Source organism: Brachypodium distachyon, chromosome 1 (genome assembly GCF_000005505.3).
Source record: "Brachypodium distachyon strain Bd21 chromosome 1, Brachypodium_distachyon_v3.0, whole genome shotgun sequence".
Lineage (NCBI taxonomy): Eukaryota > Viridiplantae > Streptophyta > Magnoliopsida > Poales > Poaceae > Brachypodium > Brachypodium distachyon.
Window position 1 is genome coordinate 18,788,495 of NC_016131.3, and position 118,804 is coordinate 18,907,298.

General features: G+C 48.0%; 9 protein-coding genes and 1 pseudogene across 10 annotated transcripts in view; 4 read left to right on the forward strand and 6 right to left on the reverse strand.

Moving 5' to 3' along the window:
- The window catches only part of LOC100843823 (transcription termination factor MTERF9, chloroplastic), a 4,269-nt gene extending 3,524 nt beyond the window's left edge, over nt 1-745 (reverse strand). The window contains exon 1 of the mRNA XM_010238061.3: nt 417-745. Within this exon, the coding sequence (XP_010236363.1) occupies nt 417-668 (252 nt within the window). The 5' untranslated portion in view covers nt 669-745. The remainder of the gene's footprint in view (nt 1-416) is intronic.
- Nucleotides 746-27,349: 26,604 nt separating this feature from the next.
- LOC104581342 (stress-associated endoplasmic reticulum protein 2) lies at nt 27,350-30,262 on the forward strand. The gene is made up of 3 exons (XM_010238070.3): nt 27,350-27,558; nt 29,051-29,204; nt 30,008-30,262. Exons 1-3 carry the CDS (start codon nt 27,556-27,558, stop codon nt 30,052-30,054), a joined length of 204 nt encoding a protein of 67 aa, XP_010236372.1. The 5' UTR covers nt 27,350-27,555; the 3' UTR covers nt 30,055-30,262.
- A 435-nt stretch (nt 30,263-30,697) lies between these two features.
- On the forward strand, nt 30,698-32,885 carry LOC104582046 (annotated as a pseudogene).
- Nucleotides 32,886-33,811: 926 nt separating this feature from the next.
- On the forward strand, nt 33,812-35,826 carry LOC100844128 (putative polyol transporter 1). The gene is made up of 2 exons (XM_010231329.3): nt 33,812-34,163; nt 34,243-35,826. Exons 1-2 carry the CDS (start codon nt 34,052-34,054, stop codon nt 35,691-35,693), a joined length of 1,563 nt encoding a protein of 520 aa, XP_010229631.1. The 5' UTR covers nt 33,812-34,051; the 3' UTR covers nt 35,694-35,826.
- A 1,602-nt stretch (nt 35,827-37,428) lies between these two features.
- On the forward strand, nt 37,429-39,805 carry LOC100838875 (polyol transporter 5). Its single transcript, XM_003562770.4, has 2 exons — nt 37,429-37,816; nt 37,923-39,805. The coding sequence occupies exons 1-2, from the start codon at nt 37,693-37,695 to the stop codon at nt 39,341-39,343; spliced, it is 1,545 nt and encodes a 514-aa protein (XP_003562818.1). The 5' UTR covers nt 37,429-37,692; the 3' UTR covers nt 39,344-39,805.
- A 2,244-nt stretch (nt 39,806-42,049) lies between these two features.
- LOC100838566 (polyol transporter 5) lies at nt 42,050-44,408 on the reverse strand. The gene is made up of 2 exons (XM_003562769.4): nt 44,172-44,408; nt 42,050-44,070 (listed from the first exon to the last, which is right to left on the reverse strand). Exons 1-2 carry the CDS (start codon nt 44,281-44,283, stop codon nt 42,641-42,643), a joined length of 1,542 nt encoding a protein of 513 aa, XP_003562817.1. The 5' UTR covers nt 44,284-44,408; the 3' UTR covers nt 42,050-42,640.
- Nucleotides 44,409-73,856: 29,448 nt separating this feature from the next.
- On the reverse strand, nt 73,857-75,239 carry LOC100839491 (homeobox-leucine zipper protein HOX14). Its single transcript, XM_003562772.4, has 3 exons — nt 74,930-75,239; nt 74,471-74,820; nt 73,857-74,359 (listed from the first exon to the last, which is right to left on the reverse strand). The coding sequence occupies exons 1-3, from the start codon at nt 74,988-74,990 to the stop codon at nt 74,069-74,071; spliced, it is 702 nt and encodes a 233-aa protein (XP_003562820.1). The 5' UTR covers nt 74,991-75,239; the 3' UTR covers nt 73,857-74,068.
- Nucleotides 75,240-89,299: 14,060 nt separating this feature from the next.
- LOC100839795 (protein indeterminate-domain 1) lies at nt 89,300-92,609 on the reverse strand. The gene is made up of 4 exons (XM_003562773.4): nt 92,289-92,609; nt 91,743-92,145; nt 91,288-91,634; nt 89,300-91,069 (listed from the first exon to the last, which is right to left on the reverse strand). Exons 1-4 carry the CDS (start codon nt 92,431-92,433, stop codon nt 89,568-89,570), a joined length of 2,397 nt encoding a protein of 798 aa, XP_003562821.2. The 5' UTR covers nt 92,434-92,609; the 3' UTR covers nt 89,300-89,567.
- A 5,253-nt stretch (nt 92,610-97,862) lies between these two features.
- LOC100840095 lies at nt 97,863-109,527 on the reverse strand. Of its 2 annotated transcripts, XM_003562774.3 has the most exons (16): nt 109,359-109,527; nt 107,921-108,135; nt 107,550-107,686; nt 107,352-107,462; nt 107,162-107,263; nt 105,878-105,986; nt 105,607-105,807; nt 105,215-105,383; nt 105,032-105,113; nt 104,850-104,943; nt 102,890-102,986; nt 102,014-102,107; nt 101,302-101,374; nt 100,315-100,488; nt 98,583-98,705; nt 97,863-98,234 (listed from the first exon to the last, which is right to left on the reverse strand). In XM_003562774.3, exons 1-16 carry the CDS (start codon nt 109,387-109,389, stop codon nt 98,073-98,075), a joined length of 1,974 nt encoding a protein of 657 aa, XP_003562822.1. In that variant the 5' UTR covers nt 109,390-109,527; the 3' UTR covers nt 97,863-98,072. The 2 variants fall into 2 exon arrangements, with proteins under 2 accessions (XP_003562822.1, XP_014753146.1); XM_014897660.2 differs by lacking the exons at nt 107,921-108,135; nt 109,359-109,527 and having other exon boundaries at nt 107,352-107,412; nt 107,550-107,683.
- Nucleotides 109,528-109,984: 457 nt separating this feature from the next.
- Nucleotides 109,985-114,950, reverse strand: LOC100840397 (ruvB-like 2). Its single transcript, XM_003562775.4, has 2 exons — nt 114,037-114,950; nt 109,985-110,918 (listed from the first exon to the last, which is right to left on the reverse strand). Exons 1-2 carry the CDS (start codon nt 114,819-114,821, stop codon nt 110,273-110,275), a joined length of 1,431 nt encoding a protein of 476 aa, XP_003562823.1. The 5' UTR covers nt 114,822-114,950; the 3' UTR covers nt 109,985-110,272.
- Between the last annotated feature and the right edge of the window lie 3,854 nt (nt 114,951-118,804).

Below are 118,804 nucleotides of genomic sequence, written 5' to 3' on the forward strand. Positions count from 1 at the left end.
CATTATGCAGCACGTATCTCTGATGAAGTGAATGGAAGAGAAGCATCCGTTCCAAACATGCAAATCATAACCAGAACTACATACTAGAAGAGACACAAAGGCAGTATACGCCAAATCTCAAAGATGCATAAATCCAGATACACGGCACATTCATACTAACAATTGTTCGATTAAAGTGTGACTATCCAATGGATTTCCTCATAGTGCGTTAAGCTTTGATAATCTGATCGTAGAAGAGGTTGTCTACTTGTGTAGCCTAACACGGTCGGAGGAAAACATACTAGCTTTTTTTACTTCCACTAACTATGAGTAATGTTTATACCAGGTGAGGAGTTCGCATTTCTCCAATGACACGAGCCAAGGAGTAAAGCAAACCCTGCTCTGACGATGACAGGTTGGCAACGGGGGGAGCTCACCTCGCTCTCGTCGCCCTCGTCGTCCTCCTCTTCCTCGTCATCCTCGTCGTCGAGGTCGTAGTACGGGTAGCGGGACCGCCGGGAGCGGCGGTTAGGCTTGAGGAGGCGCACGTTGGTCTGGAGCGAGAAGGCGACCCCGGCGGCCGCGCAGCGGGCGGCTGCGGGCGGGAAGAGGAAGCACGGGCGAACGGAGCGGCCGAGCGCGGCGAGCGGCGGCTGCGGCCGATGCAGCGGCAGCTGCTGCAGCGCCATGAGCGAGCGTACGGCGGCCTTGGATGATTTTTGGATTTTTATCTGCGGCGGTGGGGGATGGATTGATTCGGTTGGGGTTTGGATGAGGACGACGAAAGAATCTTCTGCGGCCTACGTGGAGCGGCGGAATCAGGCGAAGGGAGGAGGTGGGGTTTAAGGCCACTGGGCCGGGCCGTTGGGCCGACCATTCGTATTTTTCGTTGTCAAAACTCAAATATTTTAGGGCCGTAGTTGTGGGTAACGGGTAACCACGTTGGGCCAGAGTTTTCGTATTTTTCGCGCGAGCGGACTGGCCTACGACAAATCGATTTCAATCTCCTGTCGTGTCTACGGGTGGTGCGAGAACGGTGGGGTACCATCTTGCTAGAAGTGTCAGGGTTTAGGCAGCCCGGATTCTTCATGGAGCCAACGTTTTGCTGATCGCTGAAAGTGTAGGGTATAGGCAGCCTAATGTTATAAGTGTTTCCTTAAAAAAAAGTTATAAGTGTAACTGACATGCACAAAAGGAAGCGTTCAAAAATAAAAAGACATGCACAAAAGGAAGAGTGTGGTGAACACAGTTCTCCTTTTTTGAGTTTCGTTTTATCCGGAAGACACCTCCTCGGTCACCATGCCAACTGGACAGTGGACACGCTTCCGAGTCGATATTTGGGTGCTTACAAATAGATGCTCTCGACGTGAGTGTAATTCAAGTCATTCGTTTTTGCTGTTGTTCTCTATCACTTGGCATGTTATATGCTGCGTGTATGGTCTCAAAACAAAACAACTCAAATTGCTCCAATAGTGTTGCACAGCACGTTACGAAAAGTTAAACTCAATTCTGAGCTTACCTTCCACCTCCAAGTCATCCAATAGAGGCGATCTACCAAGAACCACCACGAATCACCTTCCACCCCGATCCAAGACCGATTCCCTGAAGATCCAGAGCCAGCCGGACTCCCCCCTCCAAGATCTGAACCAATCTTCTCCCCCGGTTGCCCCCTTAGATCCTGATCTCCTGAGCCACGACTCCCTCCTCAAACTCAAATCCCTTGTCCTAAATTCCCCCGATCCTCTCCAATCTCTCAAGTTCTGCAGAGAGAGATTCGAGGAGATCGTTGAGCGGTTGTTCCCCCGCCGGCCGAATCTCTACCCCCCACCCTCGCCGATCCAACCCCCCCCCCCCCCACCACCACCACCATCGCCGCCGCCGCCGCTCCCACACCAGAAATACCGACCCAATCCCCACAATGCTGTTTGGGAATCTCCCCCTCTCCCCTCCCCCCCGCTGGTTGCCCTCCAGCCTTCCGGTGATGACGCCCCCGCTGATTTGGCCGCCCCCTGGGAACAGTTAAGGAGCGAGCCATCTCCGGACGTGCCTCCGCCTCCTGGTGTCAATTCCGGGTGTGATGCCCTTATGTTTAAAGCCTGGATTGATCGCCCATTTCCTCAGGCGTTATTGGAAGGACCTTTCGACGGCGAAGAATCAGCACCAGCATGCTCATAAGACGGCTGCAGAGGCCGCCCAGAGGTGCCACTTTCAGATCCCCCTCCCCAACCCCAAGCATCACCTCATACTCTCCCCGCTCGGCCGTTCGCCTCATGGCTCCGGGTGATGCCGCTGTCCCCGATGACAGGAGGCGTGCCCCCCAACCGGCCGTCCATGCTGCGGCGGTGAACGACGAGGCCTTGGGCGCCCTCCAGAAGCAAAAGGGGAAGTTGCCCATGCTCGAGCGGGGGACTGACGAAGAAAAGAAGGCCATCGTCCTCAACTTGACTAAGGCCCGGAGCGCCTGTCGCTCACGCCTCCTGGCCGTGGGCATCTTCCTCTCGGTGATCGCTGTCACGTCCAAGCAGCTTGTCGACAATCTGAAGCGTGTCTGGCAGGTCAGAGGTGTCGTCGACTCCCACTCCCTGGGAGACAGGCGCTTCATCCTCAAATTCTCGGAGGAGGGTGACTTCACCCACGTCACCCGCGGCGGCCTGTGGAGATATCGAGAACGACGCGGTCCTAATCGAGGTGCTGAAGGAAGGAGTGGACCCGGAGTCGGTGACCTTCAGATCCGTGCCTATCTAGGCCCAATTCAAGAATATTCCCTTCTACCTCCTGTCAAAGGAGCTGACAAGGGTCCTCGGCCGTAAGCTCGGATCCCTAATCACCATCGACAACCACTCAAGAGGTGACATCTGCAGTAAATTTGTCAGAGCTAGAGTGCTCCTACCCATCAACAAAGCCCTCCAAAGGTGGATCCCCCTCGTCGACGAAGTCACGGACGAGGAATTTGTGGTGTCTATGTTCTACGAGCGCCTCCCCAACTTCTTCTTCCACTGCGACCTCATCGGGCACATCATCAACAACTGCACCATGCCCGATAGCAAGAAGGGGAACAACTACAGCCTGGACCTGAGAGTGGACGCCCTCCGACACGACGACCCGCGACGCTGGTTCCTCCCCGAGTCCACCGGACAAGAACGCCGCCAGCATACTTCCACCCTGCCTTGGCGCGCCCACAACGGATCGGCTTCTTCCTCTTCGGCCCAGACTCCACCACGCATGCTCGCCATCGCTAACTTTGTCGCCAATGGGGTTGCTAATATCTCTGTGCGGGAACCGGCCCATGATCCAAAGGCAGCGGAAAAGGCTGCCCACCCCCACACCAGAAAACCCTTCAGACAAACCCCTACAGCCACCTCCCAAAACACCAAGCGAGCACGTCACCAACATCCAACCTGCCTCCACCGCAAGCAAAAAGGCCAGCAGCTGGAAGAGGTTGGGCCGGAACAAGAGAGGACCCAAGCCGCGGTGCTGTCCCAGGGCCTTAGACTGGGGGCTACGCGGCCCCGCTCGGAGGACGGCGGGGATGAATTCAATGAGCCCACGGCAAAGAAACCTGTTGTTCTGTGGCCAGCCCTCGAAGCCTGCCCGGGAGCCGACGGCTTGAATAGGCTGAAAGCGATGGAGAGACAGGACACTGTCGAAAGCAACACACAGATGCAGAACCAGTTCAGCAAAGCTGGGAGGGTTGAGCCTGAGTCTCTTGCAACCCTCTTAGAACATGAAAACAATGTGAACTCTCTGATAGGGAATACAGTGGTGAGCAAGGTGGACGCGACAGACATTGTCGCGGCTGAGGAAGAGGACGGCAACAACACCAAACAAGAGGAGGCGACCAGCCATGGGGCCGCTGGCAAACTGACGGGCGCGACTGTGGACGCCCGTCAGGAACCATGAATCTGTTGTGCTGGAACTGTCGGGGCCTGGGGCAACCCCGAACAGTTCGTGAACTCGAGCGCCTGGTGACAGTCCACAAGCCAAAGCTGTTGTTCGTCTCTGAAACCTGCAACCGTCAGAAGTACGTGGAGAGCCTCAGGTGGAGACTCGGCCTCAAGCATGTGATCACCGTGACTGAAGATGGTAAAGGCGGGGGTCTTGCTTTATTCTGGGATGAAAATGTAGAGTTGATTTGCTTAAATTTCATAGTCGTTTTATCGATGTAATAATCCATGAACCTTTAGGAATAAAGTGACGCTGCACCTTCGTGTACGGAGAGCATCGCACTCACCTCCGCCCACAGATGTGGGAGCTACTCAAAAGAATCCATCCGCTCCACTCTGAACCTTGGATGGTGGTGGGTGATTTTAACAAAGTGATGTGGCAGGACGAACATATGTCCAGGAAAAGAAGAGGTGGAAAACAAATGCAAGATTTCAGAGAGGTGTTGTCTCACTGTGACCTCCATGATCTGGGTTTCAATGGGGCCAATTGGACGTATGATAACAAACAAGTGGGAGAAAATGATATCAGAATCAGGCTGGATAGGGCGGTGGCGACGCCTGGCTGGTCACAGCTTTTCCCTGGCTGCAAGGTCCGGCACATTACCTCCCCCAGGTCTGATCACTACCCCATCCTGGTGTCTCTACTTGTTCCTGTTAGGGAGTCTAGTAAACCGGTTATAAAGAGATACGAAGCTTACTGGGAAAGGGAAAGCAATCTTGCTGATGAAGTGAGTAAAGCTTGGAATATGCATCTCTGCTCTGGGGACCTTGGTAGTATTGCGCCTGTACTCTTGGCAGCATCATGAACCACCTGCAGAAATGGAGCAGTGACACCATTGGGGATCTCGGCAGAAGCATAAAGAAAAAATGTCAAGATATGGCTCGGATGGCTGGTTGTACTGGCGCTGCTAGTCGTCATAAGTATAGGCAAATCTCTGCTGAGCTAGACGAATTGCAAGAAAAGGATGATGTGAGATGGCACCAGCGTAGCAGAATTGATTGGATTCGCTCTGGCCGATCGAAACACGAAGTTCTTCCACAGGACCTAGGGGGAATCTCCGAGTCTCTGGAAGAGCCTCCAGATCCCGCCTCCGCAAAGCCTCGGACCTCATTCGCCGCGAGCAGAACTGTTGGAATGAAAACCTTGTTTGCCAGATCTTCTACCCTCATGATGCGGATGCTATCCTGCAGATCAGACTCCCCAGTGAGCCGCAAGAGGATGTTGTCGCTTGGCAACATGAAAAGAACAGGATGTTCTCGGTTTGCTCAGCCTACAACCTCGCTATGGGACACACCTCGACTGCCAACTCTGGGAGTTCGAGTTCGTGCCCCAACGGCGACAACAAGATGTGGAATGTCATCTGGAAGGCGAATGTTCCCCCGAAAATCAGGGTCTTCACTTGGAAGCTGGCAACAAACTCTTTAGCTGTCTAGGATGAGCGCTGTAAGAGAATTAAGAAAACCCTTCCTAGCTGTGGCGTGTGTGGAAATGGCGTCGAGTCTGCCTTCCACGCAGTCATGGTATGCCCTAAAGCCCGTGGCCTTCGTCAGCGCATGCGGCAGGACTGGAAGCTTCCCAGTGAAGATAGGTTGCGCTACTCGGGTGTGAACTGGGTCCTTGTGCTGCTCGACTCTGTGGACAGCCTGATTAGGCAACGGCTGATGTTCATTTGGTGGAGAGCTTGGCACATGAGAAATGATGTTGTTTTCAGCTCTAGCAAGGAGACTATCGAAGCGTCCGCCCTCTTCATCCGGAACTACTCCATGGCGATGGAAAATCTAAAATCTAATGAAACCACTATGTTGAACTGTCTCAGAGAGACCACGGCCATGAAGGCCACCTTACTGCCTAAAACCCACATTGGAGATCAGTGCTGCACCCTGGACCCGTGTTCGTCATCGCATCCTCAGCCAGGTTTGGCATCCTAGTCCCCTCCAGCACCAAAATGGACCAAACTGAATACTGATGCCTACTTCCTCCCACACACTGGCGAGGTGTGGTAGGGTGCGGCTCTACGTTCAAGTGATGGGAGAGTGACGGCTTAGGCCTGGGGACATGATGGGTTCGTTGCATGGAAAACAAAAATTTCCTATGAGATGTGCGGAAGAAACCCAAGATCATATATAGTAGATGTAAGTAACGAGAGGGATAATGAGCATCATACCCTCGTAGACCACAAAGCGTTACGATCACGAGATCGTTGTTGGCGTAGTGGTACTTTCGATGAGATCGATCTCAATGCCGAATGTACGTCAGCTCCTTGGTATCCACACGTACGGCTTGATGTCATCTCCTTCTTGATCCAGCAAGATGATGGGAGAGGTTGACGAGATCCCGGCAGCACGACGGTGTTGTGTAGGATATGGTGGAGAACTCCGCGGGCAGGGCTTCGCTGCGCACGGGAGAGAAGGAGAGGGGCTCAGGAGAGAGAGATCCAGCTGAGGGCTTGGTGTGTTCTCTCCCCCTGCCCCTCCCCTCTATTTATATAGGGGTGGTGGTCAGGGTTTGCCCCTCCGGATTATTCGGATTGAGACTTAAAGTCATCCGGATCAGTGTCAAAACTAGCATCGACGTAACCCTTTACGACAAGCTGTTCGTCACCTCCATAAACGAGAAACATTTCCTTAGTCCTCTTTAGGTACTTAAGGATATTCTTAACCGCTGTCCAGTGCTCCATTCCTGGATCACTTTGGTACCTGCTAGTCAAACTAACGGCATGAGACACGTCCGGTCTAGTACACAGCATAGCATGCATAATAGAGCCTATGGCTGAAGCATAGGGGATACTATTCATCTTTTCTCTATCTTCTGTCGTTGCTGGACACTGAGTCTTACTCAATATCTTACCTTGCAACATGGACAAGAACCCTTTCTTTGCTTGATCCATTCTGAGCTTTTTCAGAACTTTGTCAAGGTATGTACTTTGTGTAAGCCCTATCAGGCGTCTTGATCTATCTCTATAAATCTTGATGCCTAATATATAAGCTGCCTCACCAAGGCCTATCATTGAAAAACTTTTATTAAAATAGCCTTTAACACTTTTAAGAAGTTCTATATCATTTCCGATCAACAATATGTCATCCACATACAGTATCAGAAATGCTACAGAGCTCCCACTCACTTTCTTGTAAATACAAGCTTCTCCATGAGTTTGGACAAATCCAAACCCTTTGATCACCTCATCAAAACGGAGATTCCAACTCCGAGATGCTTGCTTCAGCCCAAAAATGGAACGCTGAAGTTTGCATACCTTATTAGCATCCTTAGGATCGACAAAACCTTTGGGTTGCACCATGTACAACTCTTCCTCAATGTGACCATTAAGAAACGCGGTTTTGACATCCATCTGCCAGATTTCGTAATCTAAAAATGCAGCAATTGCTAACATAATCCGAACAGACTTTAGCATCGCTACGGGTGAGAAAGTCTCATCGTAGTCAACTCCTTGAATTTGCCGAAAACGTTTTGTGACAAGTCAAGCTTTATAGACGGTAATATTACCATCAGCGTCAGTTTTCTTCTTGAAAATTCATTTGTTCTCAACGGCCTTTCGGTCATTGGGTAAGTCTACCAAAGTCCATACTTGGTTTTCGTACATGGATCCCATTTCGGATTTCATGGCGGCTAACCATTTTTCGGAGTCTGGGCTCATCATCGCTTCCTCATAATTCGTAGGTTCATCGTTGTCTAACAACATGACATTCATGACATGATCATTATGCCACTTAGGAGTGGTACGTGTTCTTGTCGACCTGCGAAGTTCTGTAATAGTCTCATTCCAAGCTTCATGATCATTATCATTTGCTTCCTCTCTAGCTGGTGGAGGTTGCACAGGAACAGTTTCTGGCGCTGCGCTACTCTCAAATTCGAGAGAAGGTTCAAGAACCTCATCGAGTTCCACTTTCCTCACACTCATTTCTTTCGAGAGAAACTCCTTCTCTAAAAAGGACCCGTTCTTAGCGACAAACACTTTGCCTTCGGATCTGTGATAGAAGGTGTACCCAATTGTTTCTTTAGGGTATCCTATGAAGACGCATTTTTTCGACTTGGGTTCGAGCTTATCAGGTTGTAGCCTTTTTACATAAGCTTCGCATCCCCAAACTTTAAGAAATGACAGCTTAGGTTTCTTGCCAAACCATAATTCATACGGTGTCTGTCGTCGCACGGTGCTCCGACACCGGGGGCGTGCAGCCACGTCCCCCTTTTAGGTTCGGTAGGGGCGTCTGGGGCGGAGACCCGGTTATCGCCGGCACAGCCGATGAGGCCCTATGGGGCCGGTGAGACCAAGTGCCAAGAGGGCGCGCTAGTACCAGAACAAATGCACACCCGTTTTTTACCCAGGTTCGGGCCACCCGGAGGTGTAAAACCCTACGTCCTGCCTGTCTGAACTGATATTGATTGCGGATCAAGCATTTACAAGTTCTCGCCGGGCCAGTTCCCGGGCTTCCTCTCAATGTCTAAGTACTCCTTGCTATTCTCTGCTTGTTGTCTACCGGAACCAACTGATCAACTCACTATCCTCCCAACTGTCTGTCCCGTCAACCCTCTAACCCCCTTGACCGTTGGCATGGGTCCTCCTTTTATACACAAGGTGATGCCACATGTGCCATGGTGCATGGGCTACAAGTGTCCAACGGGAAGGCACGCAACACTCCCCGGTGAGCTGGTGGCATGCATGGGTGCCACCTCCGCTGCTAGGGGCCTAAGACCCTAGGGTAGGATTGGACAACCACTGTTCCTTGGATCGACGGGTAACTACCCGTCGATCGGCTCGTTTACTTAGCCCCGCGCCTTACTCCTTGCCTTGGTGGGACCGCGCGTTCCGCGCCCACCACGCACCCACGCAGCGCTGTCCAGTGGGCCCCTAGCGCACCCGGGAACCTCCTCCCGGGAAGCAGCTCCCCGGGAGGTGCCTAAGCGGGAATGTTCCCCGAAGCCCCGCTAGCCCCTTTCGTGTTGGTAGCTTGCCGGGAAGCTCGTCGGCGCTCCCCGGGGTGAGACCTTCCCGGGAACCCGGGGGAGGGGCCCACGCGTCGCGCAACGGTGGTACCCCGGTTGCCACTGGTGCGACAGTAGCCCCCGGGCGTGGGCCGGCATCACCTGCTCCCGGAAGGGTCTCCCACTAGTCAGTTGCCGGGCTATGCCCTTAACCGACGCGTGGGCCCCTGATCAGTTGCGGGCCTGTGCCCCTTCGCTGCCCCGTGTACGGCACCGCTAAAAGCGGAGTAGTGGGGCGCGAGATTTCCGCCCTAACACCCCTCAAATAGGATAGTTAAGGCCACTCCGCGCATTACTCCCAATGATTAGGAGTTATCCCCGCGCACCCGTAGGGTACGGAACCGGCCTTTACCAAACGACCGGGCGCCATAAAGCTTCCACTGTTGCCAATAGGGGAGCAACACTTTGCCCTTTCGCCTCCATCCTCTTCTGCATCTCGCATCCCTGCGCTCCTGCCAGCTTCCGCCCTCGCTCCCCATGGCGCCCCCACCACCAGGAAGGGGAAGGAGGTCCAGTCTTTGAAAAAGCCCGCAACCAGCAAGACCGAGGCGGCACTCAAAGTGGCCGCCGCCAAGGACCAGAAGAGGCGGGAGATGCGCGCCACAGTCGCCTTCTTCTGGCCCGGATACAACGGTGAGGCGCTGGGGAAGCTCCGGCACGCCGTCGCTTCCAACTTCAATAAGCACGAGGAGACACGGATCTTCCCGGCGGGCACCGAACACCAGGATAACGACTTCCAGGTGTTTGTGCGCTTCCTCCTCTGCGGCATGGTGCCGCCCTTCTCTCTGTTCCTCCACGCGCTGATGGAGTCCTATCAGTTGCGGGTGGCGCAGCTCCACCCCACCTCGCTCTTCCTCCTCGCCACCTTCCAGTTCCTCTGCGAGGCGTTCGTGGGGGTGATGCCGTCGGTGGGGCTCTTCCACCATTACTTTTACCCGCGCATCAACAACGCGAAGGCGATGCCGTCGGGGGTGGTTTCCCGCGCCCACGACCAGATGAAGTCGGAGTTCATCGTCCGGTCGGGGAAGCAGATCGAAAAAGAGTGGCGGGGCGACTGGTGCTGGGTTCGAGTAGAGGACCCCCAGGAGTTCATCCAGCCGCCGACGGGGCTGCCGGTGCCCCAGATCAGCTGGCAGGATAGGTACCACCGCGACGCCGACCTCCTCCCCATCGTGGAGAAGATCAAGGCGTTGCGGCTAGCGGGGCTCACAGATGTAGACGTGGCGCGCACCTTCGTCCATCGGCGCATAGCCCCGCTGCAGCTGCGTTCCCGGCCCGCGTGGATGTACACGAGCTCCGGGGATAGGACACGCCTCCAGGCGGACGGCATGGACCTGGAGTCCCTCAGGACGTGGGTGAAGGGGATCTCCGGCGAGGTCTTCCAGTCGACGGAGTTCCCGCCGGGGGTCTCCGCTCTCCATGCCGGCGTCAGGGCGCTCAGCGACATCGTCGGCGCCTTCCCGCCATGCAACGAGTGGGGGATGATGGACGACACCCCCACCCGTGTCCCACACGCTCCCCCGCTAGCACCCCGCGGGAAGCAGGTGCTCGAGGAGAGTGAGGGCGGGCCCGAGCCCAGCTGGCCTTCCCTCCGGTCGCTGGACGACGAGGCGGGCCAGGTGGCTGCGTCCCCGGAAGTTGTCGCCGTGGAGGACGACAACGAGGAAAGCAGCGATAGCGCGCCCCTGATCATGAGAAGGTCGAGGGCGTTCGTGGCGGCCGCAGCCACCTCCTCGACAGCGACGTCCGCCCTGGCAGCGGCCCCCAACCTGGCGGCGGCCGCCGCTCTCGGTGTGCCCGTTGGTACCACGACGGCATCCGCGGCAACAGGGGCCGTGAGTACCTCGGCGGCGGCCCCCGCCTTGGCGGTGGCCGCCAGCTTCGCGGCGAGAACCGGTTCCGGGGTGCCCGCCGGGAACCTGGCCCCGCCAGCACCTGCGGGGGTCACCGGCGCCCCGGCAACGGCCTTCGCTCCAGTAGCGGGGGCCTCCGCGAGCTTGGCGCCGCCCGCTCAGGGGGTCTTCCGGGGCTTCGCGCTTCGGCGCAACCCTCCGAATTCCTCCTCGCCGGCGGGCGCCAGCAAGAGGGCGAGGAGCGATTCCCCGACCGGCTCGCCAAGCAAGAGGACGCGCGCTGACGCTGGCGGCGCCACCGATCCCGCTGCCCCGGGGGCCAGCGCCGACGCGGGCGCGTCCCTTGGCGACCCGGCCCCGGCGGAGATAGAGCCGGCACCGGGTATGTCTTCGTCGATTCTCTGCAACCGCAACTCCTGTTTGCCCAATTCATGAAGATACCTTCTCTTTCTGCAGCGAGCGGCAGCTCGCCCGCGGCAAGATCATTGGACGCTCCCGCTGGCACAGGCGAGGTAGGGGAGGCTACACCGGCAAGCCCGACGGCCGCACAAGGTAACTGCCCCGGTCGCCCTTGTTCGCCTTCGATAGCACTAACCACCGCCGACCCTCATGCTTTTCCACAGTTGCAGGCACAAGTGCGCCCGCGCCCGGAACAGGCGCGGCCGTGGTCGACCCTGACTCGGTCGTCGAGACCGCAGGGACGGAGGTGGGGTCGGAAACGGCTCCGACATCCAGCCCTGCTGCGACGGACACAGCGGCCGCAGGGGAGACTGCCGCCGCTGCGGCGGCACCCGGCGACGCGCCCAAAGCCGCAGACGTGGCCAACTCGGGCTCACCCATCGTCCAACAGGGGACGGCCCTCGCCGAAAGTAGGGAGCCCTCTCCAACCTCGGCGTCCCGGAGCTTAGCCACGGGGGAAGTTGTCGGGGAAAGACGGCAAGACCCCCGGGAGCAAGTTGGCGACCCCGCGCCCAGCTCCACTTCGGCAGCTGGGGCATCATCATCCTCGGGGGCTCTCCCCGGCACCGACCTTGGCACCCTCGCTGGGGTCGCTTGGAATCCTCTTACCTGGGATCCGAGCATCTTTTAGTGGGGACACCGGTTCCTGAACGCCGTCCGGGACCAGCAGTTCGTCTTCGTCACCTCCTATAACGAGGTGAGGGAGCGCCACACCGCCGCCAAGAATCAACTCGGCGAGGTGCGGGAGGCTGTCGAGAGAGAGAGAGGCGCGAACTCTCCCGGCTGCGCGAGGAGACGCGCCTCGCCGAAGAGGAGGCGCGGCTGGCCCGGCAAGCCCTGGAAGCTGCTCGGGAGCCGGTAGTCCCGGAGACCGAGCTCTGTCGGCAACTGGAGGTCCAGCGCACGGAGCTCCAAGGAAGGCTCGACGCAATGGCGGCAACTCTAGAAGCGTCCGACTGATCGCCAACTACCGCGGCGAAATCGAAGGCCTCCGCGTCCTGCTGAAGGTGCAGGTCAAGGCTGCCGAGGACGCGGCGAGAGCGGCGACTCAGCACGAGGCCGAGCTCAACTCCGTCAAAGGCAAAGCGGCCAGGCTTGAGGACGAGTTGGCCGCCGTCCGGGAAGAGCTCACCAAGGCCGGCGAGACCAACGCGACCCAAGCCTTAGAGCTTGCGAACCTGGAGGGCCGCGTCAGCAAAGCCAAGAAGGCCGCGCAGGATGCCCGACTCCATCATGGCACGCTGATCGGGCAGCGGCAGCTCGAGGCGGAGAAGCTAGCGAAGATCGCCGAGTCGCTGCACGACCTGCTGCCCAAGTTCGAGCTGCAGGCGGCGGAGGTGGACGGCACGGACGTCACGACGCTGATCCCCTTCTTCTCCGACTTGTTGGGGAAGCTTGGGGCGCTCGATGTCTGGATCGCCAAGTATGCGCCAACGAAGTCGCCAACTGCGCCCGGCAGGTTGCCGGGACAATCCTCCCGCGGATTCATCTCCGTGACCCGGAATCTCCCTTCGAGTCCCTGTTGGACGCTTGGTCCGACAGCGAGGACGAGCCCACGCACACCCAAGCAGTGCGCGAGTTCGTCGACGAGGTCATCGAGCGGATGCAAATGAAGCCGGAGCCTGAACCCCCCGTCGACCCCCCGGCCGAAGACAGCGACAGCTAGTTGCCGCAGCCCCCAGCTATACTCGTTGCTTCCACTGTACCTCCTTCTTGTTTGGTTTTCCTGCAAGTATGGCACTTAGCCCCGTTTGGACAATGACCTTTTGATTAGTCTATGTAACCATTCGACACTTAGTCAATCAAGCTTGTTAGTTTGCTCAATTTTTGTCCTTTATTCCCGAGGCCGCCTCGCGGGGTGGTTCCCTTAGCCTTTGCGTGTCTCGCCTTGTGTTGCGGGGGGACTCGCGCACGCCTCACCCTTGACCAGACCAGGGACCCGGGACGAACCCGTAGTGCCGACCTGGGGCCAAGCGGTAGCGGGGAGCCACTCCGCTTGCGGGGTAACCACTCCAAGCCGCGTCCTCCCGGGACGGACCTAGGAGCCACACGGGGAGCGCACTCCCCCCGCAAGCGTCCCTTCTAACACCCCGGCTACGCGCGGGATCCGGGGCCGCACCCAGCGGGGCAGCGCTCAGTTTCGTTCAGCTCTTAGCTTTCAGATACTTAGCTTTTCCGTTCGGTCCAATGATTCGCGATGCTCTGCGGGAGAGTGCAGACGGGGCACTGCCTCGGTAGGAAACCATCTGGGCTACCTGTTCAAGGGAAATGATCTCGCAGGGATGCGACAGGAACGTGGGGGCAGGATCGTCGCCGGCGGCAACCGCCGCCGACGATGCTACCACACGCTCACGCGGCAACCCTCGCCCTCAGGGGCGGACCCTGGCCTTCAGGGGCGAACCCTGGCTTAGGAGGACTCCGCTCCGGGAGCAGCCGCAAGGCGGCTATAACGTCCTCGACGTCGGCTTCGCCACACCCCGAACGGCGGGCACGGGTGGCGAGGAAGTTATAGCCTTCCAGCGACAGCCCCCGCAACTAGGGAGACCTGGGTTTTCTCTAGGGAACTCGTCCCAAGGGATGCGACGACCCTTGTTACCCGGGAGCTAAACTGCTCGAGGGCCGCGGCAAGGACGCGGTGATGGGCTGGAACGTGCAACGAGCGCCGGCACCGGCGTCATCCCAGCGTCCTCGCAACGACCCGCGCCCGAAAAAGGCTCTCTCAAAGGGAATGCGGCCGGGTCTCTATGATAGTGCACCCGTCGGCACAAGGCACGGATGGCATGTACTACCATAGAGTCTCCGCGGCAACCCCCTGCTCCTTGCGGAGGTGTCCTACGGAGGGGGGCGACAAGGGCACTGTGGCAATGCACCCCGTCGGCGCCGGGCGCTGATGGGATGCACCACCACAGTGCCTCTGCGGCGACCCTCGCCCAGGAACCGCCCCTTTGAGGAGGCGCAGCAGGGGCACAACGGCAGTGCACCCGTCGGCACGGGACGCCGATGGCATGCACTCCCATCGTGCCTCTGTGGCGCCCCTCGGGATAGGCTCGATGGGGTGATGCAGCATGGGCGTGATGGCGGCGCACCCACCGGCGCTAGGCGCCGGCGGGAAGCACCACCTCCGCGCCTCCGTCGCACCACCTGCTTTCACGGCCCCGAACCCGGCTTCGCTCTAAGCAATTCCATGGTTGGGGCGCGCCTTTTATAGACGCGGGAGGGAGGCTTGCCGCCGCGTGCGACGGATCCGCGCGGCACCGCGGCGCCTTTTCCTCGAACGCGGCGTAGTTTCTGCCACCATGCTTACCGGGTAACCGTGACACACGTGGCGGCCAGCCGTCAACTCAGAAGCCTCGGAGTGCGGTGAACCCCTTGTGTTGCGGTCCTTCCTCGCCACAAGGCGCCGGTGTATGGTGCGACCCGTGGGCAGCTCACGGGCACCACAGTGTACAAGATTCCTCCCTTTCCTGCAGGTTAGACTCTTACCAGATCAGAGGTGCTGCAAAAAAATTCGAAACTTACGAAAACAAGTAACACAGGCAAAACAATTGACACAGGTAAAACAAATGAATCTCTCTCCAAAGCTCAGGGGTGAAACACTTATCTTTATTCACAATTAACTAGCGGTTTACACACGGGGGCTGCCCGGTTACACTAGTTCGAGAGGTATGCATCGGAGGCAACACCTGAGGGTCGGGCTTCACCGCTTCACGAGTAGAACTTGCGCAAGTGTTCAATATTCTAGCTATTGTGCACCGGCAAGCCGTCTTCGGTTTCCAGGCGGACAGCCCCCGACCTGGTCACCTGCACTACCCGGAAGGGCCCCTCCCATTTCAGAGTCAACTTGTTCTCGGCCTTCGTTCCCTGTATCCGGCGCAGAACAAGGTCTCCGTTCTCGAGTCCCCGGGGACGGACTCGTCTGTCGTGATAATGACGGAGTCCCTGCTGGTAGCGCGCGGCTCGCACAGCAGCCCGGCATCGAAGTTCTTCGATGAAGTTTAGATCGTCGACCCTGTGCTCGTGTTGGCTGGTGTCGCCGTATGCGCATACTTGGGGAGATCCGCACTTGAACTCGAGGGGCAGCACCGCTTCTGCCCCGTAGACAAGGGCGAAAGGAGTTTCGCCTGTTGCCCCACTAGGTGTGGTCCAGATGGACCACAGCACGGGCTAGAGTTCTTCGATCCAGTGCTTCCCGTGGCCCTTGAGCTTGTCAAAGGTTCTCGTCTTGAGCCCCCGCAGAACCTCTGCGTTGGCTCGCTCCGCCTGTCTGTTGCTCCTCGGGTGAGCGACGGACGCGAAGCGCAGCTTAGTGCCCATGTCTCCGCAGTAGGCGTGAAACACTGCGCTCGTGAATTGCGTGCCGTTGTCGGTGATGATGCTGTTAGGAACACCAAACCGGCACACAATGCCCTTAAGGAACTTGATGGCCGCCTAGGCGGTCACCTTGCGCACTGGTTCCACCTCCACCCATTTGGAGAACTTGTCGATGGCCACAAACAAGTATTCGTAACCGCCAACCGCCCTTGGTAGCTTGCCCACGATGTCCAGTCCCCAGACCGCAAACGGCCATGAGGACGAGATGACATGCAGGGCCTGGGCTGGTTGGTTGCTCTTCTTTGAGTGGAACTGGCACGCTTCGCACGTCCTCACCAGCCACTCTGCGTCGGCCAGGGCCGTGGGCCAGTAGAAGCCATGCCAGAAAACTTTGCCGGCCAGAGCCCGGGAGGCCACATGGTGTGAACATGTGCCTCGATGTATGTCCTCCAACAGTGCACACCCTTCTTCCTACGGCACGCAGATGAGTTTGACACCATTCGCATGCCTGCGGTACATGCTGCCGTCTATCACAGTGTACATCTTGGCTTGTCGCGCTACATGCTCCGCGGCGACGTCATCTTCCGGGAGAGTCTCCCCTTTCAAATAGCGGGCGATCTCTTCCGCCCAGGGAGGAATTTCCCTGCCTACGCAGGCCGCCATATCAGCGGCATGGACCCCTGCTGCTGCAGGGGTTCCTTCGGTTGCCGGAGGGGCGTCCCCGGTAGCCGGCTGGGGGGCAACTGAAGGAGCCAGTTGCTTCTGGCAGAACACCCCCGCCGGAGGCTTCCGGCGCTCTGCTGCCATCATGGCCAGCTCGTCAGCAGCGAAGTTGTCCCTCCGCTTGACGTGTTCGAAGCGCAAACCCTTGAACTTCCGTTCCAGCTTGCGGACCTCATCCACGTACGGCGCCATTTGAGGGCAATCGAAGTCTTTGTTCACCTGGTTCATCACAAGCTGGGAATCACCGCGAACAACCAGGCGCTTAATGTCGAGGGCGACCGCAGCCCGGCAAGCAGGCCTTCGTACTCCGCCGTGTTGTTGGTGGAGTTAGCGAAGTCGAGTTGGACGGCGAACCGCAGCTGGTCCCCTGTGGGTGACTCGATCAGGACCCCGGCCCTCGCTCCCTGTAGACTGAACGCACCGTCGAAGTAGAGGACCCAGTGGCCCTCGTCCAGCTTACCGGGAAGGCCGGTCTCCGACTCACTTTCTTCTATGCCCGTGGACGTCCACTCCGCGACGAAATCCGCCAGGACCGTGCTCTTGATGCTTTTGGAGTTGGCGAAGTGGAGGTCAAACTCTGACAGCTCCATCCGCCATTCGGCCACCCTCCCGGTGGCTTCACGGTTGGTGAGGGTTCGCTCGAGGCAGAACCCGGACACCACCGTGACGCGGTGCGCCTGGAAGTAGTGGCGCAGCTTGCGAGACGCAAGGAGAATCCCCAGAAGGAGCTTCTGTACTTGCGGGTACCTTGTCTGCGCGTCGCGCAGCACCGTACAAACGAAGTATACCGGGCGTTGGACCAACCGCTTCCGCGGCGCCGGGGTTGCCGGCTCCGGGTCGGTCCCCGGGTTCGAGGCGGTTGCCGGGGGCCTCTCAGCTCCCTGCCCCGCAGCCCCAGTCCCCGGGACGTCTTCCTCCCTCTCGGCAACCAGCACCGAGCTGACCACCTGGTCGGTCGCCGCTAAGTAGAGTAGCAACGGCTCGCCCAACTTGGGGGCGACGAGGATGGGCGGTGACCTCAGGTATCGCTTGAGTTCCTGGAGTGTTGCCTCGGCCTTGGTAGTCCAGTCAACTGGACCCTTCTTCTTCATTACCCGGAAGAAAGGCAGGGCACGTTCGCCCAGCCTGGAGATGAAGCGCCCCAGTGCGGCAATGCAGCCGTTGAGGCGCTGGACATCTTTCACCTTGCGGGGGGCCTCCATCTTCTCGATGGCTTCTATTTTGGTCGGGTTGGCCTGTATCCCCGGTGTGAAACCAAGAAACCCAGAAGCTGCCCGGAGTTGACACCGAAGGTGCACATCAGGGTTCAGCTTGAGTTTGATCCTGCGGAGGTTATCAAATGTCTCTCGCAGGTCATCAATCAGCGAGTCCCTACGCTTCGATTTGATGACGATGTCATCCATGTAGGCCTCCGCATTGCGGCCTAGCTGGGGCCCCAAACATTCTCGCAGGGCGCGCTGGAATGTGGAGCCCACGTTCGTCAACCCGAAAGGCATGCACGTATAACAATAGCAGCCAACCGGGGTGATAAACGCTGTCTTTTCCTCATCTTCGACCGCCATCTTGATTTGATGATAGCCGGAGAAAGCATCCAGAAAACTCAACAGGTCACAACCAGCGGTAGAATCAACTATCTGGTCGATACGGGGTACAGGGAAGGGATCCTTGGGGCATGCACAATTAAGATCAGTAAAATCTACGCACATGCGAAGCTTATTCCCTGCTTTGGGCACTACTACAGGGTTAGCCAGCCAAGTGGGGTACAAAACTTCCCTGATCGCCCCGGCAGCCCTGAGCTTGCCCACCTCCTGCTTGATGAAATCTTTCTGCTCTTGTGCCTGCCGCCGGATCTTCTGCTTGACGGGGTGCGCGTCCGGGCGCACCGCGAGCCGATGCTCAATCACCTCCCTGGGGACTGCGGGAAGGTCCGACGGTTCCCAGGCGAACACGTCGGCGTTTTCCCGGAGGAAGGTGACGAGGGCGCTTTCCTATTCGGCGGTCAGGTTCGCACCGACGGTAACGGTGCGCTCCTTGTCGCCGACTTGGAGGGGCAGCTTCTTCACTTTGGCGGCCTCCTCCCGGAGCCCCCGCCCCTTACCGGGACGCGAGCTCGAGCCTGCGCCTCCTCCGGCTATCCCTTGCAGGGTGGCGCGGGCCTTCTTCGTTGCCGGGGCGTCACCTGGCAAGGCGTCATCCTTGACAACACCTTCGTCGCCGGCATCAGCTGCAGCAGTGGCCCGGACGACCTCGCCAACGCACCAAGCTGCGTCTTTGAGATCACACCCGATGGAGAGGACTCCGTAGACGGACGGCATCTTCATCACGCCGTAGGCGCAATGCATAGCCGCCATAAACTTGATCAGCGCCGGCCGACCAAGTATCCCGTTGTAGGGCAACGGAGTATGCGCCGCGTCGAACACTATGTGCTCGGTCCTGAACGCTTCCCGGGACCCGAAGGTGACCGGCAGCGTGATGCGTCCTAGCGGGCGCACGATCCCGGGGTTCACCCCCCGGAACGGTTCGGTGGGCTTCAGCTGCTCCATCGGCAGCTGGAGCTTTTCCACCAGCCTGGCGGACAGGAGGTTAAGCCCCACTCCGTTGTCCACCAGCACCTTGGTCACCGTCATATTGCTAATGATCGGCGAGACGACGAAGGGTATTACCCCGGAACCCAACTGTCGCACCGGGTGATCGTCGGCGCTGAAGGTGATCGGTACGTGCGACCACCTCAGCGGCTGTTGCGGCTCCGCATCCGGCAACAGCGCGCACACGTCGCAGGTGAGGCGCTTCACCGCGGCGTGGGATGGGAGAGCGTAAGCTCCCCCATGGATACAGGCGACGCCACGAGGCTCCTGGAAACCCGGCTCGTCGCCGCCGGAATAGTCGGACTCGCGCTGCTCCTCGGCGCGCGCCCTGTCACGCCCCCGAGGAGGGCGTTCCCGCACAGCGAGGGGCTGGCTGCGCCCTCCTTGGGGTTCACCCCTACCGGCACCACCGCCTCGGACCTGCTCTGAGGTCGTTCGGGCAATCTCGGAAGAGATGCCCGATGTCGCCACAATTGAAGCAGGCGGCGCGGCGCTCCTCGTGGCGTTGCTCCCGCCCCTGCTTGATCCTTGCAGGACGCGGCAACTCTGCGCATCATGGGTGGAGTTGTTGTGGATAGGGCAGCGGGGCGCGTCGCCCTGCTTCCTGCCAGACTCTCCCCCCGGCGAGGCCTTCTTCGTGGGCCTCGCAGCAGGAGCCCCCGAGTCCGCAGCGAGGACTTGCTTCCCGCTGCGCTTACGGGAACCCTTCTTCTGCGAGCCCTCGCCAGGGCTCGTGGCAGCCTGGGCTGCCAGCTCAGGCGCTAGGCGCCCCTCCTCGGCCATGGCGCACTTGTGTGCCAAGGCGTACAAGTCCTGCGTCGTCCGGATCCGATGCGTGCTCAGCTTCTCACGCATCTTGGGATCGCAGACGTTGATGGCGAAGGTGTTGATGATGGCGGCCGCTTCCGCCTCTGGGATAGAATAGGAGAGATTGGAGAAGCGGTTGACGAAGGCCCGCAACGTCTCTCCCGGTTTTTGCACGATGGTGTGCAGCTCCGCCATGGTTCCCGGGCGCTTATAGCCGCCCTGGAACGCGCTCATGAACTGCTCGCGCAGGTCTGCCCATGTGGCGACGGATCTGGCGGGCAGGTTGAGCAACCAGGTTCGCGCTGATCCCTTCAGGACCATCGGGAACCAGTTCGCCCTGACCTTGTCGTCGGCGCTGATGGCATGCATGCCCAGCGTATAGGTCAGGAGAAAATCTTTGGGGTTAGCGGTCCCGTCATACGCACCAACGCAGGCGCTTGGAACTTACGGGGCCACACCACCCGCCGCAGCTCGCGCGTGAACGCAGTGCAACCGTCTTCTGGGCCCAGGGGAACGTCTTCTTGCTCCAGCGGGCGCTGACGCTCCACCTCACGCCTGTGCCGGAGCTCGAAGCGCTGGCGCAAGTCCTCCTGCTGGCGGGCATTCAAGATGCCACGCGCATCGCCCCCCGGGACGGTGGGCGAGGAATTCGAGGACCCCTCCGGGCCCCCGTCTACCAGGCCCCGCTGAGGAGGGGGAGGGTTCTCCCCCTGTCACGAGGCAGGTGGCGCGCCTTCACGCTCTGAGTTCGGCCCATGGCCGGAGCCTACCGGGGCGCCCTCACCTTGCAGCTGCTGGGCGGCCAGGGCGAGAAGCGCTTCTAACTCCTTGCCCCACGTCTCATGCGCCGGCGTGCCTTGCTGCGGCTCGTACCGCACCATGACGCGCGCAGCGACGATGGCTTCAGCCGAGGTTCGTACGGGGGGCAACCGGTTTCCTGAACGGCTGCCTCCCGCCCTGGCCCCGGATGCCTCCGGGTGCATAGGGTGAGAGCCCCCAGGGGTCGCCCATGATGCGGCGTGCTCTGGGTGCCGCTGCCGCGGGGCATCCTCGGGCCGCGACTCAACCCGCTGGCTGGCCCAGGCAACACCATGCGTGCTCGCCCGACTGCCCCCGGCACTGGGGGCATCCGGTCCCTTCGGCCGATTGTCGGTCGACGGTCGAGGAGGCGGGGGAGGCAGCTGCGTTTGCTGCACCCTCGAGGGCTCGGGATTCTCTTGAACTCCCCCGACTCGGGTCGCACGTCATGCGATCTCGTGTGCGCCGCTGGGGCCTCACGCGGGTCTATGCGGGAATCACCAGCCCGCTTGGGGGGCATGGTGACGAGACTCGTCGACGAAGAAGGGTGAAGCCGATGCCGACGGGAACCTCCGCTGCCGGCGATCTACCAGATGTCGTCCACTCCCGCGCCCCCTACCTGGCGCGCCAAATGTCGTCGCACGGTGCTCCGACACCGGGGGCGTGCAGCCACGTCCCCCTTTTAGGTTCGGTAGGGGCGTCTGGGGCGGAGACCCGGTTATCACCGGCACGGCCGATGAGGCCCTATGGGGCCGGTGAGACCAAGTGCCAAGAGGGCGCGCTAGTACCAGAACAAATGCACACCCGTTTTTTACCCAGGTTCGGGCCACCCGGAGGTGTAAAACCCTACGTCCTGCCTGTCTGAACTGATATTGATTGCGGATCAAGCATTTACAAGTTCTCACCGGGCCAGTTCCCGGGCTTCCTCTCAATGTCTAAGTACTCCTCGCTATTCTCTGCTTGTTGTCTACCGGAACCAACTGATCAACTCACTATCCTCCCAACTGTCTGTCCCGTCAACCCTCTAACCCCCTTGACCGTTGGCATGGGTCCTCCTTTTATACACAAGGGGATGCCACATGTGCCACGGTGCATGGGCTACAAGTGTCCAACGGGGAGGCACGCAACACTCCCCGGTGAGCTGGTGGCATGCATGGGTGCCACCTCTGCTGCTAGGGGCCTAAGACCCTAGGATAGGATTGGACAACCACTGTTCCTTGGATCGACGGGTAACTACCCGTCGGTCGGCTCGTTTACTTAGCCGCGCGCCTTACTCCTTGCCTTGGTGGGACCGCGTGTTCCGCGCTCGCCACGCGCCCGCGCGGCGCTGTCCAGTGGACCCCACGACCCGAGGCGGGGGCACGCGACCGGGAACCCCCAGTCCCCACAAGTCGACCCGGGGAGCACCCGGGCCCAGCGCACCCGGGAACCTCCTCCCGGGAAGCAGCTTCACGAGAGGTGCCTAAGCGGGAATGTTCCCCGAAGCCCCGCTAGCCCCTTTCGGGTTGGTAGCTTGCCGGGAAGCTCGTCGGCGCTCCCCGGGGTGAGACCTTACCAGGAACCCGGGGGAGGGGCCCACGCGTCGCGCAACGGTGGTACCCCGGTTGCCACTGGTGCGACAGTGTCGTTTCAACGGATTTAGATGGTGCCCTATTTAAAGTAAATGCGGCTGTCTCTAATGCATAACCCCAAAACGACAGTGGCAAATCAGTAAGACACATCATAGACCGTACCATATCTAATAAAGTACGATTACGACGTTCGGACACACCATTACGTTGTGGTGTTCCAGGCGGCGTAAGTTGTGAAACAATTCCACATTGTCTTAAATGTGTGCCAAACTCGTAACTCAAATATTCACCTCCACGATCCGATCGTAGAAATTTAATTTTCTTGTTACGATGGTTCTCCACTTCATTCTGAAATTCCTTGAACTTTTCAAATGTTTCAGACTTGTGTTTCATTAAGTAAATATACCCATATCTAGTCAAGTCATCTGTGAAGGTTAGGAAGTAACGATATCCACCGCGCGTTGTAACGCTCATTGGTCCCCACACATCAGTATGTATGATTTCCAAGAAGTCACTTGCCCGTTCCATTATGCCTGAAAACGAGGTTCTAGTCATCTTACCCATGAGGCATGGTTCACATGTATCAATAATGATTCAAAATCAAGTGATTCAAGTAGTCCATCAGAATGGAGTTTCTTCATGCGTTTTATACCAATATGACCTAGACGGCAGTGCCACAAATATGTGGAACTATCATTATCCACTTTGCACCTTTTGGCATTAACATTATGAATATGTGTATCACTACTATCGAGACTTAATAGAATAAACCATTCACAAGTGGTGCATGACCATAAAAGATATTACTCATATAAATCGAACAACCATTATTCTCTGATTTAAATGAATAACCGTCTTGCATTAAACAAGATCCTGATATAATGTTCATGCTCAACGCAGGCACCAAATAACAATTACTAAGGTTTAAAACTAATCCCGAAGGTAAATGTAGAGGGAGCGTGCCGACGGCGATCACATCAACTTTTGATCCATTCCCGACGCGCATAGTCACCTCATCTCTTGCTAGTCTTTGTTTATTCTGCAGCTCCTGTTTCGAGTTACAAATGTGAGCAACTGAACCAGTATCAAATACCCAGGTGCTACTACGAGTACTAGTAAGGTACACATCAATAACATGTATATCAAATATACCTTTGACGTTGCCAGCCTTCTTATCTGCCAAGTACTTGGGGCAGTTACGCTTTCAGTGGCCAGTCCCCTGGCAGTAGAAGCACTCAGTATCCCGCTTAGGTCCAGATTTGGGCTTCTTCACGAGAGTGGCAACAGTTTTGCCACCCTTCTTGAAATTTCCCTTCTTTCCCTTTGCCTTCTTAAAACTGGTGGTCTTATTGACCATCAACACTTGATGCTCCTTCTTAATTTCCACCTCCGCGGTTTTTAACATCGCGAGGAGCTGAGGAAGTGTCCTATCCATCCCTTGCATATTGTAGTTCACCACAAAGCTTTTATAGCTAGGTGGTAGTGACTGAAGAACCCGGTCAATGCCTAATTCATTAGGAATCCCAATTCCCAGTTGTCTCAGGCGGTCGGCGTACCCAGACATTCTGAGCACGTGCTCACTAATGGAGCTGTTCTCCTCCATCTTGCAGTTAAAGAACTTTTCGGAGGCTTCAAACCTCTCTGCACGGGCTTGGGTCTGAAACAAAGTATTCAGTTCTCCAATCATAGCATATGCCGTTTGGTGCTCAAAACGCTTTTGGAGCTTAGGTTCCATACCAAGCAAGAGGCCGCACCTACTACATTGTGGTCCTCAGATTGAGTCAGCCAGACGTTCCTAACGTCAGCAGACTCAGTTGCTGCATCAAAAACATAAACCTTTTTGGCAGCTTCGAGGATAATCCTCACATTACGGAACCAGTCCGTAAAGTTGCTTCCATTGGACTTTAGTTTATCTTTCTCTAGGAGAGTATTCATATTGAACGTAGTACGATCCATTGATCTACAGTATATTTGCAAAGACAATTAGACTATGTTCATGATAATTAGTTCAAGCTAATCAAATTACTAATGAACTCCCACTAAAATCAACATCCCTCTGGTTGTTTAGTGACACATGATCCAAATCCACTACACCAAGTCCGATCATCACGTGAGATGGAGTAGCTTCAATGGTGAACATCAACATGTTGATCATATCATTCATATGACTCATGTTTAACCTTTCGGTTCCTTGTGTTCCGAGGCCATGTCTGTACATGCTAGGCTCGTCAAGTTAACCAAAGTATTTCTGCATGTAAAATTGGCTTACACCCGTTGTATGCGAACGTAGAGTTTATAACACGCGATCATCAAGTGGTGCTTCAAAACGACAAACTTTTGCAACGGTGCATACTAAGGGAGAACACATTATTATCTTGATATTAATAATGAGGGTTCATCTTATAATGCTACCGTCGTCAACTAAGCACAATAAGATGCATAAAAGGGATAAACATCACATGCATAAATAATGTGACATGATATGGCCTCTTCTTCATGTGCCTTTGATCTCCATCTCCAAAGCACGGGCATGATCTCCATCATCACTAGCCTGTCGCCTAGGTCCTCGGGCGTCAAGTATAGTTGCCTCCACCAACTATTGCTACTACAACTATTGCTGCTACTAGTGATAAAGTAAAGCAATTACATGGTGATTAAAACGTTGACACGAAGGTCATACAATAATTAATGAGACAACCATACGGCTCCTGCCGGTTGCCAAACTCATCGACATGCAAGTCGTGAAATATTACAAAACATGATCATCTCATACATCAAATATATCATATCATATCTTGGCCATACCACATCACATGCCCCTGCAAAAACAAGTTAGACGCTTGTACTTTGTTGTTGCATGTTTTACGTGGCTTTAGGGGCTGCACTAAAAGAACCGTTCTTACTTACGCAAGAGCCACAACGGTGACATACAAATTGCTTATTAACCATATAGGCCTCCCATTGCAAATCAGATTTCAACTATAGTGGGAGAGACAGACACCCGCCAGCCGCATATGCAATACAAGTTGCATGTCATTGCAGAACCGGTCTCTTGTGTGATGACAAGTAAGGTTAGTACGGGCCGCTTCATCCCACTATCCCGCGAAATCCAAAGTGCACAAAAGAGGTAGCAACATGAACATCAACGCCCACAACCAAATTGTGTTCTACTCGTACAAAACATCTACGCATAGATCTAGCTCTGATACCACTGATGGGTTCGTTGCATGGAAAACAAAAAATTTCCTACGAGATGTGCGGAAGAAACCCAAGATCATATCTAGTAGATGTAAGTAACGAGAGGGATAATGAGCATCATGCCCTCATAGACCACAAAGCGTTACGATCACGAGATCGTTGTTGGCGTAGTGGTACTTTCGATGAGATCGATCTCAATGCCGAACGTACGTCAGCTCCTTGGTATCCACACGTACGGCTTGATGTCATCTCCTTCTTGATCCAGCAAGATGATGGGAGAGGTTGACGAGATCCCGGCAGCACGACGGTGTTGTGTAGGATATGGTGGAGAACTCCACGGGCAGGGCTTCGCTGCGCACGGGAGAGAAGGAGAGGGGCTCAGGAGAGAGAGATCCAGCTGAGGGCTTGGTGTGTTCTCTCCCCCTGCCCCTCCCCTCTATTTATATAGGGGTGGTGGTCAGGGTTTGCCCCTCCTCCAAGAAGATGCTAGGGCTGGCTAGGGGAGTCCCAGAAGGATTCCTCCTTCTGCCCGGCCTCCCCCACGTACTTCCACCTTACGGTGGAGAGTACCCACATTTCCTCTCTTTCCCCTAATGGGCCTTAGATTGCTCTAATTAATTACTATAGGCCCAATTAAATTCTCAAGAATATTCTGGAAAATTCCAGAACCTTTTGAGAACTTCCGAAACTTTCTAAAACATTCCCGGTCCATACCGGAAAATATCACCATACCTAGTTCAATCTCGTTACCGGCAAGTTCTCTTTACTCGTACCGCAATATAACATCCCCGTGACTAAACACATTAGTCACATGCTTGCAAGCTCATTAGGATGTTATATTACCGAGAGGGCTCCGTCACTTGGAGTGACAAATCCCAGTCTTGATACATACAACCCAACAAGCACCTTCCGAGATACCTGAAGAACACCTTTATGATCACCTAGTTACGAGATGACGGTTGATGTCCACAAAGTATTCTTCCGGTACTAGGGAGTGACATGATCTCATGGTCTAAGGAAATGATACTTGAGACAATAAAAGCATTAGCAATTTAAACTTAAGTGATTCGATCAAAAGCTATGCTTAGGTTTGGCTCTGTCCATCACATCATTCTCCTAATGGTATGACCTCATTAATAAATGACAACGCATGTCTATGGTTAGGAAACCTTAACCATCTTTTAATCAACGAGCTAATCTAGTAGAGGCGTATTAGGAACACGGTATTTGTTTATTTAGCCACACGTGTATTTAGTTTCCTGTCAATACAATTATAACATGGATAATAAACATTTATCAAAAACAAAAAAATATGATAATAACAAATTTATTATTGCCTGTAGGGCATATTTCCAACAGGACAGCCCTCGATGTGCTCCTCGGCCGAGAAAGCGGAAGCCCTTGCTTGCCTCAATGGACTCACTGCCTGTGGTTTGCAGCAGAATCTGAACGTCGTGCTGGAGAGCGACTGCCAATCGCTGATCAAAAGCCTACAGGACGGGCCGGACGACTGCTCCTCCAACTGCTTCCTGTTGCGTTCCATTATGGGTATAAGTTTAGCTGGATTGGTAGATCGGGCAATCTGTTAGCGCATTGTCTTGCGAGCTTCGCGAGAGAGGGCAGGTCCTCTGGTGGTTGTGTGGGTTCTGTACCCAGGCCTGTGCTTGGACGCAATCCCTGAAGCTTGTATCTCTGGCTTAGTGCCTTCTGAATGAAATCTGCCCCTTGCAAAAAAGAAAGAAAAGTTAAACTCAAATTTCTCCAGTAGTGATATATTCCCTCCTACGAGTACCATCCATTTCCTTTTTGAGAAATCTCATCCATTTCTTTTTTCAGGAATCCCATCCATTCGAAACCCTCTAAATTAGTCATCAATTCATCCCATAAATTTCTACTGATTGCTCTCTTCGTTTAGAAAGCCTATCCCCGCATTCTCAAGATCGAATATCCAAATACTCCAACGACGGGGACAAAAATGACCTTTCGCCACCGGATAGGATCGCTGGGACGGCATCGCCGCATCGGCATTCATTTCGACGTTAGCTGTTCATCACTAACTTTCAGAAACCCAACGACACGTCACCCGGGATCACGCTAGTAGTGTAGGCGCAGGTAGCCCACGGGAAAACTCAGGAGCGGTTTGGCCTGAAGCCCTGAACGCAAATAAAGCCCGACCGGTCTCGGACCACCACCACCCCCACCACAGCTTCCAACCTCGTCGCATCGCACGCACGAGCCCGTCTCCATCTCCCAGATTCCTCCGCAGCTGCGCGCCTCTCCGTCTTCCGCCGCGTCCCGGTTGTCGGCGACGATCCGATCAGCGTCGCCATGGTGAGCACTCCCACCCCCCCACCCCCCCCCCCCCCACCCCCGCGCCCGTCGTCTCCCATCCTCCACGGTTGCTTAATTGTTCGGTCCTGTTAAGAGGAAATCTGCGCCGTTCGACGTTACTCGGCTCGGGAGTCTCGGTCTCTCGGAGCGAAATTCTGGCAGATCCGCGAGCGGTCTGACTCATGACCCTTTTCGGAAGCGCAAATCCTCGTGTTTTGCTTGCTCATCGGTTGGATCGAGGGTCGATCTTTGGCTTTTCGTGTGCACTGGAGTCAGGACCTGACTGATGTGGATATATTGTATTGTATGGTAGATTCTGTTAGTGCTTTTTTTTACGGAAGAACATTCGCTCTAGAAGAATCTTGCTTTTAAAAAAGACGCACACTTTGCAGGGTTCACTTTCTAGCAAGTTTTGTATGTCTGTTTTTTTTCATGTTGGCAGTCACATGGAACAGAGAATCCTAGCATCGTCTTTATGGAAATGTTTCATAAAGATGCAAGTGTTTTTTTCTTTCAGAAAGGAGATGCAAGTTTTCCTTGCAGATTTATGCTATATGTAGTTAGTATTATACGATATGATGTTCCTGGCATCCTGTAGTTTATATTGTTGGTTTTTGTGAAATGCTTGATGCGTTCTTCCCCATGCAAGGCTTAGAAGATGCGTGACAACATCCCTTTTATTGCCACCATGCAAAATTTCAGTTTAGACTCTAGAATACTGAGCCAGTGGTCGAATTTTCTGATTATGAATGATACTATGCCAATTCTGGATCAGTTTTGCATTATCTTTACTCGTGTAAACAGGGCAATCGGTGGCGATGGTCGGTTCACCTCATTCTTCCCATCTTATGTGAACCATTAGATCTCTGGCAGATAAGATCTAACGATCAGGGATTAGTCGTGATCAGGATTCGCCAAATTTAGGGTGAGATGTTATTTTTCTATGTTATTCTGGCCCATGAGCTATATCACCAGCTTTAATTATATACTAAAATAATAGATCAAGCGAAGGCAGGGAAGTCGTAACCCACGAAGTAAACCTTGATTTAACACTTCTACTAGATCTTATACCAGTTAAATTCTCAAATCTACTTTGCTGGTTCATCCCGTCACCTCTTCAAAAGGGAAATGGAATTTTATCCCCATAGCTAATTGTGTAAATCATTAGCCCAGATGAGAAATAAATCTGCGAAACAAACCGAACTTCAGGAAATAGGGCGTCAATTAGCTGGTCATGGCATCATAGGGCATTAGGGCTTACCTTGATTAATCTTTTGTATGTAGCTGAAAGTTTCAGTGTATGGAATTATTGGCGTCGACTCATCTGGAGTATAGTAATAACTGTGTTGTGCGTAGTTAACATACCATCCTTATTGTCATTGCAGTTCAGTCCCATCTCCCTTGAAACTATGCACATCATGAATGCTATTTCCCTGATTTATGTTGTTACCCTTTTTTATTGATGTTGCATTTCCGGACTTCTTTTCTGCAGACTACCTCGAGGCGTGTCGCTGATAGGAAAATAGCACGTTTTGACAAGAATATCACAAAAAGGGGTTCTGTTCCTGAGACAGTCAAGAAAGGAAATGATTATCCTGTTGGACCTATTGTGCTTGGATTTTTTGTCTTCGTTGTTGTTGGATCATGTAAGTTTCTGAATTTATGATGTTATTATTATTATATATTTGCTGATCTTCACGCATACTCCAGTCATTTACTATGTCAGTTTACCAGCCAAAACAGCTCAGAACAAAAAAAAATCCAAATGTGTAGATCGAATAAAACGCAATTTCCGAAGTTATTAATCTAGCAAAGCTCATTTGTCTCGAAGAGTTTGCGGAGTTCCTTTTATTGCAATACCAGACTGTGCTAGACTGCAAACTTCTTTGCAAAACTAGACTGTGCTAAACTGCTATCTTCTTGGTGAACAGAACTGTTAGTTGTGAGGTACTCGGCAGTTACAATCTACAGCATTACTTTGTTTCGAACATCATGTTCACTTTTTTGGTGTAGTACTTAAGTCACTTATTATTTGTCAGTCCTTATAAAAAAGGTTAAAAACTGGAATCCTGCTCTGGTTGATTCCAAAATGGTCGGATGGTTTACTTCAGATAGGTTCTTGACAGCTAGTACTACCATCCATGTCATTAGCTGCTCTAATCTGATGATGGAAAATAATTTATTTGTGTAAATATTGAACTTGTAATTCACATTGAAGGATTTAGAACATACATGTCACCTGGGTTGTTTGTTTTGTCTGGCTTTGAGCCTATTAAAAAGTAGTGATGTACACTTGTGTTCCAAATATGTAGAAGCAACCTCTTTCTTTGTAAAATTCTCACACTGTAAATAAAAACCATGCAGCTGTTTCAGTCTTTGCCATGGCACGTAATTTTGGTTAACTTTATGGACGTTTTATTAACTCATTTGTCTTCTATTCTTTGTGCAGCTCTCTTTCAGATCATCAGGACAGCCTCAAGTGGTGGTATCTTCTGAGGAGAATAGTCATCCGCCTATAGTGATCATGAACAGGGTTGTCATATGCAGTTTTTGTTGTCAGTTTAAAGATAGAAGTGAATGACATACCTGGTACCTGTGATGTTGTTATCCTTTTACCATTGTACTTGGAGTTTAAGTTATATGGAGGTCATACCAGCTATATACTGCTAAGTGCTAATCTTTGCTGCTATGGTCATTACTCTCTTATATGTTAGCTCTCTTCCATCTTAAGTAATGAAAAGCAGCGCTGCTTTTTCGTAAAAAATAAAATTACTCTCTTATATCCGGTTATAAATTGCGTTAGATGTGGATTTGTAGGATCATACTCCAATTCAGTGTGGGTCATAGGTCGATGTCCTCTGGCGAAGAAACACTCCTATTTTTGCTTGAGCTACAATCTGTTCTACAGGCCTCTGCCTCCCCAAACTAGCTTCTTTCTGGTCAAAGAGAAGATCAATACCCATCCTAGCAACCAACCCAGTTGTTTTTCAAGGGGGAGAATGGTTAGCACTTCGCAGTTCTTTCCGGAAAGAAAAGATGCAAATTTTGCGATGGCATCTTCCTACATTCTCGTTGTTTCGACGTACTCGGTTCTGCACCTGACGAATTGAGGTTATACTTGCTCCCTGGTAATCAGGGTTGCTGTTATTAGTCAACCACACCGAGAGAGTTTCTTGGGCGTGTGGAACTTGGTTTCAGGAGGAGTTCGTTGCATAGTTACTGGATTGCGACCGCGTCATCCAGAGATAGAGAAATGCTCATGCAGAGGAGAAAAGAAGGATCCAGCTCACCATCTCCGGCATATGTGAGCCACGCTGAAAGACGAATTCGTCCGGAGAGGTTCACCCTGCAGTCTGCAGGGATGGAGAAGGTCGTTGCTGACTGAGAGATTTTTTGTGTGTGCTTGAGCCAGGTAAAATTATCCCAGCTTAGTTGCTAATTGGATCTTCTTGAGAACCGAGATTTAAATGAGGTTATATATCCTCAAATTCATTTCCTTCTTTTTTTTTTCTTCTTCTCCTGGCAATTCTTGTTCAGATTTCTGAAGAGATGCCGAATTTGTCGTGAGAAACCGAAGTAGTAGAGGTATAGTGACAACACTGACACCCCTGTAGTGGGCAGATCTTTGGTGTCAATGCTCAACCGAGTTGTTCGATCAACAATTTTCACGCGCAATCGAGCTTCATACACCCGTTTCTTGTTCGTCAGACCTGATCTTACGTGAATTCACCGAAATGCAGATCAGTACCCTGCCGAAAGATCGCCGGGGACTGCGTAATAGCCACCGGACATGGCAAAGCCCGCCAGGCGCCCTGTAAGCAAGTATGCCTTCGCCACCGCCGTGCTCTCGACTGCCACGCCTCTCTTCTTGGGCTACGGTGAGGATCAATGAATATGCATGTGTACATAACTATATATAGCGCACTATGTGTTTATCCGCTGCCACACTGTTCAATTTGCAGACCTGGCCACGGTGAGCAGCACGGCCGTGCTCGCGGAGGCGGACGACCTGAAGCTCCTGGCGTGCACCGTGGTGCTCTCCTCCCTCCTGGGCGCGGTCACCGCCGTGGGTGCGCAGTGCCTCATCGGCGACCGGCGCACAGTGCTCCTCTCCGCCGCGGTGCTCTGCGGGGGCACACTCTCCCGGAGCCTCGCGGAGGCGTCCTTCAAGGGTGGCGTCGTGGTCTTCGTCAACGGCCTCGGCATGGGCCAGGCGCTCATGATCGTCCCGGCCTACGCCGCCGAGCTCTCCTCGCTGCGCGGCGGCATTGGACGCGGCGTGCTCACATCCCACCCGGACGGCTTCGTGTACCTCGGCTGCATCCTCGGCTCCCTCTGCCACTCCCCGGGACTCTTCAAGCTCCCGGCACGCCTCGCCTGGCGGCTCACGATCGCGTCCGGCGCGGCGATACCGGCATTGCTCAGCTCCGCGGTCCTTCTCATGCCGGAGTCGCCCCGGTGGCTCGTGGCCCAGGACGAACTGGCCCAGGCCCGGCGCGTGCTCTCCAGGACGTCCTACACACTGGAGGAGGCCGAGCTCCGGTTGCTCGAGATAAAAGCCGAGCTTGGCCTTGACGACTCCGAGGAGACGCAGACACCGACACGCAGCCGGTGGAAGGAGGAGTGCGCGACATGGCGGGAGCTGGTGGCCCGGCCGACGGAGCCGCTCCGGCGCGCGTTCGTCAGCGCTGGTGGCCAAGGTGTTCCAGCAGGCGTCCGGGATCGGGTCCATGTCCCAGTACGCGCAGCGCGCGTTCCGCGACATCGGCGTCTCGTCCTCGGCGGGCCGGCAGATGCCGAGGGCGCTGCTGGCGTTCGGGCTCGTGGTGGTGGTGTCATTCTCCATATCGTTAGTCCTAGTGGAGCTCGTCTGGCTGCTCCTGCTAGCTACGGCTGCGCTCGCGTGCGGAGGCACCTGCACGAGGCCGCGCCCGCGCGCGGCCAGTTCGCGTCGCGCAAGCCGCGCCGGCGTCGGCGTCGGCATGAGTACACGGAGGCAGGAGCAGCTGAAGCGGGCGAGGGGGCTGTCGGCGACGATGCTGCTGTCGCTGGTGGCGCTCGTGTGGATCGCGCTCGGGCCGGCGCAGTGGGCGGCGGAGGACCCGGCGGCGGTGTCGGGCTGCCCGCGGTGGCTGCGGGCGGTGAACGGGGCGGTCAGCGCGGCGATCCTGTCGAGCTTCGCGTGGGTGTACGAAGCGACCTCCGTCGTGATCCCCATACGCGGGAGCTTATCATTGCTCGTTTGCCCCGCGGTCGGCGTGCTGGCGTGGCTCTTCTTCTGCGCGTGTCTTCTTGGCGCGAGCCGGAGGAGGAGGAGGCGAGGCTGAGGCGTGAGCCACCTTTGTTCGTGATCTTTCTCAATAACACGGCATGGCGGCCTCTGACGCTCGTCTTCTGTTTTTGCATTTCCCGCGCGTGCGCCGAGGTATTAAGGCTGGAGAGCAGTCGATGTCTCGTGGAAGATCTGGGGGAAATGGAAGATGTTAGAAATTCGGGAGCAGGTTCTGCCCGGTCGTTATCGTGTACTGCTACATCATAAAGACGATTACCGTCTCTGCTGTTTACCAAGAAATGGAGAAGCCCACCCACTCTTTCTAAGGAAAATTAGCAGAAGGCATCTTCATTAGAAATGAAATATACGATAGCAGAAAGCATCTGGCATAACAAAATGTAGGATTGGACGGGACGCGAAAATTAAAAAGTACACCTCAAACCGTTCAAAAAGAAGAAAAGGTACAATTATTGATACAACATGTGAACATGTACAAGAATATCTGAGTTTTTATGCAGTAAAACAAGTCATGTTTAGTTTGATTATGATTCTACGAAACATGAAAAACATTGAGTTTATATTTCCATCTCTGTTATTTGTCAAAGTAAGCATGTACAGTTAGTCAACAAAAAAAAACTTATTTCCATGTCAACGGTCTCTCCATCACCACGACTGCCTCGGGAAAAAAAATTAAGTCAAGAGCCTCAAGAGTGACGTTTTTTAATTCTGAGTTGTCTATTTCCTTTTAAAAAAATGTGAAAACTATTATCTCCTGTTGAATAAAAAGCACATCGAAATAAGAATAGCAAAGTTGCAAACTATTGACAGGCAACTGCTGAAATAATCAAATATTGGTCGATCAAAAGCTGCTCAATAGGATAGCTAAAACGAATCTTAGAAAGATGCTTGATCCTTGGTTAAATGCTACTCCCTCCTTCAAATTCTTGACTCAAATTTGTCCAAATATGATGTATCTATTTTTTTTAAACGTCTGGATATAATATTTCGACAACAATTTAGAGAAAAATACTGGAGTACGATGGACTTGCTTGCTCGCATGTGCATAAAACATATTAGTACTATACTATAATTGTACTAGCAAAGAACAACGGCACATGGATCCACCATTTCAATAAGCTTTTCGATCAGATCCTTCCTTCAGGTTTAATTAGTAGCGTTCCTCTCTAGTAAGAGAAAGGAACAGAGCAAGAAGCGTTCGCCATGGCTGCTCCTGAGCTCCCGGAGGCAGTGGAACCCAAGAAGAAGAGCAACCTCAAGTATGCCTTCATCTGCGCCATCGTCGCATCCATGGCGTCCATCGTCCTCGGCTATGGTACACACGCATTTTGCAATCTGTCATTGCCTACCACGGATTGCTGTCTGAACTCGAACTGTTTTTTGTGGCTCTGCAGACATTGGTGTCATCAGCGGGGCATCGCTGTACATCAAGAAAGACCTCAAGATCACGGACGCGCAGCTGGAGATCCTGGTGGGCATCCTGAGCATCTACTCGCTGATCGGCTCCTTCGCCGCGGGCAGGACGTCCGACTGGATCGGCCGCCGCTTCACGGTGGTCTTCGTCTCGGCCTTCTTCTTCGCGGGCGCCCTGCTGATGGGCTTCGCGGGCAGCTACGCCATGCTCATGTTCGGCCGCTTCGTGGCCGGCATCGGCGTGGGCTACGCCATGGTGATCGCGCCCGTGTACACGGCCGAGATCTCCCCGGCGTCGGCGCGCGGCTTCCTCACCTCCTTCCCTGAGGTCTTCATCAACGTCGGCATCCTCCTCGGCTACGTCTCCAACTACGCCTTCGCGCGCCTCCCGCTCAGCCTCGGCTGGCGCTTCATGCTCGGCATCGGTGCGGCGCCGCCCGTGCTGCTCGCCGTCTTGGTGGTCAACATGCCGGAGTCGCCCCGGTGGCTCGTCATGAAGGGCCGCCTCGCGGACGCGAGGCTCGTGCTGGAGAAGATCGCGGACACGCGGGAGGAGGCCGAGGAGCGCCTGGCGGACATCAAGCTCGCCGCTGGCATCCCGAGCGACCTCGACGGGGACATAGTCGTCGTGCCGGCCATGACGCGAGGCGGCGACGAGGAGAAGAAGGTGTGGAGGGAGCTCATCGTGTCCCCAACCCCTGCCGTGCGGCGGATACTGCTCACGGCGCTCGGGATCCACTTGTTCCACCAGGGTTGCGGCAGCGACAACGTGGTGCTCTACAGCCCGCGCGTGTTCGAGAGCGCCGGCATCACGGGCGACGACCAGCTCCTGGCGGCCACATGCGCCATGGGCGTCACCAAGACGTTCTTCATCCTGGTGGCCACGTTCCTGATCGACCGCGTCGGCCGGCGGCCCCTGGTGCTATGCAGCACGGGCGGCATGGTCGTCGCGCTCGTGGGCCTGGCCACGGGCCTCACCGTCGCGGGCCGGAACCCGGGCGGCGAGATCCAGTGGGCCGTCGTGCTCTGCGTCGCCTCCGTCATGGCTTACGTGTCCTTCTTCTCCGTCGGGCTCGGGCCCGTGACGGGCGTGTACACCACGGAGATCTTCCCGCTGCGGCTGCGCGCGCTGGGCTTCGCCGTCGGGGCGGCGGGCAACCGCGTGATCAGCGGCGTGATCTCCATGACCTTCCTCTCGCTTTCCAATGCCATCACCATCGGAGGCTGCTTCTTCCTCTATGCCGGCGTCACCGCGCTTGGGTGGGTCTTCTTCTTCAACTGCGTCCCCGAGACACGCGGCCGGACGCTCGAGGAGATTGGGAGTCTGTTCGGCGCAACGGATACGGGCATGGAGGCAGAAGACGCTGCCCCCGAGAGAGAGACCGACAGCTGCAGAGCGAGGCTCTTGCCGGGCTCTTCGCCTGGGGTTTGAGTAGGTTGCGTGAGAATTTGGGGCCGTGTATCGTGAGATGCCAACTGCACGTAACGTCCTTTCACCGGAAAAACAGATGTTCGCTATCTTCGAAAACCAGCAGGGGAGTGTGCGCCTGCACCCAATTGTGCATTTCTAAACCAAAAAAAAAGTGTAGTTTATGCTTCATTTCTGAACGCAATTTCACATCTCTAAACCAAAAGTACGCAAAACAAATACGTGCAGTTTTATGCTAGAGGTAGCTTGTGCGTTGCGACAGTTTTCGACCAATTTACTCTAATCTTTGTAACATTATTCATCTGGACTGACACCAATTGACGATATTTACTGGCTGGTAATGGTTCGGACTCTGTCTCTGTGTGTGTGGCCAGCCATTTCCTTTCTTCTTGGCCTATTTGCACGAGAAGTTGGCAAGTTAAATGAGGATAACTAACCAGCCCAAGACTGGCCTATCAGTAACCCAGCGGATCGTAACATGTCACGTAGAGGGCCTTCTTTTCTGTATTTGAAGCTGGGCTGCATTATGGGCTGAGATTTAACTATTACTCTGAGATTTACCTACTGTGAGTTTCTAAAAGAGAGAGAGAAGATTTACGTACTGTGACATTGATCAGACGCCGAAATTGCTTCACATATGTGTTCGATGAGTTTGTACGATGCTTAATTTCTTCGTTATGTCCTCGTTACTCTGCCCTGAGCTCTTGCTGCCTCCGTCCCAAGTTTGCCACGAATGGGAATCGTCGTTTTGTATCGCACGGTTGTTTAAACGCTGGTACCTTCCATGCAGAAAATCCTAGCCGTCATCTTTTAGGAAGCATCCATTATTATTTTTATGTCTATGATGATTCTTCACGTGTCAGACAGCCAATCTGACATGAAGAGAGGAGACTAGGGATCAACATATAACATTTACCTCACAGAATTTCGTTACGAAGTGCATAGGAAACCTAAAAATGCAAAGGTTGAATCTATAGACATTAACCACAAAGGATCGTGATTGTATTTTAGATTTATCAATTTGTTTAGATTTATTCTAGTACTTCCTTGGTGAATCAATAAAGCCCATAGTTGCACTTATTGGGTGTTGAAATTTCCTCTCATCAGCCTACAAGCCATCCATTTTTTCACTCGTGTGGTATCTCTATTTTGTATATACATGCATGATGCCTATCTACTACGGAGTATGTGTTTGACCGCTGTTGCAGTAGTGGTTTTTTTCCGACTACTTTTCCTGTATCCAAAACAAATCCTGGGAATTTCAGTTTTTGCTTTGGTATAACCAAACTCAGTGACAAGAAATTCAGCATACGCAGAGCTAGACAGCAGACACGCTACCAGATTACCAGAAACGCAAGGTGTGTGCTCCTGGAATGGAAGTCACATCCAAGCAATCCGGCTCCTGGCAGCCACATCCAAGTGATTCCTGGTAATCAAGAAAACGACAAAAGTGCTTTACCACACATCCAATTTTCAGCGAAATGATAGAACATCGAGTGGACCGCAGACAGCCAGACACCAGGGTTACCGGAGCAAGAGACGGGTCCAATTAAGCATTTTCCGGCGACGAAGAAGATGGCTACACGGCTCCGCCGGTCCAACGTGACGATGGAGTTGATTCGCACTGGTGGTGGAGCGGAAACGAGCAAGCAGCAGAGCAGCCAGTGTTTGTCAGTCCACGGCACACTCAATCACTCATCAGTGAGACAGCGACCAAGGCGCCTTTGTACACATAGTTTTGTGCATACATCATATACGTAGTAGTATCATTTTTTGTACATTTTGTATATCTGTACGAGCGACTTTTCTTGACCCATAGCACGTGCGCCCGTATGATCAAGCCATATTGTCTGCATTGGGGTATATAAATACTAAGCTATGTAGTAGTAGTACTATGATACTATCCACCATGCAACACAACACTTCATTGATCACTAGGCGATCAGTAGCTCCGTCAGTTCGTACTTAGCAGAGAACAAAGTACATTTCGGAAGGAACAAAGATGGAAGGGTCGAGTATGGCTTCTGCTTCGCTGCCGGAGGCAGTCGAGCCGAAGAAGAGCAATTTCAAGTACGCCTTCACCTGCTCCATCCTCGCTTCCATGGCCACCATCGTCCTCGGCTATGGTACACACATGTTTGCCATATAAAATACACATCTTCTTCGGTTCTTCCTTTCCTATTCGTTGGAATTCGATTCACGTGTAAATATGCTGGTCCGACTGTCCTCCAGACGTCGGGGTGATGAGCGGAGCGTCGCTGTACATCAAGAAGGACCTTCAGATCACGGACGTGCAGGTGGAGATCCTGATCGGCATCCTGAGCCTGTACGCGCTCGTAGGATCCTTCGCCGCCTCGAGGACATCGGATTGGATCGGCCGCCGCGTGACCGTCGTGTTCGCGGCCACCATCTTCTTCACCGGCTCTTTGCTCATGGGCTTCGCCGTCAACTACGCCATGCTCATGGTCGGCCGCTTCGTGACGGGCATCGGCGTGGGCTACGCGATCATGGTGGCGCCCGTGTACACGGCCGAGGTGTCCCCGGCGTCGGCCCGTGGCTTCCTCACGTCCTTCACGGAGGTGTTCATCAACTTCGGCATCCTCCTCGGCTACGTCTCCAACTACGCCTTCGCGCGCCTCCCGCTCCGCCTCGGGTGGCGCGTCATGCTCGGCATCGGCGCGGCCCCGTCGGCCCTGCTCGCGCTCATGGTGTTCGGCATGCCGGAATCGCCCCGGTGGCTCGTCATGAAAGGCAGACTCGCGGACGCCAAGGTCGTCCTGGACAAGACCTCTGACACGCCAGAGGAGGCCGCGGAGCGCCTTGCCGACATCAAGGCCGCGGCCGGCATCCCCAAGGACATGGACGGGGACGTGGTCACCGTTCCCAAGAAGAGCGGCGAAGAGGAGAAGCGGGTGTGGAAGGAGCTCCTCCTGTCGCCGAGCCCGGCCATGCGGCGCATACTGCTCGCCGCGCTCGGCATCCATTTCTTCCAGCAGGCGACGGGCTCGGACTCGGTGGTGCTCTACAGCCCGCGGGTGTTCAAGAGCGCCGGCATCGCGGACGACGACCACCTCCTGGGCGTCACCTGCGCCGTGGGGGTCACCAAGACGCTCTTCATCCTCGTGGCCACTTTCCTCCTGGACCGCGTCGGCCGGCGCCCGCTGCTGCTGACCAGCACGGCCGGCATGCTCGTCGCACTCGTGGGCCTCGCCACGGGGCTCACCGTCGTGGGCCGGCACCCGGGCGACAAGATCCCGTGGGCCATCGCGCTGTGCGTCCTGTCCGTCCTGGCCTACGTGTCCTTCTTCTCCGTCGGCCTTGGCCCCATCACGTCCGTGTACACCGCGGAGGTCTTCCCGCTGCGGGTGCGCGCGCTGGGATTCGCCGTCGGCGCGGCGTGCAACCGCGTGACCAGCGCCGCCGTGTCCATGTCCTTCCTGTCGCTGTCCAAGGCCATCACCATCGGCGGCAGCTTCTTCCTCTACGCCGGCATCACCGCAATCGGGGTTGCGTTCTTCTTCGTCTTCATCCCGGAGACGCGCGGGCAGCCGCTAGAGGACATTGGGAAGCTCTTCGGCATGACGGACACGGCGGTCGTCGAGAAAGCAGAAGACACCGCCGCGAAAGACAAGGCCAATGTGGAGATGAGCTAGCTCGATTCGATTTCAAACTGTTGCTGATGCACCAGAGCTGAAGTACGTGTCAATATTCGCCTCACAGGGACGCTGCAGAAACAACATAGCGAGTTTTCAAAACCGTTTTAAGTCTACAAGAATACGGTAAGAGTTGTACAGAACAGAGTACGGATTTTGTGCGCTGGAGGTAGGTCATGATCGAGATCAGGACAATCCACGATCTTAATATATGTGGCAGGTTTCGAAAGGTGTTTTTATGCATTTATACAACGGGTCGTATAGGTATGAAATGGCGCCAGTAGAGCAATACTTGTCCGAATGTAGAGTCAGCACGATCTGAAAATCCGTCGTACTCGCAATGAAGCATGCGTAGGGTCCAAAGTCGGTGAGCAGGCGTTTCCCGAGAGCAACAGGGCATTTCCCAACTAAAGTGTTTTGTACGTCTATTTTTCCTTCCAAGCTGCTGATTTTTTTCTTCGACAAAGCAATTCTTCATGTCTCTTCTTTTCCTTTTCCGATTGTTAGCGGGAGACAGCAACAGCGTGGAGGTAACGCCGCCCATGGAGGTGATTAGGGGGTATAGTTAATGCAGTTCAATTCCCTGCCAGATATCTGAAAGGGCTCGGCGGAAGACATACCATGATGACTCCTGTATGGATAGTACAAATGATGGCTTGACCTTGCAGCATCGCCGCATTCTCTCCCATCTCGAAAGTGCGGGAAATCACTATATCTAACACATGGGACCAGATATTAGGCTTCTCACGTCGAAAAATCTCCTCCTCGAGTCGGCGGCAGCTATGAACATTGTGGTACGGAGGTGGGTTAGTGCTCGCCATCACCGCCTCCCGCACGGATCTAAACACCTACTAGCCGCATCACTGCTGCCGTCCGCCGTCGTTCTAGGGTTCTGGTCAGGCTAGGTCGGGATTTGGGTGAGGTGGGTGAGAGTAAAAGAGAACCGGCTGGCCACACATGAAATGTTGAGTACACTGGCCCACCTGTCATCTAACGCCTCGCCCCACCTGTCATCTAACGCCTCGCCCCACCTGTCATATCCTTTGCCTCCACCTGTCATCCTTTGCCTCAGCCCACCCGTCATCCTTTGTCTCGTCCCTAGCTGTCATCTTTTCCTTGGCCCACCTGTCACGTCCGCCCCGCTACTGTTGTTGCCTCGGCGCCCCACCTATCAGTAGCGATACACGCCCCCACCTATCATGCCACGCCTTGGCCCGCATGTAAGGACAGTAGACCCGTTAAGCACTGCCCGCTTGAGCTGCATCCTCGCAGCCCCACACGTCAGAACGCCCCACCAGCCCCACCTGTCAGGGTACACTGCGGCCCATCGGCCAGAATCAAACGGTCAATGAGCCATGAACATTCGCAGGTGATCCGTGATGACATTTACGAGGAATCGTCAAAGGAGGAAGTGTAGATTAGAGCAACATTTTGTGACTTGGACAGAACTTATCACAACTAAGCAATCGAGGGCAAAGATATAAAAATCCCAAGAAAGGAATCAAATCTGTAGAGAAAACGATTGATCCGTGGTGCTTATGTCTCCTAGTGTCGAATCTTTCTCCAGGATTCAAAAGCAACCAGTGAAGATTTGAACCGTAGTTTTTCTCGAACTACCAGGGTCCCGTGAACTGTCTTCTCTTCTAAGTATCACTCTTTTGAAGGTGCTATGAACGTTTGTTATAGTTTTTATCCGGCTTTCCGTTAATTAATTGGACCATTTGATTTCTCCTTAATTAATGTATTGAGTCTTCAGGTACCTGCAAAAAAAAATATAGTCCCCCAACCGGAATTACTTGTCGAAATATTACGTGTATCTGGACACTTTTTAAACATAAATACATCCATATTAGAGCAAATTTAAGACAATTAATATATTTTTTGAGAAACACAGTACAAATGCAGACGTTCACAATACGCGTGTACACTCACCCCTATGAACGCACACACGCACACACTACCCCTATGAGCACCTCCGAAAAACAAAGCATAGCGCCGGTTAAATTCTGGAATAACACAAGGAAATATATGACACCCATGTCAAATCTAGAACTTGAACCTGCATGGGCTGGTTCCACCACAAGGAACCAAACCACCTGAGTTAGGCTCAGTTCACATAAGACAATTAATATTGGTCGAAGGGAGTATCGAGTATTCCAACTCTGGTTAGAAAAAAAAAGGAGATAACGCCATCGCGGCATCCAAAGAAGAAAAGTTTGTAAACAAAACGAGCCGGGCTTGTTAGCATTGTAGGCCTGCAACCTGTTCGAACGAAATGGGCAGCTCTTATTCCGAGTGGGCTGGCTTTGGCATCTAGCCGTAGCGTACTTGATCGAGGCTGTAAAGATTTCTTTTGATCCGGAGCCTGTAAAGACTAAAGAGTAATCGGACCAGAACGTGGTGCTCTGCAGTCAGAGCAGTACAAACTTCACTTGCCCTGTCACCCATAAGGTCATCGAAAGCTACAAAACAGAACCCATCGCGCCGTTCTCGAAAAATTAAAGAATCCATCACATGGCGAGGTATGTAAATTATCACTACGCATGCATCGCAATAAACATATAAAAAATGTTAGGTATTTAGGTAGTCTCAACGTCATTTAAAAATACGTTCAGATAACCTACTCTAATCACTTGGTATAAGCCTGATTGGACTAACAAGCTGATGAAGACCCTCAAACTCTAATTAATTTGGTGTCATGTCATGTACCAGCTGGTTGCTTACGCTCCTTTCAAGATTCCGGTCCCGTGATCGAGTCGATCAACTTGAATATTTGCTGCGGCAACCAACCGCTACAATGCATATGTGAAACAAGTCTTCACAATAGATACTGATAGTTTTCTCTTACACATTTTCCGTGGCTTGCTTGACTCACTCGGCAGGCAGGAAGAGAATCCTTTAGTTTTTCTCTCACCAACTAAAACACTAAAAACACCCCACGCAGAGCTAGTACGACAAACCCGGCGGACGCCTCAGCCCGTAATGGCGTTGCCCGATTCTTCACAACCTCTAGCTAATAATCCGGACAAACCAACCTGCGAAATTAAACTCACATAGTACTTAACACATTTAGCTAGGAAGCCGGCTTTAACGTCCCGATCGAGCTGGAGCTTGCCGTCGCTCTCCAGCAGCACCGACCGGCCGGATCAGCGAATCTTCCCACGTTACTTCGTCGTCTATGTGGCATAGCGTAGTGTGAGCTAGCCAGCCGGAACGGGACGGACAGATACAGGCTACAGCTAGCGCAAGTCTTCGCCCCTCGCGATCTGGCATGCAACTTGCGGTTTAATCGATCGATCAGTTCGTGGCGCCCATTTCCACCTTCTTCTCCTTGCCGTCGTCGGCGCCGTTGCTCCCCTGCTGCTTGTGCGTGGCCGTGTTGCCGAACAGCGCGCTCATGTCCTCCAGCGTGCGCCCGCGTGTCTCCGGGAGGTAGGTGAAGAAGAAGACCCAGGCGAGCGAGGCGATGCCTGCGAAGAGGAAGAAGGCGCCGCCGATGGTGATGGCCTTGGAGAGCGAGATGAATGTCATGGAGATGACCCCACTGGTCAGGCGGTTGGCCGCGACGCCGAGCGAGCAGCCCAGCGCGCGCACGTGCAGCGGGAAGATCTCGGAGCTGTAGACCCACGTGATGGGCCCGAGCCCGATGGAGAAGAAGGCCACGTAGGCCAGGATGCAGAGGATGCAGAGCGCGATGGCCCACGGGATCTGCTCGTCCGGGTGCCGGCTGACCACGGTGAGCCCCGCGGCGAGGCCCACGAGCGACACGATCATGCCGCCCGTGCTGCTCAGCAGCAGCGGCCTCCTGCCGACGCGGTCCAGGAGGAAGGTGGCCACCAGGATGAAGACCGTCTTGGTGACCCCGACGGCGCAGGTGGTGCCCAGGAGCCTGTTCTCGTTGGTGATGCCGGCGCTCTTGAACACGCGCGGGCTGTAGAGCACCACGGCGTCGATGCCCGACGCCTGCTGGAAGAAGTGGATGCCGATCCCGGAGATGAGGATGTGCCGCATGGCCGAGGTCGGGGACAGGATGAGCTCCTTCCACACCCGCTTCTCCTCGCTGCCCCCTTTCTTGGGCACCTCCACGATGTCGCCGTCCAGGTCCTGGGGGATCCCCGCGGCGTCCTTGATGTCCGCCAGGCGCTCCGCGGCCTCCTCGGGGGTGTCCGAGGTCTTGGCCAGGACGACCTTGGCGTCGGCCAGGCGGCCCTTCATGACGAGCCACCGGGGCGACTCCGGCATGCCGAGCACCATGAACGCCAGCAGCACGGACGGGGCGGCCCCGATGCCGAGCATGACTCGCCAGCCGAGGCGGAGCGAGAGGCGTGAGAAGGCGTAGTTGGAGACGTAGCCCAGGAGGATGCCGAAGTTGATGAACACCTCGGGGAAGGAGGTGAGGAAGCCACGGGCGGAGGCCGGTGACACCTCGGCCGTGTACACGGGCGCGATCATGAGCGCGTAGCCCACGCCGATGCCGGCCACGAAGCGGCCGAACATGAGCATGAGGTAGTTGACGGAGAAGCCCATGACGAGGGCGCCCGCGAAGAAGATGACGGCGGCGAAGACGATGGTGTACCGCCGCCCGATCCAGTCGGACGTCCGCCCCGCCGCGAAGGAGCCGATGAGCGAGTACACGTTCAGGATGCCCATCAGGACCTCCACCTGCACGTCTGAGATCTGCAGGTCCTTCTTGATGAACAGAGAAGCCCCGCTCATCACACCGATGTCTGGAGAGCCCAATTAAACATCGTCGTGCACGCATGATTAGCTAGTGCCCATGCAAACGTACCCAGATCATAGAGGCGAAGTGTGTTTAATTTGTGCTTACCGTAGCCGAGGAGGATGGAGGTCATGGAGGCGAGGATGGCGCAGGCGAAGGCGAACCTCACGTTGCCCTTCTTCTTGGGCTGGCCGGCCTCTGTGAGCGCGTCGGAGGCCATCGTCGACGCCTCAGTCGTTCCTAGCTTGCCCGAGGACTGTGCAAACGAGGCTTCGCTTTAGTGTATGCTCGCGAGCTCGTTCGTTTGTACTATGTGGCAGCGAAGTGTTGCATTGCAGGGGACGCATTTATAGACACAGGATCCATGACAGCAGGGGGGCCTTGACTTCCACAGTACGTACAAGTAGAGAAGGAGCTGGAAACAGTATATGTGGACACGAGCCATTTGAAACAGCTTCATCATCCTGCCGTCGAATAGTCACCGGCGGTGTAGCTATCTCTCGTGTAATACTTAACACTACTTCCAATTTTATAGCAACATATGGCGTATTAGAATATGTTAAGAGAAAGATTTGATTAAGAATTATCCTACTGCTATTTTAATTTGTACTACTACTATATGATATATTAGTAAACACTCTTACAGATGATCTACTTATACAAATTCCATAGCAATACCCCACATAATTTTTTTTGAAGTCTTGTCTTTTTAATTGCTTTTATATTATGGAAATGAGGTGGTAAAATATATAGGCACGTCTGCTTTGCTGCCATAGTCCCATTGGCGATGACAAATCTACCACACGAGGACACGACTGCTGCTTGGTCCTCGCGTCGTTGGACCGGCGTCTCTGGAGCAATTGGGCTTTGGACTTGATTATCAGCTCGCTCGATCCCGTCACCGGTATCGCTGAAAAAAACTCAACGTCTCTTTTCGACAAGCTGAATTAGGTGGAAGTGCAAATAAAAAATAATCGACGTCTCGTGCCATGTGGGTGGATCAATTGGTCGATTTGCGCGCTTTCTCATCCTTCTCATCGATCCTAGTCCCGGAGGGAATACTCTACCCACGTGGCACGAGACTTTGATAAAAAGTGCATGGTAGTACAACGAGATTTTTTTGCCGCGCTGGCCCCGGCTAACTTTTTTGACAAATTTGACACTTTTCAAAACGAAATTGCAAAAGTAACCTGTCGGAAGGCATTGGCGGAAGAGTAGCAAAAGCGTTTTTCGAATCAAATGCACAAATGCACAAACACTGCACGTGTACCGCTACAGTGCATTCCGCTAATGCCATTGACGGGAAGTCCACATGCTTCTTTTTTGCTTTCCGTTAGGCTAGTTTTGTCAATAGTTTTCAGAGGAAACCAGTATTGACAAAAACGTTGGCCCGAGCATGCATGAATATTCTCATTGCTACCCTTGCTTAGAGTGCTACTAATTGGACATGTGTTTTTTCCTCAAAAAAATAAAAAAAATGGACATGTGTTTTGGACATCGGCATTTTTCTGATAGGAGTACATGATTTGGGCTATTAATTGGACTTGTGCTTTTGACATCGACATGACAGCAGTACAGAGCTTTTTTCAGTCTATGTTCACGTATATATCGTCCAAAAGTAATTGCAATCATCGTTTTCGTACAACTCATCTAAAACTTCTACTCCCTCCGTATGCATGGTAAAAAGCATGCTCTCAATTTTGATGATTAACTAGCACAGTATCTATACTTTGCTATGGAATCATCCAGAAAAACGAATCTGCATGTATGGAAATAGCAGCACAGTTGTTAGACTATTAATTAACCAATGCCATTAAAAGTATGACGTGCACTTTGATAGATTTAAACTAAGAACCATGAAGATTGGAGAGCAGAGGCAACATGACAAAATCGGGGGAGGAGTGTTATAGTTTGCTTCTCTAACTTGCTGTTTTGCAAGTCCTACTTCTTAGGGATGTGAATAAAAAGAAATGAACAGACCATCACCAACCCCAAACTTCATAAGTAGACAAGATTGCACCTAACACGACTGCCAAAGAAGAATGGATCGCATGACAACCACGCCCAATCAGGTGCTGCTCACGGTCATTGGACAAGATTAAGTGTAAGGCTCCCGATAATGCGTGTCATCTGTTGCCTTGACTACGTGTGCTCTTAGTTCGTCGCGGAGTTTCTGAATGCACGGCAACAACAGTCCAATTCGATATTTCATCATGTCGGCCATATGCCTATTGCAGCAGTAGTCCTTATATTAGGTACAAAATTGCAGCTTGCAGCCTGTAATTTGTACTAAGTGTTTTGGAGGTAATCTGGACACAATTATAACCTCGACCTACTGACATGTGCATTTTGTACCAAGTATTTTGGAGGTAATTCGTCATTTGGATGTTATTTCACCCTTATTTGTGCGAAATTTATCTTGCCTTTTTTCCCGAAAAGGAGGGCAATCCCCCCGGCCTCTGCATCAATCGATGCACACATCCATTATATTATTAAAGTCGCAAGTAGCGTTTAGATCTCAATTATTACAACTTAGATCTTGCCTTTTGTTGTTGCCCCATTTGCCGCGCTGGAGTTCTGGGGAGACGACTTTTGACCCAGAGAAGAATATAATTTGGTGTTGTTTCGTGAAGGACAAAAATTAGATTTTTTTTTTATAATCTATCATCATGTGCACGAAGAGATCAGGAGGCAGAAAGGCATCACATGTGCGAGGTCCATGGGCCCTACGTCCCCCACTCGTCCTGGCGAAGGGATATGCCACTTGTGTGAGTGGGACCCCTGGGAGCACCCTTTTAAGGCCGACGCCCTAATTTTCGTGAAAATTTTGGGAGTGGTAGCACAATAGCAGCCTTCTCTTTCTTCGGGAGAGGGTAGATTCCGCCTCTCCGCTTGGGGAAAATCCTGCAATCGTGGGTAGATTCATCGTCGTCACCATCTTCATCTTCATCGACGATAACACCATCACCATCTCCATATTCATCCTCAACTTCAGCAGCTGAAAAGATCTTCAAAACTTTCAATCTTATCCATTAAATCTCAAATAAATGGACGAGATGAAAAGTGAAACATCTAATGACTTAAAGTTATTTTATGAAACCCCCACGATGATTACAAGCTGCACCCTTTTTCTGATCAGATAAAAAGTGAAATCTCTAATCACTTAAATGCATTTACGGAAACGAATCCACAGGGAATATAAGCTGCATATATTATCTGATCAGTTTATTTGTCATTTAGTTGGCCGTAGAATAGGAAGTTTAAAAGTTCATTACATATAAAATTTTCACCTAATGTGACATATATGATATATCGCATCCATACACTGTCTAATCCGCTCGCGGGCTGTCCTGATCTTGTGTACCCTTGCATGGTTCCCTCGTGGCATAATTGAAGCACACTAAGATCATTGCGAGCTCGGCTGTCAAGAAAGAAAGAAAGAAAGATCATTTCGAACTCCTGTAGACTTTTCTGAGTATTATCTTATAAATGATTAGGGAATCTTTGAAATCGTGTGTAAATTAATAATTGTCATGTGTGCCAGCACCGAGTCAACCGAACTATCTTTTTTCCTGCTTCACCAAACACACGTGGATGCTTTAGGGTGGGTTCATCTCATTATAGTCTAATCGACGACTAGTTTAGCTGGCGGATTCGCTGAATTTTCAAAAGTTTAATAGTTGGGCCAGCCCGCTGCGGATTGTATATTAGTACTCCAGTAATCTGGAGTCATGAACGATCCGTTGTGTGAATCGTCAGATTCGTCAAACCCTGACGTAGAGCGAATGGGAGATCGACGCACCGACCGTCCCCATCCGTACACGTCAACAGCAGTGATATTTCGCTGCTGTTTCTTTTTTCCTTCTTCCTTACGTGACCGGTTAATGTATACGGTGTGAGTTAACGTGGACACTTGTGCTCCCGAATCTTGTGGAAATCTTTTCGCAAAAAAAAAAAAGAATCTCGAGGAAATCGACTGTGACTAGCTAGCTAGGTGAGAATTGTCGTGCCCAGCCGTGCAATTCTTTTTTCTTCCGATGAAACATCCTCGGTAGTTTACCAACGAAGATGTTAACATTTTGGACCGGTCGCGCCTAGGGGCCGTACGTAGCGGGCACACATTTCTTGTTGCAGAGAGGTCGGCCACCGTTACGTACGTATGAGGCGATTGCAATCAGTATATAATCCGCGGTGTCGGGGCATATGATCCGATTCCGCCAGAAGATCAATGCTTTCATGTATACTACGAGTACCAGCAAGAACTCGGTATATGCAAGCCAGACATATCGTTCGATTCGGCATGGCAGTCTTTTGGCGTCTTGCCCTGCTGCCGAGGGAGGGATCTCGGTATATCACGGCAAGCAAGTAGTGGTACAAAGAAAAATGGGGCGCAAGAACTGCCCATCCACGGCTCATCTGGTCGCCATCACGCGCCTAGACTTTCCGCGCGATCTTCTATGCAAGGCTCCTTCCTCTAAAGCCTAGCCACCGCGGGTCTCTGTCTATCCGACGTGATCCGCGCCCGCTAGCTGCTGCGTTTCTCTCATGGCTCCTTCATCTTACGGGATTTCGTTCAGAGACTTTGACTTTGACCCCGGCCGATCGATCACGGGCGGCGACCAGCGCGCCCAGGCTAGTACACCAAGGGCGGCCGGCCGGGCCGGGTCCCTGTCTCCGCGCTGCGGCGTCCATCTCTTTGACCGACTGCTCCGAATCATGGCGATTTGGAATTTTGGCGGATGTACGTACCGGACGGGGACCCTCTGCGGCCCATGAGTTGCCAGTTTAGTGAACTGTAGTACAGCGGCCTGCTGGTCGACTGCGAGCCTCGTCTGGCTGGCGTGCTCTGACCGTGGACTGCGGATTCAACGAGGTATCCACGCGGCCGCGGGTGTGGGTCGACGTGGAGCACCGTTGGTGCGGTACTCTGAATATCTTGAAGGATAATAAAAAGCCTCCGCACGTTTGAGGCGAATTACGACGCCAAGTGAATATAATATGATCGCTTCAGCATAATGCGATCACGATAAGTCCATGCACAGCATGGCCGCTCTGGTGCCGTACGCATCATCGGACACTTCGCCGTGACAAAGATTTTACATGTGTGGAAAACGAACCGTGCATTGGCTACAATTGGCGGCAGCCCTGCATGGGAGCGCATGGAAATTGCCCCGTCGGCATAGGTAAAAGAAATGATTCCCGTGCTAGTACTTTACATCATGGAAAGGATGCATTAACTAATTCCCGTTCGTGTTACTTTCCGGTGCACAGTAATTTCTCCTCTGATTTTTAAGGGAGTACTTTAGAATTTTGCTTGGTACTTTTTGAATATTAATACTTCCTTCGACCCCTATTACTTGTCTCAAATTTGCTCAAATATGGATGTATCTATGTTTACAAGTGTCTAAATACATGTAATATTTCGACAAGTAATTCCGGTCGGAGGGAGTACATCTGTTTTTAAATATAAAAAGTCATAATTTTGTGCTAAGTCAAAAATAGTTTGATCAAGTTTATGAAAAAATTTCTAACATCTACAATATTAAAAAAGTATAAAACTTAGTACGGAGTACATTTGTTGTAAGTCAAATTTCTTCAAGTTTGACCAAGTTTATGGAAAAATCTATAAACACTGAGAACTTCGAATTAGTTTTTTGTTAACTCTACCATTATATATTTTCATAGTACACTTGAAGATGTTTCTACAAATTTGGTCAAACTCGAAGATGTTTGACTTAAGAGAAAAACTACAACTTCTCATATTCAGGAACATATTGGGAGTAGTAGATTTTTCTATAAACTTGTTTTTTTACTTAAAACAAAGTTATGACTTCTTATATTTAACAAAAAAACACAGTACAAACGCAGACGCTCACAACACGTCACTGGTGGTCCATGGACCAGCCTGGGATTTTAAATATGGTCCATATACTTTTGTCTATTCAACCTAAAAAAGGGAAAAAAAACCATATAGGCCCAGATGAACAACGTCAAGTCCAAACCCGTATCCTCGTGGGCCTTGTTTGCCTTTTCTTTACATGAGTTTGGCACTCTCGCCTCTCGCCTAATGATTACACACAGGAATCAACAACCGCTGGTGCAGTTTATATTCATTTCTTTTGCACAGATGGTTGCGATTTATAGTTAGGGTAAAACATTTTACTCAATGGACCACACTGACTCAAAATCCTAGATCTGCCATTGCAACACGTGCGCATAAGTTATGTCAGATATGTCCTGTGTTTTAAGATCCAGAATCAACTATGGAGAGTGGAGTGTAGGGATGATGTTCAGATACTAATCCAACGATTCTGATACTCTCAAATGAGATTTAAGCATTTTACTTAAAATCAAGAGCGTGAGATATACCCACGCCATGTATTTAATAGCCGATGTGTACTGTCCTAAGTCAACGGTGTCAACTGAGATAGCATTTGGAACGTACTCCTACATCTCACGTGTGGATTGACCGAGATGTGCATGTATGCGGCGCGAATGTGAACGTACGGAAGACCGGGGCGATAACACAACACATCGCCATCTAGCCATCAGAATTAAGTCAGTGAGCCAACATTTCTTCCTGCTTGGAGCCCCGTGCATCCAAGAAGAAAACAACCGTGGATCGAGCTGCATGTAAGTAAGTACGCACGGTCAATTCTCAAGGTTATACCGTAACGGCGAGACCACGTCGTCACTTTTTGTGCGCGATCCCTTTCTGGCTACGCCTTAATTTGGGAATTGAAAGCTGGAACACTGAAGTTGAACCAAGTCCAGACTCCAGACAGCCAATAGCGGTTCTGATGTAACCGGCACAAGTCTAGCGCTAGTAACCGTGGCGACTGCCGACTGAAGGTGCATCGGGGTCCCAGAAAGGAACTGGACGGGATGGCCAGGACCAAGCGGCTGACGAGTCCAAACTCCAAAAAGACGATCGTAAGATTCCGAGCCGAAACTACCAAATAGTTCCCCCCCCCCCCCCCCCTTCAATTTCTTGCTTTGAAAACGATATTAATATTCGTAGTTTTGGCCCATCGCTGATCACAGCAGTATGGCCGCGCGCTAGTCAACTGCACGTGCTAGTACACAGTATTGCCTCGGTGTTCAGTTGGTTTCCCACGAGGGAGTCGATGGTTGAGACCTCCCAGTGGTTACTCCAAATTCTTATAGCTTGTCAAATTAAATGCGTGTGGGAACAGAAATTCTATTGTGATATGGACGGTTTTTTTTATGGTGTACTCAAGTATCTACTAACATGACAACATCATTTTTACGTGGAAAGTCTGAACATTTTGTATATTAGTGGCAGTTGTTTTAGAACTCATTCTAAAATGATTTAAAAGCCGACATTCTCCTATACATAAAAAATGTCGTCCACTTAATACAAAATTTATACTAATTTAATACAAAATGTGTGATATTTTTTATGAATCGCAGGGAGTAGAAAACAACCAGGTATCCTATATCGTCTTTTAGCTAGGGGGTACCCATGATTTCTATTTTTAAAAACCATTGCAGTTCAGTACTCCCAAGATAACAAGAACGTAGAAAACAAAACACAAAATTAAGGCCAGTTGAGTTTAGCAGCCACAACAAAAGCGACCGTAGGCAATACATTCTATCAAATCCCGAGAAGATTCAGCATGGAATTCATTCATTAGTCTGTTTGATTACGTGAGTACTTTGATACCGACTGAATGTCTGAATCTTAGTCGCGTTCGAGGACTAACTGGCGTTTCTTGATGTTTCTTCCGGGACAGGTACGACCGCTTAGACCCCATGGCATGCATGTCACCGTTTGTTTAGCGGCTGCTTATTATGTTACTCATATGGTTCCAAGATGTCCCTAATGCAAAGGCTGCTGAAATTTTGGGACAGCTGGTCCACCGACGAATCAAATGACTAGTGTATCAGCTATCTGAAAGAGCAATCGAGCATTTGTTGGATCATCTGAAGAAGTGAAGAAGAAGGATCAATTTCTTAAACCGAATGGAGCCAGACACTGAAACCTACCAACAGTTTACAACCGAAAAACTGTACAGAACAGGGTAGAGCCGACAACTGATGACTTCATAGCTGATCTATCTACGAAGTCCCGCTCCAGCAATGGAAAATTGGAGTAGTAGAGGGAGATGAAAACAAAATAACAACCTGAACTCCGCAGCGCCGGTCGGTCGAAGTATAAGTTCTTCATTATCTGTCTGACTGGATTGTTCTTCACCGGATGCATAAGTTATAAAAACTAGATGATACCCCGCGCGTTGCAGCGGAAAATTTTTATGTCAAAAAAAAAGTTACAAAATCAAAGTGATCATGTTTTAATTTATATAGGATGTTCATTTACCTCTGATGAGTGGGAACAAAGAAAAACGATGTTGGCATTGAAATAGGATGCCATGCCGTTTGAGCTGTATACCATGAATTAGAAAACAATGTATTTTTCTGGAAGATGAGAATATCCAAGCCATACAAAGTACGAACAACATCGCCCACTATTTTTTGCACTTAATCAAGTATCGACCATCGAAGCCTGAATCAGTTGGAGGGAAAAAAGCAAGCTCGCTCGGTTCTTCAGGAAACAAACTATTGAAGCCAAGGATCGTAAATTCACTACCTATATAGTATGAACTAACATTGCCTTGATCTGAAACAATATTACCTGAAATGGGGAATCACATACGACAATTAGCTTATAGCAATAGTATCTTAAACACACGAACACATAAAAACACGATTCGTGAAAACTATGGCTAATTCGAAACATGTATGGACCATGGAACAATTTAAGTGAAACAAACATTCTTAAATTTTTGACAAAATATTGTGCAAAGAGAGAAAACAGTCCAAATCTTGCACTTGATTATTACCAAAACGCCTACATGACAGATGAGGACAACAAGGATAAGTTAAATAGATAAAATTGGAAGACTACATCCATACGTACTACTCATTGCAATTGGTGTGATCAAAACCCATAATGTCATTTAGACACGCAAGAGTCCTAGAAGCAATCATGGGTGATGTGCAGGACATCAGTACATCACGTATCCAGCAGAGTAACAGAAGAAACAGTTTATTATAAATTAAGAGTTCACCGTTGTTATAGAACTCTGAATATTTTGAAGGACGATTGAACTACACATTTGAGTTGTGGGTTCTAATACTATTTTGTTCCAAGCAACGTAATGAAGGGTATCAAACACAGTTCTCTAACAGGGAAGCAAATGATACGTGCATGTGCTGAACCATTGCAAATAGTAAAGTTCAAGTTTCGGTAACAGATGCAACCATGTAATCTGATTCAGATTAGGCGCCAGATGTGGAGCTTTTGTCCCGGACAGGAGCTGAGGAGCAGAAGAATCAATAAAGCGCCTATAAGCCACTACTCGTCGAGCACCTTGGAGCGGAGCCTGAAAGAGTAAACAGACTAAAAACATAAAATTGTGGATGGAGGATGTGGAGAAGGCTTAGGAGAGGGACGCAGACGCCATCATGGATACGGCCGATCTCGATGGAGCATGGAGCAGAACAAGGCCTTTATAAAGGAGAAGACGACGGTTTGCTCCCTCCATTAAATTGTTCCCCATTGAACACGGAGAGGGACTGGCCAGGAATGGACTCTAGTGTTGCTATCAAGTGAAATTAGGAGAGGGCTTTGAGAGATTAGGGGAAAGGGCTCGAAATGACGTGATCGGAAGTTGGTTTTATACCCGTGGAGAGAGATGAGAGTTGGACAGCGACGGCCGGCATTCGGACGCTTCAGTTGCAAATGGGGATCGAAGAGAGGGGACAGATGATTGGTGGTCTGAATCGATTTGTGGAGCGACGGGAATTTATTCTCCGGTGTCTATTTTGCAAAAAACCATGGGTTTAATGGAATTCGAGGCGATGTCCAATTCATGGCTGCACTGGGGGTGCGATCTGAAACTAGGACTTTTTTTTCTTTCTGAGAGCAACGATCTGGCTTTATTGATTCAAGAGACAAAGTACAAAAGAGCGATACACAAACGAACACAAATAACAAAGATACTCAACAAAACTAAAAACTTCATTGTAGTCCTTCGAAGTAAACTTCTCTTGATCCATCATTCGCATCGTGATACTTCTCCACGTATTCATTGACAAAATTGCAGAATATCATGCTTGCACAAGCTGAACTAACCTCAGAGGTTTTGAAAAGCCGCATGAGCCGCCCACCACAAACAGTGAGTATCTAAGATCATTGAATGCACCATGACCGGGATAATACCCTTTGCAAGACAAACTGTAAAACCGCTTCTCCGTCGATGAATCCACAAGGAAAAAGACCAGCAATCCGAAAAGACGTGTCGTGAGAACCACTGACTCTATGACATAGGTTGCAATGCCTACACCAGGACGATGAAGGAGCCAGAACACCAATCTTCTAAACGACAGCGTCTCCATCGCCAAGACACCACCGAGAAGCACACAAAAACCTAACCAAAAAAAGGTAGCAAAACTTAATGCCAGACGTTGATCCGTGGTTCCTCTCGTCTCTTAAGGCCAGATCGGCCATGAGAGACGAAGGGAACCGCTAGAGATTGAAATTTCTTCGAAGAGGACGGCGGCTGGGGTTTCTCTTAGGAACCGTAACACAAAGATTCAAGATTTTTTTTTCCGAACATTTGAAACTAGGACCTAGGAGGAAGACAAAGTCTAGGCGACACTCCGCTGGGAATGGGCCAGGAAAGAGTTCGGCTGAGTGAGAGATGGGCCACCCTAGGAGAGAAGAAAAGAGCCCATAACGCTGGCGAAGCCCATATAGAGCTGGAGGGCTCGCGTGCGATGGTACCATTGCATCGGGACAAACGTACGCTGGGAAATCTGATAACGTGGCAGCAGGAGAAGCCATGAAAATCAGGTAGTGGGAGGCTCCTATTTACATATAGAAGATTACTAACAGATGAAACTAAAAAGAAGTAATAAATGCATTCTTTCAGTGGCTTAATCTGTTGATTTTGGACAATTGTCCACACCCTACATGGCTGCGCCATCTAGAACATACTCTCTCTTTTTCTAAATATAGGATGTTCTAGTTTTGTCTTAAATCGAACTTTCTTAATGTTTGCTCAAATTTATAAAAAAATGCATCAACATTTGTAACACCGAATTATTTTTAATAAATCTGTGACGATTTATCTTCGTAGTATACTTATTTCATGTTGTACATGTTAATATATTTTTCTATAAACTTTATAAAACTTATAAAATTTGACTTAAAACGGAGTTAGTATGCTTAAACTTCTTTGTAGATAAAAGAATCTCGGTAGTCGGGCTGGTGATTGACACGTGTCGATCTCCTAGAGGTTGCTCGTGGAGAGAAACGCCAGCTGCCACCAGCTCTGGCCTTGTCGCCGCAAGAGGATATTCAAGACAGACACAAGCACGTGGATTAGTGGATAGCCACCGTTTGTTTCACGACTGCTTATTAAGTTACTTATGTGGTTTCATGTTAAAATTGGTGGCTATTCTTGGATGAAAATAGAGGGTGAGCTCAAACAACGAAGTCGTAAGCTAAATTTCAGCATTCATGCGGATTGTACTCAGAAAATGTTTATTACTGTAATTTTACTAGAAAATATTATATATCCATAACTACCACACGCACAGAAAAAAAATAGAAAGCAACAAAATCAAATTTCACTTTACACGCTTTGTGATTGTAGACACATGCTTGCAATAAATACTAGTGGAAATGTCTGTGCGGTGCCACGGCCCAACGCACACGTCACGATCACTTTAAAAGATGATCCCGTGCACTAATAAATCATTATTCAAATTCCGTACCAAATTTTCACATTCTAACAAGAAAAGATCCAATACAAAAGTTCAAAACATAGAGGAAATTTGTATACATCCAAAAGTCTGGAATCCATAAAAAGAAGATGCTAATTTTCAAGCATGCAGTCGAACTATCAGTAGATGCTAATTTCCAATCACAGCATGCGCGTGATAATCATTCGGTGCATGGTAAAACACTAATCTATCTATTATCCATAGGAGATATCATCAATCAGGTTGGGAGTACATCCCAATTAGCTATCGAATTATCCGTCGATTAGCGCAAAGTACCACAACAAACGAAAACAACAAGGACTCGCCGGATGGTTGAGCTATGGACGGCCACCTGCTGGATCTCATGCGTGGATGGCGGACGACGGCCACTTTCTGGATCACGCGTTGGAACTGCGGACAGCGGTCGTCGGGTGGATCTCGCGTGGGGTCGGTATGCTTGGAGTGGCCAGACCGCGAACTGCAGCGAAAAAAGCAGTGATGTCCAGGCGAAGGAAGGAGCAGGAGGTCGGGGGAGAGAAGGGATGCGGGAGCAAGTTGGGTGGGGCGTCAGGAGGGGAACGAGCATTTTCACAATGTACAGGATCATATATCTTACAAAAATCTATGAGGAATCGAGGGTAAGTTCTTTCTAATCTCTATGTATATGACTTTGGCTCAGGCATGCACAGCTAGACCGAAAGTAATCATATTTTCTGCATTAGAAATACATAATCAGGCGCAATTTGTCATTGCCAGAAACAAATCAACGGTTGGAGGTTCCCCTGCACTGAAAGGCCCAAACTGCTCAAATGGGCCATAACTTCTACTGCAAGGCCTAGGCTGGTGGCTCGCCAAGATTGAAAACGCTGAATGCCCCTGAATCTTACAGAAACACGCATGGATGAAGCTGCCAGGCACACACACAGTCGATGATTTTTTTTTTTCCAAATGGAGATAGGCTAGAGCCAGAGCCTATCGAGGCCTTCGCCAAAAGAGACCGTACACAATACACATTCTATCAAATCCACCGAGAAGAATCAGCATTGAATTTATTCATTAGTCTGTTTGATTACGTATGAGTTCTTTGGTACTGACTGAATGTCCTCCCTCCTGGAACGCCTAGCCCTTATCTCCTCCTGGAATCGCTCCAGATCCTCAGGACTCGGCCAGCAGAAGATAGCTACAAGTCTGCAACTAACCAGCTAGCAACCTTTTTCCCCTCCAGGTAACAAGAGCCATGAGCAGAGGAGCCGCCGCTCATCCTCTCCTCTTTGCCCATCCGGTGACATGCTCCTCCGCACCATCAGTGCCAGCTCCCTCCACATTGATCAGTTCTCAGTTTTGATCGTATTTCAGACTACAAGCTCTATCCATAGTCTAGCACTGCAATTTGAAGTCTTACTCTTATAATGTACCTCACACTTATATTCTTTTCTTGGAGCTTTAACTGATTATTAGTGATGTCTCTGTTTCTGTTGCTGAGACTGTAAGATGGGAAGATACAGATCAGTAGCATACTTGCATATAAGGTCACCAAAATCGAAATAGTATTTTTATGATTCTAGCGGCATAAAATTAGTTTTCCTTAAAGTGCAAAGTGCACATTTAGTTTATGATAGTATTAAGGGCTGTACATGCGATACCCTCTCCGTTCCATACAGATTGGCGCGGATTTGGACTCGCCAATCTTTATGAAAAGGAGGGAGTAGAAACCATTTAACTAGATATGCTAGTTGAATGGACCATTCTTATATATGAAAACTTATTTCTTGGAGATATTCTTTTGTTTCTCTAATATATCTCTAAACGTGACGCGTGCAGATCTTTAGAATGGTTTAGTCAGTTTCAGGTTTTATTGTTTTGAAGTACATATCAGTTATTCATGTCCCTTTCCCCTCAAAACAAATAAAAAGTGGTAGAATTCAGTTTAGTGATTTGCTTTGTTTAAACTAGCTGCTCATGTGCTCATTCAAGGAGTGTCGTGGTATTGTCACGACAGATGCCATATGATAGCTTAACTTGGGGCTGATGGACGCAGGAGGATTCGGATAAGAGAGGACGTGAAGGAAAACACGCACAAAACACACAAGCACACACATATTTACCCAGGTTCGGAGCCCTGTTGTTGAGGTAAGACTTCTACTCCTGCTTTGTTGTATTAGCCGAGATAGGCAAGCTCTACAATGGCGCTCCTTGAGCTGTATTTTTGAGGAATAAGAAGAAGGAAAAAACCTTAGATGCCTAAGTGCTCTCCTCCTAGGTGCCCCCCCACTCTACAGAGGGGTAAGGTTCTATTTATAGGCCGCCATGTCACACCGACATGTGGGCCGAGTCTAACGTCATCTGCCTTGAGCCCCTCCGGGCACACGGCTTGGTTCCCTCCAGGAAGTACCCTAGGGGACAAGACAACTTTACTTTTCCCTGCCAGTCTGCAACGGGTACAGCTATCCTCTGCCGGCTTTCGTCAGAGATTCTCTTTCGGTGCTTCTCTAGCGTGGTCACCTAACACCGGTACACAGGCGCTGACCGCTTTTCTGAGATAATGATGGCTTTACTTTACTTTGCACCGCGTGGTCAGGATAAGACCGTTGAGAGATCTCGGCTATCGCCGAGATCAAAGTGTTCGTTCTTATCCTGCAAACTTGTAAAACAAGATAGCCATGCCGGCATACGCCCGGGATGCCAGCTTAGTGTTAGTTTAACTTTACGATGCCGGCATACACAACTATGCCGGCATTGCTTCCGCCATCTCGGTTAGAGTTGTGTCGCCATGACTCTACCCGGGGTCATCCCCTGACAAGGAGGTTTAGCCTTTTTGATAAATGCTACAGGCGTAGCTTCAATGGTTTTATATTCTGAGGTGTTAATTAAAGTAAAAGGAGAAGAGTGTGACACATCGACGCTTAAATGGCAACTTGTGCAATACTAAATGTAGATTGTGCACACAAGGGTTCCATCAATTTTAACCTTTATTATATGCAGTCAGCTGAGAAATTGTATTTCTCAGTCGACCGGCAGTACAGCCAGCTAGCACATAAGTCCCCATCACGGGTGTGTGCGTCTGTGTGTGTGCGCGCGCGCGTGTCTGTGTGTTTCGGAGTTTGAGATCACAATAAAAAGCATTCATCCTTATAGTTATATAAATCCAGTCCCCATTATATGTTTCTCATATGTATTGCTACAAATTTTAAAACGGTGTTAAAAACTTGAAATGTGAAAAATGACTGATCCTGATGAAAGCACACTTGTGTAGCAACACAAACGCCACGGAGAAAGGAAAAAGCAACAAAAATAATAACAATCAAATTTTAAAAAATTGCAGGTAAACTTTATGCATGAATTTAAAATTGCAGGTGAAACTTTATACGAGATTCTAAAAATTGCAGGTGAAACTTTATGTGGGACTCTAAAATTGCAGGTGAAAATTTATGTGACATTCTAAAAATTGCAGGTGAAACTTTATGCGCTTAAAAATTACAGGTGAAAGTATGAAATAAAAATAGGACACACGTTGATCAAGTAGAAAAAACATCAACAAACACAAGCTGAAAACAGTTCAGCCGGATTAAAACGTGCAGTCCAAAAAAATAACTGAAAAATGGAACCAACGCATACAACCCACAAGGCCCAAATTAAACCACCAAGCGTCGCAGAAAAAACAAAGCCTAACACAACACACGGGAACACAAAAAAAAGGTCCAGAACCCCAACGAACTGACCCACTAAGATACATACAGACTCAGGCATCACGCAGGAATCTCAAAGAGCATCCAACGGGACAGCGCCATCGACTGAGAAACATTGTTTCTCAGGCTACTGCTCCCAAGCAAAAGCGTTATTATATAATGATTGCAATGGTACTATTATCTCTATTGTGTACTCTATAGCTCTCTCTTCCTTAGAAAAAGTTTTCTCCTGCGTGATCGCGTTGGCGTGAAAAAGGTTTCTTAAAAACCATTCCACGGCCTTCTCTGCTTACTTATCAGGCTTGAAAAATGCGCGCAGATACTCAAGGAGATCGAAAAAGACATTCTTTAGCAGCTGCGTACAAATTCTCTAATCACAAACTATACTGACGCAATGTCATCAACCTATATTAACAGTGCGGCAAAGCGCACTTGTACATCTAGTTTAATGGAAACCCAGCAAACATATCACCTATTAAATCTTGACTGTTAAATATGAGATCCAACGACAGAAATAATTGGTGTGACGTGGATCAGCTTGGAACCTGCACTCGGTACTTCTCATATTGCTTTTACTATATGCATTTACGAGTTGGCTAAAGGCGCGACGCCGTGCGTTAGCCTCTGCACGCAGACGGTTCATCTCGTTCATTCGACGGAACGTACTACGGAGTACTATACTACGTGCACTTTAGGGTTCACCCAAGCTGGAGCAACTGAGATCAAGGTAGGATGGTGAGTGCTATCACCGTGTCACATCGACCAAGTCGGGCAGTAACCAAACTCAATTGGTAGGCCAGGTCCCATTGAAGAAGAATGGGAAGTTGGTGTGCGTTTTCTCACAGCAAGCAAGCCATTTCGGACAGCCTAACCCTTAATCACTCCAGATCCTCGGCTGATCCCTAGTTCAGAGAGCAAGCGTCCCCCCACCATGCTATAGAACTAGAAGATTTCTGAAATTGGCCTTAAATTGTGCGTGTGATGGGGGATAGCCAGCGAACGTACGCTACATAATTCCTGTTTACTATATAAATATTTAATGGAAATCCAACAAACATATCACCTATTAAATCTTGACTGTTAAATATGAGATCCAACGGCCGGAATAAATTGGGATGATGTGGATCAGTTTGGAACCTCCACTCGGTGCTCCTCATATTGCATTTACTATATGCATTTACGCAGGGACGGATCCAAGGGGGCGCGCCGGGGGGCTCCGTCCCCCCTAAGAAATTTCATTTTTGTTAATACTTCAGCTCATTAAAAATCACTTTATGTGAAGACTTTAATTTCGCCCCCTCTTCATATTGCTTTTACTATATGCATTTACGCAGGGACGGACCCAAGGGGGGGCGCCGGGGGGCTCCGCCCCTCCTAAGAAATTTCATTTTTGTTAATACTTACTAATCAGCTCATTAAAAATCACTTTAAAATATGTGAAGACTTTAATTTCACCCCCCCCCCCTAATCCCAACTCGGCCCCTCATGCCAAATTCCTGGCTACATCCCTGCATTTACGGGTTGGCTAAACGCGCGACGCCGCGCGTTAGCCTCCGCATGCAGATGGTTCATCTTGTTCATTCGACGGAATGTACCGCTATACTACGTGCACTTTGCGGTTCACCAAGCTGGAGCAACTGGGGCCTCATTCCTTTCCTAGGGATTTCATAGGAAACTCAAAGGATTCAGGATTCCATAGGGAAATTCACTTTAGATGCATTCGTTTCATAGGAACTAAGCAAAACGATTCCTTAGGAATCTCATGGAATTACTTTGTTTTTGGAGAAAAATGAACATTGGGTCCAACCTCTTTTTTCCATAGGAATGAAGTTGGATCAATTCGTTAGGATTGCAAGTTCCACCCTATGACAATCCTAAAGTTTTGCTATTTTCCTATGTTTTGATTTCCTTTGACCTGAATGAGCCCTGAGATCAAGGTACGATGGTGAGTGCTATCACCGTGTCACATCGACCAAGTCGGGCAGTAACCAAACTCAACTAGTAGGCCAGGTCCCATGGAAGAAGAATGGGAAGCTGATGTGCGTTTTCTCATAGCAAGCAAGCCATTTCGGGCAGCCTAGCCCTTAATCACTCCAGATCCTCAGCCGATCCCTAGTTCAGAGAGCAAGCGTCTTCCCACCACGCTATAGAACTACTAGAAGATTCCTGAAATTAGCCTTAAATTATGCGTGTGATGGGGGCTAGCTAGAGAACGTACGCTACATAATTCCCGTTTACTATATAAATAGATAGATCCACCACTCTCACACACCTCAACAATGGCTTCCTCCAATGGTTTCATCTTCATCACATTTACGCTGCTTCTGGTTCTGCAGTCCACCCACTCAGCCACTGAACCCAAGCCCCATCATCATCCATCGAGCTCGAACACGAACACGTACATCGTCCAAATGAACACGTACACTAGATTAGCGGGGTCACCAGGGTATTTATTTTGAAAGCAGATAGCATTTCTACTCTTCACCAACATAAAGCAGCAGAACCAATAATTATTACTTGCCGACACTTGCTGGGAAAAGATCAAACCAGGTATGAATATCTGTCATAGCTGCAGGAAAGGAACCAAAACCAAAAATACACCCAACTACCCTCCAAATGAATCTAGAAACTGGACAAAAAAGAAATAAATGATCTATTGTTTCATCTGCTCCCAAAACACACAGTCCTTTGGGCCCTTCTAGCCCCTATGCAGTAGATTATCTCTAGTTGCCACATAAATACCTTGATCTTAAGGGGAAGTTTCCTTTTCCAGAAATATTTAAAGGGGAATGCAATATATCTAGTTACCATAACATTGTAAAAGGACTTGTACAATCTGTCAGGTTGTGTGAGACAACATGCAGCAATTTCTCATGCAATACCTGTCCATAAGTTTACTAGGCATGCAAATTTGGTACTTGCAGTAATTTTTCTAAAACTCGTATGGGCACAGGTTGGCCCATAACAGCGGCTGAATTGGGCTGAAATTCTGGAATTGTCCAGCTTAATCGGTATGTGAGTCGGGAATACCTGTCCATGTATGATGCCTACAAGCGGACGAAAAATTCAGAAACAAATCAAGGACTCGCCACGCAGCCTACGTAGCTTCGACGACTGGCACATCGCACTTCGGCGTATCGGCTGACTGCAGACGGATGGTAGACTCTAGACGCACGCGGAAACGGGGCTAGGTGCAGATGGCTCGTCGAGCGCCGACGACGCCGAGTCGTCTTAACAACAAAGAAGTTTAAGGGCCCAATTTTCTAAGTTCGTCCCAGGCCACCGAAATCTCAGGACCGGCCCTGCAATCTGCAGCTAGATGAAGAGAATAGAGAATCTTGTGCGTATGTGGTTCATTCGAGCATTTGGGGATGCCTTGCTGCCACCAACTGAAGGTATTTTCTTCGTATGTGGAATGGAAAAAAGAAATGCACCCGCTACAGTTTTCATTTATGCCCCTGTGGTTGTCTCCTTAAGCCTTTTTTGGTGTTAATACCCTAAAAAACATCCTACAAAGTCTAGTACCAAATAAGGCCTAAACTCTCAAAAACCCTAAACACTAGTGTTAAACACTAGTTTTTTTTTAAAAACACCCCACAAAGTCTAGTATGAGATACTGTTTGTTGGTATATACTGTTTGTGGCTTTTGTTTTTTTTATATATACTGTTTGTGGCTTTTGAATGCTGTAGATTAGATTTGACCATTGTAGGATAGATTGTGTCCATGTTGATTGCTCGGAATGGTTGTCGGCCTGGTTCCAGTGGATGATGGATTTTTAGGAGTTATGGAATTACACTAAAGGCACTAATCTGTTCAGAGAAAAACGATGTCGTCAAGGCCTCTATTTCCTGCAACTCCAGCTTTGGGACACGCCCCTGGCCGAGAGAGTCACCTCACATTCTCATTACTAAATGATGTGAGAAACTATCAGCATAAAACCAAGTTTGTTGAGTAAAAGTATACTCGAAGAAGCATTATACAAAATACAATGTATGAGGTGGGGTTGGAAAGAATGAAGATTTCTAAATCAAGTCCTATATGTTAAATTACATTTTGATTTTGCGTGTCTATATGCATAATGTGATGTTGAGATATAGGAGTATCCAGAATGATTTCTTGTTCGGCATGCATTCTTTTAACTAAAATTTGGAATTACCCACTTTGCAGACTATATAATTATTGCTTTTGTGTATCAGTTTATTCTGTGCACTGCTGTGAACTATTGTCGATTTTCAGCATGAGTTTCCATGCTTGTTTTTCTTTTGAGTTCCACACTATTTTGTCATTTAAGAGATTTAATATTGTGCACTGTAAGTCTTGATTGCGTGCGTATATAATTTGGTTGCTAATTTATTACCAGTCGGATAATTGTTTTTATAAGGTTGGACATAACCAGGTTCAGTCAACGTACGGGTTTTACTCTCGGCCACCCTGTTTGACTGGGGTGAATAGTACTGAGCCGTCCTCTCATGAATAATATCGTGTTCCTCACAAAATTCATCAAATATTTTGGGAAAAATACTTGCCACCACGATCCGACCTAAGACGTTTGATCTTTCTCTCCAATTGATTTTCAACTTCAGCTTTATAGATTTTAAAGTAGTCTAAAGCCTCATCTTTAGTTCACAATAAATAAACATAGCAGAAACTAGTAGCATCATCAATTAACGCCATGAACTATCTCTTTCCATATTTTGTCAACACACCATTCATCTTACAAAGATCAGAATATATGAGCTCTAGAGGTGCCAAATTTCTCTCCTCGACCGCCATTTGAGGCTTTTGAGGTTGTTTTGATTGCACAAAACTATGACACTTAAAACCTTTGGCAATGGTGAAAGCAGAAATTAAACTCATACTGGATAGCCAAGACATTAAACTAAAATTAATATGAAATAAATGAGAGTGCCAAACACTTGTATCATCATTAACGCTACCACAAATATGGTTCACTGACAGGTTACTAAAATCTGAAAGGGAAAAGCGGCACAAGGACGTGGATTTTTGGCTCCCAGGATCCAGTGCTCCCTATAGTTCAAACTTCAAAAAAATATGTGTTAATATAGATGTATACTACATATCTGTACATTTTCGTGTAAAGATATGTGAAAGTTACTCTGTACCATATTGGCGTTGGACGGATCTTTAGCAGCCCTCTTGGTGGTGTCCTTAGCCCGAGCCTTCTTTTCAACATCAAGGGACGCTATCTGTTGTTTCAGAGACGTGGCGAAGTTCCTACATGCAGGAGGCAACTTTGCAATGATGCACCCAGCCACATACTTGTCAGGCAAGTCACACTTGAGGAGTTGGTGCTCTCTCACAATGACATGTATCTCATGCGCCTGTTCAACTACAGAACGGTTATCCACCGTCCTGTAGTCGTTAAGCGTCTTCATGGTATACAGTTCACTTCCTACATCGGTTGTACCGAATTTAGCTTCTAGTACATCTGACAGCTCCTTCCCGTCTTCTATGTGCATGTACACATCACAAAGATGGTCAGAAAGAACACTCATAATGCATCCTCTCGTGGCAACACTGGTTGCCTTGAAGTTTTTCTGAGCTTCCTCAGACATAACTCCCTCTGGTTTGCCGTTTTTCACCCGGAATAATTTCAGAGTTTGTAACCAGAGATGGCCTTTAATTGCCATCTCTTAAAGTACATCCCGGTGAATTTATCCGACTTCAATACATCTGCTAAACCACCCATAGTTAAAGCAGAAAATTGCCTACAATAAGGTTTTTGGATTATTGGAATATTAAGCAAATTCGAGAATAACAATTTAATGAGTAATTCCAGAATATAGATCATGGCGACAGTAACAACTAGCATATGAATCTCAAATATACGAAGTATTTAATAGCACAACTAACAGCAGCATAAACTCGCAGATCATCATTAAGTAGTACTCCCTCCGATCCATATTAATTGTCTCAAATTTGCCCAAATATGGATGTATCTATGCCTAAAAAGTGTCTACATACATGTAATATTTCGGCAATTAATATGGTTCGAAGGGAGTAGATCAGATCACAAGTTATGTACTGTTGCGATGGAGAGAAAGACGTTGTTGCTGCTGCGTTTGCTTGACGATGTTGTTGATGAAGAAGACGGTGACGAGTCACGCACCCACCGGCTCGAGGAGGTAGACGACCTGCGGTGGCACAGAAGCGAGCAGTCCGTGGTGTGCTTTCCAAAAACCTTATTCACCTTCTCCCGTACAGGATCGCGAAGACGAAATGTTCCGGAGACCTGCTAGCTCCCATGTTCTGTTGCACACCGACGCTCGGGATGGCATAGATTACGACGACGGTGCAAAAGTGAGAGGTAGGCAAAACCCTATCTCGGTTTTATGTGTTACAGATCGAGGGACGGGGGCGGCTCAATATATAGTCATGCAGGTATAGGTCGGTTCGGTTTAGGAAATCTGAACCGACTCGACAAAATCCGGTACGCGTCCGTAACAAATTCCAATTACCTTGCGTGGCAAAAATCTCCAAACTGGTAAATCCTTAACCCTTCCTCCTCTTGCTAATACTACGGAATGTTCTTGTAAATTATGGCGTGAGGAGATAGAGCCCGGCCACGCACCAACACGAGACGGCTCGGCCTTGATCCAAGGAACGCGGCGCATCGGGACGGGTCGAGCGAAGGAGGAGCGCACGTGGAAATTTTCCCTTGCTCACCTTGCTACTAGGTGAGAACTGACATTTCTTATATGTTGGTCTAACTCATTGTAAACTTGCAAAATGAGACTATTTCCACTTTCCTCGTCCCACTTCGTAGATGGGCATTTGAGATTTTTCAGAATTTAATTAAAACGTGTGCCTTCAGCTGATCAGGCCCACAAGGTGCAGATTCTAACAGTTTCGGTCTTCCACGAAATCCAGAATACTGCAGCGACAAGGAGTTTTGTCGCCGTCCAATCCAAGGCTGATCCATTGATCGTCCTCCTTGATTAGACTGTCCCTCGGCACATGAACTAGTTTTAACAAGAGCAGATGCCCCTTTTCTTCTTTAATCTCGGTTGTTGTTTTTTTGAGAGGTTCTCCTTTAATCTCGGTTCGAGCCGTCTTTCATGCCGCGGCCCAATATGGGCCAACCATTTCTTATCGGGGCTGACTATGCCCATCTTGGACCAGGATGAAAAGATGAGCCAAATGGATTCTCAAAGCTTTCAGCGGGGCTCTCGTTCTTGGACCTAGTAGATTTTGGTCCAAGATGTACCCATGTCGGTGAGATGGGCCAAATCTATCCCCATACGATTAATCTCTACGACCCGGTTCGGTCCAACATGTGCACAATCCAGTTTATGTGTGGGCTAAATATCTCTGACGTTGGATCGCATTAAATTCATGAGCGCGTGGGCTTCGCATTTAAAAACAGCAGAGTTAATTCGGCTTTGGTCCAGGTGGAACGGATCGGGTGTGTATGGGCCAAACGATCGTTGGAAGGAGGAGTACCGAACTATCGATGAAACTATTGAGAATACCAGAAGATGGGGCTCATTACACAAGAATACAACTATACAAGACAGTAAAACACAACCATAATCCAGTGTACATGCAAGGATGTATACGGAGTTTAGCCTCAACCGGTACAGTTGATCGCCGCCAAAATTCCGGCACTTGCATACACGGAAGTATAGGATACACACACACATCAACACTCAGCGAGACAACAAATCAAAGGACGCACACATATGTCTAACACATCAAACCACCAGCCAGCCCATCTAAACATCCGAGACAGGCTGAACGAATAAAACTAAATTAACAGCTGATTTTTATAAATACTCCCTCTGTTCTTAAAAATAAATAAGGGGTATATTGTTTTCTTTGACCGACCCTTTAACCTAATATTAGTCTATAATAATTATTTTTTAAATAAAATTGATACCATTGCATTCCTACATATTCAAAAGGAATTGCTTCACACGGTGATGAAGTAATCCTTACTCGAGGACTCGGTCAAAGGAAACAAAACATACCTCATTTTTAGGAACGGAGGGAGTATTTAGTACTCCCTTGATCTAGTAAGTGTTTCTGATTCAGTATAACTTTGCACTAAGTTAGTACAAAATTTGAGAGGAGAATAACAATTACTACATCTTTAAAACTATGACCTTTGGAACCACAAATCCACCTCAAAAGTGAAACACCTCTCGATGTGATGGCGGGATTGTGGATGTATAACCCGACGCACCAGACTTCAAATCCCAGTGGTCACAATTATGCTGTAGGGGTTTCCATAAAAAAAAAGATACACATCAAAATGCAAGTATACAACAAGATCAGCTAACAAGTTTTTTTTCACGCAAAAAAAATGTTTTTAATACCCGCAAAAAGAAACAAGTTTTTTCACGCATTGACAATTCTTTGGGCGTTCTAAAATTTCACGCAAAAAAAAAATTAATACCGCAAAAAGAAACAAGTTTTTTCACGCATTGACAATTCTCTGGGCGTCCTAAAAAAACAACTCTTTGGGCCTGAGTGTTTCATGTGGTCAGATTTTTTTTTTGGCAACTATATGGTCAGAGTTGAGATCAGGAACTAAAGGATGTGCTTCGAGATGACAACCCATGGTTTGTCTGTCATGCTACCACGCACGCTATGCAATACAACCGGATCTGCCTTTACAAACGAACCGTCCAAAAATACGATGTTCCTTCTTAGACAGAAAATTCGGTTGGATGGCTTTTTTTTTAGAAACTAGCAGAATGCCCGTGCGCTGCTACGGCACAGGCAAGCCACTTTTAGGTTTTTTTTTTCTAATGTTTTTTCTTGGGCCACACCCGTTTTCCTTCTTGGGTCAGCTTCTTCGAGAGCACCCAGCCCATGCTCGTATGAGCGCCCATGCCCGTCTTTCTCCTCGTGCCAAAAGCAGCACACGCGCGCGCCGGCCGCCGCAATCTCCGTCCTCGACGATGTCTCGTCGGCTCGTGACCCGTCCAGGTGCTCTGAATCGTATCCCACAGCCCTTCCCTTTCTTTTCGCCTCCTCAATCATCCTCCATAATCCCACCTGAACTGCCTTAGCGCGCGTTGTCGTAGCGGCTCCCGAGTGATCGCCGACGTGGCGAAGACACGAAGTGTGACACTGAGGAGTTTACCTAGGTTCGGGCCACCCGAAAGTGTAATACCCTATGTCATGCTTTTGTGCTTGGATTCCATTGATTTAAGAGTATTTACATGTTGCCGGGGGGTGGCTCCCCGGCTAGCTACTTGAACTCCTAAGAGCCTCTCAACTCTACCTATCTTAGTGTTACTATGTGAGGGTCTAACCTAGTCAGAGACGAACTCAGTCCGAAAGGAACCAGTGGGATGCGAACTGAGTCAGAGTGGCTCAGATCAACACGGCGGGGATGAGGGCTGAGAGAACGAGTCTGTTCCTCTGTTTTCTCTAAAATTAAACGGTGTGTGACAAGATGGAGCCTGCATGCGAGAGCCACCGGCTCTCGGATGGAAGGAGGCACCGCATGCTGGACCATATGCTGCATCGCAGGATCAATCTGCCGTTGCAACTACAGATAACGAGCATCACCAAAGCAGGAGAGTAAGGTCGAATGTATGAAGAGATATCTTTGGGCTTTTAATTGTGGTTTCTCCGCCGCGTCAGGGGAAGTATTTTTGTTGGATTAGGAAGGGTCTCCTATTGGGCTGCGCCAGGAGAGGGGAGCTTGGCTGTCTGGAGCAGACGAAGGAGTGGTTTGCGTGCGGGCGGACGAGGTGGGTCTCAGGGGCTTGACGAAAAAAAGAAAGGAAAAAAGGTGGAAAGGTCCGTATTTTTTACATTGGTATAGATATAGATATAGATAGATTCGGTGCAGGTAATGGGCCAGCTGGCTTGGTAGGCCTAATATACATGCAATTCTGGGGGCCCACAAATTTTATGGGATATATATAGATGGATTCGGTGTAGGTAATGGGCCAGCTGGCTAAATATGCCTAATATACATGCAATCTTGAGGGCCCACAAATTTTATGGGAAGTTTGACAGACGACGGTGAAGGAAACAGTCGGTATTTTTTAGATAGGTATAGATACGGTACAAATGCAGACGCTCACAACACGTCGGTTAATCCTGAAATAATATAGGAAAATGTGACACCCACGTCAAGTTTATGACTTGACCCTAGGTGCTGGGTGGTTCTCGAATCGTCTGCCTGGGAATCGGAATGATGTTCTCATCAGTGAGAAAATAGTTATATTCCAAACGTGGGCGCGAGTAGGACTATCTGTTCACGCAGAAGTAGAGAAAACATTAGATATCCTTGTTTGATATCCTCTCTACAAACATTCCATCGCATCAATTTCAGAAACAAATATTCTTGCTTACTCCTGAACGTGTCTGCGCAGATACGTAGGAAGGAAATTAATTAATGTCGTGATTGCTTGCCGGTCGATTTATTATCTCAACGTTAAGCTAGCTAGGTAGTACTCCAGTAACATGCACTGACCATTTGAAGCGCTATATTCGAATATATAGAAGCTATCTATCAGCTTCATGCAGATATCGATCGTAAGCCTGATGACCTAATATGGTTTCGTTCTGCCGACTCACTCTAGTACTACAACAACAACCGAATCAGCAGCAGCTATAGCTTTCCCCTACTCTTCTCACAACCGCGCGCATCCATTTTTTATGGCGATACAGATATGTCAAGCAGTGAATATATGCATGGGGCTGAGAGAGATCGACAGTTGATCAACTCACCAGGAGCAGATGATCGAGCAGCATGTGATCAGCTGGGAAGTTCGAGTACTTGACAAGTTGACAAGTCAGCGTGGGGTATATTTCCTGTTGGGCCGGCGAGGGACAAAGGTACTTGTTCTCCCCGTGGTGGGGCTCGCAGCCGGCAGCCCGTCGACAGCGCGCACTGTTCGGATAGGGCTGCGGAAAGGAAAAGGTTCGGTTTGGTTTGGTTGATCGATCGCAACCCCGGGACGGATGGATGGCCGGATGGCGTCTCACGTGCCGGACGCAGCAGCTATAGCAGCAAGCAAGCAATTGCAGTCCCGGCCGGGTCCCCCGTTCCGGCACGTACGCCGTCCGGTCCCGCGGCAGATCGATATATCACCTGTCGCGAGGATCGATCGAAACTGGGAGGAGAAAAGATTCAAGATGCTGGGCGAGATGCCGGGAGAAATATATGGGGATCGGCTTGCGCCGCGCTCGACACTTGGCGCCCTGGCCCCTCTCCCGGTGCGCGCATAGGCTTCAATTCCTACGGCGGTGCTGCCTGGTGCAAAGGCTTTTTGGTTCTCCTGCTGCTGCCCGGGCCGCTTTGTGTCTCGTCGCGCGGCCTTATCGGAGTTATCTCTGTCCTCTCGACTCTCGTATGCCAAAAGAGACGAACCCCCGGCCGGCCGGCTCATGATGCCATGATGGCCGCTCAGGGTGGGCGCAGTTCTGAGGTGGCAGTCTCATCGGGAAATTAAAGTGGGGGCTTGCGGATGGTGAAGAGGGAGGAGCTACTAGTACTAGTACGTACCTTGCCGGCCGGCTTTGCCCTGTCCCGGCGGGTCCGGGTTATATATCCATCTTTCGATCGATCGAGCGTGCGTTCCCTGATGTAACCCCAAATGCGCGACTTTAGCACCTGGATTATGTCCAACGGCGACAGCAATACATGGCGACATGACCGTGGGTTTGTACGAGTACTCTACGCCTGCTTGCCAGTGGGTGATGACTGTACGTACGTCTTGTTTTCGCGCGCGCGCGCCTCCACGTGGTCGTTCGGTCGGGCCGTGTGGACGGATGTCACCTCGTGGAAAGGTCAAAGGTGTGTGTGTGTGGCAGTTCTCGGTTGGCTACCAAGCATCGATCTCCAGCGTATCCTTTTCTTTCCCTGCCTCCGATTATTAGCTGATGTGGGCACTTATCGCTGCGATTTTATTTTATTTTTATTTCTAGCTGATCGGCATTACGCATCGTCGCACGTACGACTCATACTGTCATACAACGATATCGATCAACGGTGAAATTGACATGGTGGAAGTACGCCGAAATGGTGCACTGCGATGCTATAAACATCCGGAGGCATGCAGTGACACGATACCTTGTCAATCCTCACCGATCGTGTTATCTATGCAAGGTGATTAGATTTGTTCATTCATAACCTACATGCATGCTGTCTGCATGGTGATTGATTTTGTGCGTCAAGAATGCATGCCTAATCAGGTTTCGTTGGAATGGTTGTGCATTTTGCACTGCACATCTTCGCCGAGAGAGATGGTGGGGGCACCCACTTCGTTGGAGGAGCTGGTGCCGCCCAATTAGCCAGTGACGACAGTAACAAGCTTCTCGCAATGTGGTGGCAACTGCTGTGCAGTGGCGTATCCAGGAGGTGGACAGAGTGGTCCAGAGACCACCTTGAGATTTCCCCATACCGGCCTTACCACAGCAAAAATAGAAAATAAATAAAGTCATACAGATATTAGCATTGTTGGACAACTGGATACGCCCTGGTGTGGTGGCGTCGTCTCTTGCTACTACCAATGTTGCTGCTGTGAAGAATGACGATGGGGATAGGTCAGGCAAGACACCTGCGAATGCCGATGATTTGAGGTCCGTCGAAGCTGCTTCCGACAACAGAGTGTCTCTTCGATGAGTTATAAGGTGACACGAGAGGGATAGGCTATGAGGAGTATGTTTTTTTCTATTTTGCTGTCTTTTTGTGTTGTAATAAGTGAGATGTGTCTATTTACGACTTCAATAATATAAATATTTTGTGCATCGATTGATGCACAGGCCTGAGGGAATGCCCTCATTTAAAAAAAAACTATATTGTATTGTGCGATACTAATTTTGCATCATCTTATATCTTATCTATTTTCTACTCTTGGATACAGTAACTAGTTTACAGTTTGTTATATCCAAGATTTAAAAAAACTGTCGTGATTGGTAAACAAAAAACTAAAACCCTATTTTCTAAGTTCTAAAAGACAAAGTTGGTTTTGGAGGGTGATTTCCAAACTGACATTAACACATTGTTTGCGCTATGATTGAATTTGCTGATTATTAGTTATTAACCCATTGTTTAATTCTACTTAGTTAATTAATCGATATTCTAGTTCATTCTGCAACTTGTGTACAACATTTATAAAAATAAAAATCCCAACCACATTGGACTTAATTTGGAGTATATATACATAGATTAGGGCTCATTCGATTTGCGGGAATTTTAGAGGATTTTCACAGGAATTCAAAACTAAGGATTTTTCCTATGGGTAGCATTCGTTTCATAGGAATTGATGTTTTAGATTCCTAAGGATTGGTCTCAAATTGAACTAATTCCTAAGGATTCTACACATTAGGTGAGACCTCATTTAAAATTCCTAAGGATTGAAATGTGCATGACATCTCAATCCTCTACTTTTCCTATTCCATGATTTCAAAATCCTTCAAACCGAATAGGCCCTTAGTGAAATTACTGCACATTTTTGTATGGATATGTATTACAATATCGATGAAAACGTAGTAGCTTGCTTACAAAATTATCTGTATCTGATTATCCAACCCCCTGTAATCTTGCCCCAACAAAAAAAAATTGGTGTTGGTCTTTCCCTTTTTGTTTCTTGGTTCATAAAATAATTTTCAGAATTTCTATTTATTTTTGTCTATGTTTAGTCCGCGCCGGGGCAATATGGCTCTACAAAAATATATAAGTAGGTGTAGATTATTTTCCTTTCCTTCGGACATATGGTGCAATTTATAGCTTTGTTTCTAGTAAAGCTACTGTTGGCACTCGGTATCATGTATTGCATGAAAGGATACCTCAAATCTCATTATTTATTTTACATCTCTTGAAGGGAAGGTTAATTAACACTGTAATTGTATTGCATGTTTTCATGTATTGTATTACCGGTTATGCGTTAATTCTGCAAGTTAATTGAACAGTATATATATCGGAGTAAAAGAATCATGTAGCTATCTTAGTAAGGAAATATGTTAACCGGTAGAATGTACCACCAATATACAGACTTTACTAAATTAATCAGTGCACAACGGGGGAAATGGCAAGACTTTGTAAAAGCACATCTGCGTTGAAAAGTCCCATCCTTCTGAATCTACATTTTTCATCTGATCCAAAGTGCAGTATCATCTTTTGATTTGTGTTCGTGGTGGTCGTCATCATGATCATCATCTATTTTGAACTTCGTTGATTTGGAAATTAAATGCACCTTTTCCTAGCTGAAGATGCATGACCAATCACATACCCAAATTTTTGTTGCCCTCTAAGACTAGTTACCACTGACTGCTAGAGAATTACCCATGAAGCAAAATAGCAAATAGCAAAACACGCATGCATCTCTGAACTTCAATAGATCAACTAGTACTTGCAAACTGCTAGCTTGGCAAGGTTTTGCCATGCATTAATCAACGCTATGTACATAATTAATTAAACATGCGCGCGCGCGCGCACACACACTTAGAGATCAATATCCAGACTTAATTAACACTATGATCGATCACTAACTAGGATCTGCATGCAGTTGGTGTCCATGAGGACCATGACCATCTTACATGAGTCCATACAGGCTAAACCACTCGGCCACGCTAGTATCGGCGTAGGCGCCACCGTACTCGGCGTCAGGAACGTACATCATCAGGTCGTCGTTCCCCAGCATCACGTCCGCGCCGCCGGTGAAACCCGGCTGCTGCTGGTGGTGGCAGGTGCCCGTGGAGAAGGACGAGCTGGGGCTCCCGTGGTGGCCGGCGCCGTCGCCGGACGTCGCGTGGCAGCTCCCCGCTGATCTGAGCCGCGTGACCTCCTCCTCGATCACCCCCAGCCTCTCCTTCAGCCTCAGCACCTGCATATATGCCATATTGTTAAGAATCGAATCGACCGTCCAGGTAAAACAGAGGAATTAATTAGTTGATGCGTGCGTGGTCGATCGAGGGGCGAGAAGAGATGTGCAGACCTCGTTCTCGAGGTGGCATTTGTGGAGGATGGCGGCGTCGTGGGCGTGCTTGAGCTTGGCGAACTCCTCCTCGAGGAGCTTGCTCTTGTGCCGGGCGCGGCGGTTCTGGAACCACACGGCGACCTGCTTGGGGTCGAGCCCGAGCTCGGCGGCGAGGTGCACCTTGCGCCCGGTCTCGAGCTTCCGCTCCTCCCGGAAGCTCAGCTCCAGCATCTCCACCTGCTCGTCGCTCAGCCGACGCTTCTTCGGGTCCAATAACAACCCTCCGTCAACATCCTCGCACCTTGCTGCTGCTGCCCTCCGCCTCCTGCGCCGCGCTCTTGGCCTCTCCCCTTGCACCGCCGCCGTGCCTACACAAAACAGCATGGGGAAACGCATCAGAACACGGCCATGTCCTTGCAAGAGTACATTGCATGCGTAAAAACGCCCGGCCGTCGTTGATCGTGTACTACTACGTACCGTTGGCTCCGAGGAATGAAGTGCCCATGTAGGATGAGGCGAAGAGCTCCTGCTTGTCCATGCTTGGCCGGCCAGACGCTTGTTTGGAGTCGGAGGAGAGGGATGTGAGAAGGACGGTGTGTCAAGACGGAGTTTGTAGTGTAAAGAGGAACTGGATCGAGAGGAGCTAGGACCACCACTACAAGGCAAGACACACCAGTTGATGTGTGTTAAGTAAGGAAGGGGGTGCGTGTCTCGAGGGAGAGACCTAGGAGTAATATATATAGGTAGCACTGATGAGAGAGGTACGCAGCGCCGGCCGGTGGGGCAAAGCCGGCTGGCGGTGGCTCTAGGTGCTTTCTGAGCCAGACCGGGGATGGATGCGTACATGGATATATGGATGTGCATGTGAGGGCAACGGATGATCGAGCAACAGTACTGTACTCATTGGTTTTTCTTACTGTGCCATCTCACTCACTCACTCGCACTGCATGAACGTACCATGATTCATCAGCTCATTGCTCACTCTATACTCGCTGCTTACTCGGCATTTTGAGCCAAAAAGGTACTCCCTCCCCATGCTAATAGACTTATATATCTGGTGACCGGTACGTTTCTGTAAGTTTAGTTGTTTACACAGGCATACATGAGCTTAATTATAGCAAATTAACCGAACTGGTTAATATTGAATTGTTGCGCTAGCCATTTGAACCAAGAATCCGAACTGATGGAAAGGGCTACGCAATATATTATATTCTCAACACTCCCCCCACGCCTAGGCTATTTTAGTCCTTGGCATGGGTTTCGGTGTAGGCCAAAGAATCTTTTTTTTCAATACTGCATGAGCAGTGTTTTGAACTTGAGACTTTTTGGTTCTGATACCATATTGAATCGATGAGCTAGCCATTTGAACCTAAAATCCGAACTGATGGAAAGGACTAGGCAATATATTATATTCTCAACATTCCGCCTCACCTCTAAGCTATTTTAGTCCTTTGCGTGGGTTCCGTGTAGGCCGAAGAATCTTTTTTTTATTAGTGCATGAGCAGGGTATTGAACTTGAGACCTCTTGTCTCTGATACCATATTCAATTGATGCGCTAGCCATTTGAACCTAAAATCCGAACTGATGAAAATGACTAGGCAATATATTATATTCTCAACACCCCGCCTCACCTCTAAGCTATTTTAGTCATTTGCGTGGGTTCCGTGTAGGCCGAAGAATCTTTTTTTTTATTACTGCATGAGCAGGGTATTGAACTTGAGACCTCTTGACTCTGATACCATATTGAATCGATGCGCTAGCCATTTGAAACTAAAATCCGAACTGATGAAAAGGACTAGGCAATATATTATATTCTCAACACTCCGCGTCACCTCTAAGCTATTTTAGTCATTTGCGTGGGTTCCGTGTAGGTCGAAGAACTTTTTTTTTATTACTGCATGAGCAGGGTATTTAACTTGAGACCTTTTGGTTCTGATACCATATTGAATTGATGCGCTAGGCATTTGAACCAAAAGTCCGAACTGATGGATGGAAATGATTGGCCAATATATTATAATCTCAACAGTTAAGTCTTCACTTTTTATCCGGTTTTGATCGATCGTTATCACGCCAAGACTAACAATTGCCTTTATTCTCTCTCTCTCTTGCTTTGTTGAAGTAGGGGCCGGATGGCATTTTGGCAGCGCTTAATTTGGGGTTTAGTGGCGGAGGAAGGCACGGCCTCCCAGGCTAAAACAAAGAGAGCGGCTCGACAGGTGACAATTGCTCCCTGGAAAGGGCTCTCGCTTTCGTCGAAATGATCGGGGAGGAGATTCTCCCGGCCTAGCTCGACTGCTCGAGTACTTTCTTTGTAGGGTTAGCATGCTCTAACTGTTTACTCTCCATGGGTTAGCTTTATAAAGTTGCTCGATCTCCGATATAATAGAGCTTTTGCTAGCTAGTAATCTTTTTTTTTGCCTAATGACAAAAGTAAACACAGCAGTAGTACTTACTCGATTGGATATATAGAGAATTGAGCTGCCCAATGCGGCGACCTTTCTTTGGGCAAAAAAACTCACACTCTCTCTATTTCAAATTATAGCTGTATATGCAGTATTTTAGAGATAAAATACCACTTGATCCTATAGCTAAGCGAGCGGCGATCGAGGAAGGAAAGGTCTGGCCGTCCGGGGATCATGTCAAACCAAAGGCGAGCGGCGGAGGCGAGGGGCAGGGGGTAGCTAGCCCGGGAGACAAGGGCCGTAGGCATATGGGCTGCACAGGGGCGCCCGGACCCAACAGCAAAACAGTGGTATCTCTCCACGCGTCGACTTGCCACGGGCTGGCGGACTCCGCCCCGCGGGACCGCCCCGGCCCCGCGGCTCCGGACGTGTCGTCACCCGCGCGCCCCCCCCCCCCCCCCCCCAACCCCATCCGATCCCGCGCGCTGCTCGCCCCGGGATTCCAAACGCGCCCACTGCTGAGTGCTGACTCCGCCCGGCTGGTCAGTTGTTAATTCGGTAGGGATCTGCAGCGTGCTGCAGCTCGATCCATATCGGCGCAACTTGCGAGTATTCAACTCGCGAAACGTGAAAGCGCTACGTACGCTTTAACAAACCATTTTCTGCGTATTGTACGAAAGAACGAACAGTGCTACTCCAGTTTATTTCCGGCTAGCTCTGGTTGCTTAGGCAACAACCAGAGCTCTTTCCCATTTTATCTGAACTGTAAAGCTCTCGCACGAATAGTAACCTGACGCCACTAGGCCGGCCGTATCTTGGGTCGATTTGTTCGAATCCAAGCCAGCCACGACGGACAGACAAACCAGGCCAGCCAATCGATCATCCATCCACATGCACGACCAAAAAAATTCCATGGCCTGTGCCTGCCTGCATCGATCTGCATGCACGTTTTGCTTGGAAACTTTGGACAGCAGCAGCAGATAGAAAGAAGGAGGAGCATTTACATACGCCAACCCAACCAGCACGTATTGGCAAGTTCTTGGTGCCTTTCCTCCCCATGTTGACCAATGCCCTGTGCATTCGCGGTAAGGGTTATCTACTAGACTACTACTCCCTGTTTGGGATCTCGGGTCGCAAAGCCGCGATGAAAGATAGTAGCCGCCATGGACGTTCTTGGCAATGCAGGGGTCCGTCCGATGGGGTTGTTGGGCGCAAGTATCAACACGTAGACTTATCGGATCCGTATTATCCATGTGCGCTGTCGACCGTCGACTCTTTCTTGATTGCTTCCCCATCTCTCCCTCCCTTCCTTAATTTAATTTGGTCAGAACTTAAGCTGTGGATCGAGTGCAGTTGTATTTGGTTATCAAGAACAGATCAAAGAAATAGAACTCAAGCTCAACTTCACGTAGGGTAAATTCTTATCAGCGATTTTCAAGGAGAAATATGTCACTACAAATGGGCGATTTATTTAGGAGCAAAGTCACTGGGAAATGGTTGGTTGATGAATATATAAGATCAGCCCCAGAGCCAGCACGCGAATTGGGTTGCTGATCAAGGGAGCTAAGGAGACTAATGTTTCTTAATAGCAGCCATTTGCTGAGCTTAGCTGTATAAGCATGATTCTTTACACACACATCTAGGCTGGTTGCCGTATAAAGATTAGTATCAAAGGACAGCTGTCCAATGGAGAGCGAGCAAGCACAGGCTGGTTAGGAGATTAAACCCAAATTCTTGTGATCATCATGTGCTCGATTCCCCCCACATGCGTGCTAGCTTCATGACAGCGCCACTAGCTTGCTCTAATTATAATGCACTTATTGCACTAACTACAAATGTGACTAAACAAATGGAGGCGCCCTTACTCCCGGACAAACCACGCTCCTGCTTCCCAACTTCCAACTTATCTCCTTGGATCTGCCCAAAACCTGCAACCCATCATAGTGTGTCTTAAATGGCGATATAGTCAAGGCACCAAATTCCAGTCTTTTAAGACAAAAATGTGCTTAGCACAAATTGCAATGAACATGGTTCCATCTTACACAGTAGTACTGGTAAATTTTGGTACACATAGTTACTACAGCTAGTTTACTGTACTAGCTTATGTTTTTAGCATGTACTACTGCACACATATTGGATTAACTTGTACGTACGGAACCTAGATCTTCACGCGGACGCTTTCAAGTGTTAGCCTTATGAGGCACCCAACTTTAGCCAAAAAATCGTTCACCTTTCCTTGAATTACGCCACTAACCATGCATGTGATATGACCCACCCAAATCTCATTAATATAAACTCCATCATTTCAATGCCTAAGATATGATCGTCGATAGGTAGGTTACGCACTAAGAAATGGTGATTAGCCAGTAGCCATGTAGTACGTGCCGATGGCACGGCGAAACGTGGCGATCAGGTAGACATTTTGTCGAATATTTCTTCTTCTCTTCAGCCATAAGGAAATGAAAGAGTTGATACTCAAATTCAATCCGTACATGTTGATGTGATCAGGATGTGGTTGTCATAAGGTAGCGAACGAATCAATAGCATAAGTTAATTACTAACCTGTGCATTTCTGATGCCAATAAGGAAATGTAACAAACAAAGGTCTGTACTTGCAGAATCTTTGCAGGAATCTCTCTAGAAAAGAGATATATCTTTCCATAAAAATATGTATGAAATACTTTTTACACGACTTAGAGTGCATGATGATATCTGTAGGGTCAGACGTCTGCAGGCCCACACTTCTGAGTAGTGATTAACTTTAGATAAAAGTATATATTTAGTCTCTCGTTGGTGCAAAAGTAAATATTAGGTTCTACTCCCTCTGTTCCATAATTCTTGTCGAAATATTACATGTATCTAGACATTTTTTAGGAATAGATACATCTATTTTTGGTTAAATTTGAGACAAGAATTATGTAACGTAGGGAATACTTTTTTCCGTACATTTCTTCCCTCAATTGGTAAAAATTGGATATTTTTTGCTCTCTCAATCCACCCCTTGAGACGGTATTGTTGCTAGTATGCTGCGGTTTTGCCCCCATACTTGCCACATGTCCTGCCAAGCTGGCATAGACATTGACTAGGGCCCTTTTTGTTTGGCCTTCTGCTTCAGATTTTGGTACTTCTAGCTCTCTAAAGAAAACAATTCTTCCGTCTACACTTGAAGCTGAGAAGCACGTCGGGAGGTGCTTTCCTCCAGAAGCTGCAGGAGTGTTTTCTAGAAGGCTAGAAGTAAAAAAAGCTGAAACAGAAATCCAAACAAAAATGACCTAGGCCATTTGAAATCAAAGGATCGAGCCTAACCTCATCCATCCCTCCTCTAGTGTCATACCTATATTCATGACCGACACCAGTCCATTAATTTGTAAGACTATCATAAACTAAACCGCGGCAAACTTAAACATGGTCTGCCAATGGTCACGGCTAGCTTAATTGGCAGTTAATGTGGCAAGTTTGGGTCAAAACCGTGTCACACTAACAACAATACCACTTTGGACATGTCGAGGGACCAAAAAATTCAATGGTTTTGCCAGTTAGGGGACAAAATGTATACAAAAAGTTTAGTGACCAGATGTGTATACTCTTACACCAACGGAGATATCAAAAATATTATTTTCTCTTAATTTTAAAGGCCTCTGGTTTGAAGTGTTTGACCAGAAACCCACAAGTAGCGGCATGCTCAAGGACTCTGACAAGTGTTATAGCGTCGTTCCACCTCATGAGGCTTGCCATGCATCTTTCCCCAGCTGGGAAATATTCGACTGCTCCATACTCAATCTACAATTCGTCCACGGGGTGTCCCTCCAAATGGAACTGTTGCATCATAAGCCCTCATGCATGCCTGTATCACATGCATCAAAATTATTTTCAAATGTCATTTCTCAAGAGAGTCCGAGAACATGGTCCAAACCTAGATCGGCACCATTTTTTTCTTGTCCAAAGATTTAGAGGGGTTTGCTTTCCGTCTCGGTCTAGTGGCTAACCATTGCCTCCTCCAATGGCCTTGCAAGGAAGAGGACTTGATCCGGACGATCATCCTTATCACTGTCAGATAGCTTTGGATTGAGCGCAATGATTTTTTTATTAGAACGAAATGGTGCCGCCTCCTTTTTTTCCGCAAATTCAAGGATGAGGATAGTGCCTTGTATTCTCGCGGGAGAAAATGATCATGATACTTAATAAGCAACCATGATATGTATATAGTTTGTATTTTGAGGGTGGAAAGGATTTACTTTTTTCTTATTATTAAAGGAACCCTACAGTGTATGGTGAATGCTTTGCCCTGGCCGTTAGCAGCCATTTACGTAAATATTTGTTCTTTGCTTCATTAGTATATTAGGCAAAGTTTTGCCTTATTTTTAACAAAGGAAAGTGCTTGGCTGGTGGTTAGCTCCTAGACTAAAGATGAACTAGTAAAACACGACTTATATATACTCCCTCCATTTACAAAGAATGGCACGCACGCATTTCAAGATTTTGTTTTGACCGACAATTAGACTAATGATTTGAGGCTTATGTGTTACAAAAATTATATCATTGGATTCGTATTTCAAAAACCTTCCAACGATATAAAATTTGTAACATATAATTTACATACAATTGGTCTAATCATTGGTCAAAGTTCGACCTCGAAAAACGTGGGCGCCATTCTTTGTGAAATGGAGGGAGTATTATCTTTTGTGTAGAAAGTTGCTTGCTTTTAGCATGAGATGCGCAAATAATATATATACCTGACTATTATTCGCGCATGCTACAATCCATCTACGTGTTAACCCTTGCCTAAACGAAACTGTTTTCCCGTACGCAGCTCTTGGAATAAAACACCGTAGACAACATCTATTTTTTGTACAATGAAAATGCAAAGTTCTTATAAAGTTAACAAGAAATTTGCATGTGTTTTTAGAACACAACGGTCGGTTCCTGCGATTCGATTAGAAGAAAGAATTGACCCCGGAAGTTTATAAGGAAAATCGGGGCTAAAAACCATAGCTTATTCAAGTAAAACCATATGACAAGTAGTTTGCATTTTGGTTGACAGACCCTCACATCAAAGGGAACAATAACTTAATCTCTACTTGACTAGCTGCTTTGCTAGCTGTGTTCACAGTGTCATCGTAATGAGAAAAAAGGGGGGTTAAAGCCAATGACACGGATTACTAAAAAAAGGCCAATGACACGTACTCTACAGGACCACACGAGTAGTTTGCTACTACAAAGTACCGACGAATCAAGCAAATCAGATCAAATAACATGCAAAACTTGTGGCCATCTCGAGCCGCAACAGTTGTTTAATTACTCAAGCAAACGGAGCTAGCTAGCCAGTAAGATAAGCAAAGCAAAGTAGTGTGGTACAAACCTGAGGATAACTTTGATTAATCGGGAGCTCCGCTGTGGCCGCCACGAAAGTGATTCGATTCTCAAGTTAAGCATGGGGCACGAGGCACACCGAATCTTTCCAGATCTTGATGAAAATTAATTACCTTGGATCCGAAGCTGCATTTGCAGTTGTCAATTCTTCCGGGTGCAACAACGACACTTGGTGCCGTTGCCATGGCCGCTTACACTTGGCATTGCTTCCAGACCGGGAGCATGTAGTACTAGCAAGCAGGCATGTCAAGTTAATTACTTCTGGGGTTTTAACTCTTAACTCTTCTGCAAAATTACTTTACCTAGTGCTTCTGTATACGGAGTACCATGTAGACCAGCAAAAGGACGTACACTTCTGTATACTGGTATCACGGAGAAACCAAACCTCTTCCTTTTTGATAGACGTAGAAACAAAACTGAAACCAAGTGCAGAAGGACTAGGAAACCACAAGCTCCGGTGTTTTTCATCTTCCTAGAAGGGCCAGCTGCAGCTTGTGCGGCCCAGGAGGGCCCCGTACGCGCTTGGCGCATGGGCCATTCGAGCCTTCCACTTCGGGACTGGACCTAAATTTGGGCCTAATTTACATCATTGGCAGCCCGTGAGCCCACTCGAAGGAAACATGGGCCGGCAGAATCAAACTCTACAACGTTAGTCTTCTCCGCGAAGACAGTAGACAGGAACAGACTTCTGTCAGAGAAAGAAGAAAAAAACCGACACCCTGATAGTGATAGGGTTACAGTCTCACAGAGCCATCCATTCCCTGTCACAGTGGCCGTTGGAGAGAGCATAAGTGAAAGAGATAACTGCTGGATAAGCTGTGTTGTCAGCCAGTGACAGCCTACATGTATGTGCATACTTACCGCTCGGATGGATGGTTTCAGCCTTGAGGCGTTGAAAGATGAGAGCCGAGTGCACGAACGAACGTTATCATCGATATGCCAGTCACCTGGACACGGCTTGATTTGCTTGCATGTTGCTGTCAGAACTCAGAAGGCGTGCTTTTCAATCAATTCGCATATATACCGGGTCCGCCAGCCAGCGCACTTAATTTCGAGATGAGATGGCAATCCATTCAACATCAACTCGAATACTAATACTTATTCGGCGTTCCAGTAGTAGCTTAATTCCGCAGCTACTGTTTCTGAATCCCGCAGGCCAGCGGTTGTCTGAACTATGAACTCATCTAGAGCAGCGGCAGATCACCTCCAATTTGGTTTGAAGCATCCAACCGAGCCGCTAGATTTCGAGACGGACGCCCGAGATTCGACGATCGAGCTAGCGTGACAGGGGTGCGGCATACGATATACTCGCTCTGTTCAAAATTCTTGTCGTGATTTTAGTTCAAATTTATACTAAAACAACGATAAGAATTTAGGAACGGGAAGAGTACTTTCACAGCCGAACTTAATCAGGTAAACTAAGTTGGTTTTGGGCATGCAGTTGGGTGGAGTGACATGACCGACCCACGATCGACCGGCCGGGTTTCTTGTCCAAGCGTGCATGCCAGGTACACGGCACAAGGCAACGCCGATGGATGGCCTGGATTGTGCAAGAAGTAGCAGAAGTGTGACCGGCCGATTCGACTTGATCTTTCACGTCCCCATTTACGGAAAAGACTTAGCGCCACGTAGAGTCGGTCGTATTACAAAAGCTGAGCCTTTTCGAAGGCAGGAATGGCCGGGGTTTTTCCGTATCTAGAAACGCTCCGCAGCCACACGTTTCGGGGCAGCGTGACCTGGGACGCCAGCTGCAAGTAAAGCGCAGACAATGAAGTGTAGCTCGTTTTTGTTTCTGTTTCTGAGAAGCAAATGTGCATCGACTTCTGATAGAAAAATCATAGTGACCCGTATTCGGTACGTTGAATCGTTCTACGGAGAATGTTACGTCCAGTGCGAACCATCACGCAGTATTACAGTAGGATGTGAACACGACAGAGTCCAGCCAGGTACGTGTTGCTTTGGTTCTCAGGAAAGGAGTGGCTTCTGTCTAACTACTTGGGGTTTCGCTTTGGTACGACGAGGCTACCCGTGTTTTGAAAAAGCAGGTTCCCCATCCTCCACACGCGCATATATAGCACATTCTAAAGGATGGTGTGGTGAACTGACAGTGTAGCTTCTTCAATTACTGGTGGTGCTTTTTTATAGGACTTCGGAGTTCCGAATAATTTGATAGAAGAAACATTCATTGCTAATTTACCATGAACAGTAGTGATGCATCTTCTACGTTTTCTTCCTTGTTTGGTTCAAATCTCCGTTTACTGGGTAAATGCATTTTTATACTTTTAAGGTCGGTTAAAAGAGATTTCTTTTCTTGATTTAGTTCTCCTTTAAATGAAAATTGGAGTTGCACAGTGAGTCACACGTGCGGCTAGTTTTATTGTTTTCTCTTCCGGTTATCTATATTAGAAACTTTATAACTAAAATTAGCGCACGTCTTGCGGAAAAAATGTTTAGACTTTCTGTAGAAACATGTGAACTTGGATTAGGTTGTTTATGAGGACCTCACTGTGATATAGAGATGCAAGCGAGATCCCATATATGTTCCGTTTTCTCGGATATTTGTGATCGGTGCCACTTCTATAGAGACGTAAAATCCCATAAGAATTCAAACTCTGGATAACAAAATAATCGTCTCCAGCTCCATACTTGGATTATGTTTTCCCATCTTTACTCACCATAAGCTTTTTTTTTTGCTGTTATAGATTTATGCCTGTGGTAATATCAAATACTCCCTCCGGCCGGAATTACTTGTCGAAATATTACATGTATCTAGACACTTTTTACACATAGGTACATCCGTATTTGGACAAATTTGAGACAAGTAATACCGGTCGGAGGAAATAATTGTTTATCTACTCCCTCCGTTTCGGTATAACGGACGGATCTCTGAATTTCCATCCCCCCCCCCCCCCCCCCCCGCGAGTACTTGCATACCTTGCTAACCTTTTACTTCCGCCTTAGCTTAAAAAATGTAGACCATACCCCCATTTCTGTTCCTTTACTGTAAACCACCACCAACAGAAGTCCTCAATGCCGTTGTTGGCAGGTTTCGTGACCTCAATTTTTTTGAGGGAAATACGGTAGGTTAAAAACTACTGCAAATATATTAAGAAAAGTTCAAGTACATGGAAAAGGATGAAAAAGAGAGCTAATTAAATGAATCAATCCATGCCTTAATAGCTAAATAGCTCATCTTTCTCTTTGCTCTGTGAAAGTCCGCTTGAGCTCGTCCTTGAAAATTTTCCTTCATCTGTAGAGGCTTGGCCGCACATAATTGGAAATATAGTCATTCCCGACATTCCAAATGCTCCATGCAATGAGGGTGGATATCTCCATGTGAAATGGAACCTTTCAGCATATGCTTGATGGCAGTAAAGTTCTGATGAACATTTAGCTAACTAGAAAAATTGGGACAGATATATTTCCAACAGATCAGCGCAAATCGAATTCAAAGAAGATATGATACCTAATCTCTAGGTGAAGACCATTGCAAAGCACACATATGAATGAGGGAATGGTGAAATTCTTCTTCTGAAGCATTGCTCTTGTGTTCAAGCTGACAATTAGCATTAGCCATTTGTGCTTAAGCTGACAACAAGATTTCGAAAGCCAATTGAATTTAGATGGGATATCAATGTGCTGAATAAGTGATCCGTATACCAATAAGGTACTGAATCCCTGCTTAGTGCCATGGCAAGATGAGATGTCCATTTCAGGATCAAGTTCCCAACGCATCTCTTCCGCCATTGTCAGTCCCAACTCACTGCCGCTATCATGCACAACATCAAATTGGGTGCTATATTTCTAGCATGGGGAATAAACTAGGGAATTTAGGGATTCTGGTACCAAAAGGGGTTGAAGACAGGATTTGGAATTTGCGAAGCTTCGCAAATTGAAAACATTTCGGAGAGATTTCTACAAATTTAAACGGTTGTCCATCTCCCTCACATGTGTGCAGCGTGTCTCCCGTACTAATCATCTTGCCTACGTGGCAAAAAGCACGGTCCAGATCAATATTTGGACAGAAGTGAATCCGTAAGCCAAGTTTAATGTACTAATTTAACAAAATGCAAGACGGGGGTTGAAGTAAACATATGTGGCAAGTTTAAGGGCGAGCTGTGCATTTTAATCATATGTTTCCAAAATTAGATCTTTCAGTCAAAATTAAATTGCTAAAACCTTTTATTTCCTGCCAAAAGTCTTTAACGATTTTGCGTTTTGTTTTTTGTCTTTTTTTTCGAAAATGGAAGCTTAAATTGATCTCAACGTTATATCGAGCGATACAATCAAAGAGAATCACACCTCCGGCCTCTGCATCGAGACGCACACAGCCAAAGTAGCACACCACAAACTTATTACATCAAAAGAAATATAACGACTCCAAGCAGACTCAATGCGGCCACTAGACCGCCACCCATGATGGCTGAAAATGTCCCTGGCCACTTGCTCCAGCTTGCTGCACGCCATCAAAGCCAGTTGGCGATCCGCTGGCTTGAGTAGCGTAGACCAAGTACGGAGCCAAAGTGTGCATGAATATAACACCTGCATAGGAGAAGTTAATTTCTTGCAATTAAAAACATGATCATTTCTGCGTAGCCAAATTGCCCAGCATAAAGCTGCAGCCCCAACCAAAATAAGTGCTCTCAATCTATTACTAACCCCACGTAACCAAGACCCAAACATATGAGGAACATCACGAGGGGGATAAAGATTAGAAGGTATTTGGACTATTGACCATGCAGATCGAGAGACGTGACACCAAAAAAAGAGGTGTACAATAGTCTCATCCTCATGACAGAAACTGCATTTTGAACTACCCTTCCAATTCCGCTTTAGCAGGTTGTTTTTAGTTAGAGTGACCCCGCGCCGCAAGAACCAAAGGAATATTTTTATTTTGAGAGGAACCTTTAACTTCCAAATCCCATCGTTAGAATTCGGTATATCAGAGTTAACTAAAGCATGATACATTGACTTGACCGAAAACAAACCACTAGGGTGAAGGTTCCAACGGAACTCATCCCGACCTGGGGACAAATTAACATGGACAAGGCGATTCAGGAGCTTCGTCCAGGCCACCAGTTTAGGTCCAACAAAGCTACGTCTGAAGGACACATTCGGTGGGAAGGAGCGAGAACCTGTGCCGAAGTATCATTAGTGAGCCACCTAGGGCTCATGACATCAGCTCAGAACTAGTTGGCTTAGCCTAAAAAAAGTTGGCTTAGCCTAAGCCATTTCATTTTATATAGGGCATGGAAACCGCATAGACGTGAGCAAATCTTAGTCATGGGCTATCGATGGAGGCAACTGAAGTTTGGCAGTGACAACCCAAGGATGTAGTTTTATCAAATGAAAACTGAAAGAGTGTAGTTTAATTCAACAAATTCTATTATTTCTTAGTCATGTTGAGAACCATCTGATCAGGTGTTTGAAATTCGTGTCAGCATAAACGGGTGAGAAGATCACCAATGTTGACCGACGAAAGCTGTTTCTAAGTCAGCTGAAAAATAGTCACCCATGAATTTATCAAAGCACGACACAAGTAGTTTGTGAAAATTACCTTGTTACAGAGTTAAAAAAATGTAACTTTGACCACCGTTAAGTTTTTTTTGTTCTTGCCTGTGGAAGCCTGCACTAACTAAATGTTGTAAACTATGCTAAGAAAGCCTAAATGTCGGAGATTAATTAACTGTTTTGTTCTAGACTTTATCTTAATTCTCACGATCCATGAATTCACATTATCTTTGCGTGACACCTTACGTCTTCGCTTCACTGATTGGGCAACACAAGAACGTCACGTCAAACCAATGGAACGGTTCCCTTTGTACGACCTGGGTCCAGAATCTCGACACGTTCAATCTCCTATGTTTTACCCTATAGGAACGCGACATGCATGTTCGGCGAAAAGAAAACTGTGGGCTGACACAAACAACGTATGATGGGCACCACCACCAGTTTGCCATTCCAGAAGGGCACTAGCAAGTGTCGAAGAACTAAAGAAAAAGACCTCGGTCTGGATAGAAAACATGTAATATGCCGTTGAGCCTGTTGTAGTCCCTGAGGAAAGAAAATGACAGGAGTCTGACGATACTTTTTAAGGTTTTGCTGTAGTTGTCTGTTCAACACCGAGTCTTTACTTAATAGTGACTGCCTCTCACTCTCCCTCTTATTTTATTTTACAGGAGTGACCTCTCTCTCTCTCTCTAAAGTGCAGCTATGGTAATTGCACTTATCCTTTTTGAGCGAAAAATAGTTTTCAATTATGAGGGCTTTACTCTCGACCTCTGTACTAACATAGACCTGTTTGTATTCGGAGGAAGGGAGTGAGAAGGGAAATGAAGGATCTGATTCGATTATATCGTCCGGGATACCCTATATACTGGAGTAAAAGGCTGGCCAATTCCAGAATTCAGTGCGTCAATCAATTTAGGCAACTTTGGCTCCACATCTAGAGGCAGCCCCAGGTCCCTCCTAGATCAGCATGTCTGCTTTCGGATCAGGAATTCGTGTGTTCCCGCAGCATCAGAATGGAGCAAGAAACTGTACCGCTGCAACAGCTAGTACGCTAGCAATTGCACTTGCCGCCCTGACCTGATCGTCCAAACAAAATGCCCCGGTTGCGATCAGCCGGACCACCGTCCACCGTGCGAATGATCCCCTGGTTTCGTTTATCACAGGTGCTCTTGTGCCGTGCTTCTGCTCCAAACACTCTTCGGAACAAAAGAAGTTCACATCAACATGGCACACACACACCTGAGTGACCTGATGGCAATTTTTTATTTGAAAAGATGAATTTTCAATTGAATCAGTGATCAATTTTGACACGGACATTTAATAGGAGACGACAAGTGATTGTCAGTATCAAGTAAAAGACGGCTTCTCGCATTGCACTTCGGAGTAGTACATGTAGAGAAAACACTACTACGACGATTCTCAAAAGCACAGGGGCTCGCAACAGAGTTGGCCGACAGCAACGGCGAAAACTAAGAAAAACCTTTTCCATGCTGCCCTGGCTGTCTCGATCTCAGCCTTTCCTTTTCCGAAGCCATCCTGCAATCGGCGATTTGGCACCACAAGCTATCGGTAATAAAGGCAACTACTTACCCCTGTGACCTCGTTGCATTTGACAGGAACAGGTCTCACCAATGTTATGGCTCCAACTTGCAAGGATAAATTCTCTCTATAGTAACAGCTTTTAATTTAGACAGGAGAGTAGGGGTATTGGAAGGGTAGATCTATATACAAGTCTGCAGCTTACACAGTTGTAGCTTCTACTACCAACATCAGCAGCTGAAAGAATGATGAACCAAAGCAGAAAAATCCCCTAAGGTTACAAAAAGAAAACCTCACAGGATTGTACGGCCGTTGGTATTCCTCTTGGCCTCCTCCCATGGAGCCTGCACAGACCCCATGTCCAGCTCTCCTCCAACCATCAATGCCGGGAGGCCACCATTGGCCGTGGAGCCGCCCATGGTCCCTCCGATACCAAGCCCAAGAAAGTCCAGAGTAGCAGGCTTGGGACCGAACAGTGGTGATTGCCCCATCATCAAATCTGGCAACCCTGGATTTGCACCGTTGTACGCGAGGCCAAGGCCAAGACTGCCAGACAGCATTGGCCTGGGCTCCATATCCATTAGCTGATTACTCCGGTGGTGCCACTGCTGTGCACTGTTATCAACGAACATGCCTTGTGATTGCTTGCATGGTGGCGAGTTATCGATGTACCTTCCATGTGGCACCTTGGATGGTGGCGAGCTATCGACATACCCTCCTTGCGGCACCTTGGATGGTGGCGAGCTATCGACATACCCTCCTTGCGGCAGGTTGGGTAGTGGCGAGCTATCGATGTACCTTCCTTGAGGCAGCTTGGCTAGTGTGGGGTTACTGATGAACTGTCCTGGCATTAACTTGGATGACGGTGAATATTCAACAAATCTTCCTTGAGACAGATTTGATGGTGGCGAGTTACCGAAGAACCTTCCTTGAGGTAGATCAGATGGTGGTGAGTTACCCAAGAACCTTCCTTGAGGTAGATTAGATGGTGATGAGTTACCCAAGAACCTTCCTTGCGGCAGATTAGATGGTGGCGAATTATGGCAGAACCTTCCTTGAGGTGGATTGGATGGTATCGAGTTATCGAAGAACCTTCCTTGAGGTCTTCCTTGATGTTGTTGGGATGGTGGCGAGTTATCCATGAAACTCCCTTGAGATAGCTTGGAATGTGTCGAGTTTTCGGTGAACCTCCCTTGAGGTAGCTGGCATTGTGTTGGGCCATCTATAGACCTTTGAGGTGGCCTGGATGGGGTTGATGTGGAGGAACTTGCAAGCCCAAATTCCTTCAAGAAAGACGAGCTTGACTGAGAAGCTCCAACCTCAGCAGCCTTCTGCAAGAGTGCAGTTGCGGACATGTGCGGTGCTGGAGGTGGAGCAAAGGAGCCAGGGTTGCTTGCATTTGTTTGAGGGAACGACGGTGCACCAATCGCAAGGCAAAGGAAGGTGGGATCGACACCAATAAGATCACGCAGCGATCTACTCTGGGGAGTGGCGCTTGTCGTGGCTGATGCAAACAGCCCAGCAAATGTGCTAGTCGTTGTTGCTGGTGCAATGGAATTGGAAGCACTGCTGATTGAGCCACAACTCGTGCCACGACCATCTGTACCAATGGCATCCGAGGGTGCAGGCAGAAAGCAAGGAAGCATCGGGGTATCATTATCTTTATCTGGCAGGTTGGAGTCCTCTAGCTCAGTGCCATCGTATTGATCAGCTTCATGGAAGCAAACATCTTCATCTCCCTTGTCTTCCTCCTCTTGCTTGACATCCATAATTGACTCAGCAACCACCTCTGTCTCTGTACCATGTAAACAAACACAATATGAAAGAACAAGTCACTCATCAATGTTGGTTGAATGATCAAAAGGCCAGCCGAATAAGGAATGAGACAAGAATCATGCCTTCCTTTTTTGTTACAGCAATAAGAAGATTTTAAGGAGCACGAATTTGCTATAAATCACACATAGTCTATCTATAGATAGTAAGACACACAACAAAATGCAAAAATAAGCATACCATCCACATTTGGCACCACTGCCACTGGCTGCTGCTCCTGTGGTGGTGGAGATGGTGGCGATGGACTGCGCTGGGGCTCCTCCGTCGCTGCCTCGACGCACTGAGGCTCGTCCACCTCGGCCACAGCAGAAGTACCATTATCCTCTTCTCCCCCCTTCTCCTCATCCTCAGTCTCCTTGTCCCGGTCCACATTCTCTTCCCCCTTCTCCTTGTCCTTGACCACATTCTCCTCAACCTCCACCAAATCAGGAGGCCGAGGTGAAGGCGGTGCCGGAACAGTGAGAGCTCTGCCGGTCTCCTCGACGAGGGCGCCGCAGAAGGCGCGATGAGTCACGAAACTGTCCCTCCTGAACGAATCCAGCACGCCGGGTGATGAATGAATCGAACAAGGATGCAAACACTTGGGACGAGTTGGAATTGGGGAAAAAGAAGAAAGCCTAAAAGTAGTGGAGTACCTGGTGAAGAGGGTGCCGCAGTCGCAGCGGTACTCGCGGGTGCCGCAGGTCTTGGCATGGGCCTTGAGGTCGGCCTGGACGGCGTAGCGCTTGCCGCAGCGCGGGCAGGCCCACCGCTTCTCGCCGTGCTTGCGGCAGAAGTGCTTCTTGATGCCCGTGAGGTCCCCGAGCGCGCGGGCCGGCGAGTGGTGCACGCAGCCAGGCTCCGGGCAGACGTAGACCCTCCGGCGCGGCGGCGCCGCCCCGGGCCCGCGCTGCCGCAGCCGCCACGGCAGGTTGTGGCCCCGGCGGTGCAGCTGCAGGTTCTGGTCTCGCTGGAATCCCTTGCCGCACACCTCGCACACGAACCGGTTGGTGGCCATGAGCGTCCCCGGAGACAGCGCGATCACCTCCGCGTCCGGGTCTGCACGCGAACACGAACACGAACACACACAGGCAAGCAATCAATCAATCAGATCAACAGAGTTCGCGCGATACCAACAACCACCCCGCCCCCTTCCCCTAAAGAAAAGAAGAAGAAGAAAAAAACCAAGTCTGCGCTCTCACCTGGCGTCCCCGGGAGGTTCCTCTTCTTCTTGGCCGGCGCCGGCGCCGGCGGCTCCGTCGGATTGGGCGGCATCTCCGCTCGATCTGGCGCCGCAGCCGTTCCCATGAGCTCGCCCGCCTTCCTCAGCTCCCCCTTATCCACCATGGCCTGCTCCAGCGCATAGTACTCGCCCCCCTTTCCTCGCTTCTCCTCTCTGCTCGCTTGCTTGCTTTCGATTGGGGGAGAGAGACGGATGGGAGAGTCAGAGCAGGAGAGGCATCGGGATGAGGAAGGGGCGTTCCTCCGGTCCGGGTGGGGGGGTTGTACTACCGCGGGGTGCCAAGCCAATCCGGCACGTTGGCTTTCCGGTGTGGGGTGGGTAGCGTCCCGTCGCCGCCGTCAGATCCCGCGCCGCGATGCGTGCGCACGTGGTCTCCTCCATCCTTCACCCCCATTTACTGCCCAGCCTTTCTGGTGGTGCCTCCCTCGAATCCATCCAACACAACACACCCTCCGAAATCCCCACAGAAAATGACAATCGCCCGTGTCCAATCGCTTCACCGCTGTGCCGTCCCTCCCCCTCCCTGAATTCCATGTACGTACGTGTATTATTCCCGTATAAATACTGTAGTACTCCCAGTGCATTAATTAGTTATACTTCCAGCATAGCACTGCTCCGTATAAGAGATTAGTACTGGACTACTCGTACACCAAGTCGATGCTGGGGATATTTTTGGAGACCACGGGAAGGAAAGGTACTAGCTAGGGCAGGCAGAAGACCAGAGGGTCCGTGTTCCTCCAGGCCAGCGAGGTGAACCACACGCGGTCGGCAGCGGTTGGATTGGATCTCCCGGGGAGAAGTCGACAACGACGCGGGCCCAGGGCCCAGGCCCAGCTAGCGCGGCTGCTCGGAGATCGCCGTTATCCACATGGCGGTGGGGGTTGTCGTGTCGCGCCTCACAAAAACCGCGGCGTATGTCCATACGCCCAACGGCAACGGCGCCGGACGTACTCGCTGGCGTGGCCGGGAGCTCTAGCAACGGAAAAGAGAAGAAAAATAAGCAGGGAAAGAAAAGTGAAGTCGGCGGGTTTTTATAATCTCTGTGTGCTCGCGACGCAGGAACTTGTCGTGTTGAGGGCTTTGACGGTGGCGGATAGTAAATTCGTCCTGAGCTGAGCCACGCTCTCTCCCTTTTTCCTTTCCCGTTCTTTTTTCTTCTCCTCTTTGCTTGCTTCTCGCAAAGGTGGACTAAACACGACTCTATGACTAAAAGAAGCTTATTATTGTTGCTTGCTTTTACGTGGAGTTCCGTGGCCTAGGTTTCGTGTGGACGGAGAGGATATTTTTAGGCGCAATCGCTGGGCATCGCCGTTCGCGTTGGTAGACCCACCTCGCGCGTGTGTGAGTTGTGAATGTGGGTGTGCGTGTTGGATCTATCGCCTAGTACGGACAGAAAAAGCAAGCGAGCGAGCAAACAGTGTCCGTTGCCAGCACAGCAGAGCATGGAAATGTCAAATGGGTGCGGTTTTGGCGAGCATTTATTTTTTCCATCTTTTTTACCTCGGGGCAAGTTCAGGTGTTTCCCACAATAAATGTACTTTAGTTTTCAGTACATGTGTTTCTAAGTTGTCCTACCAAGTCCGTTTCGAAAGAAAAAATGTTATCCTCCCAAGCAGCGTTTTCATGGTTCTGAATTTCAAAACCAAACTACAAGGTATCCAAGTTTTTTTTCACGGCAAAGGCATTGGTAGATCTTGACAAAAACAAAAATAAATCAGCATTTTATGCTAGATACCAAACCTAGTGATGTTTCATCCAATAACCGGGCGGCGACGGCAAGCAAATCAATCTCGCAGAATCTATTGCACCTGACACCGACAATAACCTAGTGAAAAAATAAATCAACATCAAGAAAATTTTGGAGGAGGCAATGGTTTTGTTCGTGGATCTGTGGTGGTCACGGGATTCTGCTCGGAAAAGTATGAGGAGAAAGGGCTCAATGGACGATGCTGTCTGGAGAGACCGAGAGTAGATAATCGATGGAGTATAGATTATATCATGGAAGCCATAGTGTTTCGGCCGAGGTATTGAGGGTAAATAATATATGGATTGGAAATTGGAACATGGATGAGATATGTTTGAAAGGGGGGGGGGGGAGGTGGCGAGGGTAGGAAAGGGGTAGAGCGAGAATGGAGGGGGGGAAAGCGGGACATGGACATAGATAAGGGATGGAGTGGAGACTGGGTCAAAAGGCCATACGGGTTGAAGAGACGGCTGCAATTGGAAGGGATATATAGGGACAGAGCAAGGTGGGAGTGGATTAAATAAGAGTGGAGTGTGAATCAAATTTCGAAGAACATATATGACTGAAAGGGACAACGGCGACTAGGGCAAAGATCAATTCAAGAGCAAGTGGCAGGGGTTTAGATATTTGCGGAAATCATGGATGTGCAGTCATTTGATGCATCAAATTAGATTGATCTAAGCATTTCTCCTTTTGAGACCTTGCAGTGACTTGTGTGGACATACCTCTTCGACCATCAATGTATCTTTGATTTGCACGGGATTAACAAAAATTCCCTACCCACCTTCCCTGGTTTTAGATACCATGTACTTTTCTACAAACTTGGTCAAACTTGAGTTTGACTTAGGACAAACATAAAACATCTTATAATAAGGAACCGAGAGAGTATTAAACTTGAACTAAAACGGCTCGCTCTGTATTCTGAGTCTTACATCTCTGAATCGTATGAAATTGGACTACAGTTGCCCCGCCCACCGCTGGCGACTACTCTGTTAAGCTCCATCAAATATTCCGACGAACTTTGGCAAGCTCCAGAGTCTACTACAACGAGCTTCGACAAACACCGTGAGCTCAAACCAAATACAATTCTATGGACATCTAAACAAAAATATTTGAATTGGCTGATATCTTGATTCCAACTAGCAATATCTTGTACAACGGAACAACAAAAAAAGTTAGTAGAACTCATTGAAGTAAACATTCTGATTCGGTATTGGAGCCAATTCAGTTTTGAGGATATCTAAAACCAAGCCTAAAGTTTCTTAGGAATTAGTAGAAATCACAATGGTGTAAGGTGTACCGAGTTGCGGGGCTGGCATAGGAGATAAGGAACGGTGGTGGCAGAGGGGACTAGAGCTAGAAACTTTTTGGTCATCCTCGCAACAAAAATTCCTAAAACACCAATTTGTCTTTTCCTTGTGCTCGTCTATTACCCTTGTCCCAATCCACCGATATGCATGCAATGCAAGCACTCCAATGGACGGGAAATTGGGAACCAGCGGTAAAAGGCTACTCCCCCATCCCATTTCGGTCCATGGTCTAATTTTGCGCCTTTGTACGGTCTATTCTTCCCCCGCACGCTCCCAGTCACACGATCCCCATTTGCTCGTGGTCCCTTCCCGGCCAAGATCTTTTCTGTTCCTCGATTCGTGTGTGGTTTAGCGCCGCCAGCCATCCCACCTGCGTGTTTGGATTTGTTATGTAAAAAGAGCCCACGGGCAACCGAGCCGTAGTGGAGTTTTGGATCGGTCGTCACCTGGAAAAGAATAAATAATTTTCGGATGACTGAAGTGTAAACTGTATTATTGCAAGCAGTTCGACGAAATATACTACCAGTACATGGGGATCGGCGACACTATATATTGGCCCTCCAAAAAAGAGAAATCAGCCCCGGGACGAAAGGAAAGGTCGATGGCTACGTCCAAGCAGGTGGGGACAAATGTGGGCATATGCAGCAATCCAATCATTCGTTCACGGGAAAGCTCTTCTCGGGAAGGGAAAGAAAGGTCATCCGGCGGAACCTATCATCGTGCATGCCCCTTCGGTGAAAAGCAAGCCGTCTTTCACGCAAGATAGCTTAACCACAAGCAACTTATTGATCAAGAATTCATTCAAGATACACCCGTACCAGTACTGCTAGCATCTATGGAGTGAGAAAAGCAAACAGTTCCACATGAACAGCACTTGATAATTCTTTGTGCTTCTTCGACCTTACCTACACACAACCATACAGGAGTGCTAGCTAGCTACCTAGCTGTTGAGCAAATTCTGGTTTGGTTTCATCAGGATGTGATTATTTTACTGAATGGCCTCGTGAGTCTCTTGTGATCCGAAGACATGCAGGCGAGTTGGGCGTGAGTGGGGATCAGTGCTGACGTCAGTTTGACCGGACAAGATAGGCAAGGGGTAACTGACTCTGACCGAAACTCTCAGCAGAAAAAAAACGGCAACTTATCAATGAGAGGGCCGTTGCTGTTGCTCCGTGAGATCAGGGGCCGGGGATCGGATAACGGCCGTGCAGCCACCGTGGGCTACTTCCCCGCCTCACTCTTGAGATATCTCTCGAGAGCCGTTTCTTTCCAGAATGTTCCAAATGACAAGCGGGGCGGATGACACTGCGTTGTCGAAAAGGATTGTGTTTGGTTAGCCGGCCTGGTGAACCGCTAATGCTGCTGCGAGTGGACGGCGGCGTCCAGTTAAGTTGTTTCTTGATGCTGACGCAGCTGGTCAATGGCAACAGTGCCACCAGATAGCATTACAGTAGGAATTTTTTGGGGCTACAGTCTACCGCAGGAAGGCAGCAGCAACACATGTTACTACGACTCTTGACCTGAAAAGACTTGACCAGCATCAGTGAAGTGCATCGCATACGCGTACAGATCGGCACAGGAGGAAGTATACTCGTTTATACGTATTGGTGTGCCAGCCTTTTGGATACCCCTCCTGATTAAAACTTTCTGCGGTGCGGATGGAGGCAAGGGCTAATCGACAATGGAGATGTCGGAGATCTTTCGGGTCATGCATGGATGTGTGCGATAATGGCCGTCCACTTGCGCGGGACCCTTCCGATCCATTCCAGCCCCGAGATGGCAAGTAATTTGCGACGGATCATCGAGGCGGAGGCCCGGGGGGGATAGGATGGCACAAATAAGATATGCTATTGGCTGTGAGATCCCGTAATGGGGGCTCTCTGGCTGTGGCCTGTGGGGGATGTCCACCACATCAGGTGATGGAGCTACCAGACCGGAGAGGGACACGGCGCCCCGGTGTCACTTGCTGAGATGAGGAATCGATGCCGCGGTTGGGAAGAAAATACTGAAAAAGGAAAATGCACTTAATTCGCGTGTGTGGCCCGTGATGCTGTTGCGTGCAGGCAGCACCGCAGCAGGGCGTCTATCCGTACAGATGCTGGAGGAGGGTGTGGGATTGAAGGAGCCGGACTGCTGGAACGAGTGGTGGGCCCGGCGAGAGTGGCCAGCTCGGATGCTCGGTGGAGGGACCTACGTGTCGGTGCCACTACCCATTTTTCTCAGGAATGGGTCTCTAGCTCTCTTTTTTTACTGTACGAATCGCTAGCTTTCCAATTAGCTAACGCCTAGCTGTCGCTGCCAAGAAAGCTGACAGATAAGATAGATATGATCCGTACGAGTAGTGAAGAGGCACTGGCAGCCTGGCATTGTTGTTGGCCAGCCAATTACAAGTTTGACGAAGTCCTTCATGGGCCTTGGGCCGGACCTGCCCTGGCTTACGGCGATAACTTACCCATCTTTTTGGTTCCATCTCCGGATATCCAGTTAACTGGAAACTGCGTATATACAAAACATCAGGAGCCTGCGTATATACAACAGGCCCGGACGGCCACTACCATAGACATACTGTATCTCCATCCAGCTTCGATGAGTTGGATCAAAAGTATTTACTGAGTTTCAGTTGGCTAATACATGCATAAACCATATACAACAACTGATATGCTGCAATGGAAGAAACAGCAGGGCTGCCCTAAGAGCTGCAAGTGCGGTATACCTCGCCACGCATCGCATCGATTGGTCCATGATCATGTGCGTAGCGATCCGGGCCAAGGTACACACCAGTCTTGTCGAGGAGAGCCAAGCCTTCCTCTCTGCCATACTTTGAAGAATAAAGGTTCAAGTATTCAATGTCCTGTGTTACAAAACCAAGTAACAAGTGTGAGCTATAGTATAAATTCCAGGTTTGCAAAATGCAGAGCTTATAGCTCTGTACTGAAAATCAATTTAAACAAGTGAAAGGCTGAATGGTTCGTAGAGTCACGTAGTGTTTCTAAACGCCATTCTGGTCGGATGATTAACCCTTAAAAAAATGTAAGGTGAAGTAGGATAAAGAAGACAAAGCTTAGCTAAGTCACGGATCCTAGTATGGGATAAGTTACTCCCAAACAACATAGTACCCCTTTAGACTGACTGCGAATAGGATTGTACTGCAGTAGAGAAAAACACATTCAGACATTCTAATTTTTTAAAAAAAAATCACCTGCATGCCACTGAGAATGCGCTCTAGCCTGAGGGACGCAACTGGTTCATGTGAGGAGGAAAACACTTCGCCAGGATAAAAAAGAACTCCGTCACCTGGAGGAAGGCCACGTCGGAAACAGATCTGCAAATCAAAAAGTCTGAGAATAAGAAGGTATCATTGTAGCCGTAGAGCACAATAGTCTACAATACACCAAACTGAACAAAAAATATAATCCAACTTTGAAATGTATAGAGTTAAAGTTTGAAGTCTGAATAATAATGCTGGTGTTTAGATTAATGGGAAATGATATTATTAAAAGGACAAGCTTTATATACTCCTGAATAGGAGCAAATAATGTTGAAATTTCAATGTAATACTAAACTTAGAATCCATTGAAAAAAAAAGGTGTGAACTCTAATAAACTAGACACCAGCAGATAGCCTGGTCAAATTTTCTTGTTTATTTATCAAATACTAACATGTTCAAATGTCCTGGATTTTCTTTAAAATGTTACGAAGTACATAAGCAAGCGAGTATCATATATAGTGATTTCTCGCTTACGATGTCACACCGCTGGATATGCATGGAATTTGATTTATTTTTTCCATGTGTGTGTTCATGCGTGCAGTATGCATTGAAGCTCAAAATACAGACACATGCAAGTAATATTTCTTGGAACAGTGCCTTCTTTTATATGAGCTCCAAATACAATAAATTTAACTATCCCCTCAAAAATTTCACACTTATGAACATAAGTGGGATACTATAAGAAGACTACTATTGTAATATCTGATCACAAACATATTTCATGCAAGGCAGCTACCTTCTGTGCACCAATGCCCGTGATTGGTAGTATGGTACAAATCTTTCTTCTAAGACCAGGCATACCAGTAAAACACCACAATAGTACCATAAAGTGCAGGAAACAAGAAACCATTATCACTGCTACGTCCACTTCCTTATTTCAGGTGTTGCTTTCCTATGAAATTGAGAGCTCATGAAAAGAAACCGAATGTTGTTCCGTTTCCGACGTTAGAGAGCTCCAGCCATCAATTTGATGGAAGTTGACACATCAGAATTTGGCAAAATGTTGTCATGTTTTCTGTCATGCCATGGGCTTTCTGACCTTTGGGTTTCCACATAACATGAATTAAAGCAACAAAGGTTCCAGGCCTGTCAGGCATGTCTCTTTTTCATTTCTTCCAACACGAAATGAATTTCGACAGGAACTTTGGGGAGGGATGTTTGATGAATTAGGAACAAATCCCAAAAATAAAATTGGAACTTTTATGTTCATTTGGTGCTTGAACCAGGGAATTTTTTTTAACTCCCACCTGAAATGTCAGCAAAAATAAAACCTTAAGGCCTTTTTTGGTGCTAGAGTTTTTGGGGTGTTTTCTAGGGTATTATCCACTCCAAATTGAAAACACTAGAAACCCCAAATGGTTGTTTGGTAGGAAGGGTTAGAGGGGATTATCCCTAGTTTCCCCCCAAAAAAAAACTCCATTTTTGTACCAAATTAAAAACTTCTCATACCAATGTTTTGGGTTTTTGAGAGTTTTGGGTGAACACCAAACCCCTCAAATACCAAAACACTAGTAACTAAAAAATACACTAACACCAAACAAGGCCTAAAGGTGTTTTTTACACAAATAACTTCTTTTAAGCAGCAGTGCAGTCACACCTGTATAAATTGATGGCATCTCATTATATAAAGAGCTTTTCCAATGGCAATGCAAAGAAAGCATACCTCAGCACTTGGAATCATAGCCTTCTCATAGCAGTTGGTACCCCAATAGAGAAATCCCGTGCCACCCTCCTTCCACACTCTCCACATCACTGCCCGATGCTGGGTTCCACGCATCCCAAGATGCCAATTTGGTTGCGGGTCAGTAGGGCCCAAACAAACATATGTCCACCACTCCTAGATTAATTGAAATGATTTCATGAAGATATAAGTCACGAACTTCAAAAAAACAAAGAGTTTCATTACATGCATACTCCATTTAAAATTTTATAATAAAATGAAGATTAAAATAATTTATATGAGAAAACCATATAAAATGCCGTTGACCAACAGCTCTTTTTGAAGGGAAATGACCAGGACAGTCGAGATAGAATAGTTAAAATAATAGACTTCATGCAGACTGCAAAACTTAAAATACTAATGACAACATCATATCTTTAAGATTGTACGCGAAGCTCTGATCCTCTGGCTGCATTGGCAACATACAAGAGATTCCTCACTGCATCACTGAAAACAAGCCCGCATAATTTGAAGAACCACTTCAATCTGTTGACCAGATACCACAAGCAGTGTAGACGCTAAAATAGATATTACAGACCTGTCTAGAGCATTGGATATACTGATAAGTAAGAAACTAAGAATACACAAAGATGTGGCACACATAAATGTGTGTCAATTCAGTTTTACTGAGCGCAGATTGTCCACAGAAACAGTAGTTACCATAATAAAAAAGATACAAACCTAAGGAAGGTACACATCATATTTTCATTAAACTCTGAAACCTGACGCACTATCACCCAACAAATTCACTTTTTGTTTCAGATGAAATGTATTAGTCAGAAAACAATTTTCTAACTTCTTTAGCCCTTTAAGCATGGCTTCTTCTTACTACAATATCAAGCAGAATATTAATGGACTAACGGAATAAAAAAAACTGTACAAGGAACATGAGCATAATTAAAAATTAACTAGGAGTGAATCTGCAATTACTTCACCAAGCTCCGGTCGCAGTTCGGCAATAATATCCTTCACTAAGTCCTCTCTTGTACCAAGAACCCATTCGCTGTATAAGAAAACACTAAATCAGTGATGGAAGTGGTTCGTTAGTCCCGTTAGACATGCATTTTGTTAACAAGTCCAAGATGGAACAATATAATCGACTTTCATTAGTTTGAACCGATCCAGAAACTAGCCTTCATGTTGCATATCCCACATTCACATAGTGCTAACACATTCCAAAATCAATCAGAGCTGTCAGTTTCATCAAATTGTCAAGGCCATCCTACCACAAAATTCCTCTCCAATAGGGCAATGGTATTTCATTTAGTTTGGTCTATTTTTGTTGACAGAACTGCCGTTAGTTTTATGCACCCCGTGCACTTGATGAATAACTTAGGCTGAGGATTCGTATGAAAAGGCAATTGAAGATAAGAGATAACACAGTAACATTTCTATGTTCTTGACCTTATACATTTTAAATTTAAAACCAAGTACACAAAACCATTTTAGCGTAAGTCTAGATGCTACAGGAAATTGAAATAGATGCATTTTCATAAATCAATATATCTGGAAAACCATGTTCACATCATGCCAGACCAGTGTGACAATACATATACGTCTTTTTGCAACCTATGGACATGACTGGCATACCCACACGATTTCAGCAATCCAGAACAAACAGAGAAGTGCCGAGCATGCATACCTAGTGCAAAAGATTTGCGTATGTGGGCGCAGAACATTTGGAACTTTTGCAAAAGCCTCAAAGGTAGAGGGAGCCAGTTCAGAACCACTTGGACCTATACGAGCCATTCAACATGGAAGAGAAAATTATTTATATGTTAAAGAAACTTAAAGACTTGTCATGCAGAGTCAGCATCTATATGTATAATCATTTTCAAAATATCCAGAAAACCTAATACCAGGAAGGGCAACCGAAGTTTGTTCAGATGTACATTTCATAAAACATATACAAGGCAAGCACAATACGTAAAAAATGGCTTAATAATAATAAATAAATAATCTTACGGTGCATCAAATCTCAATAGCAGTGATAAAAGCTACTTGGAACATCTCAAACTTCATGCTACTTGGAACATCTAAAACTTCATGCTGGCATCCAAACAAACTGTAAATTTTCAACCCTGTGTTGATTCATTTCATAAATTTGGATTGCACCTTCACTTCTTTGCTTCACTTCACTAAATATTCCCCATCAAATGGGTACTTAATAATATACATCAGTAACTTCATCAACCAAACAGTTCTCTAGCATGTGTGCTAAGCTTCCTGATTAAGTAAATTTAGCTTAAATGTCTAGCTCAGTACACTGATCCCTTACCCAAAAGAAAGACCTATAGGGGGGCAGTCCCTGTGGCTCTTTATGACAAGAAGAACAACCATGATACACAACACGGAGGCCAAGCCTCGAACAAGGGTGAGCTGGGCATGCACTCACGCCATCACAGAACCAAAATCCACATATATACTCCTTTAAAGAGGTGTATTTTTACACGTGTGTTAATCAAGAAAAGGACTCCATATTTTCCATATGTGAATCCAAGTATGTAAGTATACTCACCAGCATAGTATGTCGTTAAGATACGGACATCAGGTGTGTATGTCCGTAATTCATTAGAGATGTTGCGGATCACTTCGTATTGTTCCATATTCAATGGCTGAAAAGTTAAGAGAAAGTGTAAGATGACCATGTTTATCTCTTTTAAAGAACAAAGTGAGCCATGTACATGAGTTGATGCGGTTTGAGGCATCAGCTTAGAGTTGAACTGGTTTGGCCCTTATGAACTTCTGCACATGAATAGCACTGCATGCAAGGGTCACATATCCAGTGCAAACATGTTATCACACAAACTGTTGTGTTGTGTAGTCGTTTATGATTTCAAGTTTGAACTCAAGTGAGTTAGGAGACATTAAATTTGAAGTTTGCTGTCCTCGAGCTTCAATAAAAGTCCATTTATCAACCCCATAAAACCATTTCGGTACCTTCAACTGCCTTAACTGTCCACTTTACAACCTCGGGTGGTTCCAAAAGTGATTTGAGCTGATGTGGATACCACATGTCAGCAAATAAATTAGTTCACACTAAGGTTTGGGTTAAACCATATTGAGCTCCCTCATGTGGCATTGATGGCAGATAAAACTAGTTGTAAAACCACCCGAGGTTGAAAAGCGGACAGTTTCGTTAGTCTGAGGTTGCAAATCAGGCAGTTTTAGAGTTCAGGTTTGAAAATTGAGCTTTTGTCTGATTCATTCCCATGTCTTTAGCTAATAGATTGTCACTGATTAAACCTTTTTCTCTCACAAAAAGAGTGGATCCAAACTTCAAATTTAGTGAATGAAGTTACACTAATTGGGATCTACCTTCCAAACTTTATTATCGGTTTTTTTTTACGTTGACTTTGTACTCAAACCAAAAACGTCAAGAATCAGGATATTCTAGGAGGCTAGAGAGCATAGAAGTGGCTGACTAATTGAAGTTGGAGTACACCAAACCCATTGAACCTATTAGTGCTTGTACAGTTATATTCAGTGCTCAATGCTACATAACTCTTGGCTACGCGGGGTAGATATATCTCTGCATGCTCTTATTTTGGTTGGGGTTGCCACGGTTTTTTGGTCCATGTGTTGCTCAGTGTGGCCTGTTACATTTTCTTCATTTGATCACGGTTTTGCAGTGTACAATAAACTCTGTAATAAGTTTGGATATATGCATCTCTGATGAAGAGGCTAGGTTATTAAAGCTTCCATTTCTAAAAAACATATAACTCTTGATGAACTGATCTACCATAAAAATAATTTATGTTACAGTTCAAGCTCTATTTGGCTGTCTGCTGATGTTATTTGCATGTCTAACACAGCACTGGAAATTTTTTATGTGCAACTCCAGGCAGCACCACATTATGTGTTTAATAGCCAACTTGAGTTCTTGACATTTTTTTTTACAGAAAATTCTTGGCATGTTAGAGTGGCACCATTGAGCATTATATAACAACAATAATTATTGCCCTCCGAATTCAACAAAAAGACCTAAAGAACATTAAGCATTATTGACACCCTCTGTTTTTCACAATACGGAGTACTTGTCAGCTTTGAATACATATTTGGGAGCAAGATACTCTCGATAACAGGTCGAGCACGTAAAAAAGAAGTAGTGCAGCAGAGTGCATTCATAGGTTTGATGGGGGAAATTTTGGGAAGTTTGGCTAGGGATTGGGGAGCAGGCATGGTGAGAAGTTTTTGTTCAAGACAGACAAGTACTGAAATGGAAGGAGTATGTCTTTTCCATTTAACATGGTTAGACCTGACGCATCCTCTAATTGCTACATTGTATTAGTCAATTTACTGCTGGGGCCTGCACTACAGTTTTACGGTAAAAAAATTGCTAGTCATAACTCATAACTATTTTGTAGTTCCGACTGCGTACTGGAAACTGAAATTTGATGTGGCATCACAAGGCGCAATATAAGCATAGCGACACTTGCTTTTTTTTGTAGATAGAGCATAGAGGTAAAATCACGCACCTCATCCCACAAGTAGAAGTAAGCTTTTGACCAATGAGCCTCCGTTTTCAAGATATCAACTTCTCTTCGCAGGGAATTTCTTGCTGCATCAGTACTGTTGTGTATCAAGAAAGGCGCCAATTAATAAAAAGAACAGATGTTAACAACATGGTATAAAATTTTGGTAGAAATTATAACAGTACCATGATAGGATTGGCGCGTAGGGTACAGCATATGCTGCGAGTCTTGGATCAGAGTAGTATTCCTTGGCCTTTGGATGATCAGCTAAAAGAATAGAAACAAAGTGGGAAAATTGCACCTGAGGATATATTTCTTACAAATCAGCATACTCCTTTGCAAAAGTAAAACATAAATAAATGCATTACCAGGCCAAGGGCATGTGTATGCAAGAATGCGCATGCTATCGCCCCATCTGCAGAAAAATGGACTAATTCTGTACTGGAGGAGCCACCTGAAGTGATCATCTAGTGCATCATACCATCCTTTGGTACCATGCTCCAAGCAGAACCGATCTTCAATGACAGTTTCAGATATCTAACATATAGTCAAAGGACAACAAGTGCATATAAATAGAATTCAAATGTGAAATCATGATAGCCGGACACCCACAGACAATCTGACCATAAATTCCTCAACTGCAGGTCTGCAAAAATCGTAGTGACATGTCTCACACCACAAAGGAGGCATACATAATTATTTTTATACCATAAGATACCATAGCATTACTACATGCTGAAAGAGAATATTGGCAGGATACACCAAAAACAGCAGGTAAAGAAGGTGTCAGTGGGAGAGTGAAATCCCAAACAGTCAGGCTTAACTTCACACGAACTGCGACATTGTTCATAACATCTTCATCCATCATGTCTCCTAATCCATTGTTCTCTTGGCAGTCCTGGAATGCTGGAAGGACTAACATCCTCTTCAGTGTGGTTGAAGTTGATGTTAGTCTTTGTACCTGCATGTTATGAAATTGTAAGACAAGGCATTATATGGCTAGCATGTGAAATATTATGAGAGTAAAATACCATTTCCTCTGGCGTTGAGCAGTCTCTGGATTCAGTGATGTCAAGACAAGTTCTCAATTCTCTATACAGCTGGTATCTCTCAGATTTTGGTAATGATTCTGCCCTGGAACTGCCAACAAATTCAAAGCAAACAAATAGTTCTTAATAACTCAAAATAATGAATAACTAACATCACACAGATGCATATATGGCTACATGTAAGGCTAAATGTCATCTTTGAGTTTGTGACCACCTGCAAGCATCTGACTGGCACACATCCTGTGTACCCATGTTTGAGACTTAAAGCTTGGAATTTGGCTTCAGGATGTACAAAAACTATCTGTCAAGATGTTTGTTTCATGAACTGAACCCCATCCAAATTTTGTAAACATTATTGAAAGCACATCAGCGAACCAGACTCATGAATTCACACAAGCTTCAAATTACCACCTCATACGCCACAATGATAAGTCATGGCAATTTAATGCTAACCCCTTTTTGTTTGCCTTTTTCTGCCTTTCCATTTTCTATTCTAGTTAGCTTAGGACAGGTTTTTGCTTGACTTTTTTTGTTTTGGTTTAGTATTGGTCGTAGTTTTGAGTGTTGTAAGTTTTGGCAGCCTCCGTGTGTTCTTCTTCTATAAAAAATGGTGTGCAATTAGGCACATGTTCAAGAAAAAGGAAGTTCCTGGCAAGTTCAAAGACTAGGGACACAACCAAAATAATGAATTGGTTTATAATGCGCAGCCCCCTGACCACCCCCCCCCCCCCCCCCCGCTTCCCTCCCTGTATAGTCTTTTTTCTCTTTCTTTTTCTTCTTCTTTCATTTTCTTTTCTTTTTTGAGCCCTTTGGGGCTCCTTTGTTGCCTGCTTGTACTCGCGCTTCTTGCGCTTTCTTCTTAATGGAAAAGACACGCCGCTCGGCGTGTTCGAGAAAATGAATTGGTAGAATTGAATAAAGTCAAAACGAGCCATCGTAGTTGAATTTCTCCTTGATGCATATTAATTGTCGAAATATTACATGTATCTAGACGCTTTTTAGGAATAGATACATCCATATTTGGGCAAATTTGAGACAATTAATATGGATCGGAGGGAGCATTATTTTCAAAAAAAAATGTTTTCTCTCACATCTACAACTTGCGTACTGATATACCCAGTTACCATGTTCCAGTATACCATTTGACCACTGGCATCAGCGGCTCGAGTTTTGAGTTTAAGTCATGTCAAAGCGCTCTGAGCAAATTATACTGGCACTCCTAACATAAGTACATAACCAAATATAAAGCAGCAAAGCCAAGCTTACTCTGTTTCTGCCCTTGTAGCAGTAATGAATATTTCACCCTCATAAAGACCAGGCTGCTGTCCACAAGGAACATTTAATGAGACCCATATTGCAGATGTCTCCCTGTACAAACAAAGGTGAGCTACCAATTATAAAATAAAATCAAGACAAATGTTGATGTGCTTGAATATCGCAAGAACAGAAGCAGTACCCTGGAAGTAGGTTTATTTGCGGGCACAGTGGATCAATAGGCACAAGAGCATCTGGCACACCTAACATAGGCACCACACGTCGCAACGTTACAGATTGACCAACCACTAACCTGGTGCAGCATTTTTATAATCATCCAAAGTAGAAATGTACAAATGATAGTACCCCAATAAATGAATTCAAATTTAAACAAACAAACCTGTCTCCAGAGGATGAACATAGATCAGTGCACTGAATCTGCACAGGCCCTGCGATGCCTGAACTGATCCATGAAACCTTTGGACGTAAAGCAATTTGAAAACTTTCCCTTTCATTTCTTGCTGCCAAAAGGTTAACCTGAAGCGATTTTGGAAGGAAGATGATCAAATATGAGCAATCTGATTGTAACAGAGCATAAGAAGATCATAAAACAGTAGAATTGGTGAATAACATCATGTCTGGAGTATATTTAGAAGAAGAAAAACATCTGAAGGGAAAGGTAGCATGATACTAGAGAGTTCTGCATATCAAGGCATGCAGCAATAGATTATTTGTCCTTCTAGCAATGCTAATAAAATAAGTATAACATACATGTTCTAGAGGTCGAGGTGCTTCTTGCTGGCTAACATTTGCTGTGCTGGGCATAGACCACACATGCAAAAGATCTGTTGAGTGTACTTTTGCAGGGTCAATCACACTGGTACCGAGGCTTGACCCCTGTAAGCCTCCATCCACCCAGCCATAACTAGTCCCGCCTCCAGCTACACCTTCCACAGGTGGTACAGAAATTTCTTGTGTCTTACCTCCTGAGATAAGAATACATAAATATTTGTAGTCAGGCTACATGTACAAAATTTAAGCTCCAAGCTTCCTTTATTGCCAATAGATGCAAGCCAAATCTAAAAAAATATATATAGACAATAGAAATAGTTATCAACCACCAGTTCTTAAATGCAAAAATAATTTCTAGTTGTGACATAGTACTGTGCAATGAACTCATGCAGACAGTTGTTATACGAGGCTCTAATACTTGCATTTTAGACAAGCAAACGGCTAAAAATTCGATGAGTCTGCAAGCTGTGCATAAACTATGTCGACCTTTATTGGTCAAAGTGCACATGCCTTGTTCAACTAAAACATTTGCTGTATTACCACTAGGATATTAGGCAAAAGCCACGATACTTTACCACACAAGTACTGAAAATAAACCCAAAGACAGTTATGTGAACCATTGCACACCATCACCTCACATTATCGGAACCTAAACCGTAAGCGTCTGATAAATGAGGATGCATATATTGATCAACTTTTTGCACAATAAGTCCAAATTCACTGGTTTCAAGATAGTCAAAATGCCAGATATAGGTGAACATCCTTCAGCTTGCACAGGGTTTGTGCTTAAGAATTCAGCAAGCTGCCTAGAAATGAGAGAAAGGAAAATTCAGTAAGCCTTTTAGACAATTCATTCAGTATTATGATGCCCTTGCTTCAATAACCCTAGTTTCATGATTCATTTCTTAATTTGCAATCGTACATGCATACTAGAAATTATATGTGACCTATCGTGTGTGGTTTTGGCTTCTAGGCGGTCACTAAACTGAACAAATACACTCCCTTAAGCTCAGAACTGAGAATATAATGGGATCAGGCCAATAACCAATTCCCGACTACATAATATCGAAACTAGCTAGGACACCTCCATCCAAGTTGTGCTCAGTGATCACTCGGTCAGAACTCAGAACCAAACCTCTTCTCAGAGTGTAGAGACATACATATGCAAGCTCCATTCACAAATCAGTAACGACTTCCTACCTACAAGCCGCGAGTACAACAGCGAGCAAACTTGACACATTGCGCGGCACAACGCAAACTCAACTCAAAAGCAGCAAGCGGAAAAAACGGGCGCAAGGGGATCCGGGAGCATCCGACTGGGCGCCAAGTAGGGCGATCGAGCTGTTTCCGCGCACCAGTCCAGTTCGATCAGGTCGCGCGGGGGAGGGGCGAGGGCCGGGGCGGCAGCAGCACGTACCTGCGACGGAGTTGGACTCGTCGGATTCCATGGCGGCGCCGGCGGAGAGCGATCGGTCGAGGAGGGCGGGGTGGGTTGCTTCTAGTGGGAGTGGTGGGAGTGGGATGGGAGGAGGAGGACAAGGGGAACTGGGGAATAGGCGAGGCCAGTGCACGCACTTTCCTGGCTACGTTACTGGCCAAAGTCCCAACTCCCGGTGCACGCACCGACCGTGGCGGCTTCTCAATGATCACCCTGGCGAAGTTGCCAATTTGCGTTGCGCTGTGTGGTGGCGTGGCGCTGTGGCAGCTCGAATTGCCCATGCGTTTGCCTCTCTCTAGAAGACTCGCCAAATTGAGTATTGTGCGGAGCAAACGTGATCAAGTTCTACTTCGTACCCAATTCTCGTGAATCATGTGGCATGATCCGCTTTGGTCCGGGAAGGATTTTTACAAAAGCCGGCGCTACGAGAGTAACACGGCACAGCGTTGCACCTTTCACGGACACCTGCTGCTTGGTGCTGCAAGACTTTCGCTCTAGAATAATAACATTTCTCGCCTCTGCCTTTGAACTGATCGGCATCTTGCAGAAATGACATTATGTGTCAAAGTGATGGATACGAGTAGAGCATTGTGCACCTGCAAAAGTTTATGCAAGAATACAACCAGTTCTACTCTGCTGATGTTTGGATAAACTTTTGCCGGTGCACATGCTCGGGCAAAGAACTACACGAGCCATGACTGCACCGGGGCAAAAATCATAAGATACATTTGAAGTCATCCCCTACAACAGCTAACATAGCTCACTATATCCACCAAGCGTGCTTGTCAGGTAACAGCATCATAGGCTTTAAACTAATCATCTAAAGGAGCAAGGAATATCCAAGATACACAAACCATACAAACCAACCAGAGTTACGTTGTAAAATTATCCATCTAAGACTGCATGGCGTCATCCCCATCTGCTTCCCCTTGCACTTCACTGAACATGTACTGGCTCTGATACTCCATCAGGTACTGCGTCGATCTCTTGACATCCAGAAAGAGCTGGTAGACCCGACTTATGTCTTCCATCTCCACCACCTTACCCTTGCGCTTCTGGCAAGCTAGAGCAGCAGAAGTGATCAGGTGGATTGCATACCTGAGGGAGGTCTCTGTGCCAATCTTTGTGAGCAAAACCTTTGCATCTGCTGACATGTCAACATCCTCTTCTTCACACCTGATGTCTAAGATCTTCCGGATCTCATCCTCCGTGTATGGCTGTGTTGTGATGATCAAGAGGCGATCAAGGAAATCAGATGGTATACCATGTGGCGACCGGTAGTTTGTCCCCCGTATGGTTGTAATACCACGATTTGTTGCAATAACCAGGATTGGAGCCATATCATTCTCCAAAGCACGGTTTAGGAAGGAGAAACATTCAATATCTAGCATGTGGACTTCATCGATAAACAGAACACCAGGGACGATCTCAGCCTTTCCTTCCTCTCTCCACTCTGCAACTTTTGTATCGATCTGCTCTCTAACCTCTGCACGAATTTCACCAGTGTCACCAGTGAAAAGTGCAAGAAAACCCTGTGTCCTGCACAAAGATAATAGAAGTGAGTTGGTTGGGGCACTAAAATTCCCACAGTAAACTACACTAAGAATTGCATATGAAACCCAATATGCTTGTGTATCATGTGATGTGTTGATCGGATAAGGAAGACTGTGACAGAAAATATTGAAAAGGCTCAATACAATTCGAACGAGCAGTATCATTTAACATAATCATGGAACTTTGGTTAAGAACACCTTCAGCTAAAACCAGCATCAAGATCAGTTACAGCCATCAACGGTTGCAGGTATGTGCATTGTGTATGGCTGCAAGTTACCCATCTAGCTCATCTTTGAGGATAGGGTATATTTCCTTCTACAAGTGTCAATTAACTTGTACCAGATCGACTTATTTTCATGGGACCATGTACTTTACATGAGCATCCCTGTACCAAACTGGAAACTGAAGCAAGATCTTGCAGATCCTTTCTTTGGCATTATTGAATAAGCCAGCTGGATAACACAGAACTCCATACTTATCCATAAACAAATAGGCAGACCAGAACTCTGTTTGTGCACCTCAATTATAATTGCATTCTTTGGAGTTTGCAAACAAGTCCACGAGATATGTTATTCAAGGAGGGCATCATTTCTAAGGTATCAGCTAACTTTATGGGATGCTTAAATAAGTAGGCAAAACTCTATCCGATTCCACCGTTGTTCAATGGGATTGGGGAAGCAGTCGAATCAGTTAAAGGATCTTGATTGCCTGTAATCTCTCATGAATGGTTTGCTGAACCAAATAGCACATTAGGATTGAGGCATTGTGGGAGTAACGGTAAATTTTGGTATCCAGGAGTTCTAGCAAGGAATAACATGGTGGCCACAGCACAGACCATGAGCATCTTCTTAACATTCAATCTAATGACATGACAATTATGAAAATGGCGTCCATGCTTCTATTGGTCTGGGGTCTATTCAGAACATTGTACTACTATGGAACTGCCAAAACAGATTATAATTCCCATATCTAGTTTGGTTAAACCATGTAATGCTCCCGGGTCATCTATACCAATGTATTAAATTGGAGTTGGTGGTGATGGTACGACCGCCGCCGTACGTCATGTCATCAAAATTACGGCCAATATGCCACCGCTCGTTATTTCTCCCGACCCGGATGCCCCCAGCGTCCAACCTGCTCGATCCCTTCCCGACGCCCCACCCAACCTGCTCCATCGCCCCCGCCGCCGCAGCCCCCTTCCTCTCTGGCTACCCCCCCACCCCCACCCCACCCGCCTCCCTTCTCTCCCCCGACCTCCTGCTCCTTCCTTCGCATGGACATAACTGCTTTTCTCGCTGCAGTTCGCGGCCTGGCCACTCCAAGCATACCGACCCCACGCGAGATCCACCCGACGACCGCTGTCCGCAGTCCCAACGCGTGATCCAGAAAGTGGCCGTCGTCCGCCATCCACGCATGAGATCCAGTACGTGCCCGGCCATAGCTCAACCATCCGGCAAGTCCTTGTTGTTTTCGTTTGTTGTGTTGCTTTGCACTAATCGACGGATAATTCGATAGCTAATTGGGATGTACTCCCAACCTGATTGATGGTAGCTGCTATGGATAATAGATAGATTAGTGTTCTACCATGCACCGAATGATTACCATGTGCATGCTGTGATTGGAAATTAGTATCTACTGATAGCTCGACTGCATGCTTGGAAATTAGCATCTTCTTTCTATGGGTTCCAGACTTTTGGATGTATACAAATTTGCTCTATGTTTTGAACTTTTGTATTGGATCTTTTCTTGTTAGAATGTGAAAATTTGGTACAGAATTTGAATGATGATTTATTAGTGCACCGGATCATCTTTTAAAGTGGTCGTGACGTGTACGTTGGGCCGTGGCAGCGCACGGGCATTTCCACTAGTATGAAAAAAAAATAGCAATGCGTTGATCACAAACAGCAGCTTGCATGTGTTGAAAATGAAAACTCAAAATGATACTAGCTTTGAGCAACTACAAATTTAAATGATCTTCACAACTGGCATATACTCCTATGTAATTATGCTTGGATAAATATAGGTCACGTCCAGAAAACGAATAGCTTGGCATACTGCAGCAAATAATTTTATAGTTCAAGCTGTGGAAGTGAACTGTAAGGCAGCCATTAATTTGGATTACAGGCACCTTTGTTAAGTGAGCAAGTTCTTGCAAATAGCAAAAATATTTCTTTTGGCAAAACAATTAATAATACATAAGGCTGGCTATCAAGTTTGAAAAATTCGAGCTTCAAGATGCCATTGTCTATCTTCAAATAGCTCGTTTGGCACCCATCATTTGGGCATAGAATTGTAGAATTCATTTTGAATTCCAAAAAAAACTTGTTTGGTTGGCACGGAATTAGCCACAGGAATTCAATCTCAAATTCCATGGAATCACACTATAACTAGCCTCAATTCCTCTCTAAAAGACATCATTTCTCTAGAATTGTCTCTCACTCTTCAATTCCATGTGGTAGACAAACATGATTTTTCAACCCGGAATTCAAATTCAACCAAATGAAATCCTATCAAAAATTGGATTTCATTTCATTTTGATCAAATGAAATGAATTCTTGGTTGCCAAACGAGCTGTAAGAGCATTTGGGGGCCAGTGGCTAGTCTATCACACTGGGGACAAATACACAGGCTTAGCAGGGTAGCTGAAAGTCCATGGCACTTGTCCTAGTAAATAGAATTTCAAATTCTTTAGGGAGTCATTTTACAAGTAAGTGTTTTCTGGTGGCAGTAATTTACAGACCAAGTGCCCTATACCATCAATGCATTACATTACATATAAAGGTTTGATTCCTTTAGGAAGTCATTTTACCAGTAAAGTCTTTTCTGGTGGCGGTGATTTGCAAGACCAGGTGCCCTTTAAAATTTCAATACATTACATCATATAAAGGTTCGAATCCTTTAGGGAGTCACTTTACTAGTAAGTGTTTTCTGGTGACAGTAATTTGCAAGACCGTGTGCCCTTTACCATTTCAATACATTACATTATAAAGGCTCAATGTGAATTCTTTTGTTAGAGTTATTGAAGGTGATAGATGTGGCTTAACTTATGTATATACTCGACTCTAACTATGGGAGAATTCCTGAGAGGGAGATGTGGAGTTACCTGCTATTGATGACATCAATTTCATGTAAGGTGACGCAGTGCACAACCTCCTTGCGCTTCTGGAGCTCGCCCTCGGGGCACTTGACGAACTTGGTGTGTGCACCAACAGCGTCATAATCCCGCGACCTCCCGATGGAGCGGCCAAGCTTAGTAACCTTCCCAGAGGCCTTGTCGAGCGCAATCACATCCCCGCTCTGTACCTTCTCCTTCCCCAGGGCCTCAATCATCTTTCCACCCAGCTCGTACACCGTCTCCATGTCCGTCGTCTTCAGCGTGAGCCGTCCAGTCTTCCCGGCAGCGGCAGCACCTGAAGGTGCGCCCGAGCTGCCACTGGCGGCCGAGAGAGGGCGGTCGATTGAGATCTCCACGACCTCTCCCTCGATGATCTCTGCTTCCTCCTTGATGCGGACGCCGATGGCACGGCGGAAGGCCTGGGTGAGCGCCTCGGTCTTGGACAGGTCGAGGGAGAAGAGCTCGGAGGCGGCGACGGAGGCGAAGGGCGTCTCCGCGCCGAGTGACTTGGCGATGCCCATGGCGAGGGCGGTCTTGCCGGTCCCTGGCTGCCCCGCGAGGAGGACGGCGCGGCCGGCGATCTTCCCCTGGCGGATGAGCTGGAGGATGAGTCCAGCGGCGCGACGCGCGGGGAGCTGGCCGACCATCCCCTCCGAGGCGTCGCGGGCCTCGAGCGAGGAGTCCAGGCCCAGCCCCCGGATGTGGGAGTGCGCGCCGATGCGCTCGATACGGGTCAGGTCGCGGCTCTCCGACAGCCGCTTCAGCTCCGACATGGTTACCACACGCCGCCGCCGCCGCCGCCGCTTAGATTGACCGTTCTGCAGGGGTCTGGGGGCGAGGTTTAAGACGAGAAGGGGGACGAGCTAGGGTTTAGCGGTCAGGTCGACTGGATGGATATATGAAGGCGAAGGGGAAGAAAACAGGGAGAGAAGAATGCGAATAGCGGAAGTGCCGAACTGGTCTGTTTTCGTGTTGATGACATATTCAACCCAGCCCAGATGTACTAATGTTGGCCCATTTAACTCGCCTGTCATAACGCCCGTCTCATAATTCCAGTCCCCACCCCCGCTCAAAAAAAAAAAATTCCAGTCCCCACCCATTACCGGCCCGGGTGACCTCAGCCCGCCCCATTGTTATCTTGACTTCTGAATCCAAAAAAAAAAAGGAAACAGGTATTGCGGTCGATCGCTAAAAAAAGGTATTGCAGAGTAGCTGCTCAATTTAAAATCGATGGTAATCATAACGGGAGTGACACAAGAGCCTCTCCAACGGCATAGCTATATTTTGGAGCTTGTTTTTGGACAAAATACACGTATTGACAGTTTTTGGCTATTCTGAACAAATATGTGTATGCTTTTGGAGATAGCTTTAAGTGGTAACATAAAGTGTCAAGTAAGCAACTTGATGATGTCACGTGTATTAAATGATGAAAGATAGGCTTGTGGTAACATGATATATCACATCACACTTTTCAATGTAGAATGGTTCTACAAGACGATAAATAAGGTTTATATGTTACCACAAATTATGTCATTACTATTGAAACAGCAAAATAAACTAGTAACATATCTACTTCACATTACTTCCCTACAGCGGTTTGTGGGACTTTAAGAGCATGTACAATGCTAGGTGTCTACACATGAGTGCTTAAAGAAAGAGATTATATGCACGTCGATATAAAAGTTATGCCTCCAATGCTAAGGTGCTTAAAAAGTTGTACGATCATCCACTTGAACCAGCCAAATAGCTCGTGAAATCAATTCTCCAGGCACTAGGATGAGACACAAGGTGATCAGTTTATTTATGGCACCTGGTAAGCGTCGGAAGAAAAACAAATCACCAAAGCCTTTGTGCAAGCACCCGATGCATGCCTTTTGAGAAAGAAAAAAACCCCAATATTTTTCTAAGCACTCACGTCAGGCCCTGTTTGTTTGGACTTCTGTTTCAGCTTGAGCATTTTTACGGTACCTAGGTACTCCACGAGCAGAGATGGTAGTGCCAATCATTTCTAACCGTTGATTTAATAGGGTATATTAGTCATTTCGCCCTGCTAATTCAAATATATGTAATCTAAACTTTCCATCATTGACCGGACCAGATTGAGCGGATCCTGCCGCAGCCATTGAGTTTCCAAATTAGGTGTAATCATCATCGTTGCCAGGCGGCGTGCTACCCAGGATCCACGTGAACTTGATGTTAGAAGACGATGGAGACTATTCATCTCCATTAATTCCAGAATTTTATACAATAAAATTGCTATGCAGTGATTGCAACGTCTGGATGCCTAATACAATAAAAAAATATGTGATCCTAGTTCTTGAGGCTAGTTTGTCATATTTCCATTATTAATGATGTCGAAGACGAATTCGTACTTGAGCCGGCTAGCCGGCGGTATGGTCATCACCGCACCCGAGGGATTATTTGTTTTATTCTATCTGCTCTTCGAACAAGAACTACATGGCTCGCTAGTTGCGCCTCCTCGCTGGCGGGCCAAGCCGCCATGGTCGACATTAATTTCTTCACGAGAGAATGGAAACGGAACGGATAAACATTTTTATTTTTGTAATTTCAAGTTGACGGGGTAATAATCCTTTTGGTTACCATTTCCCCCCTAAATCCATAGTACTCCATAGTTTTTGAAGGTGGTACTTCATAATGTTTCTATTGGAGTACTAGCTAAGATTGTCCATTAGATCGGAACAAATGGATGGCTCATATTTATTCCGGGGTACCATAAAATAGTTCTTCATCTTTTGGTGCTTCTAGCTCTCTGAAAATCATTTATCCCATTTACACATGAAGCTGAGAAGCACGTCTGAAGGAAGCACCTCCGGACGTGCTTCTCAGTTTCATGTGTAAACGGGAGAAGTGCTTTTTAGAGGACTAGAAGCAGCAAAAGCTGAAGCAGAAGCCCAAACAAACAGCGCATTGTTTCTGGTCGCTAGAAGCAAATTCTCTTCCTTCTCCATCTCAACACTAGAAAAAAGGAACACATTGTTTCTGGTCACACCTGATACAAAAAGAGCATCCGGGAGATAGATAGGAAAGAAATGGTGGCACCATTGATTCGATATAGCCATGAAGATTGAGGACGTTGGTATTTTTGTGCAAATAAGAGAAGATTGGTGCTTGACAAATACTCCATCTGATCCTAAATTCTAGATTCAAATGTGTCCAAATATGGATGTATCTATTCTTAAAAAACGTCTAGATACATGTAATATTTCGACAACAATTTAGGATTGGAAGGAGGACTTAATAAGATCTCGTGGAATCAGGAGAAGAAATTACCGAAGAAACAGACGGGAAAGCAGTATGGTCTAAAACTAGGGCAACAATGACAATCACGGGAGTATGGCACCATTTGTATTACACAAGGTAGTTATGACGTCGAGCATGAAAACAGAATAGAGTTGGGTTTTAGAAGAATTCTGGCGAGAGAGAAGTAGCAGGACAATAAGAAAGGACAACAAAATGTTTTTGTTCTAGCGCCAAGTGCTAATCTTTTATATTTAAGTAGAAACAACCCACTACTTGATTTTTCTAAACATGCAAGCATGCCACGTCATCACATAATTAATTTGTTCACATCTATTTAGTGAAAAACTCATACTTTGCACATGCATGCATGTTACTTCCATCGATCTATTCCCGCTCAGTGAATAATGTACCATTTTATTATATGTTTTTAATTTTGAATACTTTTTATGTTAACTAAAAATTTCTGCAAATGCGGGGCATCATCTAGTAGAATATAGTAGAGGGCAACATTTTTTATGGATGACACTTTTTATGTATCGGAGGGAGTAGCGATTTAGTGACAATCTCGTATTTACGATTTTGGATGCTGTGTTGAAAATAAAACCGAGATAGCCACTTGAGTCAAAAATACTCTACAATGCAGGATTTCACGTGAGTTAAGCCGAGTAGAAAAAACAATCCCCAGAAACAATACTGCCGCAGTGTGGCCGGCGGCGCCCGGTAACCAGTCGACATCCGATCGCCAATCATCTGAGACTGCCATGCACCCCAAGAGGCCCGTTGGCCGTGTGGCCTTCCATGATGAGGGACGTGAGACGAGACAAAATCCCTTTTGTCTGCACTCTGCACTCCGCACCCACCTGATCTGTCCCGCGAACCATCCCGTTCCCTTCCTTCGTCCAAATTAAGGCCATCAGCTCACCGCCGTTCCCGTCCGGCTCCTAAACTAATCCAATCCAGGCAGCCCGTCGGTGCCATATATGGAAGAATCTCCCCCATCGCTTCGACACGGCATCGCGCCAGAGCCCACATCGTACCAATTTCCGAGCACTTTTCACTGGCGATTATTCTGTTTTGTTCCGGAAGCTGCCGGTGATCAGATCATGACAGTGTATATAGCGGAACTGATGGGTCAATGTCACTTGTTTCTTTAGGCAACGAGACGTGCGCTGCGCTCGTCGCTCGACATGGATCCCTTAAACTGGCCACCATCTGTCCATGCATCAACGCATGTGACCTTTTGCTTTAGCGAACCTTACAGGTTACAGCTGCCAAGTCAAATGAACTGCCACCCCGGTGACACGTGCGGCAAGCAAGGCCCAGGTCAAAAAGGAGACGGGGGAAGAGTCGATGCGCCGATCAGCCGAATGCCCAACTTGTCGGCAAGAGTTCCACGGTCAAGTCCAGTGGCCTAATAATCGGAACAATCAATCGTCAATCGGTGGGGGAAAGGTAGCTTGGCGTATCGGAAATTGATTGCTCTACTTCTGGCAAG

Coding starts and splice junctions, on each gene's coding strand:
- LOC100839795 (XM_003562773.4), bottom strand. CDS start 92,433: ATGGTGGATAAGGGGGAGCTGAGGAAGGCGGGCGAGCTCATGGGAACG. Junction 92,146..92,288: donor GAACCTCCCGGGGACGCCAG/GTGAGAGCGCAG, acceptor GTTCGCGTGCAG/ACCCGGACGCGGAGGTGATC. Junction 91,070..91,287: donor AGTGGTGCCAAATGTGGATG/GTATGCTTATTT, acceptor TACATGGTACAG/AGACAGAGGTGGTTGCTGAG.
- LOC100840397 (XM_003562775.4), bottom strand. CDS start 114,821: ATGTCGGAGCTGAAGCGGCTGTCGGAGAGCCGCGACCTGACCCGTATC. Junction 110,919..114,036: donor ATTGATGTCATCAATAGCAG/GTAACTCCACAT, acceptor ATCTTTGTGCAG/GACACAGGGTTTTCTTGCAC.
- LOC100840095 (XM_003562774.3), bottom strand. CDS start 109,389: ATGGAATCCGACGAGTCCAACTCCGTCGCAG. Junction 105,808..105,877: donor GCTCAACGCCAGAGGAAATG/GTATTTTACTCT, acceptor CATAACATGCAG/GTACAAAGACTAACATCAAC. Junction 101,375..102,013: donor ACGCAAATCTTTTGCACTAG/GTATGCATGCTC, acceptor TTTCTTATACAG/CGAATGGGTTCTTGGTACAA.
- LOC100839491 (XM_003562772.4), bottom strand. CDS start 74,990: ATGGACAAGCAGGAGCTCTTCGCCTCATCCTACATGGGCACTTCATTC. Junction 74,821..74,929: donor TTCATTCCTCGGAGCCAACG/GTACGTAGTAGT, acceptor TGTTTTGTGTAG/GCACGGCGGCGGTGCAAGGG. Junction 74,360..74,470: donor AATGCCACCTCGAGAACGAG/GTCTGCACATCT, acceptor GCATATATGCAG/GTGCTGAGGCTGAAGGAGAG.
- LOC100838875 (XM_003562770.4), top strand. CDS start 37,693: ATGGAAGGGTCGAGTATGGCTTCTGCTTCGCTGCCGGAGGCAGTCGAG. Junction 37,817..37,922: donor CACCATCGTCCTCGGCTATG/GTACACACATGT, acceptor ACTGTCCTCCAG/ACGTCGGGGTGATGAGCGGA.
- LOC100844128 (XM_010231329.3), top strand. CDS start 34,052: ATGGCTGCTCCTGAGCTCCCGGAGGCAGTGGAACCCAAGAAGAAGAGC. Junction 34,164..34,242: donor GTCCATCGTCCTCGGCTATG/GTACACACGCAT, acceptor GTGGCTCTGCAG/ACATTGGTGTCATCAGCGGG.
- LOC104581342 (XM_010238070.3), top strand. Junction 29,205..30,007: donor CTTCGTTGTTGTTGGATCAT/GTAAGTTTCTGA, acceptor TTCTTTGTGCAG/CTCTCTTTCAGATCATCAGG.
- LOC100838566 (XM_003562769.4), bottom strand. CDS start 44,283: ATGGCCTCCGACGCGCTCACAGAGGCCGGCCAGCCCAAGAAGAAGGGC. Junction 44,071..44,171: donor CTCCATCCTCCTCGGCTACG/GTAAGCACAAAT, acceptor TGGGCTCTCCAG/ACATCGGTGTGATGAGCGGG.